The following is a 142,035-nucleotide window of genomic DNA, read 5'->3' on the forward strand; positions in this document are numbered from 1 at the left end:
AAGAAGAAGAGGAGGAACGAGCAGAGGATGAAGGTACGACTATATTCTCTCTGGATGATTATGATGACATGAACAGAGGGCTGATATTGGTGCGAATAACTCATACGCTTGTTAGCTTCGCTTATAAAACAATATAGTTTTATAACTCATAACTTATATAACTTTATAACTTAACTGAACAAACAGGAGTTCAGTTATCATTTCCATCATAATTGGCCAGGGGGAACTTTATTATTTTCAAAGACAAAGACAAACATTTGCCATTCGACAAAGATTAATTTTTAGTGCCTAGTAACACATTAAGCATGTTTATTTAAATATTAATGGGTAGCTTTGTGGTTTTCCTTTGTTCAGACAAGGATCCATAGTTCTTACCTTCAAACTTTACTGACAGTTTCGGCGGAACATCCACCTTCCTCTTAATGGGTGTTTTGTATAAAAGTTATTTTACAGTCTTTTCATCTCAATTGCAATTTCAGGGGCACAAATATCTTGGAGCATCTTCTGATCCAGACTGGAGATCAACAATAATACTAAACTCACACATCTACAAGTCAGGTGTAATGATAAAGTAAGTGATAAAAGCAAGGGCGTAGGTTTGGTCTCAACATTGGTAGGGACGATATAACAGAATAACCTGCATGTACACGTTTTACTGGGGATTAATAAGACCAAACAGATTGGGGGAACGGGGGGCTACATTTGTCCCGAATATGAACCTAATTAATTGATAGGCTAAATGATCAATGCAAAATAAATCTGTATTGATTTATACTAACTTTCATGTGTATTGGTTCACCTGATACACGGTTCCATTCAAACCTTTGTTTTCAAAAACTACTAAAGAAACATTTTGAAAACCTGTCAAAGTTCCAGGATTTTATTAGCAATTTAAATTTCAATATTTTAACATAACTTAAATTATATTAACAAACATACACAATAAATGTATTAATTGTACTTATTAATAATCTCTTAACTATCCAGAATGCAAAAAATATATAATAAAAAAATAAATGGGCCGGCAAATTCAGCAAGTGAAAAGCGGTAAATGTAAGTCTGAATATAATGAAAATAATTCACTTAATAATGTCAATTCTATCCTTACAACATTTGGGAAGACAATCTAAATTACCTATATATCTTAACTCATTATATAATGCAAATAATGTTGCTTAAAAGTTGGTGGGGACAATTTGAGCCTCCTGAAAAGTTTGTAGGGTTATGTCCCTACCGTCCCTATGCAAACCTACGCCCTTGGATAAAAGTATCTGTCTCTTTCTCTCTCTCCCTCCCAGACTGAAGGATCATGGGAGCAGCACCTCAAAGATGTGGGAAGAACCCGGATGTGGGGCAGTGTGGAGCCCTGAGGTCCCGGGGACCTGCTGAGACCCCGGTCTCCAGGCTGAGGCCCAGCGTTGGTCTGAGGAGGCCGTGGAGAGGACCGAAGTCTGCAGGGCTGCAGGGCCAGTTGAGACGCCCAGAAAACAGGCTGAGGTCCAGGCAGCGCCACTTCCTGCATGAGTCAGCGGACGTGCCGGTCGGCGCTGCAATTAGCCAGCTGCAGATCCTTCAGCGGAGTCGCCGCCACGTCAGCCGCCACGTCAGCCGCCACGTCAGCCGTCACAGAGAGCTTTTCCACTCTGGAACATGTGGGAAATAAATTGGGGGTTTCTACGGATTTCCGGAGTCCTGCAACGAGGAGCTGCCAGAGCGAGGCGAGGCACCACCCTTACCCCTTTTCCACCAAACCGGTTCCAGGGCTGATTCTGGGCCAGTACTCAGTTTGGAACTGTTTCCACTGACAAAGAACTGGCTCCGGGCCAGAATGAATCTGGATGCAGCAAAGCATCATGGGTCTGAAGAGGAGACAACCTGTCTTTTAGAGATGTGTCCACGGAGGAGCTACGTGGACCAAGTCCTATTAGAGCAGATACCTTGTTGTTGTTGATGCAACTTTCACGCAAACGCAGCAATGTAACTGACGTTTGCAGCGACGTAATGACGTGGCTCCCCTTAGCACCTGAGCTGTGGAAAAACGAACTGGTTCTCAGCTGGTTCCAAGTTGAAGTAGTTGTGAACCAGAACCAGAACTGGAACCAGTTTGGAGGAAAAGGGGTACCTGAGGGCACTCTGGGTCGAATAGCAGAAACCTCGTGCAGGAACTCCCCTGATGTGTGCACTTTTATGGAGATGCTGCTTAATCTCATTATATTATTATAATGACAATAATGGCTTTCTATTATATTCTTTCTATTCTATCTGCCATCAGGAACCACGAGGCTACTTGAGCTTATCGCTTTCATGCACGATAAGGACGTATCAGATCTTCCCCGACCTTTGGACCGATCCCATGGTTTCACTTTCTCTGCCCGGCGCTGTGGCTCCAGCAGAGAGGAGCTCTTCAGAACTGAAGCTGATCAGGACATAGCTGAGGTTTACCTGAGCTTTATCTCAGGTTACCTGAGGTCAGGGTTAGGTCTCAGGTGAGCCTTCCTCAGCATCAGACATTATTAGGGCTGTCAGGTTAGCGTGTTAATCAGATTAATTAATTACACCGCTAATTAACGCGTTATGAAAATGAACGCAATTAATTATGAGTGGCAAAATGTGCGAGCATTTGAAATTTGGCCCATTGAGGGACCCGTAGGCCACTTGGCAGTGACAACAGACCTAGATGCGACTCAGGGGAGCGGGGCCAGCAAATCTTTGCTGGGGCCTTTGAACGGCAAGTTTATGTATAAAACACAAAGCTGAGGGACCTCGGCCTGCACCCGACCATGTGCAGCTGGACACTCAACTTCCTGTCTGACCGCCGTCAGGTGGTGAGGAAATCGTCGGACCCACTGACCCTCAACACAGGAGCCCCCCAGGGCTCCTCTACTCACTGTACACACATGATTGTACAGCCCCGCACAGCTCCAACGTCATAATCAAATATGCGGACGACACGACAGTCACAGGCCTGATTGACGACGATGACGATGAGGCCTACAGAGCAGAGGTCAGATCAAGACCAAGGAGCTGATCGTGGACTTTAGGAGATCAGAGAGAGAGCACGCACCTGTGATCATCAAGGTGACTTCAAGACTTCAAGTTCCTCGGAATTCACATATCGAGGGACCTGAAGTGGGTTACACACATCACAAAAGTGGTGAAAAAGGCCCAACAACGGCTCTACTGCCTGAGGCGTCTGAAGAGGTTCAAAGTGAGCCCCCGCGTCCTCAGGGCCTTCTACACGAGCACCATCGAGAGCGTCCTGATGAGCGGCACCACGGCCTGGTTCGGAAACTGTACCGCTGCAGAAAAGAAAGCACTGCAGAGGGTGGTGCGAACAGCACAGCGCATCGTGGGAGGGGAACTTCCACCTCTCCAAGACGTTGTGGGAATAAGGCCCAAAACATTATCCGGGACATCCATCACCCCAGCCATAACCTGTTCCAGCCACTGCCGCACCCACGGCCGGGCAAACTGAACAGTTTTTATCTGTCAGCAAATAGACTGCTGAACAAGACTTAGTTCTGGTAACAGACTGAGCCGAGCGTGTCTCTTGCTAATAGAGATTTTTATATTATACACACAAGTCCAACACAATTTATTATTTTTCTATCTTTTTATTCCGCATACTGTTTTATGTTTTTAACTGCAATGATGAGCCTGCACAAACAAGATTGGTACCCATGGATGTGACAATAAAGATTGATTGATTGATTGATTGATTGATTGATTGATTGATTGATTGATTGATTGATTGATTGATTGATTGATTGATTGATTGATTGATTGATTGATTGATTGATAAAAAGAAAGAAGACGGGACTATCAACAAGAACGCAGTGATTTGTACATTTTGTAAAAAATAATTTTCCTATCATCGGAGCTGCTCCAGCCTGAATTATCATTTCCACTGTAAACGTTACAGGTACTAGTGCTTGAATTGCTGTATTGAGTCAGCTTTAGTTTTCATTTTAACTTCAGCAATCAAAATGTGGGTTTCAAATATTCTCTTCTTAGTGTATTCAATTGATTAGTCATGCACTGCAATTTTGCAATGTCCTATAATTCACATTCTTTATTTGGGGACCTTTAGCAAATATTAGATTAAAACATGATTAATTAGATTAATTAATTATAGATCCTGTAATTAATTAGATTTTTTTTTAATAGCCTGACAGCACTAGACATTATTGATGATTCTGCATCTATTCTTAGTGCACATTATTAGATTCACTTTAGTATGTGTTCAAATTCGTGTGATGAAGGATTTATAGTTATAATATTATTGTTGTATTGTATTATAGTAGATCTAGGCCCCTTTGGACCACATGTTAAAAAGATATGGCCAAAAACCTTGGTGTAATTTTGGACTCTAACTTTAAAATGGAGAAACAAATGAACGCAATTGTAAAATCTCCTCACCCCACAGCTTTGGGGGAAAATAATCGGAGTAGCCGAGTCCTGATTAAGTTTTATGACCGTTTTCCACTAGTACCTACTCAGCGCGCTTCTACCCGCCACGCCCCCGTCTTGCGCTTTTAATAATAATAATAATTGTAATAGATGCTATATAAATAGATTCAATAAAATTGAATTGAAAAAAATTGGAAAAAAATTGAATAAATCTAAATCCATTTCTTTTTTTTTTTTTACCTTGTCTGCAAACATATTAATGGTTGGTACCATGCTGGTAAAAACCTAAGGCATATATATGTGCATTGTTACTATATTTAATATATATACGTATATATATATAGATATAGAACACATGGAGGCACACGTCAAGCACTGGAAATCTGCAACAAAAACCACAAACGAAACACGAAACCGACACGGAGCCGACCAAAACACGAGCAGCATCTAAATCCATTTCTATGCCTAGGTCCTCTTCCCATCTACGTAAGTCTGGATCTTTCTGGTTTTCAGATTGGTCAAAAGGAAATTATATATTAAAAAAAAGTAGGGCTTCATAGACCTTAGAAATTGTTTTAATAATCTGCTGACCCTTATGGAATGAAACTTCAGTAGGAGATAACTCAAAATTCCAATGTCCTTTAAGGGGTAATACTTAAAGGACATTGTGTTTTGTTTTTTTTTTTAATTATTAGGGATGCCCTGATACCATTTTTTTCACACCGAGTACGAGTATTATAATTTGTGTACTTGCCGATACCGAGTACCGATATGATACTTCTACCACAAAAATAACTAGGCTAAAAATGCAATAAAAAATGCAATGAATTGGAAGACAGGTTTAATTTGCAACAGATAAATTCAATAAAAATAAATAAAATGAGTAGAGTAACTATTTTAAACAAAACTCAGCCGGCTGGGCTTTCCTCCATGCGCCGCGCCGACAGCCCGCTGGGTCCCAACACGGCCCGTGGATTGTCTCTAGCCATTGTCTGTCGCTTTTGCAGAACCTGAGCTAATGTTGGCTGTTGTGGTTTTGCAGTAGCATTAGCAAACTCTGTATACTTAGCTTTATGATGCTGGTATTAAACGACATATTCTCCTTTCCTCCTCCTGGCGCCTTAGCAGCACGTAGCTTGCAGTCTGCCTCGCTTCTGATGTTGTCCCTTATTGTGAAATATGTCCACACTGCTGACATCCCGCTGCATTAATTGTCTCTATCTTGCCTGAAACGGCGCTGCCAGTCTCACTCATGGGTATCACTCTCTTCTCATCACCACGCTAAGCTTAGCCGACTAGCGGCTAACCGGAACAGCTGGCAGAGCAGCAGTGGCGCGGCGGCTGCTCCACCGCCAGGCTGCACACTCACCCGGGGATCAACATCTCCCCCTAGAGTCACTAACCAGTAACTACAACAACAACAATGAAGTGGTATCGGTTAGGTTTGCCACCCGTCCCGTAAAATACGGAATTGTCCTTTATTTGAGAAAAAAATGTTGCGTCCCGTATTGAACTAATACGGGACACGATTTGTACCGTATTTTCATTAACTTTTACACCATATTCTAGTTGAATTATTGAAATAAGTTAACTTTTACACCATATTCTAGTTGAATTATTGAAATAAATTAACTTTTACACCATATTCTAGTTGAATTATTGAAATAAGTTAACTTTTACACCATATTCTAGTTGAATTATTGAAATAAATTAACTTTTACACCATATTCTAGTTGAATTATTGAAATAAATTAACTTTTACACCATATTCTAGTTGAATTATTGAAATAAATTAACTTTTACACCATATTCTAGTTGAATTATTGAAATAAATTAACTTTTACACCATATTCTTCACCTGTAGGCTATATTATACATCTGGGCTGATGTGGACATACATAGCATAGAATATTTCAGTTGCTAGTATGGTTGGCTGTCTGTACAGTCATGCAAGTTCAATGCTATTAAAGCACTTTAAACTTTAAATCAAAACATTTCGTTTTTTCATATAAAATAAACACATTTTTATTCAGTTTAGAAGTTTTGGGGCTTTTTTTTTGGCTCCTGCGCTGCTGAAATCAGGGCGTCCCTTATTTCTATTTCTGAAAGGTGGCAACCCTAGTATCGGTGCGTGATATCGAAGAATTTTTGCGAGTACGAGTATGTGAGAGCAGTATTGGCCCGACACCAGTACCGGTATCAGGGCATCCCTATTAATAATCTATATTTACATATCTCACAAAACACACTGAAATTGAATTTCTGCCATTTTTCTGACACATGGGGAACATTTAGGGGGTTTGAACCTGGTCCTCCAGACCCAAACCCGCCAGCAGCTCTAAACCCATTGGTCCAGTTCTTCCTATACAGTCTAAGATGGAGCCCCACCTCTCGGCCCCGGCCCCCAGACCCGGGGAGGGACCATCAGGAGTTTCGCACCTCAGTGGTGGTGATCTGGTGTCTAGCTGTGAGGAGACGACCCGGTCCTTCGCCTCGGGACTCGCCTGTGATGAACATGTGGAGTTTCATCACGGCTCGTTTCCAGGCCGCCTTCGTCACTCCACTTTTTATTGGGCGATGACTGACGTAACATCTGCTTTCTGTCTGTTTCTTTCTGACTCTCTTTTTTTATTGATAAGGATCAGGTGAAGGTGCGTCTTTAACTTGTCTTTAAACCTGCTTAACCTGAGAGGAGAGACTCCCTCACGGAGACAAAGCTATCTTTGTTCAGAGGTGGGATGTTGTAATCTCACCACCGATAAGGGAGATAAGCTGTTCACTTTCGATTCATATGTGTATAAATATATAACCAACCTGTGGAACTGAAATCATTAGATGTCAACTGGAGCTGGAGTCCTGTTGGGACCCCCCCACCCCTGACCCACCGGTTTTTGGTTATTGTCTAGAGACACAATGGACCCAGGTTGAGGAAGTGTGCAGGAATTCTCGGCATCCTGAGCTCCGGCCAAAAACATCCTCAGCGGCTACTCCTTCACGGCCCGAGGAGGATGGGAGGACGGGAGGATGGGAGGTGGAGGGGGCGGGGCTTCGGCAGGGGGCGGGGCCGGCCCCGACCAGCTGTATATACAACCAGGGAAGGAGATCAACCCCTGGCCCGCCAGGCACACGGCTCGAGGACGGTGTGAGGAAGGATACCCTGCAGCGAGGGACCTCCAGGACGCCGGGGTAAGAACAAATCTCCTCCTCCTGCGATGATAAACGACCGCTGAGAGGTTTATGCTCAGTTTTAAGAGGCAGAAGCTTCTTCTCTGTGACTTACTCTGAACATTTGACCTGTAGTTGGACTTAGAAGGACTTAGAAGTGCTCATTGCACAGCCGGCCAACACCCTCAGGCTTGAGGAGAAAGCAAACATTCCTGGCTGATCACCTTTGACCGCACTTGTTAGCGTGAGGTTTTACACCGACGATGTCACCCTGGAGGTATTTTACAAGCCCGAACAGGGGAGACGTTGGTGCAGGAAGGACCCAGCCTCTGTTTAGTCAGAACAATGATGCCCCATGCCCTCGTTTGTCTCTGTCAGGAATGCTCTGGTGAGAGATGAGCTCACGGTGAGCGGGTGACGTCTCCCTGCGAGTCGCCCCGAGGTGACAGCAGCACCCAGCCAGGCGTTGAACCGACAGCAGTCTGACTGGTTCTCATTGGTTTCGCGTAAATCTGCAGTTAGAGACCATAAAACTTATCCTGACAGACGGCCATTGCTTACGACACATGTCAAAGCCATTACTTCACAGAGTTTTATGACTCTAACTGAATAAATCAAACATGGGAATACTGACTCGTCACTGATGGAAAACGCTGAGTCGGCTAAAAGCGACTATTTAATACTAATGTTTCTGTTTTGCTTTTGATTGAAATACATGAGATCAGAAGAAAGAAAGAAAGAAAGAAAGAAAGAAAGAAAGAAAGAAAGAAAGAAAGAAAGAAAGAAAGAAAGAAAGAAAGAAAGAAAGAAAGAAAGAAAGAAAGAAAGAAAGAAAGAAAGAAAGAAAGAAAGAAAGAAAGAAAGAAAGAAAGAAAGAAAGAAAGAATCTTATTTAAATAACCCGGGTTATATGCATAAATTGTGCAGCAGATGCAGAACAGACTGTATAAGAAGAACTGGACAAGCCCACTGTGACATCATCCACAGGTTTGATGTAGAGCTTTTATCAACTCTTATTTTTCTCCGACATCGCAGCTCTATGTTGCAAAGAGGCAGAACAAAAAAACTTGGAACCTGTGTGAGACACGCCCACCTTAGCTCAGTTGCGGTTAGGAGTTTTAGCTTAGCTTTGATGCTTTACATTCATTCTTATTCAATCGTTCCAAAAGTCCTCTTTTTTATTTTTATTTATTTTATTTTGTTTCACACAAATACAAGGATGAAGAAGAAGAAAAAAAAAACAGAAGAAAAAATTCACATGTTGCTGTTGAAATTCATGAAATGCATTTAGATTAGATTTAGATTAGATTCAACTTTATTGTCATTGCACATGTCAAAAGTACAGGGCAACGAAATGCAGTTAGCATCTAACCAGAACTGCTTATCCAGTGGAATAAACACAGTGTACAGCATATACACAAATATAGACATATACCGGTACATATATATAAATATGTATGTACACAGTGCAGTTTAATAAATAACTATTGCTACAAGGTGCAGGTCAGATATGAATGAAAGACAATATATATCACGAAAAGATTAGATGTGATTATATGATTTACACCAATGTGAATTACAGTATATACAGATAAGGTACATTGAATTCCCCGACTGTCTTGCTTTTGGCACCAGTCCCTAGTGGTCAGTGGAGGAACTGAAACCTTTCTGACTTCTGGAAGTTGGATGCTGCCGTTCTTCATGTTCTGTTGTCGTGTGGAAATGTCAATCTACGTCTGCTGCAAACCAATTTTTTTTAAACTTTAAAACCACGCACGAGTGTCTTTAAATACCACTTTGAGATAGAGGTACCATGGGGCTGACAGCTTAACTTTCTAGAGATATGCTGCCCCCGTGTGGCCAGATGTGGTGTTACTACATAGAGTGGCTTTAAAGGAGAATCATTATGCACTTTTTTCAAATTTTGACATGTTTTGGACAAAATCCCACAGAGTTAAAGTTCTGTAACATGTCTTTTCTGCACATCTGAACAATTACAATAACAAAGTTTTTGCTTACGGGGTTAAACCTCAAACGTAGATCAGAGCAAATACCTGAGTACTGAACCTGAACCCTGCAACCGAACACAGATGTTTGGCTGCCGGACCGACTCCTAGGCCTTATGAAGCAGCCAACCAACCGGGGGGTCGAGGCCTTGCAGACGTCGAGGCCTTGCAGCTCTTTCATTTTGAACACAAAGCCTCCTTTTATAATGTTCTTGCACAAACTACCGCAGCTCGTTCTCTCGGCTGGCTGAGGAACGTGAAAGTTACTCTTTCACTCCGTGTCGGTGATGCGTTTGCTTTTACGAGGTGATAAGAGACTCACGCCATAAATGTAAAGTGGATGTTGGACGGGTTTGAACAAATTTACAAAGTGGGAGAATCCAACGGCAGAAGCGCTAGGATGAGATAACGAAGGCGCGCCGAGCTGCTGTTGTTGGACAAACACCAACCTCACCTGTCCGCTGGAAACACCCACCTTTAATCTGCACTTCACACTTAGGCCTTCAGCGATGTCCAAATTAGGCAATAAATACCTTTCATTATGCAACATTTATGACTGGAGAGTAGTTAGAAACTACTAGGCGTTGCATCACTTCAGTTGTGTACAAAATGGGCTTTTATCCAGCACATTTTAAAAATCAACAAACCCGCATCAGCAATTAAAACATATCTGGTATGTCAAAACTTAAAAATAAAAGGGGTCTTTAAAATTATCTTTCCAAAGGCTTTTATTAAATGAGTCCAAAAAGAATATGCAAACTTTAAATGAACTGATTTGATTGTACAATAAATTGCAGAATCTGAGTTTAATAATAATAATAATAATAATAATAATAATAATAATTATAATTATAATTATAATGCACTTTACATTACTGAGAATCTTAAAATGCAACAGTTTGATAATTAAACAGAAATAATAAAATCAAGATAGGAGATAAAAGGGATAAAAAGTCAAAACGTGGCAGAAAAGAGAATAAAACTATTAAAAACAGCAACTAGGGGAAAAAAACAACAGCATTGTTTAGGGATAAAATGCTTTACTAAAAAGAGGTTTTTATGTTGTTTTTTTTTAAATATCAGAAAAAAAATAAAAAAATCAATAACAAGACGGCCAAACTTTGACGACAGCGACACAATAAAGTCTCTATGTGCAAAAAGTTTTTATCCCAAAATGTGACGTATCACGGCTTTCTGCGACCTGCTGCCTCAACCTCACAGATTTAGATTATTTACATAATGCTGCAGAAGGGCAGGATGTTTTTGTTCCATTTTCAGTATATTTGTCATTTTAGTTCATTATTATGGATTGAAATAAATTATAAAAACATATTAAACGTGAAAAAAAATCAATAAAATGTTTGCACTCACCAAAGAGGGAGTGTCCCCGAAACTCTATGGATCTGCATAGTAGTGATGTGCGGATCAATACTGAAATATCGATACTTCCGATACCAGATCTGTTTGCTCTAAAATCGATTCTCAAACTAAAAACATCAATACCTTTGATACTTCAGTCATTTATGGTAATGTATATCATTAACAGGAATACGGTGGAAAGGAACAAAACTATTTAGATTTTGTCTAAATGACACGCTGCTGGTTTAATTTTCATTTTTATAGTAGTTCTTATTTTTGTTTATCGTTCTTTAATGGTTTTATTATTTTACTGAGGATCTTTTTTAGTGATGGAAACTCCTTTTTCTGTTGTCGTCAAGCTGATCTAAAGAGTCTGACAACTTTTCCAACTAAACAATGTAAACAACACAAAAACAAAAACATTTCTTCTCATAAAAGCAGATAATTATTTGAGAAAGATCTCGTATCGTACATAGTTTGAACGCTGCAGTGTTTTACTGCATCTAGTTTTGTATATTTAAGATTATATCCAGAATTTAAGCGTCTTACTGAGTTAACGGCAGTTTAATACAAACTACAAAGACAATGTTTCCATGTGAACGGAACTTAAAACTGCTGTTTTGTCCAATAACAGTCAAATACCTGGACCGCCCACTTCATGTCAATCAAAGTTAGCTGAATTAGCCTATGCTAAACTGTGATTTACATTCATTCTGATGAAACCTGATGGATCCAGACCCTGGTGGTCAGTAGAGGAACTGCAGGTCTTCTTACTTTGGCGTTGGTCCAACCCGGTGGTTGCAGTGTTGGTTTGTGTGGCATTTTCTGGACAACACTGGCGTTTGAAGGCGTTCGGTCAACTAGATCAGTGGTCCTCAACCTTTTTTCAGTGATGTACCCCCTGTGAAATATTTTTTCAGCCAAGTACCCCCTAACCAGCGCAAAGCACTTTTGGTTGTAAAAAAAAAAGACCTAAAACAGAGCACTGTGCCACCAGTAACTGATTTATTAAACATAAAAATATTGCTGCTATGCTTCAACCACGACTCCATCGTTGGTCCAAGTGATTGACAGGTGAAGCCAGGTGGCATTTGACAGGTTAGGTGGAACCATCCTGGTGTGGGGGATACTCTGCGGTTTTAGGATAATAAGTTTTATAGCCTACTCCTGAAGATAAAATTAATTTAATGAATTTAGACTTATATTTTCCTCAATTATTTATGAAATATTTATTTTTAAAGGATTTTTGCATGGATGCTACTTTTTAAATATATGTATATTTTAAAATCTCACATACCCCCTGTAGTGCCTTCACGTCCCCCCAGGGGACGTGTACTAGATACCACTGAACTAGATATCCACTTGTGGCTTTTTCTGTACTAGCGTTTTGGTTTTTGCAGACTCTTTTAGATGGAACACTGGTGTCATTATTTAGCCGTCCGTTCAGGGGCGGGGCTTTAGGGGGGGCTGGAGGGGCAGTACTCCCCCGGCCCGGGGGCCAATGGGACCCACTTCCTGAGGCAGCAGGCCCCGCCCGCTTTTTTTTTTGTGGCACCACTTTGTTCATATTAGTTATAAAGCATTGTATAATATGGTGTGATTTTCACCCTCACAATTAACATTAAAACAAAAATTGCAAGTGAATCTCCAAATGTATTTTGGGTAAAATCATTCGTCATCAATAGCCGTCGGCGTCTATCAACGTCATCATCAATCACTTGTCAACAGAGCACAGTAATCCTACAGCCTAAACATGAGCGGGAGTTATAAACACAAAAGTGGAGTGAAAAAACTCAAAGAAAAAGAAAAAAGGGAGCAAGAAAAAGCCTAATTGCCAAAGTTAGACGCATATTTTGTTCACCTTAATCCTCTTCCTGTTATAGAGGGAATGCGCATGACGTCACAAATGCGACTTCACAGCGGGTTTCGCCCACTAAGTGGCAGAAAGACTGAGTGGCAGAAAGACTGAGTGGAGACGTAAACTTTCAGTTTGAGCAACTGGAAAACATCTAAAATGGGAAAAAGCTGTTGTGCGATCGACTGTATTCATAGATTTAGCAAGAAATCAGAGTTATCATTTTACAGACTGACGAAAAATAAGCTTAAGAGAGACAAATGGGTCGCTGCAATTGGCAGAAACAACTGGATTCCAGGCAACAAACGTGGATTTGCGCTTCCCATTTTGTATCGGGTAATGTTGGATTTTTGGGTAGCTAACGTTAAACGGTCAAATCATAAAGTTTGGTGTCCTCATTACTTTAATTTCACCAACAAATCCTGTCTTGAAGTAGGACCAAGCATCAAGACTTTTGTATGCCTTCAAGCTTTGCTTCGTGTATTTCCCCGGCGTAGACATTAAGTCCATATAAATATCAGGAAACTGGATTCGTCGCCAAATATTAATGTCCATGGACCACTGGTTCTTGGGGTAACTGTACGGGTCACTGTCAAGTCCAACTGCTTTTAATTTAAGCCCATAATTGGCTGTTTTCCCGTCTTTTCCACTAAATGCAGCTATTTTTGCTCATATTTTGCCACTCAGTGCGAGTAAGGGGACTTGGTCAAGTGGGGAAGTTACGTCAATGCATACCCTCTATAACAATCACAGACACCTACTGTCAGCTAGAAAATGTGAGTTTGTTCTCCAGGCTCCAGGGTGCAAAGGGCCCGGTCATAAGCCCCGCCCCCCGGCCCGGCTCTGATATGTTCCTCTACTGCGTCCATTATTTGTGAAACCGTTTCAAAGCCCCCTGCGAGTCCAACCTTTGAAGCCTATGAACATTCGGTCTTTGTTCTGGACTTCATCATCAGGGAACGTCCAAAGATCCGAGGCTGCTGCTGAAACTGAAAGGTTTGATACACAGAACAAAGCCCGTAGTACAGACGTTGTGTGCTTGTTGTTCAAGGCCAGTTTGTTAGCTGTCGAAATCACTCAAATCTCATTAATGACAATTACAATAAAGACTTTGAAGGGAACTTTACAATCAACTCTAGAATCTCAGTCGGAAACTTTGAAAGAGTCGTGTTGTGAAAAACTAGACACAAACGTTTGCCCTTCAGCGTTTCCCATACAGGGTGTTATCACACGTGGCTGCTGGCCAGAGCAAATAGAGTTCATTTCCTCTCCCGGCCCTAGCAAGCCTGCTCAAATGAAAAGTAGGAAATATTCATACTTGCAACATCCCTACCAGATCCAACCTGCTGGTGATATTTAGAGATCCCAGTAAAGGTTCTCCAATCCAGGGGGGAATACCAGGGTGGGAATACCGAGGGGGATACTAGGGAGGGGGGTACCAGGGGGGGAATTCCAGGGCGTTCCCACTGAGAGATATAATCCTCCAGAGTGTCCTGGGTTTGCCTCCTCCTGGTTGGACATTCCCCAAAACACCTCCCAATGGAGGAATCCAGGGGGCCTCTTCAGACGTCTGGTCCCTCCTCTTGACGTGGAGTAGGCCTGGGACGATAACAAATTTTGCTGGACGATATATTGTCCCACAAATTATTGACGATAAACGATATTATTGTCGACATTGTCGAGACCAAAATAAGCACTTATGTAATGTTAATATATCATAATAATGCAAGTACACCCTTTCAAATGTAATAATTAAACCTTTATTTGACATTGGAGAACTTTTAAATATGCAAAACAAATAAAACAAGCAAACGGGGGGTTCGAGCCTTCGTGCCCCCAAGTACAGACCGTCGGGACGCCCAGTCGCGACGCCCGGTCGCAACGTGCGGGACCCGCCCGGGGACCTCCGCACCCCTCGCAGAAACCGCCACCCCACCAAACAGCAGCTCTCACCCGCGGGGGTGAGAGGAAAAAGGGAGTGCCGTCTCCGCCGAGCCCCCCGCTTGCGCGGTGGGCGCGGCAGCCGGTGGACTCAGGTCTCCGTGCTGACCGCGTACCACTGCGCCTGCAAAGGCCGGCGGAGGCGGACACACGCTCCCATCCACTTGGGGGATCTTGGCGGCGGACGCGTGGGGTGACAGAGCTCTGGCTCGCTCCCTCGCCACGCCGGCGCTCCCGGCAATCACCCGAGCACTGAGCCGCGGGCTGGAGGGAGAGAGACGGCCGGCCTCCGGGCCGCCACCGCCCCTCTCCTCTTCACCCGCGCTCTCCTTTTTTTTTCGCCTACGACCTCAGATCAGACGAGACAACCTGCTGAATTTAAGCATATTACTAAGCGGAGGAAAAGAAACTGGGGTCCGCGCAGTCTGCCTGGGATTCAACTCGGGGGATTCAACCCGAGGCCCCGCCCCCCCCACAGATACAAAGAGTCTGAATGATTGACAAGATGGTTCACTCCGTTCATTTTTTTCCGCTAAGGAACAAACGTGCCCAGGTGCTAAGACCGATGCACAGAGTGAGCCCTCTTGTCATCCAGTGTGTTTGGAGGCCGGAGAAGAAGAAAACAAATATGCGTGCATATGGCCATTTATCGAGGCCGGAAAAATTATCGAGTCCATTTTCATTTATCGTGCGATTAATTGATTTATTGATTATCGTCCCAGGCCTAACGTGGAGGACCGGCGACTTTACTCACAGTCCCTCCAGATACTTATTTCCACCTTTTGTATCCGCAATCTTGTCTTTGGGTCACTGCCCATTCCCTCCACTCGAGGCAGCACCTCACTCCTGACCTGGAGACATGATAGCACCCTCTTCCCGACTGAGAACCATGGTTTCAGATTTGGAGGTGCTGATTTTCATCCCAGCCGCTTCATACTCGGCTGCAGAAAGAAAGCTGAAGGTCACGTCTCCATGAAGCCAACAGAATGTTGTTGTGCCACAAAGGCAGTGTTGTGCAAGTTCATACTTTTCATGAACTAGTTCAAAGTTCAGTTCTCATAGTTTAAAAATGAACAGTTCACTTTCATAGTTCACCATTTTCATTTTGAACTAGTTCAAATTCAGTTCATTTCAATATTTTTAAGTGAGAAGTACGAATGAAACGCCCCCCAATCCTAAAACTGTTGTAGTGGTCTTCAACCCTGGTCCTCAGGATCCCTGTCCTATATGTTTTAGATGTTTCCCTACTTCAGCACCTTGATAAAAATGACTGTCATTAACAGACTTGTGCAGACCTGGATGACAAGCTGATGATGACCATTAATTAGAATCAGGTATGATGATGCAAGGAAACATCTAAAACATGCAGGACAGGGGTCCAGAGGACCAGGGTTGGAGACCCCTGCTGTATACAATCATGTATTGTCCTAGTGGCTTTTTAATTAAACTTGTTCAATTCAACAGTCTACCTGTTGCTGGGAAATCAACCCCCTGAAGGTGCAGCAGGGGGACTGGGGTCATTAGGGACTGTTGGGTCTTCTTGGCCTTTCATGATGACTTTTTTTTGATTGTCAAGGACTTGCAGATATTTTCTCACACTGGACGGATGCTTTAACTCCACATGACGTTTCAAATTTAGTAGGCAGACGGACGAGGCAAACGTTGTTTTCTCAGCGCAGGTGGACATAATTTGCTTAGAAAGGTTAGATTTTTACCGTCGGACACTTTGGGAGACAATGTAAAATTCCCGCAAATAATCATAAGCGGAGGCATCATCTGACGCTGCGTCAGCAACGTCTCTCTTCACTGGTCATGTAAAGACCTCACCGGGCTCGGGCCGCCGTTGCCATGGAGCTGGTGCCGTTGTTATGCTAGTGTGTACTGCATTGTGGGTAATGCAGTGTGAAGTCGTCATCTCGTTGAGTATTTTAAATGTACGCGCTGCCCGCTGGTGAAATGAGTAGGATTATTCCATAATAATTGGACCCAAACACCGAAGCTGAAACTCACATAATCTGAACAGTTAAAATTCCAGTTTGTGATTTGCAGAATGAACAAGCAAATACGTTGCATTCAGTTCAACGTTCTCACAGAAATGAACGTATTCAGTTCAACGCATGAACGCGTTCATGCACAACACTGCACAAAGGGGGTGCTGGTTCAGTTATTAGAGAATTATTAATAATTGTCTTACGATCAGAGCTGGGGATCGATTCAAATGTAAAGAATCGAATTGATTCTGATTCTTAAGATTCAGAATCGATTATGAAGATTTGATTCAAACCGATTCAATTCGATTCCGATATCAGTTTGGGTTAGTGTTATTAAAACAGTTTTTTGAGCTGTTGCATGAATTATATGACTAAAGTTATGCAACATATTAATACTGGTATTATATTGAGATTCAACAGCAAGTATTGGCAGCTAATGATGCTGTAAGGACCAATCACCTCCCAGAATGCTGATAGAACTGCTTTCAGAAACATTGTGGAGCAGAATTATCAAACAGATCTAGGGCAGCAAACAGAGACGTATGAAATCGCTTTTATTTTTTCCATTTTCGGCCTTTTTCGGTTTTTAATTTTTGAGAATTTGGTTTTTAGCATTTGATGCAAATGTAACCCCAAGACAGTATATAAAGTAATGAAATATAGACAATTTATGCAATTATAACTGAAAACTTTAATGTTTTCATACATTTAAACATATTCAAAGGCAAAAACATGACACCAGTTATTCTCGTGTCCAACAAAACATTCCTTTTTTGGGCATAAACAAAAAAATACCAAAAGTTGTAATGTAATGATGAAAAAAAAAAAATAAGAAAATCGATCTTTAGACATGGGAATCGATTTTTAGGAATTAATATGAGAATCGATTTAGAATTAGGAAGTCGATTTTTTCAACACCGGCCTATTTACGACAGTTATTAATAATTAATAAAGAAGATAAGACTTGTGAAAACATGAGCAGGAGTTAGAAACACAAAAGTGGAGCGATAAAACGCAAATAAAAAGACAAAACTGAGCAAGAAAAAGCCAAATTGCCCAAGCTAGACGCACATTTTGTTCGCCTTAATCCTCCTCCTGTTGGAGATGAAGCTGACGTTAGCATCGTTTCATCCCCGGGCCCCCGGGTTAGTTCGCAGAGCACAAGGCTCGCCAAGTACCTTCAAGTAGTGGTGAGTAGGCCACAATACTTCAAATTGAATTTGAACTTGTATGCGAATTTATGGGCCGCCGTGCCATTTTACTACACTACTGTCATTAGTTGAAGTGGATGTCAGATGGTGATTTCAGAGTGATCTGGAGGCTATCCGTGGTGCTGAACTCCTACAAATGCGTTGAATTTGTGTCTAAAATGTATTCATTTTATTCGGCTATGTTTTTGTTGTTTTTGTGGTTTGTTGGACTTTGTTCTTGTGTAAAGTTACAGTACAGTATAAACCTGGTTATGTCTCAGCCAATCAGGGGGTTTGTTGTTAATATGTAGGGACCCGGATGTGTTGTCATTGGTCACAGTTGCTATGGACGTTGAAGTAAACAGTTAACAGCAAGTCACTCTCTATCTTGTTATTTTAAGAGAGTTAAGCTTAGAGTAATGTAACATGGTGTCAGAATGAAACTAAAAGCACCTGGAAAAGGGATGAGCGTCCAAAAGTGAAGTGGTCCGGACGAACGGGAGACGATGTTAGTGCTATTTAACTGGCTCCAGGCTGCAAAGGGCCCGGTCATATGCCCCGCCCCCCGGCCCGGCTCTGACATGTTCCGCTACTGCCGCCCAGCATTCCTTGGTGAACAGCTGGATGGTTACGCTCCACAGATTATCCTGGTGAAGAGCGGCTCTCTCTCTCCTGCTCTCCTCATCTCAGTGTGGATGAGGGGATGCAGCTGAGCCTCCTTCAGCTCCAGGTCGGTCCGAAGGCGTTCATGTCGTCGGGGGGGGGTGCAAGGGTCCCTCGTTTGGCTCATCTGGGGCTCAGAACGTTTGTGGGTCACTCATTGCAGCGCTGTAGACTGTGGTTGCCAGACGCTTCTTCAGTCACGATAATGGAAGAGGCCGGCCCATAGCTACTAGCTCCTCATGCTAAAATAGGAGCTGTGGCCTTCTTCAAAGCTTAAATAGAACTCCATGGGAGAGTGGACAAGTCCGACGTAGAAGAGATCTTGGGAGAAAGAGAGAGAGGAGAAGAGGGAGCCTACTCTTTATAACCGGGCCTGGGCTGCAATTAATAGGCAGCGGCCCCTCCTACATTTTGGAGTCTATGCCCAATGAGGAGGGTATACCTTAACATTGAAGGGCCGTAAATGCAAAGCCTGCTGGGGCTTTGAGCCATTATGGAGGTTCCTTTGTTTCAAACCATGTGCTCAGCTGTAAGAAATCGAGGCTTGCCTCAGAGTTGGGCCTCAGAATTGAAATGAAGTCTGTCCATGTTCAACACAGGACTGTGGCCCAACAATGTCATCATTTGAAAAAGCATGAGATTAATATCATAAAATGATAATAGTGTCAATATCCAATCATTCCTCTAAGGAATTGATAAATTGATGAAATCGAAACTGAGACCCGTTTTTAATGCCTTATCTCCACAGGAAGTTTCAAAGCCCACGCTGACCCTCAAGAAAGCCCAAGAACCTTTCGTCTTCACCCCGGATTTTGGATCAGCTGAGAGCGTCCAAGCATCTGCCTACGCACTTACAACAAAAGCAAAAGGTTTGGTTTATAGATAAAGAACATTACATATTGTATCGTAATTACCAGTCATTTTTATTTCACCAGTGAACCAGAGAAAAGGTTATAGTAAAGTTGGACATGATAGTCATATAATGTCCATGTCCTTGGGGGGGGGGGGGGGGGGGGGGGGTTTCTCAGCCAAAGCTAGTTCCACTGCAGGAACCAGGTCGAAACAGAGTTATTAGCGAGCCCTTGTTGTGAGGTTGTGCTTTTGAGATTACCCAGAACCTTCAGTATGGGACTTTTTCTGATTGGTGAAGTTCTCTCACAGTTTAATTTTCCGCCTTTATGTCTCAGCTATCTAAGGTTTCCTGTCCAGACTAACTCATAAGGTTATGTTTATTCTGCGCTCCAGGAATAGCTATTAGTGTTTATAAACAGGAGGTTTAGACTTGAGACCTTTGTGTGACTAAAATCAATTGGGCAGGTGCAACCATTTCATTAAAAAGAACCGGACATACCTCCTTGTGAAGACATAGGTTGCTCTGCATGGTGCAATATTGGCAGGAAGTGACTCTGCCCAAACTGTTTATCTAAAAATGGGCAGAACAAGCAGAAAGCTAAAGATTAATGCTATTTTAGCATGACTGGCTAGCTCGTGCTAACCTATGATATTAACCAACGACATGCTAACCTGACATTGAGTGCGTTTACATGGGAAGTTTATTTTCCTCTTTAATTCAGAATTAAAATTAAATCAGATTTAAAATGAGTAAAAATTACCATGTAAACACCTAATTCCGAATGAAAATGGCCATTCCGAATTCCAGTTAGTGGAGTAAGTGGCTGGTTTATTCCGATTTTAAATCCAAATAGAATAATTCCGCAATCATGTACACACTCATTCCGCTTTAAATTAATTCCGGTCTTTCTTTCTGCTCGTTCCCTTGCCCGTCTGTCGCCATGACGCTTATATTCCGCGCTGGGCTTGTTTTCGAAACAAAGTTTCAAGATGGCAGCACGCAGTAAACGGTGGTCAAGAGCAGAGACGATTTATTTAATAAATAGCTTGGAGGACTTGGAAATAATTAAATAAACAGATGGCAGGAAACATAAAAATTGCAGCTTTTCAAAGTTGTAGCAGCTAAGCGGCTAAGTTTGTTTTTCTTCCGGTAGACATAACTCCCTGTAGACGTAACTTCCGTCAAAGATACTCTATACAGAAGATAGCGCATTACCGTTACTGCCAATGGTATGAAATGGTATCCACTTCCTGTCTCCTAAGTGGGCGTGGTCGCCCACCCAGTACAAGATCATCGGATCAGTGTAATATTTTTTTTCCCTTCCAAAAAGACTTCAATAATAACGATAACAGTATTATTAAGCAAAGAAGCAAGTTTTATTTTAGTTTTAAACTTAATTTTATCCGATGGGAAAGCGACTTTGGCAGTTCTGCAGTGACCGCCGACTCTAAGCAGAGCTATGAGAGCCAAATCTCGCGAGAGTGTGTTGCTCAGACAGAGACAGGTCTCAAACAAAGTTCATTTTCTCCTAATCTGTCGGTCTGAAAATTGCCATTTTGGTGTCAGAATGTTCAGAAGGTATGTGGCTTTTGTAAAATGGGTCCCATATTTACTTAGGTTACTATGGGGTGAAGGAATTGGTAATAATCTGTGCTCACGTTCACTTTTGCCATAGGACTCAATAGACTCATGACCTGCTTCCTGTCTCCTAAAGGGGCGGGGCAGTGGGGAAACCCACGTGACACAGATACAGGAAACACAACCGTAGTGGGCTGTCTCGTTTATAGAACGTCTCTGCTTCCGGTCCGCCCCCCTATCCAATCAGAACCTTCCCAACCCCCAGACCTTAAACGGAATTGGATAAAGCCGATCAAACGTGTTTTCCATGTAAACCTCAATTCGGAATTACTATTTCCATGTAAACTCGAAGGAAAATAGTTTAATTCGGAATTATTTAATTCGGAATAATTAATTCTGAATTAAAAAAACATCATGTAACTGTGGCAAATGTTACTTTAGCATGACTGGCTAGCTCGTGCTAACCTATGATACTACCCAATGACATGCTAATATTCACTCAAATCTGGGTGACTTGTAGGACACTGCATTGGCTGATCAGTCTGCTGTGGCCCACGGGTCACGTGAGACCAAGCACTGGGTATTGCCCAGGGCCAGTCCTAGGATTTTGGTGGTCCTAAACAGAATTTTGTTTGCTAACACTAAGTGCTAGCACCAAATCACACTCACCCTGCTTACGGCCGAATTAACACACAGATGGACAATAAATAATCAATAAATCTGTTACTTTATTTGAGAGAAAAAAAAGCTTTGAATTAACTGTTATAAGGAAAGGGTTTTGTGCAATATGTTTATGTGCCAAATAAATTGAAGTGAATCCCAGTGGGGACCCTTTTGATCATGTGCCCCCTCTTAGCCGTTTTGGCCCAAAACAATCACAAAGAGCTTTTATGCCAGCAGCTGGGCCTGGTAATGGTGTAGGTGACAAAACAATGTGTAGCCTTTGCTATCTGTTACGGTGGACGTTGCTGTTCTGGCTGCAGTAAGTAACGTACAAATTACTTGCAAATTAACAGTTTAACTGAAAAGCCAACTGTACCTCTGCATGGTGGCCAAAGATTATTGATAAGCTGTGTCTGCTAATGCTACAGTTAGCTGAATTCTAAAATCAACAGGCTTTACTACGGAAACCTGAGGCGAGAGAACAGATACCTGAGATGAAACCAGGAACATATGGAGGTTAATACGTTTTGCATGACTAAACAGTGTCTGGATGTACCGCTACATAAAATAACTTTCAACACTCACTTAGACCTCGTGGGTGTGTTGTTCTCAAGCATTTACATGAAGTGGATATCAGGGACAGAGAGCACCTGATAACTGCACAAAGACGTGTTTTTCTGTTTTGATATTGCAACCAGATGAAGGAATGAGATGAGGAAACCACATCATGATGTACATGTTGACATATACAAAAAACATTCAAATAACATTTAAATAAATAAATGCAGGCCAAGTGAGCTTCTCAGTATAGAGGGTCTGCATTGACATCACTTTCCCACTCAACCACGCCCCCTTACTCGCACTGAGTGGCAAAAATGGCTGCACCTAATGGAGAAGACGGGATAACAGCCGATTATGGGCTTAGATTAAAGGCAGTTGGACTTGACAGTGACCCGTACAGTTACCCCAAGAACCAGTGGTGCATGGACATTAATATTTGGCCACGAATCCAGTTTCCTGATATTTATATGTAGCCTACTTAATTTCTACGCCGGGGAAATACACGAAGAAAAGCTTGAAGGCATACAAAAGTCTTGACGCTTGGTCCTACTTCAAGGCAGGATTAGTTGGCGAAATTAAAGTGATGAAGACACCAAACTTTATGATTTGACTGTTTAACGTTAGCTACCCAAAAATCCAACATTACCTGATACAAAATGGGAACCACAAATCCAAGTTTCGGTACCTGGAATCCAGTTGTTTCTGCGAATTGCATTGATCCATTTGTCTCTCTTAAGCTTATTTTTCGGCAGTCTGTAAAACGATGACTCCGATTTCTTGCACAACAGCTCTTTCCCATTTTAGACGTTTTCAAGTTGCTCTAACTGAAAGTTTACGCTGCCACTCAGTGGGCGAAACCCGCTGTGAAGACGCATCTGTGATGTCATGCGCATTCCCTCTATAATGAAACTAACCCCCTTAGCTTGGACCACAATATTAATCTGAGTTTTATATCCAGCACGTTCAGTTTTTTCTTTTTTTCTTGTTTCTCTGCAGCGGTCTTCTTCAGTTTACTTTGCTTAAATGTCTAAACAGTAGCTACCACAGAAGAAGTCAGCAACTTTGCACGCAATGTTTGTTTGACAGCCGTTTTAATAAACCTACTACAACTACTTTACATCTAGTTTTCCTCAAGTTGTAGCTTGGCAAGGTTGGAGGGAAAGGGGTGTTGGGTTTTCTCGGTGATTGACATTTGTAAAACACGCCCCCTGGCTGTTATTGAAAGAGCAATTTTGGGATTTAAAGGGGTTGAGTGGAGTAGGTTCCTGCCATATGATGTGATGATGTCTATGAATGTTGGTATCATTATTATTTATTATTACTTAAAATACAAAGTATGTGGTACCCAAACTAAGTGTTTCTGTGTTAACAGCCTTTTAGATCAAGATGGAAACCAACGGTGAGCTGAGGGATAATGGCTCCTCAGAAGTCCATGGACCTGTGGCAGGCATATTTCTGGAGATGTCAAAAGAGAAGATAACCATATATAAAGCCATGAAAAAACGTCTGCTTAAGCCAGGAACAGCATTAGCCCTGCTTGAAGCACAAGCTGCAACAGTGGGCATCATTGACCCGATAAACAACCGAATACTTTCAGTTGTAGATGCTGTTACAGAGGGAATAGTTGGCCCAGAGATGAAGGAGAAACTCTTAACTGCAGGGAAAGCTGTCAGCGGTTATGTAGACCCCTACACCAATGAAATGATATCTGTATTCCAAGCCATGAAAAAAGATCTAGTGCCCAGAGATTATGGGATGAGGCTGCTGGAGGCACAGATAGCGACGCAGGGTCTGTTTGATCCTGTGGAGAAGAAAAACATCTCGGCTGATGCTGCGATTGAAAAGGGCATCTATGAGAAAGGTTTGCTCAACGACCAGATGTCAGAGCTCAAAGTGTTTTACAATCCAAGCACCCAAGAAAATCTCAACTACAAAAGCCTCTTAGGGAAATGCACCGTGGAGCCAGACACAGGCCTCTTGCTCCTTCCTGTTTGCATTGCTTTCAAAGGTCTGCGCAAGGGCATTTCCTCCACCCAACTACTTGAGTCCAAGATCATTGATGAAGAGACATTCGAGGACCTGCAGAAAGGAAAGACCACAACACAGGATGTGATGTTGATGGAAACAGTGAAAGAATACCTGGAAGGCAAAGGCAGTGTTGCGGGCATTGCCCTGCTCTCAACCAACCAGAGAATGAGTTTATATCAAGCCAAGAAGCAAGGCATACTGATGCCTGGAACAGCACTTGTCCTACTGGAGGCGCAAGCTGCAACTGGTTTCATGGTGGACCCTGTTGAAAATAAAAAGTACAACGTGGATGAAGCAGTCAGGCACAAACTTGTCGGCCCAGAATATCATGCAAAGCTGCGTTCTGCTGAGCAAGCTGTGACTGGGTACAAAGATCCATATTCAGGGGAGACTATATCCCTGTTTCAAGCAATGTCACAGGATCTCATTGTCAAAGACCATGGGATCCGACTTCTTGAAGCACAAATTGCTACAGGAGGAATAATAGACCCGATCAACAGCCACAGGCTTCCTACAGAGATTGCTTTCAAGAGAGGGTATTTCAATGAGGAAATGAATGCTATACTGGAAGATGCGGGAGATGACACCAAAGGTTTTTTTGATCCAAACACAAAGGAAAATCTAACCTATCTTCAGCTGGTGCAAAGATGTGTCACTGATCCTGTCACCGGACTGGTCCTTCTCCCTCTACATGATAAATCAGACAAGTTTAATTACAGCTTCATAGATTACCAAACTAAAATGGTTTTCAAAGAGGAGAGGGTAAATGTGACATGTGGGAGATACGCAGGAATTAAAGTATCCCTGTGGGAACTGCTGATGTCTGAATACTTTGATGAGCACCAGAGGAAAGACATCTTTCAGAAATACAAAGAGGGGAAGCTCAGAATTAGGGTGATCATTACAATGGTTCTGGAGGTCATAGAAAGGTCTGTGAAAACAACGAAAGTTATCTTTGAAGGCATCAGAGAAAATGTCACAGCCAAACAGCTTGTGGACGCTGATATCATCAGTGAGAAGGTCCTGGAGGATCTGGAAAAGGGAAAAAAGTCAGTGAAGGAAATCACAGAGGATGAAAGTGTAAACATGTACCTACAAGGGAAAAACAGCATTGCAGGTGTCTTGCTCCCAGACTCCCAGATCATGACTATCTACCAGGCCAGACAGAAGGGAAAGCTGATGCCAGGAACTGCCCTGGTTCTCCTGGAGGCTCAGGCAGCCACAGGGTTCATTATTGACCCGATTGGAAACAGGAAGTTCTCGGTGGATGATGCTGTCAAAGCAAAGATTGTGGGGGCTGATATTTGTCAGAAGCTGCGTTCAGCAGAGAGAGCAGTCACTGGATACAGAGATCCCCATGATGAAAAGATAATCTCTTTGTTCCAAGCGATGCAGAAAGACCTCATCCTAAAACACCATGGAGTTCGACTTCTGGAGGCACAAATTGCCACAGGTGGAATCATTGACCCAATCAACAGCCACCGCATCCCTGTCCATGTGGCCTATAAAAGGGGGTACTTTAATGAAGAGATGAATGAGATCCTGAGTGATCCAAGTGATGACACCAAAGGATTCTTCGACCCCAATACCCAAGAGAACCTGACATACTTGCAGCTTATGGACAGATGTGTCATGGACCCCAGTACAGGTCTGTGCCTCCTGTCTCTTAAGAGCAAGAGTAAGAGGATTAACATTGATAATTACATGCAGGAAATCTTCAAAACAACAGTAGTTACTGTCAAGTATGGCAGATTCAAGGGCAAGCACACAACATTGTGGGATCTTATCAATTCAGAGTATCTGTCTGAGGACAAACGACAGGAGTTTTTCAAGCTCTTCAGGTCCAGGAAAATCACAACAGAACAACTCACGGTCACAATTGTGGAAATCATTGAGAGTAAAGAAATAAAAGAGCAAGAAAGTCTGAAGTTTGAAGGTCTCAGAGGAGAAGTCTCCGTTGTGGATCTTCTGAAGCTTGAAATTGTGGATGAAAAGACATACAACAGTTTGGTTTCTGGAAAGATGACCTGCAATGACGTGCTGAAGATGGAGAGTGTAAGAGCCTACCTGAGAGGGACAAGCTGTGTTGCTGGACTGATACTGCAACCCTCCAATCAGAAACTAAGCATCTACGGGGCACAGAAAATGGGCATCATCTCACCTGGTACTGCCCTTTGCCTCCTTGAAGCACAAGCTGCTACAGGGTTCGTTGTTGATCCTCTGAATAATAAAAAGCTCACAGTCGAACAAGCTCTCAGAGAAAAGGTAATTGGTCCACAAATGTATGAAAAGCTTTTGTCTGCAGAGAGAGCTGTCACTGGTTACACAGATCCATACACGGGTCAAAAGATCTCACTGTTCCAAGCCCTGCAAAAGGATCTCATTGTTCAGCAGCATGGCATTCGTTTACTCGAGGCCCAGATCGCTACAGGTGGTATCATTGACCCCTTGAAGTGTCTTCACTTACCTCTGGAGGTTGCATACAGGAAGGGATATTTTGATGCAGAACTAAATCAAATCCTAACGGATCCAACAGATGACACTAAGGGCTTCTTTGACCCAAAGACACAAGACAACCTGACATACCTAGAAATGCTGAGCAGATGTGTGAAAGACAAGGAGACCGGACTTTTTCTGCTGCCACTGGGTGACAGACCAAAGGCAAAAGCAACAAAGGAGAAAACGTTTACTGACATAGAGATAAAGCAAGAGTTTGAGAAGACATGCATAAACATATCTGTAGGACACTTCTCAGGACGATCTGTTTCACTCTGGGACTTGGTCCATTCTGGGTACTTCAGTGAGGATCAGCGGCTTGAAATCATTGACAAGTACAGAAGAAAGCAGATCAGCACACAAACAATAATCACCACAGTCATTTCCATAATAGAGAAACTGGAGAAAAGTGAACCCCCTAAAATGACGATGGGCACCTCAACAACAACTACCTTCACAAAAATCACAGAGACAACAAAGTTCCAGGGAATCAGGAAAGATGTTGATGCTACTGAGCTGCTTGAATCCAAAATTATTGATGAGGACCTCTACAAAGACCTAAGAACCGGAAAAGTCACAGTGACTGAAATTAGTGAAATGGACTCAGTTCGCAAGTACCTCGAAGGCACCAACAGCATTGCCGGAGTGTATCTCCAGTCCACCAAGGAGATTCTGAGCATCTACGATGCAAAAAGCAGAGGTCTACTGACTCCTGGTACCTCTCTGGTTCTGCTGGAGGCCCAGGCTGCCACCGGCTTTGTCATCGATCCAGTCAACAACAAGAAACTTTCTGTAGAGGAAGCTGTAGATCAACAATTGGTAGGCAATGAGTGGAAGAAAAAACTGCTTTCAGCAGAAAGAGCAGTTACAGGATACAATGATCCATACACCGAGAAAACAATTTCCCTGTTCCAAGCCTTGAAAAAAGATCTCATTGTCAAGGATCATGGAATTCGTCTGCTTGAGGCACAAATTGCCACAGGAGGAATCATCGATCCAGTGTACAGTCACAGAGTGCCCGTACGGGTGGCATATCAAAGGGGATACTTTGATGAGGACATGAACCAGATCTTGTCTGACCCAGATGATGACACCAAAGGTTTCTTTGACCCCAACACTCAAGAGAACCTCACCTATTTTCAGCTGATTGAAAGGTGCATTACAGACCCCCTCACAGGCCTCAGCCTGTTGGTCATTGTGAAGAAAGGCGAGTTCTACTTCTATGTTGATGAAGCAACAAAACTCATTCTGAAATCTACAACAACAACCAAAGCAGGCGGGAAGTACAAAGGAACCACTGTGTCCCTGTGGGATCTCCTCTACTCCAGATACATCACGGAAGAGAAGAGGAGACAGCTTGTCCAACAGTACAAAGCAGGATCAATCACCATTGAAAGCTTTTTGGAAATCATCCTAACAATCATTCAGACACAGACTATGTCAACCTCATCTTCATCAGTTGTCAAATGCCAATCACAGGAAACAGGAGTAGACAGCAGCTCAACAACAACTACCACCACAACAATCACAGAGACAACAAAGTTCCAGGGAATCAGGAAAGATGTTGATGCTACTGAGCTGCTTGAATCCAAAATTATTGATGAGGACCTCTACAAAGACCTAAGAACTGGAAAAGTCACAGTAACTGAAATTAGTGAAATGGACTCGGTACGCAAGTACCTCGAAGGCACCAACAGCATTGCCGGAGTGTATCTCCAGTCCACCCGGGAGACTCTTAGCATCTACAATGCAAAAAGCAGAGGCCTACTGACTCCTGGTACCTCTCTGGTTCTGCTGGAGGCCCAGGCTGCCACCGGCTTTGTCATCGATCCAGTCAACAACAAGAAACTTTCCGTAGAGGAAGCTGTAGATCAACAAGTGGTAGGCAATGAGTGGAAGAAAAAACTGCTTTCAGCAGAAAGAGCAGTTACAGGATACAATGATCCATACACCGAGAAAACAATTTCCCTGTTCCAGGCCTTGAAAAAAGATCTCATCGTCAAGGATCACGGAATTCGTCTGCTTGAGGCACAAATTGCCACAGGAGGAATCATCGATCCAGTGTACAGTCACAGAGTGCCCGTACGGGTGGCATATCAAAGGGGATACTTTGATGAGGACATGAACCAGATCTTGTCTGACCCAGATGATGACACCAAAGGTTTCTTTGACCCCAACACTCAAGAGAACCTCACCTACCTTCAGCTGATTGAAAGGTGTATTACAGACCCCCTCACAGGCCTCAGTCTGTTGGTCATTGTGAAGAAAGGCGAGTTCTACTTCTATGTTGATGAAGCAACAAAACTCATTCTGAAATCTACAATAACAACCAAAGCAGGCGGCAAGTACAAAGGAACCACTGTGTCCCTGTGGGATCTCCTCTACTCCAGATACATCACGGAAGAGAAGAGGAGACAGCTTGTCCAACAGTACAAAGCAGGATCAATCACCATTGAAAGCTTTTTGGAAATCATCCTAACAATCATTCAGACGCAGACTACATCAACCTCATCTTCATCAGTTGTCAAATGCCAATCACAGGAAACAGGAGTAGACAGCAGCTCAACAACAACTACCACCACAACAATCACAGAGACAACAAAGTTCCAGGGAATCAGGAAAGATGTTGATGCTACTGAGCTGCTTGAATCCAAAATTATTGACGAGGACCTCTACAAAGACCTAAGAACTGGAAAAGTCACAGTGACTGAAATTAGTGAAATGGACTCGGTACGCAAGTACCTCGAGGGCACCAACAGCATTGCCGGAGTGTATCTCCAGTCCACCCGGGAGACTCTTAGCATCTACAATGCAAAAAGCAGAGGCCTACTGACTCCTGGTACCTCTCTGGTTCTGCTGGAGGCCCAGGCTGCCACCGGCTTTGTCATCGATCCAGTCAACAACAAGAAACTTTCCGTAGAGGAAGCTGTAGATCAACAAGTGGTAGGCAATGAGTGGAAGAAAAAACTGCTTTCAGCAGAAAGAGCAGTTACAGGATACAATGATCCATACACCGAGAAAACAATTTCCCTGTTCCAGGCCTTGAAAAAAGATCTCATCGTCAAGGATCATGGAATTCGTCTGCTTGAGGCACAAATTGCCACAGGAGGGATCATCGATCCAGTGTACAGTCACAGAGTGCCCGTACGGGTGGCATATCAAAGGGGATACTTTGATGAGGACATGAACCAGATCTTGTCTGACCCAGATGATGACACCAAAGGTTTCTTTGACCCCAACACTCAAGAGAACCTCACCTACCTTCAGCTGATTGAAAGGTGTATTACAGACCCCCTCACAGGCCTCAGTCTGTTGGTCATTGTGAAGAAAGGCGAGTTCTACTTCTATGTTGATGAAGCAACAAAACTCATTCTGAAATCTACAATAACAACCAAAGCAGGCGGCAAGTACAAAGGAACCACTGTGTCCCTGTGGGATCTCCTCTACTCCAGATACATCACGGAAGAGAAGAGGAGACAGCTTGTCCAACAGTACAAAGCAGGATCAATCACCATTGAAAGCTTTTTGGAAATCATCCTAACAATCATTCAGACGCAGACTACATCAACCTCATCTTCATCAGTTGTCAAATGCCAATCACAGGAAACAGGAGTAGACAGCAGCTCAACAACAACTACCACCACAACAATCACAGAGACAACAAAGTTCCAGGGAATCAGGAAAGATGTTGATGCTACTGAGCTGCTTGAATCCAAAATTATTGACGAGGACCTCTACAAAGACCTAAGAACTGGAAAAGTCACAGTGACTGAAATTAGTGAAATGGACTCGGTACGCAAGTACCTCGAGGGCACCAACAGCATTGCCGGAGTGTATCTCCAGTCCACCCGGGAGACTCTTAGCATCTACAATGCAAAAAGCAGAGGCCTACTGACTCCTGGTACCTCTCTGGTTCTGCTGGAGGCCCAGGCTGCCACCGGCTTTGTCATCGATCCAGTCAACAACAAGAAACTTTCCGTAGAGGAAGCTGTAGATCAACAAGTGGTAGGCAATGAGTGGAAGAAAAAACTGCTTTCAGCAGAAAGAGCAGTTACAGGATACAATGATCCATACACCGAGAAAACAATTTCCCTGTTCCAGGCCTTGAAAAAAGATCTCATCGTCAAGGATCACGGAATTCGTCTGCTTGAGGCACAAATTGCCACAGGAGGGATCATCGATCCAGTGTACAGTCACAGAGTGCCCGTACGGGTGGCATATCAAAGGGGATACTTTGATGAGGACATGAACCAGATCTTGTCTGACCCAGATGATGACACCAAAGGTTTCTTTGACCCCAACACTCAAGAGAACCTCACCTACCTTCAGCTGATTGAAAGGTGTATTACAGACCCCCTCACAGGCCTCAGTCTGTTGGTCATTGTGAAGAAAGGCGAGTTCTACTTCTATGTTGATGAAGCAACAAAACTCATTCTGAAATCTACAATAACAACCAAAGCAGGCGGCAAGTACAAAGGAACCACTGTGTCCCTGTGGGATCTCCTCTACTCCAGATACATCACGGAAGAGAAGAGGAGACAGCTTGTCCAACAGTACAAAGCAGGATCAATCACCATTGAAAGCTTTTTGGAAATCATCCTAACAATCATTCAGACACAGACTATGTCAACCTCATCTTCATCAGTTGTCAAATGCCAATCACAGGAAACAGGAGTAGACAGCAGCTCAACAACAACTACCACCACAACAATCACAGAGACAACAAAGTTCCAGGGAATCAGGAAAGATGTTGATGCTACTGAGCTGCTTGAATCCAAAATTATTGATGAGGACCTCTACAAAGACCTAAGAACTGGAAAAGTCACAGTAACTGAAATTAGTGAAATGGACTCGGTACGCAAGTACCTCGAGGGCACCAACAGCATTGCCGGAGTGTATCTCCAGTCCACCCGGGAGACTCTTAGCATCTACAATGCAAAAAGCAGAGGCCTACTGACTCCTGGTACCTCTCTGGTTCTGCTGGAGGCCCAGGCTGCCACCGGCTTTGTCATCGATCCAGTCAACAACAAGAAACTTTCCGTAGAGGAAGCTGTAGATCAACAAGTGGTAGGCAATGAGTGGAAGAAAAAACTGCTTTCAGCAGAAAGAGCAGTTACAGGATACAATGATCCATACACCGAGAAAACAATTTCCCTGTTCCAGGCCTTGAAAAAAGATCTCATCGTCAAGGATCACGGAATTCGTCTGCTTGAGGCACAAATTGCCACAGGAGGAATCATCGATCCAGTGTACAGTCACAGAGTGCCCGTACGGGTGGCATATCAAAGGGGATACTTTGATGAGGACATGAACCAGATCTTGTCTGACCCAGATGATGACACCAAAGGTTTCTTTGACCCCAACACTCAAGAGAACCTCACCTACCTTCAGCTGATTGAAAGGTGTATTACAGACCCCCTCACAGGCCTCAGTCTGTTGGTCATTGTGAAGAAAGGCGAGTTCTACTTCTATGTTGATGAAGCAACAAAACTCATTCTGAAATCTACAATAACAACCAAAGCAGGCGGCAAGTACAAAGGAACCACTGTGTCCCTGTGGGATCTCCTCTACTCCAGATACATCACGGAAGAGAAGAGGAGACAGCTTGTCCAACAGTACAAAGCAGGATCAATCACCATTGAAAGCTTTTTGGAAATCATCCTAACAATCATTCAGACGCAGACTACATCAACCTCATCTTCATCAGTTGTCAAATGCCAATCACAGGAAACAGGAGTAGACAGCAGCTCAACAACAACTACCACCACAACAATCACAGAGACAACAAAGTTCCAGGGAATCAGGAAAGATGTTGATGCTACTGAGCTGCTTGAATCCAAAATTATTGACGAGGACCTCTACAAAGACCTAAGAACTGGAAAAGTCACAGTGACTGAAATTAGTGAAATGGACTCGGTACGCAAGTACCTCGAGGGCACCAACAGCATTGCCGGAGTGTATCTCCAGTCCACCCGGGAGACTCTTAGCATCTACAATGCAAAAAGCAGAGGCCTACTGACTCCTGGTACCTCTCTGGTTCTGCTGGAGGCCCAGGCTGCCACCGGCTTTGTCATCGATCCAGTCAACAACAAGAAACTTTCCGTAGAGGAAGCTGTAGATCAACAAGTGGTAGGCAATGAGTGGAAGAAAAAACTGCTTTCAGCAGAAAGAGCAGTTACAGGATACAATGATCCATACACCGAGAAAACAATTTCCCTGTTCCAGGCCTTGAAAAAAGATCTCATCGTCAAGGATCACGGAATTCGTCTGCTTGAGGCACAAATTGCCACAGGAGGAATCATCGATCCAGTGTACAGTCACAGAGTGCCCGTACGGGTGGCATATCAAAGGGGATACTTTGATGAGGACATGAACCAGATCTTGTCTGACCCAGATGATGACACCAAGGGTTTCTTTGACCCCAACACTCAAGAGAACCTCACCTACCTTCAGCTGATTGAAAGGTGTATTACAGACCCCCTCACAGGCCTCAGTCTGTTGGTCATTGTGAAGAAAGGCGAGTTCTACTTCTATGTTGATGAAGCAACAAAACTCATTCTGAAATCTACAATAACAACCAAAGCAGGCGGCAAGTACAAAGGAACCACTGTGTCCCTGTGGGATCTCCTCTACTCCAGATACATCACGGAAGAGAAGAGGAGACAGCTTGTCCAACAGTACAAAGCAGGATCAATCACCATTGAAAGCTTTTTGGAAATCATCCTAACAATCATTCAGACGCAGACTACATCAACCTCATCTTCATCAGTTGTCAAATGCCAATCACAGGAAACAGGAGTAGACAGCAGCTCAACAACAACTACCACCACAACAATCACAGAGACAACAAAGTTCCAGGGAATCAGGAAAGATGTTGATGCTACTGAGCTGCTTGAATCCAAAATTATTGACGAGGACCTCTACAAAGACCTAAGAACTGGAAAAGTCACAGTGACTGAAATTAGTGAAATGGACTCGGTACGCAAGTACCTCGAGGGCACCAACAGCATTGCCGGAGTGTATCTCCAGTCCACCCGGGAGACTCTTAGCATCTACAATGCAAAAAGCAGAGGCCTACTGACTCCTGGTACCTCTCTGGTTCTGCTAGAGGCCCAGGCTGCCACCGGCTTTGTCATCGATCCAGTCAACAACAAGAAACTTTCCGTAGAGGAAGCTGTACATCAACAAGTGGTAGGCAATGAGTGGAAGAAAAAACTGCTTTCAGCTGAAAGAGCAGTTACAGGATACAATGATCCATACACCGAGAAAACAATTTCCCTGTTCCAGGCCTTGAAAAAAGATCTCATCGTCAAGGATCACGGAATTCGTCTGCTTGAGGCACAAATTGCCACAGGAGGAATCATCGATCCAGTGTACAGTCACAGAGTGCCCGTACGGGTGGCATATCAAAGGGGATACTTTGATGAGGACATGAACCAGATCTTGTCTGACCCAGATGATGACACCAAAGGTTTCTTTGACCCCAACACTCAAGAGAACCTCACCTACCTTCAGCTGATTGAAAGGTGTATTACAGACCCCCTCACAGGCCTCAGTCTGTTGGTCATTGTGAAGAAAGGCGAGTTCTACTTCTATGTTGATGAAGCAACAAAACTCATTCTGAAATCTACAATAACAACCAAAGCAGGCGGCAAGTACAAAGGAACCACTGTGTCCCTGTGGGATCTCCTCTACTCCAGATACATCACGGAAGAGAAGAGGAGACAGCTTGTCCAACAGTACAAAGCAGGATCAATCACCATTGAAAGCTTTTTGGAAATCATCCTAACAATCATTCAGACGCAGACTACATCAACCTCATCTTCATCAGTTGTCAAATGCCAATCACAGGAAACAGGAGTAGACAGCAGCTCAACAACAACTACCACCACAACAATCACAGAGACAACAAAGTTCCAGGGAATCAGGAAAGATGTTGATGCTACTGAGCTGCTTGAATCCAAAATTATTGACGAGGACCTCTACAAAGACCTAAGAACTGGAAAAGTCACAGTGACTGAAATTAGTGAAATGGACTCGGTACGCAAGTACCTCGAGGGCACCAACAGCATTGCCGGAGTGTATCTCCAGTCCACCCGGGAGACTCTTAGCATCTACAATGCAAAAAGCAGAGGCCTACTGACTCCTGGTACCTCTCTGGTTCTGCTGGAGGCCCAGGCTGCCACCGGCTTTGTCATCGATCCAGTCAACAACAAGAAACTTTCCGTAGAGGAAGCTGTACATCAACAAGTGGTAGGCAATGAGTGGAAGAAAAAACTGCTTTCAGCTGAAAGAGCAGTTACAGGATACAATGATCCATACACCGAGAAAACAATTTCCCTGTTCCAGGCCTTGAAAAAAGATCTCATCGTCAAGGATCACGGAATTCGTCTGCTTGAGGCACAAATTGCCACAGGAGGAATCATCGATCCAGTGTACAGTCACAGAGTGCCCGTACGGGTGGCATATCAAAGGGGATACTTTGATGAGGACATGAACCAGATCTTGTCTGACCCAGATGATGACACCAAAGGTTTCTTTGACCCCAACACTCAAGAGAACCTCACCTACCTTCAGCTGATTGAAAGGTGTATTACAGACCCCCTCACAGGCCTCAGTCTGTTGGTCATTGTGAAGAAAGGCGAGTTCTACTTCTATGTTGATGAAGCAACAAAACTCATTCTGAAATCTACAATAACAACCAAAGCAGGCGGCAAGTACAAAGGAACCACTGTGTCCCTGTGGGATCTCCTCTACTCCAGATACATCACGGAAGAGAAGAGGAGACAGCTTGTCCAACAGTACAAAGCAGGATCAATCACCATTGAAAGCTTTTTGGAAATCATCCTAACAATCATTCAGACGCAGACTACATCAACCTCATCTTCATCAGTTGTCAAATGCCAATCACAGGAAACAGGAGTAGACAGCAGCTCAACAACAACTACCACCACAACAATCACAGAGACAACAAAGTTCCAGGGAATCAGGAAAGATGTTGATGCTACTGAGCTGCTTGAATCCAAAATTATTGACGAGGACCTCTACAAAGACCTAAGAACTGGAAAAGTCACTGTGACTGAAATTAGTGAAATGGACTCGGTACGCAAGTACCTCGAGGGCACCAACAGCATTGCCGGAGTGTATCTCCAGTCCACCCGGGAGACTCTTAGCATCTACAATGCAAAAAGCAGAGGCCTACTGACTCCTGGTACCTCTCTGGTTCTGCTGGAGGCCCAGGCTGCCACCGGCTTTGTCATCGATCCAGTCAACAACAAGAAACTTTCCGTAGAGGAAGCTGTAGATCAACAAGTGGTAGGCAATGAGTGGAAGAAAAAACTGCTTTCAGCAGAAAGAGCAGTTACAGGATACAATGATCCATACACCGAGAAAACAATTTCCCTGTTCCAGGCCTTGAAAAAAGATCTCATCGTCAAGGATCATGGAATTCGTCTGCTTGAGGCACAAATTGCCACAGGAGGGATCATCGATCCAGTGTACAGTCACAGAGTGCCCGTACGGGTGGCATATCAAAGGGGATACTTTGATGAGGAGATGAACCAGATCTTGTCTGACCCAGATGATGACACCAAAGGTTTCTTTGACCCCAACACTCAAGAGAACCTCACATACCTTCAGCTGATTGAAAGGTGTATTACAGACCCCCTCACAGGCCTCAGTCTGTTGGTCATTGTGAAGAAAGGCGAGTTCTACTTCTATGTTGACGAAGCAACAAAACTCATTCTGAAATCTACAACAACAACCAAAGCAGGCGGGAAGTACAAAGGAACCACTGTGTCCCTGTGGGATCTCCTCTACTCCAGATACATCACGGAAGAGAAGAGGAGACAGCTTGTCCAACAGTACAAAGCAGGATCAATCACCATTAAAAGCTTTTTGGAAATCATCCTAACAATCATTCAGACGCAGACTACATCAACCTCATCTTCATCAGTTGTCAAATGCCAATCACAGGAAACAGGAGTAGACAGCAGCTCAACAACAACTACCACCACAACAATCACAGAGACAACAAAGTTCCAGGGAATCAGGAAAGATGTTGATGCTACTGAGCTGCTTGAATCCAAAATTATTGATGAGGACCTCTACAAAGACCTAAGAACTGGAAAAGTCACAGTGACTGAAATTAGTGAAATGGACTCGGTACGCAAGTACCTCGAGGGCACCAACAGCATTGCCGGAGTGTACCTCCAGTCCACCCGGGAGACTCTTAGCATCTACAATGCAAAAAGCAGAGGCCTACTGACTCCTGGTACCTCTCTGGTTCTGCTGGAGGCCCAGGCTGCCACCGGCTTTGTCATCGATCCAGTCAACAACAAGAAACTTTCCGTAGAGGAAGCTGTAGATCAACAAGTGGTTGGCAATGAGTGGAAGAAAAAACTGCTTTCAGCAGAAAGAGCAGTTACAGGATACAATGATCCATACACCGAGAAAACAATTTCCCTGTTCCAGGCCTTGAAAAAAGATCTCATCGTCAAGGATCATGGAATTCGTCTGCTTGAGGCACAAATTGCCACAGGAGGAATCATCGATCCAGTGTACAGTCACAGAGTACCCGTACGGGTGGCATATCAAAGGGGATACTTTGATGAGGACATGAACCAGATCTTGTCTGACCCAGATGATGACACCAAAGGTTTCTTTGACCCCAACACTCAAGAGAACCTCACATACCTTCAGCTGATTGAAAGGTGTATTACAGACCCCCTCACAGGCCTCAGTCTGTTGGTCATTGTGAAGAAAGGCGAGTTCTACTTCTATGTTGATGAAGCAACAAAACTCATTCTGAAATCTACAACAACAACCAAAGCAGGCGGGAAATACAAAGGAACCTCTGTGTCCCTGTGGGATCTCCTCTACTCCAGATACATCACGGAAGAGAAGAGGAGACAGCTTGTCCAACAGTACAAAGCAGGATCAATCACCATTAAAAGCTTTTTGGAAATCATCCTAACAATCATTCAGATGCAGACTACATCAACCTCATCTTCATCAGTTGTCAAATGCCAATCACAGGAAACAGGAGTAGACAGCAGCTCAACAACAACTACCACCACAACAATCACAGAGACAACAAAGTTCCAGGGAATCAGGAAAGATGTTGATGCTACTGAGCTGCTTGAATCCAAAATTATTGATGAGGACCTCTACAAAGACCTAAGAACTGGAAAAGTCACAGTGACTGAAATTAGTGAAATGGACTCGGTACGCAAGTACCTCGAGGGCACCAACAGCATTGCCGGAGTGTACCTCCAGTCCACCCGGGAGACTCTTAGCATCTACAATGCAAAAAGCAGAGGCCTACTGACTCCTGGTACCTCTCTGGTTCTGCTGGAGGCCCAGGCTGCCACCGGCTTTGTCATCGATCCAGTCAACAACAAGAAACTTTCCGTAGAGGAAGCTGTAGATCAACAAGTGGTTGGCAATGAGTGGAAGAAAAAACTGCTTTCAGCAGAAAGAGCAGTTACAGGATACAATGATCCATACACCGAGAAAACAATTTCCCTGTTCCAGGCCTTGAAAAAAGATCTCATCGTCAAGGATCATGGAATTCGTCTGCTTGAGGCACAAATTGCCACAGGAGGAATCATCGATCCAGTGTACAGTCACAGAGTACCCGTACGGGTGGCATATCAAAGGGGATACTTTGATGAGGACATGAACCAGATCTTGTCTGACCCAGATGATGACACCAAAGGTTTCTTTGACCCCAACACTCAAGAGAACCTCACATACCTTCAGCTGATTGAAAGGTGTATTACAGACCCCCTCACAGGCCTCAGTCTGTTGGTCATTGTGAAGAAAGGCGAGTTCTACTTCTATGTTGATGAAGCAACAAAACTCATTCTGAAATCTACAACAACAACCAAAGCAGGCGGGAAATACAAAGGAACCTCTGTGTCCCTGTGGGATCTCCTCTACTCCAGATACATCACGGAAGAGAAGAGGAGACAGCTTGTCCAACAGTACAAAGCAGGATCAATCACCATTAAAAGCTTTTTGGAAATCATCCTAACAATCATTCAGACGCAGACTACATCAACCTCATCTTCATCAGTTGTCAAATGCCAATCACAGGAAACAGGAGTAGACAGCAGCTCAACAACAACTACCACCACAACAATCACAGAGACAACAAAGTTCCAGGGAATCAGGAAAGATGTTGATGCTACTGAGCTGCTTGAATCCAAAATTATTGATGAGAGCCTCTACAAAGACCTAAGAACTGGGAAAGTAACAGTGACTGAAATTAGTGAATTGGACTCGGTACGCAAGTACCTCAAGGGCACCAACAGCATTGCCGGAGTGTATCTCCAGTCCACCCGGGAGCCTCTTAGCATCTACAATGCAAAAAGCAGAGGCCTACTGACTCCTGGTACCTCTCTGGTTCTGCTGGAGGCCCAGGCTGCCACCGGCTTTGTCATCGATCCAGTCAACAACAAGAAACTTTCCGTAGAGGAAGCTGTAGATCAACAATTGGTTGGCAATGAGTGGAAGAAAAAACTGCTTTCAGCAGAAAGAGCAGTTACAGGATACAATGATCCATACACCGGAAAAACAATTTCCCTGTTCCAGGCCTTGAAAAAAGATCTCATCGTAAAGGATCATGGAATTCGTCTGCTTGAGGCACAAATTGCCACAGGAGGGATCATCGATCCAGTGTACAGTCACAGAGTGCCCGTACGGGTGGCATATCAAAGGGGATACTTTGATGAGGACATGAACCAGATCTTGTCTGACGCAGATGATGACACCAAAGGTTTCTTTGACCCGAACACTCAAGAGAACCTCACCTATCTTCAGCTGATTGAAAGGTGTATTACAGACCCCCTCACAGGCCTCAGTTTACTCCCACTGAACAAATGAATGTTTTCGTATCAAATACAGTATTAGCACTATGTTTTTCCTTTACTATGAAAAAATCCATGTCTTTTTAATGCTTCAGCCATTGGAAAGCATATATTTTGAGTTAATGCGAAAAGAAAAAGAAAATAAATAAAAAAAAAGTTGCACTGAGTTAGCTGAAACCCTTTCAGAAGAAAACAATATGTTGGTTGTGACTAAGTTGTGACTAAGACTACTCTTCTTCTACAGGTCTAATCTGTAGTTTAGTATCCTGTCTACTGAATGTCCTGTTTTAAACACATATACCTGTAATTGTATCTGTTATTTTAATGTTATTGTGGGTTTGGTTATGGTTCTGATTTAATTAGATGCACTTTATCTGCTCTCACTTAATAATACTGCTTCATGATTGTTGATTTGGAAAAAGGGAACCCTGTCGCTTTGTTTTTATGGGTTTTCTTCTCATCATGTGACCCAGTGATGAGGTGGGATGTGAACTTTAATATGGCTTTTTTATTGTAAAGACATTTGATTCAACATGTTTGAAATAATTGCTCTTGATGTGTCGTCATAAACAGCCATGAAAAGTTGCTTCGTCACATGAAAATCTTCCATATCATCATAACAGCCTGCAATACATATAATTCACTAATAAAACAAATCAAATCGACACAGAGTGGAATGTTTTGTTTTTTTAATTAAACCTTACCAGCCAATGTTTGAATGTGAGATCCATCTGACTGAAAAACAGGCCCCATATGAGACTGTCCAGGGTTTCCACAGGGTGTCTACAGGTTTGACGGAGGTAAATTTAATACTTTTCAATACCAATTTCAAACAAAATTTAAAGGAGCCGTCTGTAAGAAATGGCCAAAACTGGTACTGCAGTCACTTTCAAAATATTGTTGAGCGGCGTGTACCCTCCCCCTCCTCCCCCCGACCAGAGGTTGCCAGGTAGGCTGCAGAATGCAGCAGGAACGTAGGCTGCCATGGCTGCGATAATTAGAGCCGAGCTGGCAACCCGGATGCCGAAACAATACTGACTTGGTGATTGGGAGATAGGTGGAGGGTGGAGCTTCAGAAACAATACTGACTTGGTGATTGGGAGATAGGTGGAGGGTGGAGCTTCAGAAACAATACTGACTTGGTGATTGGGAGATAGGTGGAGGTTGGAGCTTCAGAAACAATACTGACTTGGTGATTGGGAGATGGGTGGAGGGTGGAGCTTCAGGCCAAAACAAAAAATGACAACATAAACATCAGTTGAGGGCTGCAACTCCTCTTTTTAAACTGGAATATCCTGGCTTAAGTGCTGTTGTCAGTGACATAAGTATTTGAAATGAACATGATTTTTAAATGTCTGTTGACATATCGGGGTCATTTTATGATTCGTTTTATTATTGCTCTTACATACAGCTCCTTTAAGACTTAAGAGACAGTCACTAAAACATCCAGCGCTGAGGTCGAGGTTGCCAGATCTGACAGGTTCCAGCCCAAACGCGATGTAAAACCCGCCAAAATAATGAAAAACCAGCCCAAATCATACATCCTCTATGTTAAAACCGTAAATTATTAAATGCGTTATGAATTTCAAGTCATAAGCAAATGAAGCCAAAATCATTTCAGGCTGGAAAGACTACAATTAAATTGAGCAGATTAAAGCAAATAAAATATCAGTTTATTATGTACGTTTCTACTTTTCTCTGCCATAATCGAAACATTTTTGTTAATAATTTCTCCTAAATATTTTGTAAAAACCAGGAAAAGGAGCCCACATTTTATCAACCCGCCCAAATCTGCTGAAACCCGCTCAATCTGGCAACCCTGAATGAGGCGTCTAACAACTGGTAATCAGGTTTATTTCTCCTCAAAACAATTAAATAAACTTTTCCTTTTCAAAGTGTAAGAAATCTCTTTAATGATGAATTCCCTCCAAAATTAAGATTCAAAAATTAAGACCCTTGGATTGAGATTTAAAAAAAATTAAGACATTTAAAGGCCTTAATTTAGGAAAATGGAATTAAGTCTTTTTAAGACTTTTTAAAGACCTCCGTCCCCGTGGGAATGGCTCGTACTGATCATGGGTGACAAATAGGCATGGGGGACAAAAATAGGGTCTTATCTGCCCGCCCCCCCACAGCCAACCACATATGCAAGTCCCAAGTAAAAAGAAATCCAGTGAAAACCTTTGCAGTGATGTTCTGGACATTTATTTGTGCGTAAAACCATTTGACATCATTATTATTGTGTTTTAAATGAGATAACATAAAACAAATCCAAATATATACACTTAAACATCCCTCCCAGCTTGAAATGGGTCCGGTTCCCGTCCTCGTATCAGCAAATTCCATTGGTACAAAATGTACCGACACACGCAATAGCATTCAAGAACCCCAGAGTGGGTGATAGATGGGTGAAGAAATGCTAATAACCACCCGGGACTCGTTTATACCGTAAAACTACTCCGCTGCAGCCATGTTGGATGTTTTTTGTTGATACCAGTCTGGTTATCGCTCTGCCTATGTCATGTGGTTTATTTCTGATCGGCTGGATGTCTATCTACTGGTGACCAGAGGCGGTTTTTAGATGCTGCCTCCTGGAAATCTAGGAGGCTTCTCAAGCTTTTCAATAACGACTACTAAGAAAATCAGAGTCACAGTTGTCTTTTACTTTGTTAAATTGGCATATTTCTAAATAAAAGTAGAACTTTAAGTGAAATCGATGCAGTAGAAACAGGGACTCCCACTGATTCACAACCCTAACTTTGCTTCCTCTGGAAGTTGGTTGTAAGTGAAGTCATCGGTTTACGTATAAAACACTTAGAAAAGAACCTGAGGGAGAGTTTCCCGTGAACAGTATCGTCCTCAACGAGGCACGTTTCAACACTCGAGTCCCCTGAACGGACTCAGTCCAGTACGTCCAGCAGCTGCCGGATCTCTTCTTGGCCGCGGTAGATCTTCTTCGCTCCTCTGGGAAGATTGCGGCAGGAGGAGAGATTGAGGTAGTCCAGAGCAGTCATCCGTCCGACGACGGCCCTGCAGAGAGAAGTCAGGGTTAACGGAGGTGCTGATGCATGCTTTTATCTCATGTCGTATAGATTATTGTAATGCCCTGGGGCCTCATCTATAAAGCTTGCTTGCGCAGAAAAAGCGCCTGAAAGTTGCGGAAGCCACCTTCTACGCAAATCCTCGGATCTAAAAAGAAAAAACTAACCGAAAAATCTGCTTATCTTTACGGCAACTCGGACCCCCCCGTAAGAATTTACTTAAGACACGGGGAACTGGAACTGGCTGTGAGGTGGTGAAATGAAGCCAGATTCATGTCATATAATAATGTCATCACATATCACAACATATATCAGACTTAAAATAATAAAATAATAAAATAAAATAGCGCTGATCGTGTCCTCTGTGTGTGAAGCTCAGTCAGTCAGGACTCCGGTGCTGCTGGAGCTGCAGCCTCTTCACCGCTTTAGGACAGAACAAATGAGGGGCTGCGTTTAGGGAGCCCCACGGAGCCCCTAAAGGGACTCAGATTTTTTTTTCATATATATGCGTTTTTCAGTGCATGTTGGACTCCGGCAGGGCTGCCCTTTGTCACCGGTCCTGTTCATAATTTTTATGGACAGGATTTCTAGGCGCAGCCAGGGGCCGGAGGGGATCCGGTTTGGGAACCTCAGAATTTCATCTCTGCTTTTTGCAGATGATGATGTCCTGTTGGCTTCATCAGACCGGGACCTCCAGCATGTGCTGGGGCGGTTTGCGGCCGAGTGCGACGCGGCAGGGATGAGAATCAGCACCTCCAAGACCGAGGCCATGGTTCTCCATCGGAAAAGGGTGGCATGCCTTCTCCGGGTGGGTGGAGAAGTCCTGCCTCAGGTGGAGGAGTTCAAGTATCTCGGGATCTTGTTCATGAGTGAGGGAACAATGGAGCGTGAGATTGACAGACGGATCGGTGCAGCGTCCGCAGTAATGCGGTCGATGTACTGGACCGTCGTGGTAAAGAGGGAGCTGAGTCGAAAGGCGAAGCTCTCGATTTACCGGTCAATCTACGCCCCTACCCTCACCTATGGTCATGAACTTTGGGTAGTGACCGAAAGGACAAGATCGCGGATACAAGCGGCCGAGATGAGTTTCCTCCGCAGGGTGGCTGGACGCTCCCTTAGAGATAGGGTGAGGAGTTCGGTCACCCGGGAGGAGCTCGGAGTCGAGCCGCTACTCCTCCACATTGAGAGGAGTCAGCTGAGGTGGCTTGGGCATCTGTACCGGATCCTCCTGGACGCCTCTCTAGGGAGGTGTTCCAGGCATGTCCCTCCGGGAGGAGACCCCGGGGAAGACCCAGGACATGCTGGAGAGACTATGTCTCTCGGCTGGCCTGGGAACGTCTCGGACTCCCCTCGGAAGAGCTGGAGGAAGAGCTGGAGGAAGTGTCTGGGGTGAGGGAAGTCTGGGCATCCCTGCTGAGGCTGCTGCCCCCGCGACCCGGTAACGGATAAAGCGGGAGAAGATGAGTGAGTGAGTGATGAGTGAGATATATGAGTTTTACGCGCGCGTGAAACCTTTACGCGCGGGTGTAAGCCTAAATTATGGTCCGCGTTAAAACGACGCAGAGCCTACGGCGTAGGGTACGCGGCGACGCGCAGCTACGCCGTAGGCTCTGCGTTGGTGACGCAGAACCATAAACCCGCCCTGAGCAGCTCTGAGGGGAGACGGGAGAGGAGGAAGGGTAACGGGGGGTGAAGCGGGGCTGCGGGGCCGTTTTCGTGTCGCTTTCATACAGTGTCTTGATAATTTACAATTTAAGGCTGAGCCTACCGTTAGTTTTTAAACTTTAAAAAGTAAGGGGAATAAAAAACATGATTTTGAAAAGACGGGGGGACGTGTGTCCCCCTGTTGCGCCGGGGCACTCACGGCGTTTAGCGCAGCAACGGCGTGCTGCCACTCACTCGCTTTATTTTATTGTATACTATTTATATAGTTATTCTAACTTTTACTGTGACCACCAAATAATGTGGTTTTCCTGTCCTCCACATCATCTACAACATCTAGGTCTCCGTGAAAGTCAGTGCCACGGTGGCTGCTACTTCTAATTCATTCTGACGCCAAACAGGCTGCAGGAAGCCACTGCGCATGCTCAGTAGGCTCATCCATATGCATTTATGGGCGTGTAGAGGGCGGGATTAGAGGCGGATTCAGCTGCGCAGGTCTGTGATTCATAAAGGAACGTTGCGTGCAAATCTGCGTGCACATGGTTTAATTGATCCAGATTTTTTTTTGCGCCCGGCATTTTCGGCTTTTGAGCGTACGTGCACTTTTAGTATGACTCCTATGCAGTCCATTTTAAATGAGGCCCCTGCTCTCTGGTCTTCCTAAAAAGAGTATTAAGAACCTACAACTACTACAGAATTCAGCCGCTCGCGTGCTGACGAGGACCAGAGGGCGGGAGCACATTACACCTGTTTTAAAATCGCTGCATTGGCTCCCCGTCCGCTTCAGGATTGATTTTAAGGTTCTTTTACTGGTTTTTAAGTGTCTTAACGGTCTTGGGCCATCTTATTTATCTGATCTGCTTTTACCGTATCAACCCTCACGGACCCTGAGGTCCTCTGGCACCGGCCTTTTAACCATTCCCCGAACCGGGACCAAAACCCACGGTGAGGCTGCATTCAGCCATTATGGCCCTTATTTATGGAACAGCCTGCCAGAGAACCTCAGGACCGCAGAGAACGTTGATATTTTTAAAAGGAGGCTCAAGACACACCTTTTCAGCTTGGCTTTTATCTGATCTCATTTACCTAGTCTTTTTAGCTATTTATTGTATTTACTTCTTTAGCTTTTTTATTATCTTTAAACCTTTAATCCATTTTAGTGACTTTGTATTTTATGTTATTTATTATTCATCTTAAATTTTGTATAGATTTCCCTAAGATTTTACACTTTTCGGCATGTTTTACTTTCTTTTAATCTTTTAGTTTTTAGCTCCAGTGTTTCCTCAGGGGGGTCGTCCACACTGGGAGGTGTGCCTGCTCCGCCCATGGGGGTGTCGTCATGGGGGTCCCTCAGGCCTGGGTAGCTGGGGGTGGGACTCCACCTTCTGTGTGGGGTCTGTCCTGGTCTGTCCGGGTTGGGGGGGTCTCTGTGGCGATGCTCCTTGTGGTCGTGGCCGGTGGAGCTTCTCAGTGTGGACGGCCACCCATAGGTAGTGTTTTTCCTCACCTGGATCGTTAGTGCTAAGCCATGTCACCAGTCCACTTACTGTGTTTGTGTGTGTGTGTGGGCGTGTGAGTGTATGCACATGTGTATGAGTGTGAGTGAGGGTGTGTGTACACGTGGGGGGTGGGGGGTGGGGTCGTATGGGATGTTTTAAATTGTATTTTTGATTGTTATTTTATTTTGTATGTAAAGCACCATGTGTTGCATTTATATTGCATGATTTGGTGCTATATAAATAAATAAAGTTTGAAGTTTGAAGTTAACACGACCAAACTCTAGATGGTTGCTTGACACCGCTGGAAGCAGCCCTTTACCTGAGGGCGCGGGGCGTCACCCTGGTCCCGCTGAGGTTGAGTGAGCGCAGCGTGTCCGCCTTCGCCGCCTGGGAAAGGTGACTCAGCGCCAGCTCCATGTCCTCCTCGGTGAAGAGCTGGTTGGCCAGGTCGAGCTGCTGCAGTGTCTGACACCACTTCTGGGTCACCAAGTGAAGCCCCGTCTTCAGCGTCCACAGCCCGGAGTAGATGTTGAAGTACTGCCCCAGGAACAGACACTCCAGCTCTGCAATCACAGCCACTGGTCAGCAAGTGTGGTTGAGAGGTTGCTAAGATAAATGCAAAAGTGTGTGAGCCCCGAAGTATTTGGACCATGACTGAGCTTTTATGATTTCCCTCTGGTTTAATAACCCACCCACCTTACCTAACCTAACCTACACACCTCATCCTGGGCTACAGCAACATGGGGTTCACTTCAAAGGGCCAGTTCTGCAGCAACTGTAAGACTACTTAACTGCTTCTACATTTAACTGCTATTAAAAGACATAACTTCATTACTATTGTGACGGAAACTTGGCGGACAAATCTGGCTTCCATTGGGGCAGGAATGTGTAAATTGCCTTTAATCCTCGTAAGTTTTCCTGGTTTTGGATGTATAAGTTGCAAATCCACGACACAGCAACAAAAAAGCAAACAGCTGAGCTAGAGGTTCTGCCGTCTGGTGGGTCAACGGTACGTTCTCTCCAGGGCCGGATCCAACGCAAAGATGGGCCAGATTTGGCCCCACGAGTTCCACACGTTTTCCTTCAGCAGCTAAAAGATTCTTCGGTGGATCTCACCGCTGATGGACCAAACCCGCCGACTAACCTTCGTCCAAACACTTCGGACCCCGTGCAGATGCTGGTGCCGGAGCCGGGACGTTTGCTCACCGAGACAGGGCAGCGCCGCGAGGCCGGCCGGCGTGACCCGCCAACAGCCTCGCAGGTCCAGAACCCGCAGCTTCGGGGAGCCAAACAGAGCGTCCTTCAGATCTTTGTCGGTCATGTAGGAGAACGACGTGGTGGCGAGGCAGAGCTCCTCCAGTAATGGGAAGCCGGACGCCGAGTCGGCACCATGACGCATCGTCTTGTGAAGAGGTGTGACGTTCAGCATCCGGAAGGACTGATGGGAGTTTGAGACAAAAAAAACCTTAAAATAACGTTTTCAAGTGACATACTTTTCCCAAGTTTTACAATTACCCCTTTTCCACCAAACCGGCTCCAGGCGGGTTCTGGGCCAGTGCTAAGTTTGGAACCAGGCTTTCTGTTTCCACTGACAATGACCTGGTTCCGGGCCACAGAGGTGCAACGTGGACCAGGTCCGTATTAGAGCAAATACGTTGTTGTTGCTTCAACTTTCACGCTGATGTTTGCAGTGACATAATGACGTGGCTCCCCTTAGCACCCGAGCTGTGGAAAAACAAACCGGTTCTCAGCTGGTTCCTAGTTGAACAAGTTGTGAACCAGAACCAGCACTGGCCCAGAACCCGATCTGGAACTGGTTTGGTGGAAAAAGGGGTAAATGTGACAAAGATTTGATGTAATATTAAAATAGCTCTGCAGCTCTGAACAGATTCGGAGCTTTAAAAGTTGTCGTTGTCAACCTTGAGTTTTGGGCAGGCCTTCTGCAGCGCCTGGATGTAAACAGGAAGTTCACACTGTTTGCTGTCGAGCTTGGTGTTGACCTCCAACATCTCCAGGTCGGGACAAAGTCCCTTCTGGAGAAACAAACACAACATCCGGAGTGAGAGGTTCATCTGTCAAAACAGACGACAAGCAGCCGCTCGCACATTTACTCCGGGACGAGGTTTTCCAAATGAACCCAGGGCGTCTACAGGTCTGACCAAATTAAATTTAAGACTTTTTAAATACCATTTTCAAACAAAATTTAAGACCAAAAAGACACTTTGAACCCAAATTTTAATTTACCCATATTTGCTTGCCTCGTCTCGAGACTATGCCAAGTAAGAAATCCAGCGTGGAGGTCGAGGTTGCCAGATCTGACAGGTTCCAGCCCAAACGGGATTTAAAACCCAGTGAAATAATGAAAAACCAGCCTGAATCAAACATTCTCTATGTTAAAACCGTCAATTGTTAAATGCAGAATAAATTTCAAGTCATAAGCAAATGAAGCCAAAAAAAGTTAAGGCTCCAAATAAAGAAAGCAAATATAGTATCAGTGAGTTTATTATGTCAGTTTTTACTTTTCTCTGCCATAATGGAAACTTTTTTGTTAAAAATTTCTCCTAAATATTTTGTAAAAATCAGGAAAAGCAGCCCACATTTTATCAACCTGCCCAGTCCTATATTTTTCAGCCCTATATTTCTGAAACCCGCCCAACCTGGCAACCCTGACTGAGGTGTCTAACAACTGGAAAACTGATTTATTTCTCCTCAAAACTATTTAAAAAACTTTTCTCATTTCAAAAAGTGTAAGAAAACTTTTAAATGATAAGATAAATTAAGACATTTAACTATAGCAACGCCACTTCTGACCACAGGGGGCGTAACGACGTGCCCTGCTCCCATAAGAGTCTGGCAAGTCTTGCAATGCCTCTTTGTCCCACTAGAGGTACACTTCTGACCCATGTGGTCATGAGTGGAATTGCTACATAGTGTGCCTTTAATTCTCTGAAATTCCTTTCCATTCTTTGAAGTTTAACAATAGTTAAACAACAGTTAGAATTTAAAATGTTTTCCAATCCTTAAATGAAGAAGAACGATTTTAAACATTTCAATAATTTTCTCACATATTTATTGACAAAGTGAAGATTCTCTGACCGAAAAAAAGCTAGAAAAAAAGTTAAAGTATCTGCGTTCTAGATTCATGCAGGGAAGAGAAACGACTCAAAACAAAATGAGGAATGACTGTTTCCCACTTACGGCGATGGCCGCCAGGAGCCGGTCGTTCTTTGGTCCGTGAGTGAACAGTATTTGTCTGATCTGGTGTCCGTGATGCATCAGGTAGTCCAGGAGGCAGTTGACCTGAAACTGCAGCAAACACTGGTTTTACAGATCTGCACCGTGTTCATCATCACGTCTGAGTGGAAGCAGGAGCAGGGAATAATAATAATTATTATTATTATTATTGTTATTACTATTATATTTAACGATCAACTGAGACATCTTGGGGGCGGAGATTCTTTTTAATTATTATTTTATTCCCAGTTAAGCCTGAATTATGGTTCTGCTTCAACCCAACGCAGAGCACACGCCGTCACCGTGACGCCGTCGTGAACCCCTCGGACTTCTCCGTCACTCAATTTCGTTGCGGTGCAGTACCCCCCGTGACCACTAATTTGCGATCTTTTCCTAAATGGTTTATCCAACTTTTTCCGGTCACAGTGAATCAAAGAGATAAGGACAACTATTGTGCAAAAAAACAAAACAAAAAAAAATTTTCATGTTGTCTTTGTATGTTTATATACTTAGGTATACGTATTATATTTATATCGTAGTTATATTATTTTATGATAGAGTTTACATCTTGTATTAAACAGGTTATTTTTGTACAAATTATATATATTTAAAGGGATTGTGACATGAAAAACACATTTTTCTTGATTTTTTGTGTTTTGTTGGGTGTCTTGACATCAATCACACCCAAAAAACAAGGAACTTTTAACATTCAGTGTATTGTGTGCTTTCTGGGATTTTCCGCATAACTATGCAAAAACGGCGCATGTGGTTTGGTGGCGGATCGTTACGTAACGATCCGCTAAATCACCGCCCCCTTCACCCAGCTCCCTGCCTCCTCTCCTCTCCAGCGCGCCATAAAGGCTGATTTATGGTTCCGCGTTACACCGACGCAGAGCCTACGGCGTAGGGTTACGCGGCGACGCGCACCGTACGCTGAACCCTACGGCGTAGGCTCTGCGTCGATTTAACGCGGAACCATAAATGAGGCTTAACACGGAGCTGTAGAGCCTCTTTTGTTCTAATCACCGGAGGAAAACTGCTAAGAAGACCCGCGGCCACTGACTGGACTTAAGATAAGGGGACACTGCTGCTTGCATGCCTTTATTTTTATGATTGTTTGCTGTGGTTCGCCGTGCTGCTTTTCCGTGCATGCTTCGCCTGTCGCTCCGACGCCGCTGTGAGCGTATGGCTGGAGGAGGAGGAGGTTTGGAGGAGGAGCGGAGCAATGATTGACAGGAAAGGGAGAAAAGGAAGCATTTTTCACGGCGCAAAAAAACACTGTAATAAAAAGCCAGGAAAAGAGTACTAGAGTTAAGTTTTTCTTGTTACACTCTTTTAGACACATTTGAGGGATGTTGGCCAAGACTTTTAATAGTGTTAAAAGCATGTTAAAAATGATGTCACAATACCTTTAAACAAATTAGTGTATAGTATAAAAAATAGATACAGACATATAATTTATGTTTAGTTGTGGAAAAGGGGTGGGATTAAATAAGTTTATACTTCCTCCCACTCCTTTTCGAACATGTAACTTGAAATATGTGTTTTGATGTTGGATTTTTTCTTCATGTGGTGGAATGCCCACCTGTATTTGTTTTTCTTGTCTTTTTTCTTGTTTTTTTTACATGTTCGAAATAAACGAAATAAACTTAACTAAAAACGAATGATTATTTTCATTATTATTGTTATTATTGTCATTATTATTATTAGTATTATTATTATCATCATAACAATCAGCTGAGACATCTCGGGGGTGGAGCTTCTTTTTAAATATTATTTTTTTTCCAGTTGGGAAAGTTTCTTCACAGTTTCTTTATAGTTTCACTGCGACTCGAACCATAAACGTTACACATCCCAGAGCTACAGTCGAGCCTCAACCAGTGAGACGAACCCGCCGGCGCTGAGAGAAGAAATGGAGGAAGGCTTCACGTTTCTGTGGACACAATCAGGCTGTGGTTAAACGGTTATGTGGTTCAGTATATTTTATTGACTTTGCTTACAGCTTTTATTTTGTGGTATTTTTATTCACCTGTACAGATCTTTAGTCACCTTATGGCATGTTAAAGTCGTAAAGCCGCTTTTAATGTCAATGTAAAGCACTTTGAATTACCTTGTGTTGAATTGTGCTATATAAATAAACTTGCCTTGCCTTGCCTAAAGTGTTTTATCAATAGTTTTGATTGAGAAGAAAAAACTAGACTAGAAACTCAACAAGTTAACCTGAGATCTGAGGTTTTATTTACTTTACTTGATTTTATTGAACTTTATTGTTCTAAATAGACTATGGAACCGTTTATGGTCGCAAACACCGTTTGATGGGTGAATACAGGTTATTGATTTCTCTCTTTCGATTTGATTGTAAATTATTTTTGAAAAAGCAGCCTGATTAGTTTAAAAAACAATGCATGTTTTTTTTTTCAAAAAAATAGAAACAGAAAAGGAAACAGGAAAGCTTTGAGGAAGAGTGGGCGGGTGTCCAGGGGGGAGTTACCTCTGAGTACTGGACGTTGATGCTGTGCAGGCAGCGGCTGTGCTGGCCGAGGGCCAGGAAGCTCTTGGCCGTCAGACCGGAGCAGTAGGACAGCTTGATGGAGCCGAGCTGAGGGCAGCACCGAGAGACGACCTGAAGAGAAGCAGGACAGAGACGTACAGAGGTACCACTTCTGGGACATACGACAAATATCCAACAATAACGTTTGAGGAGCTAAAACCTTTGGGGAAACAGAAAACAACGAACAATTATTGGTTAAATTAGACGTTACCTCGATGGCAAAGTCAACATTCTTGCTCCAGTGACAGAGAGAGAAATCTCTGAGCTGGGAGAATCTGAAAGACAAGAACGTGGATGGAAATCAGAGGATGGATGGACGGATGGATGGATGGATACGTAGATAGATAGATAGATAGATAGATAGATAGATAGATAGATAGATAGATAGATAGATAGATAGATAGATAGATAGATAGATAGATAGATAGATAGATAGATAGATAGATAGATAGATAGATAGATAGATAGTAGGGGTGTAACGATACACTAATCTCACGATACGATACGATACACGATATTGAGGTCACGATAACGATACGGTATTATAGCAGTATTTTTTTAACAACCTTGTATGAGGAACATATGACTGGAAAAAATTGACTTTTATTTGAAAGACACAAAATACAAAACAATGCTGTGCATTTGCCCTATTGTTACAGTTTGTAATGCTTTATAACTGTTTAAGTTTTAAAGAGAAAGCCAGGCCAACCATTTTCCACAAACTGAACTAAAAGTAAATGTATTATTGTATTATGATCTTCAGTTTCTCTCATGTATGATTTGATTTTTTTCTTTTCCAGAAATTTAACAACTAAAATTAAATAAATAAATAAATAAAAGTAAATAAATACATACAAATTTACATTATGAAAAATATGGATTCATGCTCACCTTATAAGTGTAAGAGATTTATTTTTGTTAAGAAGGTTATTTTCGTAATTCAGGGTTCATTATTTTATAAATATATTCTTTATATTCTGATGTAAATCAGGGACTATAATTACACTAGTCAGTTTATCTGTAGATGTTAATATGTTTTAGATTGGGCGGAGTGATACAGCACTAGGTGCTGTGTTGATGCTCTAAAATCCTACACTGTTGAGCGGACATTAAAGTACACTCCAACTCGGAAGAAGTTGTCCCCGTGTTTATCCTACTCACGACCCGAAAAAGGTTTAATTTAATAAGGTAAGGCTTAACTCTACACCAGACTTAAAAGTTCAGAGCTCAAAACCCTGCTAGAGTCCGGTGATCGGGACCGCAAAAAGGTACTACTTTCTTCTGAGCGTAGTAAGATTTTGGTCCGCGGGTCGAGGCGTGGTCGGATGCGCGTTACTAATCAACACAATAGATTAATATTAATAATCCGATATCGCGATACACTTTGTCACCTCCACGACACGTTTTGTGGCGTTTTTTATCGCAAAATTTCGTGCCACGATATATTGTTACTCCCCTAATAGATAGATAGATGGATAGATGGATAGATAGATAGATAGATCTAATTAAACTCGTAAACTTCTAGAAACAGCGGAGAGAAAACATCTTGATCCAGAACCTCTACCAGTATCTGTCCACCTGTTCTCTGAACACACCTGTTCTCTGAACTCACCTGTTCTCTGAACACACCTGTTCTTTAACACACCTGTTCTCTGAACACACCTGTTCTCTGAACACACCTGTTCTCTGAACACACCTGTTCTTTAACACACCTGTTCTCTGAACATACCTGTTCATGAACACACCTGTTCTCTGAACATACCTGTTCATGAACACACCTGTTCTCTGAACACACCTGTTCTTTAACACACCTGTTCTCTGAACACACCTGTTCGTTAACTCACCTGTTCTCTGAACACACCTGTTCTCTGAACCCACCTGTTCTCTGAACACACCTGTTCTTTAACACACCTGTTCTCTGAACCCACCTGTTCTCTGAACCCACCTGTTCTCTGAACACACCTGTTCTTTAACACACCTGTTCTTTAACACACCTGTTCTCTGAACACACCTGTTCTCTGAACCCACCTGTTCTCTGAACACACCTGTTCTTTAACACACCTGTTCATGAACACACCTGTTCTCTGAACACACCTGTTCTCTGAACTCACCTGTTCTCTGCCAGCCAGGTGACCGTGTCCCGGATCTTCTGCTCCGTCTTCGGCAGCTGAGTCTTGCCTGGTCCGATCCAGCAGAATCCCACCGTCACGCTGCGCCACAGCGCCGGGCTGGAGGCGGCGGCGTTCCAGAGGCGGCACACCGACCCGACCCTGCAGAGCAGACACAGGACTGGGAGGACCAGAACCAGAACCACAACCGCAGAGAACTAGACACAGGACCAGAACCACAGAGCAAAATAACAACCCTCTGGATGCAAATGTGGAGGAAATTAAGGCCAACGGATATTTCCCCCTCTATGTTTTGAAAAATACCATTATTTACACGAACCCGCATAAATACGCTGTTAAGGTGCTATGAGCAGCCAAACCTACAGGGGGCAGTGTAACGAGAAGTATAAAGTCATGATAGCCAATCAGAATCCTGGAAAAAAGTTACTTTTAAGTGTGACTTTAGAATATAAAACAGGTAAAATACAAGAAAATATTGATGGTGGCCAAACAAATTGTAAACACAGGTCGCACACATGACGCTGGTGACGTTTCTGTTGCATAATGTGACGTTCTGAAGCCTAAATGTCTGTTTCTCTCTGTTTACAAGCAAACGTGCAAATCTCCACTTCATTTTCAGAAATGATAGTTTTTGGTGACTTTGAGCTTCGTTTCCGTGTAAACGAACGGCCAAAACGCATGGAAACACCACTGTTTTTGCTCCGTGTATGTGTCAGAAAGTGCCAGGTCATGTTCCCTCCTCTCCACTAGGAGGAGACACCTAGTGGTGGCTCAGGGTGTCTGTATTGTTACCTCCCACCCTATAAATAGAGGCCTGGCACCTTGACTGAGTGTTTCAGGTGTTTGCCATGTGTCTTTTGGTTTGACCTCTAAAGTTTCTTTATATTCTTTTAGTTAAAGTGTCTCTGACATGAAGAATGGCTTGATTTGATCCAATTAGTTAAATGGTATTGAGAATCATGTGTTTGGTTATTGGAGATTTGTGGTCATTTAATATGTATTTAACATGCTTTAAAGAGTGAATTCATGATTTATTTGTCAAGATCATGTAATCCGTTCTTTATTTATTTAGAACCATGGCATTCATCCTGAAAACTTCACAGAATCAACATTCACCATGTGAATTTAAATAAACTGGATGATTGATTGATTGCAATCCTCTTTCCTGGTGGTTGTGTGGCTCCAGGCAGAACATTCATTCACTACACCAAGAAAACCTTCAAAATAATTTAATTTTTAAAAGTAGATTTCCTACTCGTGCACAATGGCTGGAAGACATCATGTCCTGCTTAAAACTGGAGAAAATTAGATACTCGCTTCAGAAATCAAATAAGTTCCAGAAAGTGTGGGGACCTTTTCTAGAAGCATTCCAGACCCTGTGAACTATACTTCATATTTCTTTTGTATTCCTAGTGCAGGCTTTTGATGTTAGAGTGACCTCATATTGTGATTAGTAATCTGGCAGTGACAGGGGAGGGATTAGTTTGGTCTGTAGTTTGTTTTTGTTACTATTTTATATTTTTTCATACTGTTTAACTGTTTTTTATATTTTGTACACTGGTGTATGCTATGATTAACATGCCCATGCCTACTCAAAATATTTGTAATTGACATACAGCATTTCACCTTTTTTTACTTTGTGAAAATTCCAATAAAAAGATCTTGAATTAAAAAGTAGATTTGTTTCGGAATTCCAGGCCAGCGACACATTCCTCAAACCAGCAAACGGAGGCAATTTAATAGCAGTAAGAAGGTGAAAAACAAGAATTATGAGGCTAATCTCACCGGCAGAAGTTGCATCCGTGAAGGCAGGAAGATTAACTTTTAATTTGTCAAGAAAGACTTGAGAAAATGACGTGTCTCAAACTCAGACCAGAGGGGATTTGTTTAATCTCAAACTGGAACGTTGCTCTGTCTACAGCTTCAGGTAATGATGGATGGATGGATGGATGGATGGATGGATGGATGGATGGATGGATAGATGGATAGATGGATGGATGGATGGATGGATAGACGGGTCGCCAGTCCATCGCAGGGTAAATAATGAAATACCTAAATTATTTGCAATTTTGCTTGAATGTAATTTCTGAAAGAAATGTATAATTCTCTGACACAAAGTGGTGAGCCAAGCCTATGTGAACATGGACAACGCTGTTCAAGTATCCATTTACTGACAAGGTTGGCACATTTTAAACAATGACATGACTGGAAAAAGGAAGTCACAAAACTGAAAGAAAAAAATCTCTGGATGGAAATTACAATGGACATTTATAAAATGAAGATAACGGCATTTATTAATCATGAATTGGAGAAATTCACCTCATACTTGGAAAACTGGGTCAACTAGTACTACTAGATCACTCCCTACTTGTACATAGTAGTTTTTTGTGGTTTTTCTTTCTTTTCATTGTTTGGACATACCGTAAATCAAAAACATTATTCCGAAAGACAACAGATGTATGATGTATGTATAAATGATGTACCGGATGTGAATATGTAATGCTGAATGTCAATAAAAAGAAATTTAAAAATAACATGTCATACTGGAACGTGTTGCAGGCCTGAAACACGGAAGCTGAATTCAAATTATGAAGAAAGAAAAAATGTGAATATGTTGGGTTAATAGAAAAGAAAGAGACTTTTATATTTGTGGTTGTGGATTTGTCTGCGTTTGTTTGTGGAGTAGGATGTCGTGACAGTGATACCTGCACAGAAACGGGACGGCGCCATCCTGCAGGACCACCATCTGAAAGATGCTGACGAGCAGCTCCTCCGGCAGATGTTCCCCCCATCTGGGATCAGCTTCCCTCCGACGCGCCGGCGGCTTGGTGTCCACTTCTTCCTCCTTGACTGCTTTATTTTCCACTTTGCGTTTGACGCCGGTCGTCTTTTTCTTGACTTGATTGGCTTTTACCTTTCCCTTCGCCATATAAAAGAAGATGTTGATGAATTAAATTGGAATGATGCGTGTTTAAAATCTCAAAAACAAACAAACACAAGGTCTCGACTACTCCAATACAAGTGGTTAATGAGAGTGTACATAACCCCAGTCAAACTCCACCATACGAATGCTAACATTCCAGATGACTGTACAAAATGTTTGAATGAGAAGGGAACATTATTTCACTGCTTGTGGGAATGTGTGAAGATCCAAAACTTCTGGAAGGATGTTATACATTAAAGTCCCCCTAAATGCCAAACTGTGTGTGTTTGGAATAAACCCAAGGAACTTCCTACAAACGTCAAAGCAATAGACGGTTCTGAACTTTGGACTTCTTCAGGCAGGAGAGCTATAGTTGGACTATGTTGGAAGAGTATGGATGCTCCTACAGTGAGAATGTGGATAAGTGAGATTTCTGGGTGTTTTGGACTGGAAAGACTAATGTACATTGCTAAGGAGAAACGAAAGGACTTTGTTGAACTCTGGGAACCATATATGAACATTATGACAGATGAAAGTGCAAGATTTACCTGAAAATAACTTGTAAATATTGTGGAAAATATCATCTTTTTATTTAATGTATTTATTTTTGTTTAATTTATTTACTTAATTTATTTTATTTTTCCTCCCTGATTGGTTAATTCAATATCATTATTTATATTTCAATTGAAAATGGTGCAAACTAAGTGTATGGGTGTCTATGTAATGTATGAGTAAATGTTGTTATGTTTGAAAAACTAAAAAACCACAATAAACATATTGTGAAAAAAAAGAAACTTTCCCTTGGCCACCTTCTTCTTCTTCTTGGGGGTCCAGGCCGAACCCTCGTACTGGGAAGCGGCGTTATGCACCACGAGGAGCATGTCCTCCCCCTGGTGGACGGTGTAGGCAGGCCGGGACACTCGGGCTCGTTTTGGTTTCTTGGCTTTGGCGTTTGCGGGCCTCTTCTTCGCCTTGGGTCCGTCCAACCCCGGACCCGACGGACCACCGGCCTCCCTTCTCCTGCTCCCGGTCGACGCTTCTGAGCCGGAGGCCTCCATCGCTGCTGCTATCTCGTCCTGACCATGAAAGTAAATCCAGGAGCAGACGTCAGCGAGTCGTGTGCGGCGACATCTGGAAAGGAAAGAGAGACAGAGTCGGAGGGAAAATCGCCTGTCCAGGAAATGTCAGATTTAAAGTCACGGTATGTAGAACATCTGGAACTTTTCCCTCTAACCTGTATGAAACTGAACACGTGCAGAGCCGGCCCAAGGCATGAGCGAACTAAGCGGCTGCTTAGGGCCCCATGACCACTAGGGGGACCCCAAGAGTTAAAAAAATATATTTCTGGTACCTCTGTACATTTACATCATTATTTAAGTATTTGTTTGATTTTATTTGTTTATTTTATTTAATAATGTCTGTTCTTATACGTTTGAATGTATTCTTATATGGAGAACATATTGACGAGGTTCTGTTTATCTAAGTTGAGTGATTTTAATTATAGTTCTAGTTTTTGTAGTACTTTGTTGTTGTACTTAATTGTTGTTGTTCCACTTCAAATTGTTGTTGCACATTGTTGTTGCAGTTTATTTAAAACTAAAAATAAAGTAGATAACGTGTTTACAGTAAATGGTTTATAAATGATCTATTTGATTATTGTGTTTCTTTTAGTAGGCCTACACTGTAGATGACACTCAGTATCACACTTAGTACTATGTCATTTAAATATTAAGTGTAAATCAACCCCAGGCCGCTCTTGTAGCTGAATTTGCTCCCATTTCAGATTAAAAACCATAGATGGGTAAAAACATGCCAGGCTGACAATAGGATGATGGAAACAACACTGCTGCAACTGTGCAGCTCTTTGACCTTTTATCTTCTCTGTGTGGCCAGTAGGGGCAGTTGCTGACTTTGATAAATATTAATTGAAAGATTTTTCTGCAAGTTTGTTAATCTGTTGTCTGCAGTATTAGGGCCATGCAGGAGAAAAAATATTTGAGAGGGGAATATCTTTTTTTATTGTGCACTAATTGTGCAAAAATTCAAAATGTCGAGATAATGTTGAAATACAATTTAGAGAAAAAAGTCGAAATGTCGACAAAAAAGTAAAAATGTTGAGAAAAAAGTTGAAATGTCAAGATTAATGTTGAAATACAATTTCAAGAATATAGTCAAAATTTCGTGAATAAAGTCGAAATCTCACCTTTTTTCTCAACATTTCAACTTTATTCACGAAACTTTGACTTTTTTCTTGCCATTTCGACTTTTTCCCCTCAGTGCATAATGAAAAAAAAAAAAATCTTCCTCCTCTAAAATACTATTTTTATTTTTTCCTGCCTGGCCCTTATACTCTTCCGTAGCTTCCATGGTCTTAATGACTGTGGATAACAATCTAACTACAACAAAAAGTTCTTACATCTAGTTTTACAAGTGTATTTGTAATGACATGGAAAAACACGAAATAAGTTTATAGTGGGTGTGTGAATGATCAATAATCAGTATTATTGGCAGTAATAGAGGGCCCCAAAATCACATTTTGCTTCTGGCCCCATGGAGGCTTGGGCCGGCCCTGGACACGTGTGACTGGTATCAGATCAAAACTCTGTATCGGCCACGACTCAAAGCAAGGAGGCTGCGCCTCATAAACTTTCCATCGAGTCTCAAAACCCTGGCGAGCATCTCTGCAAGAGTTTCCTCCTGTATTCTAGTCTTTTCATCTATAGTCTATTCTTTGCTCAATGTGCATATTTTATTGTTTTCAGCTGGAAGACCTGAAATTCAAGGTATAACAGATGAATTTATGTAAATCTTTAATCATTGATTTCATAAATACTCATGCTTTCAAATGTTTTGGAGTCACGTTACTTAAATTATCTTTCAAAGTTTTCACACAGACTCTGTTTTCTTTCCAAACTGTTTCATTATAATGTTTGACTCCTTCTGAAATGTATTCTGTTAGGATTTTATGAAAAGGGTTTTTCTATCAGATTCTGCACTGGTGGTTGCTCTCAGGATCACATCGTGTTTTTCATGACTAAACTGTTGAGATTGTTTATCTGAGTTCTCTTCTTTAGGTGAAGACATCAAAGAGAAACGGATGTTTGAAAACTGATGGGTCCCATCCTGTTTTTCTTAAAGTTTTAGTTGTCTTATATAGGCCTGGGATCGATTCAAATGTCAAGAATCGATTCCGATTCGTAAGATTCACAATAGATTATCGCGATTCGATTAAATTCAATCCGATATCGATTTGGATGTGTTATTAAAAATGTTTTTTTTTTAGCTGTTACCTGGGTTACATGACTCTGTAGTTATGCAAGACATTAAAACTAGTATTAAACTTTATGCCATGTTCATTGTTTGATAGTTTCACACCACGTGCATGGGGGGATTAAATGTAGCGACTACTGGGATTAAACTTCACCGGGACAAAATATAATAATATAAAAAAAAGATCTTTAGACATACGAATCGAATATTAGGAATTAATATGAGAATCCATTAACGATTTTTTTCATCACAGGCCAGGTCTTATTTCTTTTCTGGGTTCACACCTCAAGTAGGAAGCAATCAAAAGAGATATGAGGCTGAAGGTGACATGTTTGGGTGTCTTTCCCTGCAGCAGCTCCACAGATGGGGTTCACGAACAAAACACCTCCTTTTCAGTATAAATACGACTGGATCGACGACCACCGGGTCACGGTTTGGTTATTTAGTTCCTGTCTTATTTTGGAAACATGTGTCTTTGTTTCAGTTCCTGTTTTATTTTGGAAACCTGTTGGTGTGTCCGAAATGCCATAATAAATAATAATAATAATAATAAGCTTTATTAAGGACACAGGGTCCATAGCACAACAGACAACAGACAAAGGGTACAAAAATAAGGATAAAATCCACAGTAATCACATCATATTTACATAAAGGCTGATACGCCAATGATTCCAGATTCTGGAAAAGAACCTGACTGAGCTCTGTGCAGGGTTAGTCAGTTTGAAGATAAATAAACAGTATATACTCAAAAAGTATACTTTAGTTCGACAAACTTTTGAGTAAATATCAGTAGTGTGCATTCATTCTGACGTACTACTCAGAGCCACACAGCACTTCCTGCCGTTGGGAGGGGGAGTTGTTACCATGGTAACAACTCCTGCCACAGCAGCAGTAGCAGCACCGTTCCACTCTTTCCCGTTTATCCTGGCCAAAACAAGATGACGTTATATAATATTAATATATAGGTATATTATAATATTAACATTATATAAAAATATTATTATACTTAATATTATACTTATGAAATATATGTATCTGCGCAGCCCTTAGCAACCAAACACTGCTGCATTGCATTGTGGGAAGTTTCTGTTTAGCTAGTGTCCATCAATCCACACTAATGAATTTCTCCGGAATGAGTATGGATAGCGCATACTATTGAGTATGTACAAATGTTCCGGACGCACTAAAATAATCTCACATACTGTTTTTGCTACTCATTAGGGTGGAAGTATGCGATTTCGGAAGCAGCCTGTGTCTTTGTGTTTCAGTTCTGTCTTGACTTCCCTGGTTCCCATCTGCCCTGATTGTCTGCACCCGTGTCTCGCCAACCCTGCTGTGTTTATCTTGTCTTGAAACACAAAGACACGGAGTTTCAAAATAAAACAGGAACTGAATATCCAAACTGTGACACCGTGTGCATTTCTCTCCTACCTCGGTGGTTTGAAACAAATGTACCTCCGGCTGGAAAAAATTGTGCATGATATAATAAAGCTTCTATTAACATTTGATTATGTTCACTGGTTTTCTTTTGGTGATAAACGAACACTGGGATCTTTCTATTCTATTATTCAGATTCAGATTCAGACTTTATTAATCCCTTTCGGAGGTTCCCTCAGGGAAACTGACATCTCCATCTCACTCACACAGCACTGTCATATACAAATAAACACCCCAAAAGCCAAACGCCCATATAAAGATAAAAAGATTTAAAAAAATTAAAATTAAAATAGAAATAAAAGGTAAAAACTAAAATAAAAAGCGCAGTGCCATAAAAAGAATTATATGGATAGATAGATTATTACAAATGTTTAGTTCTTCATCTACTTTTAATAGATTCATAACCCTTTACAATTCATATTTATAAGGTGTTTCACTTTAAAGTTGATGTTTGCGTTGACTTCAATAAAGTTTGGAGAGGAAAAAACAAGATTTTTACGGTTAAATTGTTTCAATACACAATCGGTTAATTGACTATCTGAGCAAATATAATGTTTACTTGTTTTTTTCTTCCTTGATATTAAAAACAAGTCCTTTTCGAACGCAGACTGGCTTTCAGGGTCCTGCAGAAGACTTTAAATGTTAAACGTTCTGTTAGTCCAAGCTAAAAGTGACCTAACTAAATGTTATAGTGTTTTATTTCTATTTGACAGGTTAAAGTAAATTCATTGTTAAAATGATGCTCATGCTGGATTTCGTTGGTTAAATAAAAACGTAGAAGGCTAACGTTGAAGAATAACGCATCGTAAACGTTTTATAAATCGTTACAGGGACAATTTATTGAGATAAAACCAAAGGAAGTGTTGTAATATTTACCTGAACAGCGTGGTTTCCCTAAAGAACAACACGGAAGCCTCGCAGACCCACAATGCACTTCCCGCCCTGTGATTGGCTGAGGCTTCCACACAAGCCCCGCCCCTCGCGAAACGGACCAATCAGCGAGCAGCGCCGGTTCTCCACGTGTGTTGTTGTGAAGTTGCTCCAGAGGTGAAATCCTCATTTCTGGGTAAAAAAAACACAACAGTAAAACTTGCTTCCTCCGTATTCATGTTGTTATTATCGAGGGGACTTTGTTAAACGCGTGTTATCCACCGTTGTTGCTAATTTCGTTGCACTTTCTTGTGTTAAAGTGGCGCCTTAACGGAACCGAGCTGCTAACAGGGCTAACAATAGCGTGCATGATCAGTAAGACTTCACACTCTAATTATCCTAAAAACCCGGACTGATTGCAATGTCACTTGTTTTCTAGGTTGTTTAAGAGGCTCGGGTTGATTTAGTGTGCTCTTTGTAACAACCTCGTTCCAATGATGCTTTTATTGTGTCAAGTTAATAATGTTAGTAGGTGCAGCCTGTGAACGCAGATAAATGTGTTGGCTTGCTGTGTTTATGCGATTTTAAAGTGTTTATGCTGCATAATATTGAATGTTTGTAATACTAACAGCAACATACTTAACAGTACGATATTTCGTTTACAGATCTCGCGAGACAAATGACCTGATTTATGGCGAGCCCCCTTTATAAATGTTGCAGCTTTTAAAAGGCTGGCAGCAAAAGTGAGTCAATCTCCATTCAACTCCGTGTTAAAGTCTCTCAACTTAAAGTAATTAACCTGTGGGAAAGAGAAGTCCCCCCCCCCCCCCAAAAAAAAAAACATTAACAAACTCTTACACTCTTTTTATTAGGTGTACTGGTTACTAATCGGGTTTACATTAACACTAAACTTGTACCAAACCTAGAAAAATAACTGTTGAATATCAGAAAAAAAACCCTGTAATAGAAAAGTAACTGGTGAATATTAAAAAAAAAACCTTGTAATAGAAAAAGTAACTGTTGAATATCACAACAAAAACTTTGCAATAGAAAAGTAGCTGATGAATATCACAAAAAACCTTGTAATAGAAAAGTAACTGAATATTAAAAAACAACCTTGTAATAGAAAAGTAGCTGATGAATATCAGAAAAAAACCTTGCAATAGAAAAGTAACTGTTGAATATCACCAAAATAAAAACCTTGTAATAGAAAAGTAACAGTTGAATATCACCAAAAAAAAACCTTGCAATAGAAAAGTAACTGTTGAATATCACCAAAATAAAAACCTTGTAATAGAAAAGTAACAGTTGAATATCACCAAAAAAAAAACCTTTTTGCATTTTTATGAGGTGGTTTTTCCGATGTCGATAGTCCAGTTCTTTGCAAAAGTGTAATGGAAACACTTGTTGTTTGTACGTCTCTCGGCATCACGATATGACGTAGCTGGTCAATCCAAATGTGACAAAATCTAGTTTCAGATTCTTCAGCTGCTTCTGGCCTCATATATATGATGTAGTTGTGCTATAACACTAAAGATTGGCTTGGCTTCGTTTTCTGCTGAGTTTTTTCCCAGCCGCAATAATTTGCCCAACAATAAGGATGTTCCTGTCCATTCAAAGTTGAGATCTTCTTCTTTATTTCGGAGAAACAAGGTCTGGCAGGACGAGATACGAGAGTTCCGGCGATACGGAGGGAGAATGTGGATAAAAAGATGCCCCCATTGTTGAAATGACCTCAGAGTAAAACATGTTTGATGTTCTGCTTTTGCAGGAAAGGAGCTTCAGACGTTTGTGTTGGTGTCTGCTGATGCAGAGAGGAGACGCTTCCCTGCAGGATCGCTGGATACTCAAAAGTATGCTGACAATGATAATATATGTTTGATTATGTTGCTTTGAGAGTTTTTGAGTGTCCTTGGTTTAATGTCACAACCCTTTTCCATTCTATTTGTGCGGCGCATTGAATAAGTAATACAATACTTACATTTATTATAGCTAAGGACGTCCTGATCAGGTGTTTCTGGCCTCGATCCGATTTTGAGGTCATTTGATTTTGAGTATCTGCCGATACCGATTCCCGATCCGATGCTTTCATAACTCATTGGCCACGGTTACATGATGTTTAATTCTGAATTAATTATTCCGAATTAAATAATTCCGAATTAAACTATTATCCTTCGAGTTTACATGGAAATAGTAATTCGGAACTGAGGTTTACATGGAAAACACGTTTGATCGGCTTTATCCAATTCTGCTTAAGGTCTGGGGGTTGGGAAGGTTCTGATTGGATAGGGGGCGGACGGAAGTTACGTCTACCCGGAAGAAAAACAAACTTAGCCGCTACAACTTTGAAAAGCTCACAATTTTTATGTTTCCTGCCATCTGTTCTTTTAATTATTTCTAGGTCCTCCAAGCTATTTATTAAATAAATGGTCTCTGGTCTTGACCACCGTTTACTGCGTGCTGCCATCTTGAAACTTTGTTTGTAAAACTAGCCCAGCGTGGAATATAAGCGTCATGGATACAGACGGGCAAGGGAATGAGCAGCGCAGAAAGACTGGAATTAATTTAAAGCAGAATGAGTGTATACATGATCGTGGAATTATTCTATTCAGATTTAAAATCGGAATAAACCAGCCACTTACTTCGGAATTAAGTTTAATTCGGAAATGCCATTTTCAGAATCGGAATTAGGTGGTAATTTTTACTCATTTTAAATCGGATTAAATTTTAATTCTGAATTAAAGAGGAATTAAACTTCCCATGTAAACGCACTGATTGAGTGCGTTTACCCTTCCCAACCCCAGAGCTTAAGCGGAATTGGATAAAGCCGATCAAATGTGTTTTCCATGTAAATCTCAATTCGGAATTACTATTTCCATGTAAACTCGAAGGAAAATAGTTTAATTTGGAATTATTTAATTCGGAATAATTAATTCAGAATTAAAAAACATCATGTAACCGTGGCCATTGAAGAAATCAACAAATGCAGCAACAAACAGATCCAGGTTGTCCCCTATTTTTATTTTATTTGCCTTATTTCATCATTTAGCTCTTAAACAGAGCCGTTCTCTTGCAGGTAGCTTGAACAATCAAGTAATAATAGTTCAACTATTGACTATAACTAGTAAAAATAGTGCAAATTTAAACATAAATTTAAATTCAAATGAAACTTAGAATACCCAGCAGACATGTAAACAAATAGGCAAATAAACGTGCAACTGTGTCATAAACTAAGGCAGCAATGTGCTTTTTAGACTGTAGTCTTACTTCTTTTCTGGCTTAAAGAATAAAATGTTTGTGTTTGAAGGACCGACGATCTTCCTCTCAGCAGCTGACCACCAACAAAATTAAGGTTTTTTACTTTTACTTAAGTTACTTGTAATCAGATGTTTTTAGATAGAAAACGAGTTTATGGAGCCAAATCAGGGCCAAAAGTTTTGCTAATTTGAAAATAAAATTTGAACCTGAAATTTTTTTTTTTACAGTTTCAGTTTTATTTTTTTCAGTATCAGATCTTTTTTTCAGTTTCAAATCTTTTTATTTCAGTTTCAAATCTTTTTTTCAGTTACAAATCTTTTTTTTTCAGTTTCACTTCTTTTTTTTTCAGTTACAAATTTTTTTTTCAGGTTCAGACTTTTGGCCCGGATCTGGCGTGGGGGGCGTGGCATCAACTGAGAGGGGCATGGCATCATGAGTGACAGCAGAACAGAGAAGGCGGGGGACCTTCCTCAGTCATGTTGCCTTCAGGAATCGTAGGTTGCAGAAGTTATCAGTAGAAGTATGATTCAACACTGTATATACACCATATTCACGTGATTGGCAGTGGAAAAAACTGATATTAGTGACACATTTCTGTTTAAAAAGCTGTTTTAGACCGTACTTGGTAGTATGTGGAAGTGGGAAATGTCAAACTTTAAAGTGTGGCTGTTGAACTGTACAGTCTGGCATAGATTATTGCTTTTATACTGCGATTGGTGCCAAGTACGGTCTAAAATAGCCTTTCAAACAGAAATGTGTCACTAATATCAGTTTTTTCCACTGCCAATCACGTGAATATGGTGTATAGTGTTGAATCAAACTTCTACTGATAACTTCTGCAACCTACGATTCCTGAAGGCAACATGACTGAAGAACGTCCCCCGCCTTCTCTGTTCTGCTGTCACTCATGATGCCACGCCCCTCTCAGTTGATGCCACGCCCCCCACGCCAGATCCAGGCCAAAAGTCTGAACCTGAAAAAAAAAGATGTGAAACTGAAAAAAAAAGACGTGAAACTGAAAAAAAAAGATTTGTAACTGAAAAAAAGATTTGAAACTGAAATAAAAAGATTTGAAACTGAAAAAAAGATCTGATACTGAAAAAAATAAAACTGAAACTGTAAAAAAAAATTTTCAGGTTCAAATTTTATTTTCAAATTAGCAAAACTTTTGGCCCTGATTTGGCTCCATACGAGTTGAGCCTTTTTTTTTTTATTAATGTAGAAAGATTGATGTTGTAATTAGGACAGAACCGACTTACTCGTCCCAGATTCTGCTGGACGCATGTTTACGAGCTGAAGACTGAAGGTTAACTTTTACATCTTTCTTAAACAGCCCACGATGGACGAGGGACAAGATTTTTCTCTTTGTGGAGAAGCGGTTGTAACCGAAACTGATCTGAGTAAGTTTGAATGTTTTGTCATAAAAGTTTAATCTAATGGCGCTAGAACCACTAGAACCTACTCAGCCGACTCCATTGATCCATCCATCCATCCATCCATCCATCCATCCATCCATCCATCCATCCATCATCCATCCATCCATTCATCCATCCATCACCATCCATCCATCCATCCATCCATCCATCCATCCATCCATCCATCACCATTCATCCATTCATCATCCATCCATCATCCATCCATCCATCAACCATCCATCCATCCATCACCATTCATCCATCCATCATCCATCCATCCATCCATCATCCATCCATCCATCCATCATCCATCCATCCATCACCATTCATCCATCCATCATCCATCCATCCATCCATCCATCCATCATCCATCCATTCATCATCCATCCATCATCCATCCATCCATCATCCATCCATCACCATCCATCCATCATCCATCCATCCATCACCATTCATCCATTCATCATCCATCCATCACCATTCATCCATTCATCATCCATCCATCCATCCATCCATCATCCATCCATCATCCTTCCATCCATCATCCATCCATCCATCCATCACCATTCATCCATCCATCACCATTCATCCATCCATCACCATCCATCCATCCATCATCCATCCATCCATCCATCCATCCATCATCCATCCATCACCATCCATCCATCATCCATCCATCCATCACCATTCATCCATCCATCACCATTCATCCATCCATCACCATTCATCCATTCATCATCCATCCATCATCCATCCATCCATCCATCCATCCATCATCCATCCATCATCCTTCCATCCATCATCAGTCCATCCATCCATCACCATTCATCCATCCATCATCCATCCATCTATCCATCCATTCATCATCCATCCATCACCATTCATCCATCCATCACCATTCATCCATTCATCATCCATCCATCACCATTCATCCATCCATCCATCCATCACCATTCATCCATCCATCATCCATCCATCTATCCATCCATTCATCATTCCATCCATCACCATTCATCCATCATCCATCCATCTATCCATCCATCCATCATCCATCCATCATCCTTCCATCCATCATCCATCCATCCATCCATCACCATTCATCCATCCATCATCCATCCATCACCATTCATCCATCCATCCATCCATCATCCATCCATCATCCATCCATCATCCTTCCATCCATCATCCATCATCCATTCATCATCCATCCATCCATCCATCCATCCATCACCATTCATCCATCCATCATCCATCCATCACCATTCATCCATTCATCATCCATCCATCACCATTCATCCATCCATCATCCATCCATCCATCATCCATCCATCCATCATCCATCCATCCATCATCCATCATCCATCCATCCATCATCCATCCATCCATCATCCATCCATCCATCCATCATCCATCCATCCATCCATCACCATTCATCCATCCATTCATCATTCCATCCATCACCATTCATCCATCCATCACCATTCATCCATCCATCACCATTCATCCATCCATCACCATTCATCCATCCATCCATCATCCATCCATCATCCATCCATCACCATCCATCCATCCATCCATTCATCCATCCGAGATGGGGACTAAAGTGTCATCAGTTTTCGTCTACTAAAACTAGACTAAAATGGACAATTCTGACTAAAATAAGACTAAAATCTCTGATTTTTGGTCGACTGAAATTTGACAGGACTAAAAGGAGAATGAACGTGACTAAAACTAATAAAAACTAAAATGATAGCTGGACCCAAAGACTAGACTAGAACTAAAACTGAAACAGTCTGACAGAAACACTAGTCCCTGACCTCTGACCTCTGACCTCTGACCCCGGTGTTTCTGTTTCCAGGGGACGACTACTACTGGAAGCTGGTTGCAGACTTCGTCGGCGCCCAGTCTGGGGAGGGACTGGATCTGGACCAGGGTTCCTGCAGGAACCGGGTCCTGATCCAGGTGGGTTTGCTGCGGGAGGACAACAACTTCCCGTGGCTGGCGGTCATCGAGTGGCTGAAGAAGCTGTTCCCGGCGCACCAGTCGGCGGACTTCCGGTGCCTGATCGAGCGCGGCACGGCCACCACGCTGAGCCTGGGCAGCGACGCCCGCCGCAGCTTCCTGGACCAGGACGTCAACTTCGACTTTGTGGGGCCCATCTGCGACAGCATCGGCGTGGAGCGGCAGCACCTGCTGGAGCTGCGTGACTTCTCGGAGCGGGCGCGGCTGCTGGAGGTCACCAACGGCCTGATGCTGGAGCTCAGCGGCTTCGTGGCGCGGGAGAAGATCTCCCCCGTCGTCCTGGTGCGCTGGCTGCGCAACTTCGACGCCGGCTTCTGCACAAACGGCGACTTCCAGAAAGCCTACAAGCTGCTGAAGCCGCGCATCAAGAAGATCAAGCTGTACTGCCGCAACCAGGAGACGAGGAGCCACCGGCGCAACGCCGCCATGGAGCACCTGCTGGCCATGCCCTTCGAGCTGCTGCAGCAGCGCAAGGAGAAGGTGGTGGTGAAGAAGCGGCCGAGGCGGGACATGGCGTACGAGCGGGTCCGGGTCAAGCAGGAGCCGGAGAGCTGCGAGATCCAGCCACCGGATGAGGCGGACGAGGCGGACGCCGACGCCGCCGCTGCTAGCCGCGACGAGGCCTCGGCCGACAAGGCGGAGCCGCTGACGCTGCTGGACATCGCCATGCTGTCGCTGCAGAAGCTGGCCAGCGTCTACGGCGGCCGCACGGCGGCCTGCAGCCAGGTTGGTTTGGTTGTTTATCCCATTAGCTGCCGCCTTGGCGACCACTAATCTTCCTGGGGTCAAAGTACATAAAATATTACATAAATTATAACATCTAATACATAAATACTAGGGCTGTCCAAGTTAGTGCGTTAACGACGCGTTAACTTAACTTTCTCTTAACGCCGACAATTTTTTTTAACGCACGCGATTAAAAAAAAAAAAAAAAAAGAAAAAAAAAAAGGTGCATATCATTTCAGGCGCTTGACGGCAACCGTAGTTCGAGGAAAAGTCTGGTGAACTGAAAGATGGAGAATGAAAAGCGACTTTTGAACAGCAAGTTCACTTTCAAAAAGATGCCAGATGGTTCGCTGGACAAGACTGAAGTTATTTACATGTACCATCGATTTGAAGTGAATTACCACCGAAGTACGTTGAGTCTCAAATACCAGAGAGCGCAGCGCTGCTATCCCCCCCCCCCCCCCCTCGTCAAAATCAGACAACGCTGGATAGCAGCTTGCAAAAAAGGATGAGTCAAATCAAATCAAACTGCATTTGTTAAGCGCTTTTCTTACAAAATAAGAAATGCAACGAAAAGCGCTTTACATAAAACATAAAACTCGCACAGACGGGCGCACGCACACTGCGATTCGCACTGAGGATTCAGGTGAGGAAATGGCTGAGTTACTCCCGTTCCGTTACATGTGCACTTTATTTGTTTGTAATTCAGTTTTTGTATCCCCCTGTTTTTAACCCACTTAGGAGAAGGGGATATTTTTTGAACATTGGCATAAAGCAGCATATTTGCCCTTTCTCATGTTGTTAACAGTATTAAAAACATTAAAAAAAAATACCTTGAGGTAATTTAGAACAGCACAAAATGTGTGAATAAATATGAAATAAATATGCGATTAATCGCAGTTAATTACAGAAATCATGGATTAATTAAGATAAAAAATTTTAATCGTTGGCCAGCACTAATAAATACATACAGTCATACATTCCTAGCATGACACTTATAATAAAACCTACAATAACAACAATAATACATACACACACACACACACACACACACACACACATGAGTTATATATGCATAATATAATATATTAATAACACTATAGTAATATAGGTCTGCGTGAATACTCAATTCGGATTGGCTGGCATGTGTCCATTAAAAGTGATAATGTACACCTAGAAAACAAGTTCGGTCAAATTGCCTGATATCTTTAATATCATTGCGCTGGATCAACTGCCAGGTGGTAACCACGGCAACGGAGATTCAGAGAAGAAGAGCCGGCTACCGCAGGAATAACGAAATACGTAAATATGATTTAGGAAACTATCTGTGGACTTTGATTCTTTAAAAACAAATATATTTACTGTTTGTTACTGTAGCATAGCCGAGCGGAGCTGAGTGGACTAGAATATCTCCCGTTGCTAAGTCGTATCTCAGGTCCGTCCTAGTTACTGGAGAAGTCAACACTGTGTCTATTGCATAAGGACCTTATGGCACGGTAGTGATTGTTCCAGGTATTAGTCAGACCCTCAGGTGTTACCAAGGAAACGAGTTATGGCTTGTTAAAAAACTTTGTAACTTACCAGGTTACAACGGCTGCAGACGAGAGATTAAATAGTCCACTCAGCCGCTCAGCTGAGTAACCCAGGGGTCATTTTCGGGTTTTTAAAAACCGAAATATGAGCATATTCCGGTTATTCAAAGGGGTTATTGGTGTTTACATGGCCGTGCACAACCGGGTCATAGAGGAAATGCGCATGACGTCACAGATGAGACTTCACAGCAGGTTACGTCAGTTTGAGCAACTGGAAAACATCTAAAATGGGAAAGAGCTGTTGTGCGATCGACTGTACTCATAGATTTAGCAAGAATTGTTTTACAGACTGCCGAAAAATAAGCTTGAGAGAGACAAATGGATCGCTGCAATTTGCAGAAACAACTGGATTCCAGGCACCAAACGTGGATTTGCAGTTCCCATTTTGTATCAGGTAATGTTGGATTTTTGGGTAGCTAACGTTAAACGGTCAAATCATAAAGTTCGGTGTCCTCATCACTTTAATTTCACCAACAAATCCTGCCTTGAAGTAGGACCAAGCGTCAAGACTTTTGTTTGCCTTGAAGCTTTGCTTCGTGTATTTCCCCGGCGTAGAAATTAAGTACATATAAACATCAGGAAACTTGATTAGTGGCCAAATATTAATGTCCATGGGCCACTGGTTCTTGGGGTAACTGTACGGGTCACTGTCAAGTCCAACTGCCTTTAATTTAAACCCATAATCGGCTGTTATCCCGTCTTCTCCACTAGTTGCAGCTGTTTTTGCCACTCAGTGTGAGTAAGGGGGCGTTTCTATTGGGGAAGTGACGTCAATGCAGACCCTCTATTGACTGCTTGTAAACGTAGTCAAAGTGATCAGACCATGACACCAGTTCCTCCAACTTTCCACCAGGTGGCGCAGGACCTGCTCCGGAACCACTACGCCCTGATGTGCCGCGAGCACCCGGCCATGGCGGAGTTCGGGGAGAAGCTGGCGGAGGTGCAGCGGGACATGGCACTAGCTAGCCCCGTGGTCTTCCTCAACGCCATCGCCGGCTTCCTGGTGGAGGTGGGGGAGGCGGTGGAGCAGCAGCTCCGCGCCGTCGAGGACGAGATCGTCCGGGCGACGGGCGAGCGGCTCGGCCGCGACAAGCTGCCCGAGTTCCAGGGCTTTGTTAGCATGGCGGAGAGCGCTACGGCGCGCTACGTCCACATGGCCTGCGACATGCTGAGCCCGCGCAGCGCCACCACGAACAGCTACCGGCGGCACTGGCTGGCCTTCTGCGAAGAGAAGGGCAACCCGTCGCGGCTCGCCGCCAACCAGTCCAACCGCTTCATCAACTACTTCGAGGCGGCGGCCGGCCTCACGCACCACCACCAGGAGGTGGCGCTGTTCGTGTCGGACCTGCTGGCCATGAGCAACGACCGCTGCCCCAACGTGGTGCTGCAGAGCCTGGACGCCGACGCTAACGACCCGGTGATCCAGAGCCTGGTCTGCGTCCTCGCCCTCGTCTACGTCAAGGTGCTGGGGCCGTTCTGGCAGCTGCTGAAGAGCGGCGGCGAGTACGCGCTCTTCCCCCGCTACCTGCTGCACCTGCACCAGCGCTTCCTGGACTGGGCCAAGGACCCGGCGGCGCTGCTGGAGCCCGAGGGCGACGCCGCTAACGCCAACGTCTTCCTGCAGTTCCCGCTGCAGGAGCGCACCTTCCACGGCGTCTTCCACTACTGCGGCCGCTGGCACGCTAACCGCGACCTGATCCGGGCCTGTCTGGCCCAGACGGTCAGGGCCATCGCCGCCGCCGCCGAGGAGCACCTCATGGCCTTCCTGCCCGGCGGGGCCTTCGCCCAGACCCTCCCGACGGAGGTCAGCCTGCGGCTGGTCAGCTGCACCTTCTCCGTGCTCATGGCCGAGTATCCCTTCGGACACTCGTACCCGTACAACCAGCGCCGGCCGGACAAGCTAGCCCCCGCAGCCGCCGCCGGGAACCCGTCCTCCGAGAGTTCGGGGGGGGAGCAGTCCGGCGAGGAGCAGTCCAGCGAGGAGCTGTCCCCCGGGCGGAGGAGGGCGGTCCTCGCGCAGGTCGTGGAGGACACGGACCGCGACTACGTGGTGGCGGCGGTCGACAGGAACGGCGGGCCGTGCAAGTCGCAGCAGGACCTGGACAAGATGCTGCTGCGCTTCGAGGAGATGTCGCGGGCCGAGCGGAGCGAGATGATCCGCTGCGAGATCCTGTACCAGAAGCTGGTGCTGAACAACCCGTCGCCGCAGCTGGACGAAGCCTTGCTCACCAACGCCAACATGCTGCTGAAGCTGCGGCTGGCGCTGCCCCGCGTCAAGCCGGGCTACTCGCTGGTGCTGGAGCCGTGGAAGACCAAGACCAAGCCCAAGCCCAAGCCCAAGCCCAAGGCCAAGGCCGCTGCCGCCGCCCCAGGCTCTCAGGGCGAAGCCCCGGCCCCTGCCTTGCTCAGCTGACACCAACGGTCCAAGGAAATATACACATAAATACTCTTGTACACAAGATTATCCACCTGCCAGATGTAGTTATGTTATAAATATTTTTCACGCTCTATTTGGAGTATTTTTGTATTTTTTTTTTTATGAGATAAGTCCTTATTACATCCTGCTGTACCTCTTTTTTTCATGTACTTTGATAACACTGAGGTTGGTTTGTGCCAACGCTTCCTAAAACTGTCAAAATAAACATAAAAGAACTGACTGAGAAGGACTGTTGTGCCACATTTTGTAATAAACGTCCAAAATGTAATAACTTTTTCATTTCATTTTGTAATAAAGCCGCATTTTGTAATAAATGCCCCAACGCATTTTGTAATAAATTTTCCACATTATGTAATAAGTTATTGCACTTTGAGAAGATTATTACAAAATGCACTTGCAACTTTTTTATTGTAATAACATTGTGCATTATGTAATAATACATATTATTGTTTGTTTAACAATTAATTTATACAAGAGTGACTTTTGTTGTTTTTTTGTTGTTTGCAATTTCCCTTAGAGCTATGTAGCCCAATAAATCTATGTATAATACTCCAAATATAACTTTAGTTGCCTATTTGAAGTTTGGAATTATATAGGCCAATAACAAACAAATAAACTATGCTTTAGAATTGTTATTACATAATGCACGATGTTATTACATTTTTTAGAGAATAAAAAAGTTGCAAGTGCATTTTGTAATAATCTTCTTAAAATGTAATAACTTATTACATAATGCAGCAAAATGTATTACAAAATGCGTTGGGGCAGTTTATTACTAAATGCGGCTTTATTACAAAATGAAATGACAAAGTTATTACATTTTGGACGTTTATTAGAAAATGCACCATTATTACAAAATGCGACTCAACAAGGACTTAAGAAAATGTTTAAGCGCTTAAAAGAAGAGGTCAACTAAGTTAGTTGTACTAAAGTATTGATTTATTGATCTGCTGAATGGCTTGGAAGATTAAGTAAACTGATCAAACTGATTCAAAGGTCAATGTGACTTTTATTTCCTAAACACGTTACTTGAACTTCGGCCCATTTTATTCAATATCCTGCTGACAGATAAGAATGTTACGAAAACAAAAGAGCAGCACGTTCTCACGTTGTTTAGTGTGGTGCCTTCACTGTTACCCGGAATGTTGGATATTACAACTTCGGCATAACTAACGAGTCCAGCAATGGTAAAAAAAAAAGAATGTTGATTTAGGTTGATATTAGCTACTTTCTAGAGCATTATTTAATTATTTTAGATTTGGTTTGTGTCGTAGGCTACAGCAGCAAGGCAAGGCAAGTTTTTTTGAATAGCACAATTCAACACAAGGTGGTGAAAGTGCTTAACATCAACATTAAAAGCAGCAAGACACAATTAAGCAGTAAATAACAAATAAAATGATAAGAAAAAGGGGTAAAATAATAAAAAGCACAAGTTGTTAAAAAGTAAGGGCAGTAGAGTGCAACAGGTACACATCTCATTCTTACAATGGCAAGAATTACGTTTATACGGTCCAAATGTACAAATACCAGGTCGAATACAGTATTACAAAAGTAATCTGTGCCGATTCATGCTGTGAATCAGACCAATTTGACTCAATGAGAGTAGGGTACCGTTGTCATGTGATGACACTGAAATATAGAGTTGTGTGTCATCGGCATAAGTATGGTAGGAAATGTTGTATCTGAGCTAGGGGTAGCATATAGATGTTGAATAGAAGCAGTCCGAGAATAGACCCTTGAGGAACCCCACATGTGATCTTGGTTCTCTCAGACTCAGGGTTTCCAATTGACACAAAAAAGGCCCTGCCTTGCAAGTAAGATTTGAACCATTGAAGCACAGTGCTGCTAAGTCCCAGCCACTTTTCCAATCTGCTGAGTAGAATGTTATGATCAACTGTGTCAAAGGCAGCACTGAGATCCAGTTATACCAGAACAGAGGATTTGCCTGCATCATTATTCAGATAAATGTTATTTAAGACTTTGATGAGTCTCAGTGCTGTAATGTGGTGAAATCCAGACTGAAATGTGTTAAAAAAAATTGTTTTGCATCATAAAAGCATGAATTTGCTGGAAAACAATCTTTTCAATGATTTTCCTCAAAAATATCAGATTTGATATTGGCCTATAGTTACTAAGAGTTGTAGCAGTAGGAAAATGTGCAGGCAACGACTAAATAGTTGTACAGTGCTATGTTATAAGCTTGTGGAAACATTTTTAATAATAATAATAATAATAATAATAATACATTTTATTTGGTGGTGCCTTTCAAGTCACCCAAGGTCACCTTACAAGAATAAGAGCATAACATATAAGCTTAAGCATAACATACAACATAGGCATGACAAACAAGCATACAATGACAACAAGCAATAATAATCCAAACAACATTAACCGATATTGTGGCCAGGGAGACAGTGTGCAGTCAGAGGGAGTAGGTCCCTGATTTGTACAAATAAGTTGGCGGTCAGTGAGGTATGATGTGAACCAGCGGAGTGCGACACCAGTGATCCCAATGGCAGCCAGGCGGTCCAGGAGTAGTGTGTGGGAGATGGTGCTAATGAATCACAATCGTTGGTATCTTGGCTTGCACAGGATTTGTGACATTCATTGATTGAATATCAGTGGTGTAAAGTAACGAAGTACAAGTACTTCGTTATTGTACTTAAGTAAGATTTTTGAGAATTTGTACTTTTATTGATACTTTCATTTTTCTGTACTTTTACTGTTACTTCGTTACATTTTCAAGGGAAAAAATCGTACTTTTAATCCGCTATATTTAAAATTGGACACGTCGTTACTCGCTACAAATTAAAGAACAGCACAGCGGGGGCTGATTTATGGTTCCGCGTTACACCGGCGCAGAGCTACGGCGTAGGGTACGCGGCGACGCACAATGGAAACAAACGCTAAAGGGGTCAGAAAAATATCACCATTATTTAGAGTTGTAAGCAAATTCTTGGATTCTTCATTTCTTTGCAATCCTTTTGAAAATAATTTTGTACTTTGAATTTTGTACTTTGTACTTTGTACTTTTTACTTTTGTACTTAAGTACATTTTACACCATGTACTTTTGGTACTTTATTATATTTAAGTTGAGGTACTTTTATACTTTTACTTAAGTAATGTTCTTAATGGGTACTTTTTACTTTTACTTAAGTAATTTTCAAGCAGAAAATTTGTACTTTTACTTAAGTACAATATTTTTGTACTTTTTCCACCTCTGTTGAATATTGATAACATCACCGACATAAAAAGGTTTTTTAAGTGCTGTGGATAAATTCCGATGGTCCGTGAAGGCAGCATGAGGGGCGGACTTTGTGTAATTGTCCTCCATTGTCAGGTCGCAGCGGCGCGAGGAGGAGCAGTTTTTCCTAGTGGGGGGGTTTTACCACTACAGCCAGGTCCAGGAGGTTCCTCCGGCGGGTCTCCGGGGTCCTGGCGGGACCAGCAGGCGCCATGGCCGGCGGCTGGTGGCACAGCGCCGCGGTGACCCACGTGCTGACGGCTCTGTTCGCCATGGGCTCCTGGGTCTCCGTCAACTGCCTGTGGCTCGAGCTGCCGGTGGTGGTCCGCGTCCTCCCGGAAGGTCAGTCCCCCCCACCTGCACGAAGAGTTAAATTACTGACAAATTAAGCCTTTAAAGTTGTTTTTCATTGTGTATTTTCACTGAAACTGGGACTGTTATTACTTTTCACGTGTATTCTGCTGAGAGGCGCCGCGTCACGGATCACGTGACGACGTTCAGCGCTGTCATTGGTCAACGCTCGTTGAGCGGCGATTTTGATTTATTTTATTTTATTTTATATAAAAATCTGCTCTGTTTTTCTGAATTAACGATTCCCAGAATTCCGAGAAAAGTTTTAATGAAAAAAAAATCTGCTCTGTTTACAACCTGCGAGAAGCTCAGTAAACAAAACCATCGATATAACTTAAAGACAAGAGTATCTCCCAATGTTTCAAACCAAAAGCAAAATTAAACTGGACAGACGGAACATGTTTGCTTCCATGAAATCGAGCTCTCATTTTTTTTTTTTCATTAAAAATTTTCTCGGAATTCTGAGATAATTATCTGTTAATTCAGAAAAACAGCAGATTTCTCAAGTGAATGCAATACGCTTCCGTAATTTTTTAATTGAACACTTGAATATTGTAAAAAATAAATAATATAAATATATATATATATATACTGCCATTTTATGGAGTATTTTTTTTGCTATGCATCAAAACAACCCATATAAGCCCATCTTTAATAATCTGGATGTTACAATTCCAGACTAACTAAATAAATTACAACTAAATAACATAACCAAATAAATAAAAAGAGCAAATAACTACCAAAAGAATGTTAATCGTTTGTTAATTTTACACATATTTTTCTAAATACAGAAATCCCATAACTAGATCCCTCAAAATTGTCAATGGAAAAAAGTAACACAGAAGCCTTTCAGTCCTCAGGAAATATATTTGGAATGAATTCATACTTTACTTTTCGAGATATATCATTTTGATGATGTATGTCAACGTAGGGCTGGGCGATATATCGAGATTTGAATATAAATCGATATATTTTCAAACGCGATATGGTACGAGACAATATCATTTATATCGATTAAAAAAATATATATATGTTTTTTTTATGATTTTGATATAGCTTATTTTGTGACAAATTGACTTGAATGTTTTATTTGAGATTTGCACAAATGTTTTGTTATTTGCACAACTGTCAACCTCAGTGGAAAAGTCTGCCTGTTACTGTCTACATTGTATTAATTGCACAGTGTATTTTAATTTAATTGTTATGCAGGAAAGGGATATTTGTTTTATTTTATTCAAGAATCATTTTTATTCTATATATGCAGGCAGTTTATTTTTATTTCATTTGTTTTATACATTTTGATATTGTGCAGACCTCTGTTAATAAAGGTACCTGTGTGACATTTGGCATGAGGCTTTGTATTAAAACTGACTGTTTTTTTAAGGGTTTGCCTCAGAAAAAAATAAGCTAACAGAGATGCTATGCTATAATGCTTTGGGGGAAACCCCAATTATGGCACAGAAAAAATATCGATATATATCGAGTATCGCCATACAGCTAGAAAATATCGAGATATGACTTTTGGTCCATATCGCCCAGCCCTAGTAGGATGTGCTGTGAACACGTACCGGATCTATATATAACCCGCAGTGTAAATTATGAAGATTTCCGCAATTTTACTGGATTATTATGGGATCTTTCCAAACGATTTAATGGATTAAAACTCTGGGACACTAAATGCAGGATATGTAAGTGAAACTCTTCCTGTTTAACATGCAGAAAGAATTATTGCTCTGTTTTATTTGGTTGTAATTGTACGTTTTCAAATCAACATGCAAACGGGAGCACCGGCGCTCCAGCAGGTTTTTAAGGGGTAACATATTGATATAATATAAATTTCATTTTCTTCTCCTCTGGTTTTGGTGTTTCCAGCGTGGAACCTTCCCGCCTACCTCACCGTGGTCATAGCGTTGGGGAACCTGGGTCCGGTCGCCGTGACACTGACGCACCACTTCGCCCCGGGGCGGCTGAACGAGCGCGTGGCCATCCACGGCATCCAGGCGCTGGCGGTGGTGGCGGCAGCGTTCCTGGCCATTTTCTGGTCGCACACGGTGACGGTGGCGGGAACGCCGCGCTCGCTGCCCTTCCTGCTCGCCACCTTCCTGCTGTCCACCGTCTGCTGCACGTCCAACGTCACCTTCCTGCCGTTCATGTTCCGCTTCCCGCCGCAGTACATCCGCACCTTCTTCGTGGGGCAGGGCCTGAGCGCGCTGCTGCCCTGCGTCGTGGCGCTTGCGCAGGGCGTGGCTCGGGGTGGGGGTGGCGGCGGAACCGCCAACGCCACGCTGGCGCCACCGGAGAGCAGAACCGTTAACGCCACGCTAGCTCTGGAGACGCTAGCGACACTAGCGCCAGAGACGGCGCTGGAGGAGAACTTCCCGGCCCAGAACTTCTTCTGGTTCCTGTTCGCCATGCTGTTGCTGTCGGCGCTGAGCTTTTTTGCTCTGACCCGGAGGCCCACCGAGGCGCCGCAGGACCCGCTGCCGCCACAGCAGGAGTCCGACAGCGGCGCGGCGGCGGCTAAAGACGGGGAGGACACTCACCTGTGCAACGGCGGGACGCCGGCGTCCGAGGATCAGGTGCAGGTGGAGGAGAAGCCGCCTTCACCTGCGCCGGCGCCCTTCTGGACGCGGCGGAACATCTACCTGCTGCTGCTGCTCGCCGCCTCCAACGCGCTAACCAACGGCGTCCTGCCCTCCGTGCAGAGCTTCACCGCGCTGCCCTACGGAGCCATGACCTTCCACCTCTCCGTAGTCTTTGGAAACATCGCCAACCCCGTCGCGTGTTTCCTCGCCATGTTCGTCCTCCTCAGGTGAGACGGACGCCAGCTGAAGGTCGAGCCTCGCTCTTCCGCCTCGCGTTGACCTCACTTCCTGTTTCCAGGTCCTCCTCCGGCCTGGGCGTCCTGTCGGTGGCGGGAGGCGTGTTCGCTGCGTACCTGCTAGCGCTGGCAGCGCTCAGCCCCTGCCCCCCCCTGAGGGAAACCGACAGCCACGCCGGCGAGGCGCTGGTGGTGAGTCACGTTTACGCTAGAGATACGATTAATCGGGCGGTTATTTTATGGATTATTTTTCTGTTGTACAATTAATGAAAAACCAAATAATTATAAAAAATATTTAATAATATAATTTATTAAACACAGTTTTGCAAAGAAATTATAAAAAATTATACAAAATAAAAAGGCCAACCTGTTTATTAACTCAACTTTATTTATAAAGCACTTTAAAACAACCACAGCTGAAACAAGGTCCTGTACACAAATACATAAAACAACACAGGAACATGAGACAATTTACAAGAAATAAATAGTAAAATAATTGTTTGTTTTTAAAACTAATTAAAAACAATAACTAAGAACAAATCATAAAAACACTAAAACAGGAGCAGTCTCATGCAGGGTTGAAAGCCAAGGAATTATTATATTAGTTACAGTCCAACAAAAATACCACGTTAAAAATAATATCTTTGGATAAAACTGTACTGGTTTCACATTAAATTACATGTTTTTATTACCTATAAAAGTCTAATCCTAGTCTAAGAACCTTGTTATGGGGTTGGAACTAAAAATAAACTGTTTTCGGTAGCAATCATTATCCGGTGGGACCTTAGCTTCTGCTAACCGATTTTATAATAAATAAAAACATTTTTCCTGCCGGTAAACGGAGTAAACAATCGTTCTTGCAATTATTGGGGGGTGAGTTCGGGTGGAGGTGAAGATGAGGATACGGTGGAGGTGAGGGTCGGGTGGAGGTGAAGATTAAGTCGGCTGGAGGTGAGGATGAGGATCAGGTGGAGGTCGGGTGGAGGTGAAGATGAGGTCGGGCGGAGGTGAAGATGAGGTCGGGCGGAGGTGAAGATGAGGTCGGGCGGAGGTGAAGATGAGGTCGGGTGGAGGTGAGGATGAGGTCGGGTGGAGGTGAGGATGAGGTCGGGTGGAGGTGAGGATGCGGTCTGGTGGAGGTGAGGATGAGGTCGGGTGGAGGTGAGGATGAGGTCGGGTGGAGGTGAGGATGCGGTCTGGTGGAGGTGAGGATGCGGTCTGGTGAGGATGAGGTTGGGTGGAGGTGAGGATGAGGTTGGGTGGAGGTGAGGATGAGGTCGGGTGGAGGTGAGGATGAGGTTGGGTGGAGGTGAGGATGCGGTCTGGTGGAGGTGAGGATGCGGTCTGGTGAGGATGAGGTTGGGTGGAGGTGAGGATGAGGTCGGGTGGAGGTGAGGATGAGGTCGGGTGGAGGTGAGGATGAGGTGGAGGTGAGGATGAGGTCGGGTGGAGGTGAGGATGAGGTCGGGTGGAGGTGAGGATGAGGTCGGGTGGAGGTGAGGATGAGGTTGGGTGGAGGTGAGGATGAGGTCGGGTGGAGGTGAGGATGAGGTCGGGTGGAGGTGAGGATGAGGTCGGGTGGAGGTGAGGATGCGGTCTGGTGGAGGTGAGGATGCGGTCTGGTGGAGGTGAGGATGAGGTCGGGTGGAGGTGAGGATGCGGTCTGGTGGAGGTGAGGATGCGGTCTGGTGAGGATGAGGTTGGGTGGAGGTGAGGATGAGGTCGGGTGGAGGTGAGGATGAGGTCGGGTGGAGGTGAGGATGAGGTGGAGGTGAGGATGAGGTCGGGTGGAGGTGAGGATGAGGTCGGGTGGAGGTGAGGATGAGGTCGGGTGGAGGTGAGGATGAGGTTGGGTGGAGGTGAGGATGAGGTCGGGTGGAGGTGAGGATGAGGTCGGGTGGAGGTGAGGATGAGGTCGGGTGGAGGTGAGGATGAGGTCGGGTGGAGGTGAGGATGAGGTGGAGGTGAGGATGAGGTCGGGTGGAGGTGAGGATGAGGTCGGGTGGAGGTGAGGATGAGGTCGGGTGGAGGTGAGGATGAGGTCGGGTGGAGGTGAGGATGAGGTCGGGTGGAGGTGAAGATGAGGTCGGGTGGAGGTGAGGATGAGGTCGGGTGGAGGTGAGGATGAGGTCGGGTGGAGGTGAGGATGAGGTCGGGTGGAGGTGAGGATGAGGTCGGGTGGAGGGGAGGATGAGGTCGGGTGGAGGGGAGGATGAGGTCGGGTGGAGGGGAGGATGAGGTCGGGTGGAGGTGAGGATGAGGTTGGGTGGAGGTGAGGACGGGGTGGAGGTGAGGATGAAGTCGGGTGGAGGTGAGGACGGGGTGGAGGTGAGAATGAGGTTGGGTGGAGGTGAGGATGAGGTCGGGTGGAGGTGAAGATCAGGTGGAGGTGAGAATGAGGTTGGGTGGAGGTGAGGATGAGGTCGGGTGGAGGTGAGGATGAGGTCGGGTGGAGGTGAGGATGAGGATCAGGTGGAGGTGAGGATGAGGATCAGGTGGAGGTGAGGATGAGGTCGGGTGGAGGTGAGGATGAGGTCGGGTGGAGGTGAGGATGAGGTCGGGTGGAGGTGGGGATGAGGTCGGGTGGAGGTGGAGGTGAGGATGAGGTCGGGTGGAGGTGAGGATGAGGTCGGGTGGAGGTGAGGATGAGGTCGGGTGGAGGTGAGGATGAGGTCGGGTGGAGGTGAGGATGAGGTCGGGTGGAGGTGAGGATGAGGTCGGGTGGAGGTGAGGATGAGGTTGGGTAGAGGTGGAGGTGAGTCTGACTGAGTCCTTTCTCCCTGCAGGTGGTGTCGTGGGTTCTGTTCACGGGCCTGTTCTCCTACCTGAAGGTGGTGGTGGGGACGCTGCTGCACGAGGCGGGTCACGCGGCGCTGCTGTGGTGCGGCATCTCCATCCAGGCCGGGTCGCTGCTGGGGGCCCTGACCATGTTCCCGCTGGTGAACAGCGGCCTGTTCCAGGGGGGGGACTGCTAGCCGGGCCGGCCGTCGCCCGGGAAACGGACCGGGTCACCCAGGAGGCTCCTCCCCCTGAACACGAGCCTCGGGGCCTCGGAGCCACTACCTGGGGTTGTTTACAGATCCTGGCGGAGTCTTGGTGGCGCTGGTGCCGAACATCTGCTGAGGCCCCGCCCACACGAGCACCGCCACATTCCTCCGTCTGAGAAACATTTAATTTCCTCTTGATTTGATCGTTTTGTTGTGATTTGTGTTTTTAGGGATTTTAGGGAAAAATCAACACCGTTAATGGATGCTAATGCTAACGGAGGCTAATGTTAACAGAGGTTAATGTTAACGAATGCTAAGGCTAACGTAGCGTTAATGTTAACGGAGGCTAATGTTAACGGAGCGCTAATCTTAACAGAAGCTAATGTTAACGGAGCGCTAATGTTAATGGATGCTAATGCTAACGGAGTCCTAATGTTAATGGAGGCTAATGTTAATGGAGGCTAATGTTAACGGAGGCTATTTTTAGCAGATGCTAATGTTAACAGAATGCTAATGTTAAATGGAGCGTTAATACTAACGGAGCGCTAATGTTAACGGAGGCTAATGTTAACGGAGGCTAATGTTAACGGAGCGCTAATGCTAATGAGACGTTAATGTTAACAGAGCGCTAATGCTAACGAGACGTTAATGTTAACAGAGCGCTAATGTTAATGGAGGCTAATGTTTTTTGTTTTTTTTTTAACCTTTATTTAACCAGGAGAAAGTCTCGTTGAGATTAATAATCTCTTTTACAAGAGAGTCCTGTTAACGGATGCTAAGGCTAATTTAGCGTTAATGTTAATGGAGGCTAATGTTAACGGAGCGCTAATCTTAACAGAAGCTAATGTTAACGGAGCATTAATGCCAACGGAGGGCTAATGTTAATGGATGCTAATGCTAACGGAGTCCTAATGTTAATGGAGGCTATTTTTAGCAGATGCTAATGTTAACAGAATGCTAATGTTAAATGGAGCGTTAATACTAACGGAGCGCTAATGTTAACGGAGGCTAATGTTAATGGAGGCTAATGTTAATGGAGGCTAATGTTAACGGAGCGCTAATGCTAATGAGACGTTAATGTTAACGGAGCGCTAATGTTAATGGAGGCTATTTTTAGCAGATGCTAATGTTAACAGAACGCTAATGTTAAATTAAGCGTTAATGCTAGGGGAACGCTAATTTTAACGGATGTTAATGCCAATGGAGCGCTAATGCTAATGGAGCACGTTTACCTCCATGGTGCTTTCATGGTGCCGTCGCGCTAGCGGCTCTTCGGCTCATGTTTGAACGTTCTTCCATGAAGAACTTCAATGTCGTTTGAGGTCCAGATGGGTTCAAAGTGGGCGGTACCGACAGACACGGAGGAAACAGTCGGGAGAGTTTAGATGTGGGCGGGCTCACCTGACTCCTGTACGAGTCATCACATAAACCCCGCCCCGCTGCAGGCGGCCTGAAACATCCGGGCCAGCAGTCTGTTTAAAGCTGGACCCGGTCCAATATCGACCAGACGTCATCACGTTTCCTAAAAATCCTCCGTCCTGACCCCCCCCCCCTCCCTCCAGCGGACCAGAGGGGGACCAGAACTCCGTCTGGTCGGTTCCTGAGATCCAGAAGCAGCTCGGTCACCGTTTGCTCAAGGGCTCGTGGCAGCCGCAGCAGTCGCCGCCATCCTGGTACTTCCTGCCGGCCGTCTCGCCGCGTCCCGCCACTCGTGCCTCGTTAATTCACCACGTTGCTTCTCTTCATTTGTCCAAACTGTTCAGACGTTTACAGACAAACATACAGTACTGTTTTATTGTTTTATTGTTATTTGTGTTGTAATCAATAAAATTGGGTTGAATTACTGGCTTTTCTCTGTGGGTCCTTAAAGTCCTAAATTAAATTTTTGATAAAATAAGGCCTTTAAATGTCTTAATTTATCTTAAATCTCCATCCAAGGGTCTTAATTTTAGAGGGAATGTATCCAGTCATCATTAAAAAGGTTATTTCATCGTTTTGAGGAGAATCTCCTGCAGAGGGTCTAAATCTGTGTTGCCAGGTTGGGCAAGTTTCACCCCAATTGGACTGAAAAATATATATATTTGGGCTGCTTTTCCTGGTTTTTACTAAATATTTAGGAGAAATTATTAACAAAAAGGTTTCCATTATGGCAGAGAAAAGTAGAAACGTACACAATAAACTCACTGGTATTTGCTTTAATCTGTGAATTTAATTGTAGTCTTTGTTTGGAGCCTGAACTTTTTTGGGGCTATTTAGTGGTGTTTTTAAGCTTGAAATGTATTACACACTTAATAATTTACAGTTTTAATATAGAGAATGTGTGATTCGGGCTGGTTTTTAATTATTTCGGAGGGTTCTACATCACGTTTGGGCTGGAAACTGTCAGATCTGGCAACCTCGACTTCAGCGCTGGATTTCTTTTTGGTCTTAACTTTTCTTTTGAAAATGGTATTTGAAACTTTGAAAAAAGTCTTAAATTTACCTCTGTCAAACCTGTAGACACCCTGATCTCCCTCCCCGTATCCATGGCGATGCAGTAGTGCATCAACATGTCCAGCCCCCCCCCCACCTGGTCATTTGATATTTATTTATTTCAGGTTGAAGTTTATTTGATTTAACTTCAAATAACATTTTGTTTAGGGCCCCAACTCGGCCAGATGATGACTATAGCTGCGTCCGAGATGTTATACTTCCACCCTAATGAGTAGCAAAAACAGTATGTGAGATTTTTTTAGTGCGTCCGAAACATTAGTACGTAATCGATAGTATACGCTATCCATACTCATTCTGGAGAAATTTATTAGTATGGATTGATGGACACTAGCTAGGCAGAAACTTCCCACAATGCAATGCATGGTGTTTGGTTGCTAAGTGCTGCGCAGATACGTATATATGTCATAAGTATAATATTAGAGGAGCCGTCTGTAAGAAATGTCCAAAACTGGTACTGCAGTCACTTTCAAAATATTGTTGAGCGGCGTGTACCCTCCCCCTCCTCCCCCCGACCAGAGGTTGCCAGGTAGGCTGCAGAATGCAGCAGGAACGTAGGCTGCCATGGCTGCGATAATTAGAGCCGAGCTGGCAACCCGGATGCCGAAACAATACTGACTTGGTGATTGGGAGATAGGTGGAGGGTGGAGCTTCAGAAACAATACTGACTTGGTGATTGGGAGATAGGTGGAGGGTGGAGCTTCAGAAACAATACTGACTTGGTGATTGGGAGATAGGTGGAGGGTGGAGCTTCAGAAACAATACTGACTTGGTGATTGGGAGATAGGTGGAGGGTGGAGCTTCAGGCCAAAACAAAAATGACAACATAAACATCAGTTGAGGGCTGCAACTCCTCTTTTTAAACTGGAATATCCTGGCTTGAGTGCTGTTGTCAGTGACATAAGTATTTGAAATGAACATGATTTTTAAATGTCTGTTGACATATCGGGGTCATTTTATGATTCGTTTTATTATTGCTCTTACATACAGCTCCTTTAAGTATTATATTATTATATAATATTAATATTATAATGTTTGTATGTAATATTATATAATGTCATCTTGTTTGGGCCAGGATAAATGGGAAAGAGCGGAGCGGTGCGCTGCTACTGCTGCTGTGAGAGGAGTTGTTACCATGGTAACAACTCCCCCTCCCAACGGCAGGAAGTGCCGTGTGGCTCTGAGTAGTACGTCCGAATTAATGAATACTACTGATATTTAGTGTGCCGAACTTAAGTATACTTTTTGAGTATATACTGTTTATTATGGCATTTCGGACGCACAGACGTATAAAACTAATTCTAAGAACTTTGTCTGATGGTTAATAAGGACGTAGAAGGAGGTGCAGTTCCTCGATCGACCACTCGGGGCTCCAAAGGTGGATCTTCATCCTTTATGTGGAAACTTCTTTTAAAAAAGGAATTCACATTGTAAATGATCTCCGGCGTCGAGCATCATGTGACCACGCTTCCGTGGAGTTAAGCCCCTCCCCTCAGCTTTGGCTGATCTATCTATCTATCCATCTATCCATCTATACGTCTATACGTTGATGAAACATTCCAGCAGCTTGACCCCTGCAGGGAGACAACGACGACTTGCGGAGAATTCCAGCAACGCTTGACCCCTGCAGGGACACAATGACACCTTGCAGATTGCTTTTGGCCTCATGTCCCCCTTAAGACATAGACATGCAGGTTCCAATTCCTGAAGACCCCTGCCGGGACATTGTCACGAAAGGTCCGGCGTCTTGCATCCCTGATCCCTCAGGGGTGGTCCCAAAGCTAAAGGTTCACACCTCTGACTGGCTCTCACTGGGCTGGTTTATTCCTGTAACTTTTGTATAAAAACCCTTTGACCAAACCAATCTGGGTCGGCACACCACCTACAGACTTGATCTGTGCTGGTCATGTCCACCGCCGGCTTACTGATTAAAAACTCTCTATACCACGAGCGGACTTCTGAACCGGTTTTTGATAAATTCCTCAACAACGTCTATCTCTATACGTCTGTCTATCTATCTCTATATGTCTATCTATCTATCTATCTATCTATCTATCCATAGGTCCCAGTCCCCCCCCAGGGTAACTCAGCTGCATTTCAGCTTGTTTTCATCTCTGATCCCCTTAAGAAGAATTAGTAAAATTCTGCAGATTCTTGGGAGCGAGTCGGTGCTGAGTCGGTGCTGAGGAAGGTTCATGGGGGGGTCAGGAGGTGACGGCTCGCCGTCGAGGATCCAGGACCTCCAGACAGCTTGTGGCCGGTTAACTGGACGAGCGTCGCACTTGGCTGCAGGATCCTCCGCCCCTTTGCCCCCCCCGTCTGCCCCCCCACCCGCCCCGGGAGTCTTTAAACCCTCGGACCGCCTCAGTTCACCACTCAGGACTCAGGCTCTGGTTCCTGCAGAGCTCCGGACCCCCCCATCGGCAGGTGAGTACAGCGGTTTATCTTTCGGGCCAGGGGTCAGGGTTCGGGGGGGGGGGTTCTGGAGTGAGTTACCTTCCTGTCCCGGGATAAGCTTTGATCCAGCTTCCACCCCTGGTCCACGGTTGCCGTGACAACGGTCTCATCAAACACTCTGTCTCACGTAAACAGAACTGCTCTGGGTGTTTGTTCAGGTTTGAGGGGCCGGCGGCCCTGCAGGGGGTTCCTGGGGGGGGGTTCGAGCCACGTCCCCCGGCCAATCAGGGAGAGGCAGGTGTCTAAACATTAACAACAACCGGACTGGACCTGAGCGATGCTTCCTCCTGGTGACACATTAATCACATTCCGTTAGAGATCTCAACATCATTTACTCGTGATCATAGTTAAACATCTTTATTTCTGAAGCACTTTTCATCCCTAAAAATGAGAAAACAAAGTTCTTCACATGTTGAGTTTAAGTTGGTGGAAAAGCCCAGACCCGGGCCAACGACCCGGCCCAGAGCTCCTTCTGGTGGAAACGTGACGACAACCAGTACTGGAGTTGAGGGGGAATGGCATCCCCCCCTGAAATAAAAACGGTCCAAATCATCCCCCCCGAAAAACTGCCATCCCCCCTTTCCATCCCTTATGTCATTTCATCAATGAATGTGGTTTTACTGCTATTTCAACATTTAGAGTCATCACCAGAAAAATAGTTCCGGAAAAATGTGACAATTTTTACCTTTTTCAGGTAAATTTTCACTTGTAATAAGTAGGAAAATCTGCCAATGGGACAAGATTTATCTTCTTATTACAAGCAAAAAAATCTTGTTCCACTGGCAGATTTTTCTACTTATTTCAAGTGAAAATCTACTTGAAACAGGTGAAAATTGTTGTTTTTTCCAGTGATGAGTCTTGTTTTTCAAGTGTAATGAGATTTTGTTTTTACTAAAATGAGACATTTTAACTAGAAATAAGACAAATATTCTTCTTAAGATTTTGAGTTTTTGCAGTGATCCATTTTACTTATCCTGTGAAGGACAGAGGCATATTGAAGTTCAGAAAACTGTTTTTTATTGTTGTGTTTTGATGTATTTGATGTAAGCCCAGTGGATATTTAAAGCTTACAGAAGGCTGCATTTAACTGCTGCTATGTCATTCCTGCAGTATTTCTGCAGGTGTTTTGGTCACTGCTATTATTAGTAATATATTATATTATTTGTATTCAGCACAAATTATCTGTCCCCATATGATAAAATCCACCATCCCCCCTGATTTTTTTTTACAACTCAAGTACTGATGATAACAACAATAACAACAGAGACCCTGAGGCCTCAAGGTGCAAAGCTCCGTCCTCAGACACCGTTGAGGTCCGGGTTCGTAGGAACCAGTTTTTATGACGTCTTGATTGATCAGGATTAGAAGTTGATGGATCGTGAGCTGCAGGTAGACCTCCGGCTGGCATGACCTCCTGGCGACAAGTAATGTTGGGAACTCATGTGGGCGGGTCCACCGTCGAGGCTCCGACAGGATTCTGTTCGCTGGCGTGGAGCTTTTGAATGAGTGAAAACACAACAGGAAGAAGGAAAGACATGATGGTGGAGGAACAGCCGTTAGATTAGATGGGGAGGGAGAAATGAAACTAAAATTAATCCATCCATCCATCCATCCCCTAGCTACATAACTGCTCAATTCCACCTCTGACCTCTGTTAGTTACTCATCTGTTGTTTCTCCTCAGACGAAGGCACCATGTCTCTGCTAACGCACCTGCTAGCGGTTCTGTTCGGCTCGGGCTCCTGGGTGTCGGTGAACGGCCTGTGGGTGGAGCTGCCCCTGCTGGTGCCCCAGGTCCCGGAGGGCTGGCTCCTGCCCTCCTACCTGTCCATCATCATCCAGGCGGCCAACGCCGGGCCGCTGCTGGTCACGCTGACGCACCGCCTCCGGCCCGGCGCCCTGAACGAGGCGGCCGTCATCTACGGCCTGATCGCCCTGGGCGCGCTGGCCACCCTGCTGCTGGGGCTGTTCTGGAGGGCGGTGCTGGTGGTGTCCGGGGCCCGGTCCAGCGTGGCCCTGCTGGTGCTGACCTTCCTGCTGGCGGGGGTGGACTGCACCTCCTCCGTCACCTTCCTGCCCTTCATGACGCGCCTGCCGCCGCGGTACCTGCCCTCCTACTTCGTCGGGGAGGGCGTTAGCGGCCTGCTGCCGGCGCTGGTGGCGCTGGTGCAGGGCGTCGGGGTGCTGCGCTGCGTCAACGCCACCGGGCCCCTGAACCGGACCCTGAACGCCTCCCTGGGCGGGATGGAGGCCAGGTACCAGCCCGCCCTCTTCTCCGCAGACGTCTTCTTCTTCTTCCTCAGCGCCATGATGCTGGTGTGCCTGGCGGCGTTCGTGCTGCTGAACCGCCACCCGGCGGTGCTGCGGGAGCGCTGCACCGTCGCCGTGAAGGCGGAGCCTCCGGAGGGGCGGCCCATGATGGACCCGAGGCCCGTGATGGACCCGGTCAGGCCCACCCCCCAGACCCGCCGCCCTGGGTTCGGCAGCGGCGCTTACAGCCGGAACCAGGCGCTCTACATCTTCCTGGTCCTGGCGTGGGTCAACGCGCTGACCAACACCGTCCTCCCCGCCGTCCAGTCCTACTCCTGCCTGCCGTACGGCAACAACGCCTACCACCTGTCCGCCGCGCTGGCCGCCGCCTCCAACCCGCTGGCCTGCTTCCTCGCCATGTTCCTCCCCGTCAGGTCGGTGTGAGGTCAGGTTCACCACATCAGTCACTGTCCGGGGCGTCTGAGGACGAGAGAGAGAAACACTATCAATCAATCAAACTTTATTTATAAAGCACTGTTCATACATATATGTAGCACAAAGTGCTTCACATGTTTAAAAAGTAAAAATATAAAATTATAAGAACATGATATAATATGAAATGTAAAATAATAATCATTACAATAAAACATATAAAATAATAATCATTAGTATAAAATAAATACAATAATAATAATCATTAGAATAGAATAAAATAATAATAATAATTAGAATAAAATAAATAAATTAACCATTAGATTAAAATAAATAAAATACTAATAATAATCATTAGAATAAAATAAAATAATCATCATCATCATTAGAATATAATAAAATAATCATTAGAATAATAATAATCATTAGAATAAAGTAATAATAATTCAATAAATAAATGAAAAAAGTTTAGATAAAATTCAAATAGTACTTTAAAATAAAAGATAAAATGGTATTAATTAAAAGAAAGACTAAAAGTGGGTCTTTAGCCTTTTTTAAACAAGTATCAACATTCTCCCTCAAGTCCACCAGCACGTTATATAATATTTATTATTAATCATGACGTGATGCGTACGATACGAGTAGCAGGTGTAAGGAATGAGCCAAGTGCATCATGGGAGGCCCCCAGCAGTCCAGGCCTAAAACAACCAAACCTAGTCAGAAAGGCTGCAGTTCCCCGACCGACCACTAGGGGCATCCAACATCCACCTTTACGGCAGAAAGAAACATAATCACTACGTTTTTATGTGTAAAACAAATCAAGACATTTATGTGCATTTCAAGGCGTGTACTTTTGATTGACAGCCGGCGCAGCCAATGGCTAAATGGGTGCGTTTACATGGGAAATTTAATTCCTCTTTAATTCAGAATTAAAATTAAATCCGATTTAAAATGAGTAAAAATGACCATGTAAACACCTAATTCCGAACAAAAATGGCCATTCCAAATTAAACTTAATTCCGAAGTAAGTGGCTGGTTTATTCCAATTTTAAATCCGAATACAATAATTCCGCAATCATGTATACACTCATTCTGCTTTAAATTAATTCTGGTCTTTCTGCGCTGCTCGTTCCCTTGCCCGTCTGTCGCCATGACGCTGATATTCCGCGCTGGGCTTGTTTTCAAAACAAAGTTTCAAGGTGGCAGCACGCAGTAAACGGTGGTCAAGAGCAGAGACGATTTATTTAATAAATAGCTAGCTATAGACGTAATTTCCGGTAGACGTAACTTCCGGTCCGCCCCCCTATTCAACCAGAACCCTTCCCAACCCCCAGACCTTAAACAGAATTTGAAAAAGCCTATCAAATGTGTTTTCTATGTAAACCTTAATTCAGAATTACTATTTTCATGTAAACTCGAAGGAAAATAGTTGAATTCTGAATTATTTAATTCAGAATAATTAATTCCGAATTGAAAAACATCATGTAACCGTGGCCACTGTCTACTGAACCTGGGTCTGAATGTGGCTCCGCAGGTCCCTGGTGTTCCTGGGGGTCCTGACGGCGGCCGGGACCGGGATTGGGGCCTACATCATGGCCATGGCGGTGCTGAGTCCGTGCCCCCTGCTGGTGAACGAGGCTTGGGGCGGCGCCGTCGTGGTGAGTACCGCCCCCCTCAAGGCTCCGCCCCCTCAAATCTCCACCCTCCCTCACGGCTTCACCCCCCCCTCACGGCTCCGTGTCCCCACAGGTGCTGGCCTGGGTTCTCCTCAGCCTCTCGCTGTCCTACGTGAAGGTGATCATCGGCCTGATCCTGCGGGACGAGGGCCACAGCGCCCTCGTGTGGTGCGGAGCCGTAGTGCAGCTGGGCTCCCTGCTGGGAGCCGTCGCCATGTTCCCGCTGGTCAGCGTCTACGGCTTCTTCTCCTCCGGGAACCCGTGCCAGACGGTGTGTCCCTGAGGGACCGGGGGGGTCGCCAGGGGTTCACGCCAGCCAGAGGTCCACCTGCAGCTCACGATCTATCAACTTCTAATCCTGATCCATCAAGACGTCATAAAAAACTGGTTCCTACGAACCCGGACCTCAACGGTGTCTCAGGACGGAGCTAAGTACCTTCAGGCCTCACCCTAGATTCACACCAAAAGCGTCAAAAATCGCCTGTGGTCGCTCGGGATGCCTGCATCGCACTGCTTGCTGACGCCTACATTAGGCGGGGCTTTTCCGGGGCTTTCAAGCTGCGCTGCAGAACTGGAGGGAACAAAGTGCTTATACATATATCTATATATAGCGTGCACATCTTCAGTTTCCTATTTCACCATGGATCACACTTTGGGAAGCCTTCTTCATATTTCAGCGTTATTTCCACGTAGATAAGAGTGAGTTTGATGCTCTTCTTAACAAGTTTGGTCCCAGATCAACAGCAACCATCAGAGTCGTTGGTCCCGGTGAAGCTGCAGTCTGTCTGCGGTGAACACTGACACACCGGGTCGGAGCGGATTTGGTCATGATGTTTAAACTGGGTTTTGTGATTAATAAGCGTGTTTCACATGAGCAGTTCAGGTAGAAACATTTAGTTCAGGTAGAAACATTTAGTTCAGGTAGAAACATTTAGTTCAGGTAAAAACGGCATCAAATCAGCAAAAATGTCAGTTTGGTGGATGAAATATATTAATTCCTGATAAAATATGTTTGTTAGTGCACAGCTCTGCTCATGTGTGCATTTGAATGAGTGTACGTTTGTGTGTACATGAAAGTACAATCTGCATTAAGGCTTCTTGCTTTGGGAATCCCGGTCTGAGATTGGACGCTGCCTCGGCGTCGCCGATGCTCATTTGCAAAAAGTTGAGATTTTTCAACTTCAAATTAGACGCCTCCAACGCCTCTTGCAGCAAGCTTTCATAGACAATGAATGGCAGCTGGGCGCCTATGAAGCCTGTGGCGCTTTCAGTTTGAATCCAGGGTTAGGGTCTCTGTTGTTGTTGTTGTCGTCACGTTTCCACCAGCAGGAGCTCCGGGCCGGGTCGTTGGCCCGGGTTTGGGCTTTTCCACCAACCCAGACTCAGTACCGGTGCTCGAGCGCCAGGGATCCTACCGGAGAGGCCAGGAACCCACGTCCTCTGTCACGGGACCGACGCACGAGCAGGAAATCCATAAAAGAAAAACTTGCAATGGAAATGTCTTTAATTCAAAAAAATCTGCCAAATATCTACAAATTTAGCTCCAACATCGTTGCGCATGTGCACGTCCCTGGTGGCGCTGGATGTGGCGTAGTTGTCGATAAAGTCATGTTTCCGGGCCTCGTTAACACACTGCAGTTCGTCGTTACTACGTTACAGAAGGATTGAATCAGTGCCGACTTCTGTTAGCGGTTTTCTCCACGGCGGGTAGCGGCGGTCGCAATAATCTGTCAAAGACTAAAGTCCATCTTCTTCAAACCCGAGATCTTTTTCGTTGTTTTGAAGAGACATCTCGCAGGTAGAGATACGGAAAGTTATGGAGATACCAGAGAGAAGTGGGAGAGTTGGGCTCATAACAAGAAAAACACGGTTCAAAGGAAACGTCCCTGTCGCAGGAAGGTTCTCGGCAGGCCACCAGGAACCTGACAGGGGTCTCTGCTGATCCGGATTTCTAAGTTACGTTCAGCCCTCCCACGCGAACAGAAATCATGTGACCACAACTCATTTGGACCAGAGACATTTTGCTGCAAGTATTGCAATAAAAAAAACGACCGAACAGAAGAAAAAATGCACATCACCGCCACCTGCTGGTCAGATGTGGTATTTCGGTTAAATTTTCAATTCAATTTTATTTATATAGCGTCTATTACAAAACAAGTTGTCTCCAGGAACTTTCCAGAGACCCAGAACATGACCCCCAAGTAATTATTACATAAACAACGGCAGGTAAAACCCCCTTTAGGAGGAACCCTGGACCAGGACCTGGATCTGGAGCCAGTTACAGCAGGAAAAGAGAAAACTGACAGAGAGAATGAAGAACAGAGAAAAGAAGGACACAGACAAAGTCAGTCAAATGTTCCTGGGTGTTTATTTGTTTATTAAAAAGGATCCCCATTAGCTGACGCCAAAACGACAGCTAGTCTTCCTGGGGTCCAAACGTTAACATACAAACTCAAACATTACAGAGTCAATTCATAGAAATACAATTCTAAATAGAATCACAAATAACAAATCACAAATAAAAACAAGAAACAACATCATACATATCATGTAAACTATAGTGATGTCAATAAATACATTCTTAGTTTCTGTTTAAAACTAACCTTTCTTTTAAGGTGGCGCTGAAGACAAATAAGTCGGCCCTGTTAGAGGTTCCCGTCTGCCGGTTTTACCCAGAACTCCTGCTGGTGGAACACACCTTTTTAAAAAATGATGGAAATATGTGTGATGTTCCCTAAAATAGCAAAGAAACGTTGTTACGTTTAGTTCCTCGAGTAAATTGGGTCAGAATTCACTCCCTCATAGATGGTGAAGTATTCAACCATCTCCACCGGTACAGAATATACCGAGCCAATCACAACAGTGTGGGCTTCATGTGGAGCACAATCAAGCAGCTTTAATTTTAAACCAGCAACAGTCAGTCATCAGCGTACCTGTTTAACTTTTTACATAAGTAAATAACTTGGCCAGTAGCAGTTGCTATTAATTCTTAATTTGATTCAAACCCAAAGTCAGGATAACAGCACTTTAAAATCAAAGCCGCATCTAGTGGAATAATTATTTGCATTAAAGAGTGAAATAAAATGAGCCAAGGCTTCAGCCAATCACAGACCGGGGCAGCCGGGGATTCTGGGAAATGTTTTTGTGAGGGGCGGAGCTCACTCCCATGTGTGTTTGATATTTAGTTTCAAATATCAACAGACATGACGCCGTCCAGACGGAGACATATAAATAAAACATTGATCGTGAATAAGTTATTTATAGGTTTATTATTGTTTTATTTAAATTATCAGCGAAAGACAGTTGAGGACCACGAGGGAAAATGGTGAAAAAGACATTTTCATAATCATTATTAAATGGAACTAAAGTGTATTTTACTAAATTGGATTTTAAAATTTGCCATATATACATTTCTTTTTGACCAATCAATAACAAATGAATCGTTAAATAATGTAATGTGATTTTCAATAAAAATTTGATCATAAAATCTTTTTGTAAATGCATTTTTAAAGAGAATTAAAATTGAAGAAGATTTTTTACAGATGATGCGGTTTTCTGCTTCCTTTTCTTCGTGTTTCCTAACGTCTAAAATCGATCAACTTCCCTGTTTAGGTTCTCCTCCGTGACACTTCAGGGCTTGAGCAAAGAAAACCAGGTTGAAAATACAATTCCAGGTCCAACGAGGACCAAAATAATTTTTTATTGAAAATAACCGTTCAACGTTCCTCAATTTATTTTAAAGGTAAAATGGGAGAAAAACCGTCATAACTTTATGAGTAGAGGAGTTTCCCCTCTTAACAGTGACAGAGCACTGACTTATTAACACCAGTGGTTGACTCCACTGCCCCCTGGTGGCTGTGTTGCTATGTATGTATGTATGTATGTATATATATATATATATATGTATGTATGTATATGTGTATATATATGTATGTATGTTCTGTATATGTATGTATGTATATATCCATCCATCAATATATATATATGTATGTGTGTGTGTGTGTGTATATATATATATATGTATGTATATATACGGTACACTTATCTATCTATCTGTCTATCTATCACAATATCATGCATTAAAAGGGCCCTTTAAGTGGTACTCTTACCCAGCATGCCCGGCTGCGGCCTGGACGTGGACCTAAGTGAGGAGCTTCACATCTCAGACTCATTTTAACATCTGATTTTCCTAAAGGACTCACCTGGCAGCTTCCAGCCAGGTGAGTCGAGTCAACAACGAGGTGAACCCACAGATGGATGGATGGATGGATGGATGATTGATTGGTGGATGATTGATTGGTGGATGGATGGATGGATGACAGATGGATGGATGGACTGATGGATGGAGGATGATGGATTGATGGATGGATGATTGATTGGTGGATGATGGGTGGATGGATTATTGATGGATGGATGACAGATCGATGGACGGATGGATGGATGGATGATGCAACACAGTTGGTATCACGCTCAGCTAAGTGGAGGCACGGTGGGAACTGGTCACATGTCTTTGCTCACCTTAAATGTGTTAATGATACAATTATTATTAATGTATTTCTACACAAAACAACTTTGTTCAACTTTGATCTCTGCTCCACTGGAGTGCCACAAGGCCCGCTGCCGGGCCCTTCATCCTTGGGCCGGGTCTCTCTCACCGCTGCTATGCCGATGACACCCAGCTCTATGTGTCAGATTGATCCTCCTGGGTGAGGGAACCTTCACCTCTCGGTTCAGGCTCGGTTTATCTCTCACCAACGCCGTTCTTGCGGGTCTTCCACCATTTACGGATAAACCTCAACAGATGGTCCGGAAAACAGAGGTGCATCTGGTGTCGAACCAACGTTACTCGCCGAATTCCACCCGGCTGCTCGTTCACATTGGGACTTCTGGGTCTGCGGGCGGTAATTTAATCTACCTTTAAGGCTGCTGCTCCTGCCCTGTCATTACGCTGCTTTGCGGCCGCCGTCTGGCGCTGCCACCCATTTGTGGCTACATGCCGGTGGAATTAGCTACCGGTTGTTAGCAAACCAGGGGCAACCGTCTCCGCGGTCAGGAGAGTCTCGGAGACGCGTTTCTCCCGGGAACACCTCCTCTCCGAAGCCCACTAATGTTCCAACTTATCAAACTGAACAAGTGAACAAGGTTAAACTGCAGACAGATGTGAAACGTCTCCCAGACGCGGATCTGTAATTACCTCCGTCGGACGTTTATTTCAGCTCAGCTCGGCTCCTTTTGAGGTTGTAGAAGCATCTCAATGAAGCGCCCGGGTTCACTTGGGTCTTAACGAAGTCTCTCTTGAAAATAAGGGAAATCCTCCACCACCTGGGTCCCACCAGCCCAGCCAAGGTCCAGTATCTTACATTTCAAGGCAAGGTTTACAAGAAATCTAAAATATCTACCTGTCAACCACTTACAAACTACAATTATGTGCTCAGAATCTGATAGTTCTACCTTTGTTGACACTGAAATGCTGTGGACATTCATATGTGTGTAATTCCTATAATGGAGCCTAAATAAAAACAAAAGGGAATTAAAGCACATTTAATTATTTTTAAATATATTCAGTTTATTTAAACATTGATTGTCTTCAAGTAAAACATTTACATTTTCTTTTTATTTGTCATTTTAACTCATGAGGCTCTGGCCTTCACTGACTGGTTACACAGTGCTGGTGCTGCTGACGGACATCGTTCTTCCCTTGTGAGACACTAACATTGCAGTTACACGTCTTTCAGAACTCATAACTGTCTCCATCCCGCTCCTCTTTAGGAAAGTAACTTCGGTTTCCCATTTTTAGAGATATTTACACTAAGTCTTTGCTTTTTTGGCCAGAAATATCTTCTCTCTCGTTACATCCATCCATCTCTGATTTGTTGTTCCGAGTTTGTTACCATTATTGCCGCTAACCTCGCGAGAACTGCCACCCAGGCTACAGCAAGGGCAGTTCTCGCGAGACTAGTGATAATTCAGTTTGTTGTTTAAAAATTATTATATTATAAAACAGGAAATTTATGGGGAAATACTAATACGAGAGGAAGGTGGGGAACACGGTAAAATACGGTAGTTTCCCGGCCAAAACGGGAGACTTGACAAGTATTCGAAGTCTTGAAGGGTCTGAATAAACTAAACGGTTCGTTTTAATCTTTTATGTACCGTTCAGCCTTCGTTCTAGTAAAGTCTGGGCCCCTGAGAGGTGGAAACGTCTCTGAATGCTGCAGTAACGCTGCCGGCCACCAGGTGTCAGTGTCTGCCCTCACCACAACCTCACAGCTCCGAGGAGGCGACGCTGAGACGGCGCCGGGTTCAAGTACAACAGATACAGATGTTTAGTTCCTGCTGTCCGACACGCGTTTGTCTGCAGAAACCGGCGCCAGGTGGAGGAAACTCTGGACATCTTTACTTTCTTTTTTTTATTTTTGTTTTTTAGTTTGTTTTTATTGATGGTACCTCAATCTGTGAGTCATATTCCCCGTCATGTGAAAGACTCGTCTGGTTTTAAGGTTTAAAAGTGTTGATGAGTTTAAATCAGCACGGAGACAAACCTGGAGCTGCTTTTACATCCTACCTACCTGCTGATGCTGGAGTGTCCTTGATGGGTGCAGAGGTCGTTTGCCGGCAGTGATTCCAAAACATCAACGGTATCCTTTATGTTCTCGACGCCATTTTTACTCGTTTTATTATAAAACATGTTTAGCTGAGTGGAAAAAAAATATGTATATATATAGGTCATCCAGATGAGTTCTGTCCCACTGCTGCGTACCAAACCCAGACCATCACACCTCCACCTCCGTGCTTAACAGCTCGTCTGAGGCGTTTCTATGGTTTTCTCATTCCTCTCATTTGGATGTCCCTCGATGAAAAGCCGTCTTTTTGTGTCCAAAAACACGCCTGAGACATCTTGGGACAAGGTCTTCCAAGAGACGTTAGCAACAGTAACTAATGGCGTTTTTCCACTAGAACCTACTCGGCTCTACTTGGTCTGGTTTCTTTTCCACTACAATCCAGCACCTGGAGCAGAAGTAGGAGGTTGGAGTGAAACTACTGTGACATATTTGATTGTGTATCTAAAGGAAGAAGACAACAACACTAAAGATGTAGAACCTGGAGGAGATGATAGATGTGCTGCTGGGTCTGTGGCTTGTGTTCCATATCAAGTTAAAAAATGAGAGTGAGAGAAGCTTAAAGCGGCAATGCTTTTTAATGTTTTTAGTTTGTCTTGGCGCTGCTGCGAGCAGCTATAAAGTGACAGAGCTCCTGGTAGATCTGGTCGTTCCTTATCGCCCGTCTACATCCCTTTTTAATTCTCTCCTCAGCCACCAGGTTTATGAACATCTGCACCTCAGAGTTGAATCGAATATGCCGTTGCTGGTCGAATAAAATGAAGAAAAATCCGCCGTCAGAGTCTCTTTCTCTGATGTCACATCCTGACTCAGACGTCTGACTCCAACCCCCCGACCAATCGGTGGCCTGGAGTGTGATGATGTCAGATTCAGCTCGACTCAGCAGCTTAGAACCTCAGCAGAGTAGAAACAGAAAAAGTATCTACTCGGCACGTTAGACCCCTAGGGAGAAAGAACCAAACCGAGTGGAGGAGAGATGAGCCGGGTTTAGTAGGTACCAGTGGAAAAGCGCCATAGGGGGCGGGGCTTACTGATGGATCAGTCATTCAGATTTCTGCTTATGTTATGAAGTGGATTTGAGGTTTTATTTTTTTGTCTCAGTCTTTTGAGGTCTTGTCTCCCTCCGTTTCCATCTCTCCTTCGTCGTCTCGTGGAACCAGATTCAGAGAGGACGAGAACCTCAGCAGGAGCAGAAAAGTCCACTTTAATCGATGAGGATCAATCTGACACATACAGCTGGGTGTCATCGGCATAGCCGCGGTGAGAGAGACCTGGCCCAAGGAATGAGGAGGGGCCCGGCAGCGGGCCTTGTGGCACTTGTGGAGCAGAGATCAAAGTTGGACAAAGTTGTTTTGTGTAGAAATACATTAATGATAATTGTATCATTAACACATTTAACCGAGAAGAACGAGACCAGAGAGGACGAGATGAAGGCATGTTTTATTAACACCTAGGTGAAGAAGTATCACAAAGCTGAGTTATGAGCTGCTGAAAGGCAGGAACGTTCCTCTGTAAACATGTCAAGTTCGGCTTCTCGCGCTCGCCGCCGACAGATTAAGACTCATAAATACATTAAAAAAACGGAAACAAGTCTGCAATCAGTCCATCGTTCTTCTCCTCGAAGAAAGCGATCAAGTTAAACGACCGTGTGAAAGAAGCCGGACGATAAACTGGAATAAACAGAGTGCATGCTGGGAGAATAAACATGAAAGTACAAGAAGATAAAAGCGTAACGTGATTATATCGCTGCTCTCTTTGGGTTCTCGGCTTCGACGGTGAAAGTTTACATTCTCTGACCTTTGACCTTGACGGGTCGACGCCTTCGCCACCTGAAAACGGACACGGCTGCTGCAGAAACCCGCGAACGCAAATCTGGTCGCTCAGCCTCGGTAGATACAGGACTGTCTCAGAAAATTAGAATATTGTGATAAAGTTCTTTATTTTCTTTAATGCAATTTAAAAAAAATCAAAAATGTCATACATTCTGGATTAATTACAAATCAACTGAAATATTGCAAGCCTTTTATTATTTTAATATTGCTGATTATGGCTTACAGTTTAAGATTAACATTCCCAGAATATTCTAATTTTTTGAGATAGGATATTTGAGTTTTCTTAAACTGTAAGCCATGATCAGCAATATTAAAATAATAAAAGGCTTGCAATATTTCATTTGATTTGTAATGAATCCAGAATGTATGACATTTTTTCATTACAGAAAATAAAGGACTTTATCACAATATTCAAATTTTCTGAGACAGTCCTGACGACAACAGACCAGGGCAGGGAAAATACCGTATTGGCCCGAATATAAGACGGTGTTTTTTGCATTGAAATAAGACTGAAAAAGTGGGGGTCGTCTTCCATTCGGGGTCTGGACATTATACCCATTCACAATGCTAGATCTTTAAAGCGAATGCTGAACTTAACTCCCCAGGCCAAAGCAAACCCCTGTCACGAAGAATAAAAATAAAAATGGTAAGAAAGAAAAGAGAAGAAAATGAGAGAAGAGATAACAGAAAAATGGAGAAACGTAGCGACAATCTGGAGAAAAGTGGGTGGAAGATCGGCAGGTTAACTGGCAGCTGAGGAGAAGTTATGATGCAAACTTCAAGATGATGATTTGAATGAGGCAAAATAAGATGCTTTTTCTCTCAAATATATTGTTATAATCATTCGTTTCAGATGTACTGTAATTATTTTCTGTATAAAAATTGAATTTGGTGTTCAAAAAGTCTATTTTCAAACTTGAAAAAAAAGGGGGTCGTCTTATAATCAGGGTCGTCTTATATTCGGGCCAATACGGTAGTTCTGCTGGTTTGACCCGAGAGCCAATCACAACGCAGTTCTGATGAACGGGGACGTCCTGTAGTACCACCTGGTACCACTAGAGGTGCTGTGCCCTGCAGGTTTCCTGAAGAATTTGAATCCTTTCTTTTCTGGACCCTAATCGCAGAGAAATGTATTCATGGACGCAAAATCTCTGTTTCAGAGCCTGTAAATGTGCGTTTTCCTGCTGTAAAGTTGGACATTCGGATCATCTCGCTGGCTGAGTCCACCCCTAGTGGTCAGCAGAGGAACTGCAGGGTTTTTCCTCCTCCCGGATTGTGTCAGACTGGCGCACCCAGTTGTGGCCAGATTTAGGACCTGAGTGCTCTCATGAGACGCCGCCCCCCAGGTGGTCAGATTACTACATACAATGCCTTTAATCCTTCATAGTGGATCTGCTGTTTTAGCTTGATGGGGAGAAACACTCACCTCCCATCAGACGCCACTGATCTGACCACCAGGACACTTGCACATCTGGACAGATGTTCCTAGAGGAACAAACACTGAATAAACGCGTGTAAGAAGTGAAATTCATCTGAAACACTGAGTTTCTGCAGCACGCTGTGTTTGGTGTCGTTGTCGTCAGATCTTTGGTTGTGCTTTGTAAGTTTGCAGCTTGCAGAGAATCAGAGACGCTGCGGCGCCGTGAACCTGAACCTGAACGCGACCAATGCAGGGCCAGCAGGGGGCGCTGCTGATGGACGATACGTGATTCTGCATAGAACATCATGAGAAGATCTTCTCACTTGATTTGTGACGCCAACAAACGTAATGTTGAGGAGTTTAACGCAACGAAAGAGTTGTTTCATGTCAACGTTTCAGTTTCATTTTCATCTGAAGGAGCGTTTGGTTCCTCTTAGGAAGCGAGGTCTTCTGGAAAGATCCCCCTCCTCCAGAGCTACCTTCACTCCTTCATCCAGAGCTACCATCACTCCCTTATCCAGAGATACTCTCCCTCTACCTTCACTCCTTCATCCAGAGCTACTCTCCCTCTACCTTCACTCCTTCATCCAGAGCTACCTTCACTCCTTCATCCAGATCTACATCTACCTTCACTCCTTCATCCAGAGCTACCTTCACTCCTTCATCCAGAGATACCTTCACTCCTTCATCCAGAGCTACACTCCCTCTACCTTCACTCCTTCATCCAGAGCTACACTCCCTCTACCTTCACTCCTTCATCCAGAGCTCCCTCTACCTTAACTCCTTCATCCAGAGCTACACTCCCTCTACCTTCACTCCTTCATCCAGAGCTCCCTCTACCTTAACTCCTTCATCCAGAGCTACACTCCCTCTACCTTCACTCCTTCATCCAGAGCTCCCTCTACCTTCACTCTTTCATCCAGAGCTACTAACAGATGAGGAGATCTTTGAGAGGTGAAGCAGTTTCAGCTGTATGCCTGCAGGGGGAACCAGAGGGCTAGCTCAGGGAAAAGTTCCCAGAGTTCCCAGTTCCCAAAAACTAGCTAGTTTTACAAACTAGCTAGTTTTACTAGTTTTACAAACTAGCGTACTGGAGACGCTGCAGCTCCACGTGGCCGAGTGATTCCAGTTTCCCAGATTAAACCTCTGAACTCACAAACCAAAGGATCATTATGACTCTGCCGTCTCCTGGTCAACGACGAGTGTTTTTCCCAGAGTTGATGGATGTTTTATGACCCGGATCGGGTCGGGACGTCGCCCGAAACCCCGGCCGAGGGCCGGCGGTGGGCCGGACATTCTCTGCCATCTCAGCTCCATTTATTTCATATATACACAAAACAATACTTAAAAAAAAAAGGAAATCTTTGGTTTGACCGCTAACCTTTGGTAAAGGTAAACATCATGCTAGTTCGTGGGAGGCGGAGCCACCGATTAGCGTCCGTCAGGACGCCGCAAAGCTAAAACTCGGACGGTTCAGTTTCCAGTCAGAAGGCACTTCTCCGTGGAGGCAGATATGCTAACCCAAGCACGGCGGCGGCGGCATGAGGCACCGAATCATTTCCAGGACGTCCGAAGACGGGCTTGGTCCGCTGAGAGCCCCCCCCCCCCCCGCTGGAGGGTCGGGGGTGGCGGCTGTGGAGGCTACAGGTCACATGTCAGTCATGTGATCATCTAAAGGCTACGAAAGCACAAGGCACACTTTGGACCCTGGTCGTCATGGCGATACATCAACCGTCCTCGCGGCGTTTCCTGCCGGCCATCCCGGATTCTTTTGGTGCTTCCCTTTTTTTTGACCTCCTGTCGTCGGCGGGGGGGCGGGGCCAGGCTCAGGGGGCGGGGCCTATGCGTGGCTGTGGACGGAGATGCTCGACAGGTCGTTCCTGATGATCTCGTTGACTGTAAAGAAGAAGAAGAAAGGAAAAGATGGTCAGTTTTGTTCCCTTTTGTCTCGGTTCGGGATCCGCTGGAATATTTGAGCGTTTTCCTCGCGGCGGAGGATCGATGACAGATCGTCAACGGCAACTGGCAGGTCTGGCATCGCAAGAAGCTGATGAAACCGGTTCTTAGTCTCTGAGACGAGGAATCAACCCCAAACCTTTTATCTTACAGAAACTCTGAAAGTCTGATCAAAACAGTTTGTACTTCCTGTGGTTTAGGAGTTAAAGATGTATTTAGATATTATCTTAAAGCCAGAAGAATGTTGCCAAAAGAATCGGCCAAATATTCACCAGCTGATTTCTACTGAATATTTCATCTTTTCATCACATCAATTCTCCCTTCAGTAATTGTATTATTATATAATATTATTATTCTATTATTTCTTTAATATAATATTTTATTTTCATCTCTGCAAGAAAAAATGTGTCGCCATGGTAATAATAAAGCATTTCGTTTGTTGACTTCTATTTTGAAAAAAAATGGTTTTCTGACAAAATAAAAAAATAAAAAAATTCCAGACTTAATTGTCAAACTTTTATATGTTTCCCCTAAAGCTGTGAAGACTTTTCTTCTTTACCTTTTAGTTTGTTTCCTGGTAAATTTCGAACTTTAGAAAGTGAGATTTATTTTGAAACCAGAAAAAAAGCTTTTTATTTACAGATATCTTTCTTTTTTCTTTCAAATACTTCAGTTAGTTTTTCTTGTCTTCTAATTTTGTAGATAATGGATTTCACTGTCAGATATTTGCTTTGATCAGCTTTGCCTCGTGGGCAGGTTCGTGTGGTTTGACCGCTGACCTCAGCGGTCAGTGGCGGCAAGTCAGAGATTAAACAAAACCCAAACATTAACAGCCCGACTAATGTGGAAACCTAAACTTGTCCAGTCCCCCGGGTCTCTGTGTCCAGCAGAACCAGACCAGCGGGTTTCTGGGAACCAGGGCGACCCGGTCCAGAAAACTCTTTGTTTAGGCTTCCAGTCGGTGGAACGATGTTTTTAGACGTCGGCGCTGAGCTGAGGGTTTCCTGCACATGTGCTGACAGCAGATAGCTGGAAACGGCTTTAAATGGCTGGAAACGACTGGAAACGACTGGAAACGGCTTTATACGGCTTGAAACGGCTGCAAACACCTGGAAATGGCTGGAAACGGCTTGAAACGGCTGCAAACAGCTGGAAACGGCTGCAAACGGCTGGAAACAGCTTTAAACAGCTGGAAACGTCTTTAAACGGCTGGAAACAGCTGGAAACAGCTTTAAACAGCTGCAAACAGCTGGAAACGTCTTTAAACGGCTGGAAACAGCTGGAAACGGCTGGAAACAGCTGGAAACAGCTTTAAACAGCTGCAAACAGCTGGAAACGTCTTTAAACGGCTGGAAACAGCTGGAAATGGCTTTAAACAGCTGCAAACAGCTGGAAACGTCTTTAAACGGCTGGAAACAGCTGGAAACAGCTTTAAACGACTGGAAACCGCTTTAAACAGCTCGAAACGGCTTTAAATGGCTGGAAACGGCTTGAAACATCTGGAAACGGCTTTAAACGGCTGGAAACGGCTTTAAATGGCTGCAAACGGCTGGAAACAGCTGAAAACAGCTGAAAACGTCTTTAAACGGCTGCAAACGGCTGGAAATGGCTGCAAACAGCTGGAAACGGTTGGAAACGGTTGGAAACAGCTGGAAACGGTTGGAAACCTCTGGAAACAGCAGAAAACGGCTTTAAACGGCTGCAAACAACTGGAAACGACTGGAAAAGGCGGCCTGCTGCAGCTCCAGCCTGCAAACCCCGTCCGACGACGACGATGCCGCCTCCTGCGGCTGGAGGAAAAACCCTCCTCCGTTTTCTATGAACTCCTCTATTCTCCTGAAGATCATCTGCGCGGTTGGTGTCCGTCTCCTTTGATCCGCCTCCAGGTCCGGGAGCCGCTGCCGAAGCGACGAGGGAGGAATTCCCTCTGACAGGCCGAGATGTTTGTTTTAACTTTCCCTCGACAGCAGCCCTCCCCTGGTGACCCCTGGGTGACCCCTGGGTGACCTCCCAGTGACCCCCCGGTGACCCCCGCTTCCTCCCAGAAATACCTCCAGCGGTGGGGTGACGAGTCTCCGAGTGAAAAAGGATGGGTCCGCAGAGACCACCGAGACGGATCGTCTGATCCTCGTAGCTCCAGCAAAAATTCGACTTTATACCGTAATTAGCAGGAGCAATCGAAAGAAAAGAGACAGAAGAGAGCCAAGTGTCGTCTGAAGGAATTTACTTTACTTTATCCAGAGCTACTCTCCCTCTACCTTCACTCCTTCATCCAGACGGCGTTAATTTATTATTATTATTCTTAGGGCCGGAGCACTGACAGTGCGAAGGCCCTATTGTATCTGTAGGAATTGTTCTCATTTTTATTTTTCCGACGAAATGAGGGCCCTTTTGCCCCCTAAACGTGCCCCAAATACGGTTCGACGTACATGAACGAAAATCGGTACACACCTGTATCACGTCACAACTTAAAGAAAAGTATTCTGGCGCCATGGCTGAAGCCGAACAGGAAGTCGGCCATTTTTGAATTGTTATTATTATTCCACACGCTTTTTTCTGTCCGCTAATACGGCCCAAACCGCAACGTGATATGCATGGCATACATCGTTGGATGTGTCTCCATCGTGCCTCGATGGGCATTACTTTTCTCAGTCAAAAGTGTTACCGTGGCAATGCTAGATGCCAAAAAGCAAAAAACGCTTATTGCTCGGCCGAACTTTATCGTAGAGACATCGTTCAAATTTACACTCGGCCCGATTGGCACTAAAGGACCGTACAACCTCATCATTCTACTTATTACGTTTTTGCGATATTTAACTTTCAATTTAAAACAAAATTCAATTTTATTTTGGACGCTTATTGCTAGGCAATGGTTTATCGTACAGACATCATTGCAACATTGAAAAACCCGGGATGTGTTGTACTACAACATATTTTACTCTCATCATGCTAGCTATTAAGTTTTTGAGATATTCAACTATGTTCATTTTGATGCCAAAAATTTTATATTTCATGGTTTGCATTAATGGGCGTGGCCTAATGACTCAAAAGTGCCCCCTAGAAAACTTCGTGCCTCAAGCCCCACAACACGGGTTGAACATCGGTACACACCTGTGTCATGTCGCAACTTAAAGAAAAGTCTCTTGGCGCCATGGCCGAAACTGAACAGGAAGTCGGCCATTTTGAATTAATCGTGTAATTTTGGCACAATTTATGCCATTTTCACATGTCGTACTTTAACGAACTCCTACAAGCAGGATCGTCCGTTCGACATAAAACTCGCTCAGGAGACACAAAAGATGTTAACGATGAAAAGTTATCAAAATCGTGAGTTTTTGTGAAATGGCGTGGCCGTGGTGCCGCGTCATACTTCAACGTTAAACAGGAAGTGATACTAGTAGCTGATTGGTCGATATTTGATATATCCTATTCTCTGCCATAACTTTTGAATGGGTTGTGATAAAGACATGTGGGTGGTGTCATCGGACTCTGTATTGAGTACTTGACCTTCATTGGTGCAAATTAGCCCCGTCGCTTCTTCTGATTGGTCGATAGTGTATAGTTCCTATTTTCTACTATATCTTTTGAATGGTTTTACATAAAGAGTCATGGGTGGTGTCATCGGACTCTGTATTGAGTACTTGACTTTCATTGGCCTGAATTAGCCCCGCCCCTTCTTCTGATTGGTTGATATTTGATAGCCCCTATTTTCTGCTATAACTTCTGAACGGGTTGTGATACAGAAGAATAAAACCTCGTATGGTCAATCCTAAGTACCCCTCATAGCTTCCTATAATGTTTAAGAGGATAAGTCGCGTCTCGCGATGAACTGATCACTAGCTGGCGTGCAGAGATAACACAACACCAAGAGGGAACGACGACAGCAGTGGTCTCAGAAAAGCAACACATCTACCTGTAAAACATTATAAACCACTTCCAAACAGTTCAGACTTCATTGTTCAGAGTTTCAGACGGGGGAAACCCTTCCTAGGAGGCAAATTTAAATCAAGAAGCACACGATGGGAGGAGACTGGAAGGTTTGTTTGTTTCAGGGGGGAGACCAGAAAACCAACCGCTTACGTAAGCGGTTCTTCTAGTCCAGCTAAGAGTTGGTGCCTTGGAGCCAGTTCTTTGTCAGTGGAAACAGAAAGACTGGTTCCAAACTCAGCACTGGCCCAGAACCAGAACCAGAACCAGCCCTGGCACCGGTTTGGTGGAAAAAGGGGATGAGATGCTTTAAAGACATGTACAGACGGACTAGAGGGGGTGAGATCGGATAAAACACAAGCAAAAGACCCAAGTCCTCCAGAACTCTGACGAGACGCGTCACCAACCGAAGACGAGGCCTTGATGCCCTGAAAGGACCGGCGATATAATCAGCGCGTTCAGACCTCAGTGTTACCGCGGCAACCGCTGGACCCGGAGCCCGGCAGCGGTCCAGGTCCAGGACGGCCCACATCAAGCAGCTGTCAGAGCCTGTGATGGACGACGGCCTGCAGGTGCTTCCCTCCGCCGGAGCAGCGGAGTTTCCTGGTAATAACACGTTACTGCGGAGAGACGGTTCCGGGGGAGTCGGCAAGGGCTTATCTCCCGCCGGGGCGGCGCCACAACAACTGCTGTGTGTGTCGGTTGCCATGACAACCGCTGTGTGTGTCGGTTGCCATGGCCCAGTTTCCTCCGGGCCACATGCGACTGGGACCATCTAATTGAACAGAGAGAGAGAGAGTCGATGTATTGATCTCTAAGTGACAGCGGAGTCCTGGAACATCCGGCGGTCACATCGATGCACGGGTTGGTTCTGCTACCGGGTGTGAACCCCAACGGGACGACGGGGCTTTGTTACATTTTACATCTTTGCTCAGAAATCTTTTAAGATGAGACGTTCTGGAACAAACGTATCTGAGGTGACGCCTGGCCCGACCGGGGAACCGGGCCGAGCTGCTGCCGGGCTGCAACTCTTCTACTGGCCAAACCGGAGCCAGTTAACCGTTAAAATGTTGGTACCGTTAACAAGTCGGTACCGTTGACACGTCGGTACCGTCAACAAGTCGGTAACGACGTGTCGATGATACCGACGTTTTAACGGTACCGACTTTTTAACAAATCGGTATCGTTAACAAGTCGGTACAAGTCGGTATCGTTAACAAGTCAGTATCATTAAAAGGAACCCTGGTTATTAAGACTTGTAGTCCCTAATTAGCCACAATTGTTCTCTTATACTAAAATATGTTGTTAGAAACACATAAAATAATCTAATTGCTTTAAAAATCTACAATGTTTATCACATTTTGACCTGCTGGAGGCGCCATGTTCTACCTGCGCAATGCATTCTGGGGGCGATGACGTAGAGCGGTGGCTCTGGGAAGATAAGCCGCGTTTAACTGGGACAGGTATCCAAAACATAGTTGAGCAGCACTCTCCCGGCCGTGGAGGCTGACGAGGGAGCCTATAAGACGCCTCGGTTCAGGCAAACTGGATCAAAGTTCTGTGATGCACGGGAGATCTGCAAAAATGATCAAAGTCGTGCGCATCTTACCAGTGCATTAGGCTACGGCGTTGACTACGCCGTAGCCTACGCCGTAGACGGTGTAGCCGTGGCTCTAGAGCCTGCAGCGCACCGCCATCCGCTCTCCGCTCTCGCCGGGATGGAGACGCCGGTGGGCTGGATGCACGTTTGGGTGGGCATAGCCCACCCCTGCCGCCCCCCCCCAAAACCGGCCTCGGGGCTGGGTCCACCGTTTTGATGACAGACCAGAGGCTGAGGGGACTGGCCCGGGACTTTGACGAAACGGGAGGCGCAGACTTCGCGTCAAATAGGCAAGAACATCTTTATTTAATTTAATGACGCCAGATCTGGCTGGGGTTTTTATTGTAGCATCGGCTATCTGCTAGTTGAAACGTGTGGTCTGTTAGTCTATCTGAGTTTTATGGTGTTTTTATAGTTCATTCTTTATGGTGCTTTACTTTTTTTTTTTCTTTTTTACTTTTAATGTAGGTGCGCCGTCACCTTAATGTTTAGCTGTGTTTTGATCTGTGTTTCTGGTGCGCCGTCACCTGTTTAGCTGTGATTTCATCTGTTTCTGGGTGTCAAAACAGTGGACGGGGGCCAGCAGGGGCCACCGTCTGACGTCACTACCCAGAATGCATTGCGGTGTAAACAACAATGGCGACCTACGAGTTAAATTATATTTTCAAATTTTATAAAAACGAAGACATCAAAAAGGTTTTTATATCACATTGTTATAATTGATACCAACATTTATCTTTTAAGACCTACATGTCTTAATAGCCAGGGTTCCCTTTAACAAGTCGGTACAAGTCGTATCGTTAACAAGTCGGTACTGACGTATCGATGATACCGACGTGTCAACAAGTCCAGACCGTTAATACGTCGGTACCGCTAACACGTCGATACCATTATCAAGTCGGTACTGTCAACAAGTCGGTACTGTCAACAAGTCGGTACTGTCAATAAGTTACAGACCCAGATTAGAGGGGAACAGATTACAAAGGCCACAACAAAGATGTATCTTAGTTTTTGAATTGGCAGACATTCGTACACCAACGTCCTCGTAAGTAGAGAAGAAGGGATTCCTCTAAAAAAGTAAAACCCCCCTTTAATGAGTGAAATCAAAAAGACGTGAAAGTGACACCAGTCGTATCAAACGCTGCCAACATGTTCCCTGAACCGCTCTGGACGGCAGGACCAGATCTCCTGCCAAAGACAACCATCGGGGCGTCCAGCAGAAACATCCATCACGGCCACCGCGGAGCGTTTAAGTCTCAGGTTTCATTTAATACACCTGATTTTACCTCTTTAATCCTAAAAACACAGCATGAAGTCTTCAGCCATCCCAGAACCACCGCAGGCAGCGGCGAGGAGTATTTACCCAGCATGCCTCAGGCAGGCGGAGCAGGAGCAACCAGGTTCCTGCCGTCTGGGCCCAACAACAGCACCGGCAGGAAGCCGGGCCAGACGGACCGGCAGGAGCTCTGGTGCCGGTGTCGGTGCTTTTTTTTCCCACCTGCTTTTTTTTACCGGCTCCCCGTACGTGATGACGTTCCGTCTTGTGATTGGCTTTTGACCGTACGTGATGACGTTCCGCACAGCAGTTACAGCAGCATTTATTTAGTAATTCCTTGTATATGTTTCTTCTCCCTTTTACCTCCACTATGATCTGCTGCTTCTGACTTTACAGAAGTGTATGTCTCTATATGTTCTCATTGTTGAATCTGTAAATGTCTAAGCAAAATAGTCATAATACATTATATAAATATAATTAAAAAAATGTAACGTCAACTAAGCGCTCACTGATTAATCCGCAATTGCCAAAAAAGACGTTTTGAATGTGAAGACATGGTGAAAAACTACCTTCCTAGATTAACATGGCAAAAAAAAACCATCGCGGGGAAAAAATGCACACTTCCGGGGAAAATATTGCAGCCCGATACAATCTGGTACCCACACCGGATCAAAGCGCCGCTGCTAGCTGCCGGTTAGCCTTGCTCCGCCGCCCGACTCCGCCCCCTCGCCTTCCTCGCCACCAAGGATTGTTTTTCTTACTCGGGTTGAGACCATTTACTCAATTTACTTCAAATCACTGCCACACGGAGCGCCCGACTAGTGGAAAAGATGGGATAACAGCCGATTATGGGCTTAAATTAAAGGCAGTTGGACTTGACAGTGACCCGTACAGTTACCCCAAGAACCAGTGGTCCATGGACATTAATATTTGGCCACGAATCCAGTTTCCTGATATTTATATGTACTTAATTTCTACGGACATACACGAAGCAAAAGCTTGAAGGCATTCAAAAGTCTTGACGCTTGGTCCTAATTAAAGGCAGGATTTGTTGGGGAAATTAAAGTGATGAGGACATCGAACTTTATGATTTGACCGTTTAACATTAGCTACCCAAAAATCCAACATTACCTGATACAAAGTGGGAACCGCTAATCCACGTTTCGGTGCCTGGAATCCAGTTGTTTCTGCCAATTGCAGCGATCCATTTGTCTCTCTTAAGCTTATTTTTCGGCAGTCTGTAAAACAATAACTCCGATTTCTTGCTAATTCTATGAGTAAAGTCGATCGCACAACAACTCTTTCAAGTCAACAAGTCTTTCTGCCACTCAGTGGGCGTAACCCGCTGTGAAGTGGCATCTGTGACGTCATGTGCATTCCCTCTATAGCCTGGTTGTGCACGGCCATGTAAACACCAAGAACCCCTTTGAATAACCGGAATTTGCTCATATTCCGGTTTTTAAAAACCCGGAAATGACCCCTGGGTTACTCAGCTGAGCGTATGAGCGGACTATTTAATCTCTTGTCTGCAGCCGTTGTAACCTGGTAAGTTACAAAGTTTTTTAACAAGCCATAACTCAGTTTCCTTGGTAACACCTAAGGGTTTGACTAATAACTGGAACAATCACGCGCATTACACAATTTCCAACATGCTTTGCTGTTGCATGCGTGAAGCATTATGCGTGGTCATTGGTTCGTCTCTAGCCCAGATCTACGAGTGTTTCTCACCGTCATCCAGGTACATCTGGTCCAGTTCCTGCGGTTCCTGCTTGATGCTGACCACCAGCGCCGGGGGGGCGCCGTCCTCCTGGGCGGTGGGCCGGGGCCTCTCCGGACCCTTGGGGGGCTGCTGGGTGGCCGGGGGGGCCGGCGTCATCTCATGGGCCGGAGAGAAGGGGGCGTCGGAGGAGGTGGGCGTCTGCGAGGCGGGCGGGGAGGCGGAGCCGCCGGGGGGGTAGATGGGGGGCTGGTAGCGGCCAGGGGTCTCCTGGATGATGGAGACGTGGCCGATGGGGGACTGGGGGCCCGGCGGGGGGGCCGCCGGCCCGGCGGGGGGGCACTTGGAGAAGGGCGACGGCGACAAGTCGTGCAGCTTCGGGCTGGAGCTGGGAGATCCGGGGGAGGGCAGCGGGGGGGGCTTGGCTGACAGTCTCTGCGGGGGGATGGAGTAGGCCCCGCCCACCACGCACGGCCGCAGGTCGGAGATCAGGGGGGTCAGGCCCTGGGGGGGGTAGAAGGGTTTGGGGAGCAGGGACAGACTCGGGCCGTGCTGGACCCCCACCAGGGCAGCGTCGTAGTCGTCGTGAGGCTCCGTCTTTATCGTCGGGACTGAGGAAGAGGAGGGACAACGACATGAGTTACACTTTCCGGAGGGGAGACGGTTTCATCCTCGGGTGTTAGTCCTCCCATAAACCCACCAAACCGGTTCCAGTTCTGGTTCTGGTTCACAACTCGTTCAACTTGGGACCAGATGAGAACCGGTTACCTTTTCCACAGCTCGGGTGCTAAGGGGAGCCACGTCAGTTACGTCGCTGCGTTTGCGTGAAAGTTGCAGCCTGCCTGGCCCTAATACTCTTCCGTAGTTTGCTGCCCTGGATCTGTTTGATAATTCTGCCTCACGATGTTTCTGAAAGCAGTTCTATCAGCATTCTGGGAGGTGATTGGTCCTTACAGCATCATTAGCTGCCAATACTTGCTGTTGATTCTCAATATAATACTAGTAGTAATATGTTGCATAACTACACAGTCATATAATTCATGCAACAGCTCAAAAAACAGTTTTAATAACACTAACCCAAATCAATATCGGAATCCGATTGAACCAAATCTTGATAATCGATTCTGAATCTTAAGAATCAGAATCGAATGGATTCTTGACATTTGAATCGATCCCCAGCCCTGGTTTTATGCTTAAATAATGAGGATTATCTATAAACTTGTTACATCACTGCATCTGTCTTGGATTAGTGTCGGTACTTGAAGCCGAGCCGGTAAATAATTTTATTCAGCTTTATCCTTCTCTTTATCCTTCTCTCTATCCTTCCCGACATCTCTGCCTTCTCAAACCTTCTCAAACCTTCTCAAACACGTGCAGAGACTCGGCATGACGCGTCACGGCGCCCGAAGCCTCCGCTGCCAGCAGCTGTGACAGAGGAACCGAGCAGAGATGCCGCCACCGACCGCAGGCCTGAAATAGCAGCGCGTCTATTCTGGGTCTGCAGGAAGCCGAGGAAACGGTAGGAGCAGCAGAAGTGCGAATGTTCGTCTCGCCACAAACGAGAGGGTTTCCGGTGGGGGGGCAAGGGGGGGACCCCAAAGTATATCTGCTTTTTCGAGTGAAACGCCTGCAGCTGCTGAAGGAGGAGGGAAAAAAAAACAACCTTGTGATTCGATTTTCCATCTGAGATTTTCCTGGTTCAGTCGCTTCAGGACTTGTGACTCACTTTCCCCGGTTCTGAGTTCTGGTCGTGTTGGGCCCGTCCCCCTCCCTCACACCCTGCAGGCCGAGGACAATGGTCCACTTTGACGGCGGGGCGCTCCTCCGCCCACGAGCAGGGCAGGGCCGCTGCAGCTGGATCGCAGCTTTGAACCACCCACTGGATGTTCGCCCCGAGCCTGAGTTCAATTAGTGGCGGTTTTTCTCTTTTTCACGTTTCAGTTGGTGGGTCAGTGTTTATATTTAGCTTGGCGAGAGCCTCCCTATTGAAATAGCAGGCTTTTCCCATGGCGCGAGCGTCCAACGCCGCAGCGCCGCGCTGCTACAGGTACGTAGGAAAAGAACAGATTTTATGGATCTCTGTTTTACAATGGGGGAATAATAACGGCGCTTTGTTCCTCCCAAGCAAAACCGCCAGACGTGCCGAGCACCAAACTGGTCCTCAGACGTAAAAAAATCACGCTTCAAATGTTTCCAATTAGTCTGGGATATAAAAGGCGAAGAGCAGGCGGAGCGAACGGGAAGCAGGGATGACGAGAGGAGGAAAAAAGAAGGGTAACGGAGGGATGTGTGGTTACAGTCGCTGGATAGATCTCCGTGTTGAGCAAATATTAAGACATAAGTACAGACTTATTCATCGTTTTTGTTTGTAATAAGTTCAGAAGCTGCTAAATTTACTGAATTGCCGGTGGGCCTGAGACGAGGCCTTGCGGAGCTCCGCCTGAACCTGCAGTACCGGCCTTGTGGTGACCGAGCTACGGCACCGCTAGCCACATGGCTGGTCATGTGATCGGCTAGTGGCGTGGTGAGTCAACCACGAAGGGATGAGAAATGGTGCTCGACCAGACAACAACACACTAGTTACCGTTTCCCGCGGTTTTGCCGAGCCACGACCCCGGCCAAAGGTGGTGAACCCGGAACGGACAAAAGAACAGACTTATTCATCATTTTTGTTTGTAATAAGTTCAGAAGTTGCTAAATCACCAAAAGTGCCAGTGGGCCTAAGACGAGGCCTTGCGGAGCTCCGCCTGAACCTGCAGTACCGGCCTTGCAATGACCGAGCTAATGGTCATGTGGTCGGCTAGTGGCATAAAGTCAACCACGAAGGGACGAGAAACGTTGCTCGACCAGACGACAACGAGCTAGTTACTGTTTCCCGCGGCTCGACCCCGGCCAAAGGTCGCGACCCCCAAACCGACATAAGCACAGACTTATTCAACATTTAAATGCTCTGTTCTGATTCTCTTTAAAGCGCCTAGAGACAACTTCTGTTGTAAAAGACGCTATATAAATAAAATTGAATTGAACTTCTGTTTGTAATAAGTCCAGAAGCTGCTAAATCTACTAAAGTGCCGGGGGGCCAGAGACGAGGCCTTGCGGAGCTCCGCCTGAACCTGCAGTACCGGCCTTGCGGTGACCGAGCTACGGCACCGCTAGCCACATGGCTGGTCATGTGATCGGCTAGTGGCGTGGTGAGTCAACCACGAAGGGGCGAGAAACGTTGCTCGACCAGACAACAACACACTAGTTACCGTTTCCTGCGGTTTAGCCGAGCCGCGACCCCGGCCAAAGGTCGTGAACCCCGAACCGTTGTGCAGCTGTTGCTGCCAGATTCTCCAACTCAGTGCCGGCTGCAGCCGTCGAGCATTATATTAAAAATGTTTTATGTTGACTCGTTGGTTTTTGTCTATTGGCATCACGGCTAACGGATGCTAAGCGCTAAAGGTCAGCCGGAGGAGTGGGAGGAGGTTTACCGCTGGCCGGGACGTAGGTGAAGCGCTGGTACTGGCTTCTTTTCCTCTTGCCGTTGCAGACGTAGAAGTTGACGTGGACCGGAGTGGAGAGTCTCTGGTTTCTGTACGGAGGAATCTCCACCAGCAGGAAATTCTGCAACACAAGATTAAAGACATCTTCACTCTAACTGATACACCCAGAAAGATCTTGGTTAACGTGCTGCTTTACAGTGTTGGTCTCGTTTGTTTTCAGGGCAGTCTTGTTTTATTAGTTTTTAATTTTTCTCAGTTTTTTCCTTTTTCAGTATTAATCAGTTTCGTCATAACTTCTCCTTTGAGATAAACCCTCAGGACTTCAGATGTATTTACCAAAGACATCCATCCATGCATTATCTATACCCGCTTTATCCTTTTCAGGGTCATGGGGGTCTGCTGGAGTCTATCCCAGCTATTTTCAGGCGAGAGGCAGGGGTTACACCCTGGACAGGTCGCCAGTCCATCGCAGGGCCACTGCGATGGACCAAAGACAATTATGGTAAAATCAAGTGGCTGAAGAGACTGTGCAGTTATATTTCTAGCATTCTAGAGATATAAAAAAAGAGACGACCAACTCAGGAGTTTTGAGAAAAAAAACCCTGTCGCTTTGTTTGGGATAACTACCACTGAAAAATGTGTGATTTATTAGATTTGATGATATTTTCAGGGTGCTGTGACCTCACAGATCTAGTTTTGTACAAAGGCCTGCCTTGTGGAAGAGGGGGGCGGAGTTGAGAGTGTGAATCCACCCTCTAGCGGAGGATTCTATACCGTCCCGTTCTTTCCTCTTTTAACCAAACATGTCTGAGATATTTCATTAGAACTTTGGGAGTTGTGATGGGTTTTGTTCATATGAATAAGTTTGTCATGGTGTTCCACAGGGGTCTGTACTCGGGACCATCCCATTTACTGTATTCATGCTTCCATCAAGTGCTATTTTCAGAAAGTATCGCATAAACAATCATTGCTATGAAATATAAGTACCTTTTGTACCCGTGTTAGCTCATGACGGTGCATCATCAGCATATTTAGTGATGGACAACACTTGATATCCAAATGGGTTCATCATGATCTCGAGGATTTCTTTAAGATTCTCTTCATGTTTCTTCCTACTTTGGTGCTTATTTACCTTGCAACAACATAATAAAGTGTTATTCATCCATCCATCTTATTCCCATTTAGGGTGTGGGGGGGGGTCTGCTGGAGCCTATTTCAGCTCTCCGGTTCCCAGCTCTCCTCCGGCGAACGGCAGGAGTCCACCAGACAAGTTGGGGAAGGGTGACGGCCTTTCAGCTCAATTAAAAAGATCCATACTGAAGTAATTTGTGCAGGAAACTATGATGCTAGTTTATTAGACATTCCTGAATCCATCCTAGGGTGCTTTTGGGTTCAGAACGTGGACAGAACATCTTGGGCCCCTTTCAGATGTGTCCTGATCGATGGGATCTGGGTTCAAACCTCGTCTTAAGCATTAACGACATGTGATCTGATTTCCTGGGACTCGTTTTAGTTCCAGGTTTGAATGAGGCCCATTTGACTACCCAATATCGTTGTCCTTTCTACCCGTGTTAGATCCTGATGGTGCATCATCAGCATATTTAGTGATGGACAACACTTGATATCCAAATGGCTTCATGATGATCTCGAGGTTTTCTTTAAGCTTCTCTTCATGTTTCTTCCTACTTTGGTGCTTATGTACCTTGCAACAACATAATGAAGTGTTATTCATCCATCTTATTCCCATTCAGGGTGGAGGGGGGGTGTCTGCTGGAGCCTATTTCAGCTCTCCGGTTCCCAGCTCTCCTCCGGCGAACGGCAGGAGTCCACCGGACAAGCTGGGGAAGGGTGACGGCCTTTCAGCTCAATTAAAAAGAGCCATACTGAAGTAATTTGTGCATGAAACTATGATGCTAGTTTATTAGGCATTCCTGAATCCATCCCAGGGTGCTTTTGGGTTCAGAACGTGGACAGAAACGTCCTGGACCCCTTTCAGATGTGTCCTGGGATCTGGGTTCAAACCTCATCGTAAGCATTAACGACATGTGATCCGATTTCCTGGGACCCGTTTTAGTTCCAGGCTTTGAACGGGGTCCATTTAACTTCCCGATATCGTTGTGTAACGCTTCTCCCCTTTGGCTGGGACGGATCGTGAAGTTCAGCTCGGCGTACTCCAGATCCAGGCTGTCCTTGGTTTCCTTCTCCTGAAATATGAGGCTGCGGGTCTGAAACCTGCCTTCGCCCTGACTGATAGCGCCTGGGCGAGACGTGGAGGCCGGCGTTGTTTGCTCAGCGAATACCTCCGCCGATGTGAGCGGCTGAACCCGGGAGTGTCGGATGGTTTATTTCCCCAGCAGAGCTTCCTGCTGGGAGTGGAGGCCGTTAGCAAGCGCGCCGCGGGTTCAGCCCGCGGACACTCGAAGTTTCTTTGTGAATAAATCTGACGGAGTGTGTTAGAGGTGTTGCTCGGTAGTCGGGGGGGGGGAGTAATCCGTCTCCAGAACCGGGCTTCAGAGGACCGTCGGCGCTGACACGTAGAACCTGCTGCATTAAATCACTGCAGGGCTAAAGTGGAGCCAGATGAGGCCGTTTCCAGAACCAGCTGGTCCAGAACCCTGGAGCCGAGTCCAGGCGGTTTCCCTGGTGCTGCTGCGGTCCGACGTGTCCTTTCACTGCTCTTTTAGCAAAACAACCTCGAATCAAGTCCTAAAGCAGCAGAACCGGGTCCAGGACTCAGTCCAGGACTCGGTTCACGACTTTGTTCAGGACTCGGTCAAGACTCGGTCCAAGACTCGGTCCACGACTTTGTTCAGGACTCGGTCAAGACTCGGTCCAAGACTCGGTCCACGACTTTGTTCAGGACTCGGTCAAGACTCGGTCCAAGACTCGGCCCAGGACTTTGTTCAGGACTCGGTCCAGGACTCGGTCAAGACTCGGTCCAAGACTCGGTCCAAGACTCGGTCCCGGACTCGGTCCAAGACTTTGTTCAGGACTCGGTCAAGACTCGGTCCAAGACTCGGTCCACGACTTTGTTCAGGACTCGGTCAAGACTCGGTCCAAGACTCGGTCCAAGACTCGGTCCAAGACTCGGTCCACGACTTTGTTCAGGACTCGGTCAAGACTCGGTCCAAGACTCGGTCCAAGACTCGGTCCACGACTTTGTTCAGGACTCGGTCCAGGACTCGGTCCAGGACTCGGTCCAGGACTCGGTACAAGACTCGGTCCAGGACTCGGTCCAAGACTCGGTCCAAGACTCGGTCCAGGACTCGGTCCAAGACTCGGTCCAGGACTCGGTCCAGGACTCGGTACAAGACTTTGTCCAAGACTCGGTCCAAGACTCGGTCCAGGACTCGGTCCAAGACTCGGTCCAAGACTCGGTCCAGGACTCGGTACAAGACTTTGTCCAAGACTCGGTCCAAGACTCGGTCCAGGACTCGGTCCAAGACTCGGTCCAAGACTCGGTCCAGGACTCGGTCCAGGACTCAAACCAAGACTCGGTCCAGGACTCGGTCCAGGACTCGGTCCAAGACTCGGTCCAGGACTCGGTACAAGACTTTGTCCAAGACTCGGTCCAAGACTCGGTCCAGGACTCGGTCCAAGACTCGGTCCAAGACTCGGTCCAGGACTCGGTCCAAGACTTTGTTCAGGACTCGGTCCAGGACTCGGTCCAAGACTCGGTCCAGGACTCGGTCCAGGACTCGGTCCAAGACTCGGTCCAGGACTCGGTCCAGGACTCGGTCCAGGACTCGGTCCAAGACTCAAACCAAGACTCGGTCCAAGACTCGGTCCAAGACTCGGTCCAGGACTCGGTCCAAGACTCGGTCCAGGACTCGGTCCAGGACTCGGTCCAAGACTCGGTCCAGGACTCGGTCCAAGACTCAAACCAAGACTCGGTCCAGGACTCGGTCCAGGACTCGGTCCAGGACTCGGTCCAGGACTCAAACCAAGACTCGGTCCAAGACTCGGTCCAAGACTCGGTCCAAGACTCGGTCCAGGACTCGGTCCAGGACTCGGTCCATGACTCGGTCCATGACTCGGTCCAAGACTCGGTCCAAGACTCGGTCCAGGACTCGGTCCAGGACTCGGTCCAGGACTCGGTCCAGGACTCGGTCCAGGACTCGGTCCAAGACTCGGTCCAAGACTTTGTCCAGGACTCGGTCCAGGACTCGGTCCAGGACTCGGTCCAGGACTCGGTCCAAGACTCTGTCCAGGACTCGGTCCAGGACTCGGTCCAGGACTCGGTCCAAGACTCGGTCCAGGACTCGGTCCAGGACTTTGTTCAGGACTCAGTCCAAGACTCGGTCCAAGACTCGGTCCAGGACTCGGTCCAAGACTCGGTCCAGGACTCGGTCCAAGACTCGGTCCAAGACTCGGTCCAGACTCTGTCCAGGACTCGGTCCAAGACTCGGTCCAAGACTCGGTCCAAGACTCGGTCCAGGACTCGGTCCAGGACTCGGTCCAAGACTCGGTCCAAGACTCGGTCCAAGACTCGGTCCAAGACTCGGTCCAGGACTCGGTCCAAGACTCGGTCCAAGACTCGGTCCAAGACTCGGTCCAGGACTCGGTCCAAGACTCGGTCCAAGACTCGGTCCAGACTCTGTCCAGGACTCGGTCCAAGACTCGGTCCAAGACTCGGTCCAAGACTCGGTCCAGGACTCGGTCCAGGACTCGGTCCAAGACTCGGTCCAAGACTCGGTCCAAGACTCGGTCCAAGACTCGGTCCAGACTCTGTCCAGGACTCGGTCCAAGACTCGGTCCAAGACTCGGTCCAAGACTCGGTCCAGGACTCGGTCCAGGACTCGGTCCAGGACTCGGTCCAGGACTCGGTCCAGGACTCGGTCCAAGACTCGGTCCAAGACTCGGTCACAGACTCCCTCTCTGGTGGAACCAGTTCCCAGTTTGGGTTCAGGTCTGGACCAGGACTGGGTCCAGGACTCGGTCCAAGGCTCAAACCAAGACTCGGTCCAGAGTCTTGGACTCAGGCCAGGACTTTGTTCAGGACTCGGTCCAGGATTTAGTCCAGGTGAACGGTCCTCTATTTCAGTGGTTCCCAACCTTTTTTTTTACTTGTTCCCCCTACTTGTGTCTAAGACCAGCCGGGCCCCCCGACCCGTATGTACTGGCAGCAAAAGAGTAAAGTGATTCGTTACAAACCTTTAATTGTAAAAATGAACATTAATTATGTTTTTTGATACATTTCTCTTTGGTTTACCCTGTACTTTGTTTTTCTCACCTTCCTTTTGTGTCACCAATGTATAAAATATGCACAAAAAATAATTGCAAGGACATAAAATAATTTCTAAAAAATGTCTCTCTTAATATGAGAGCAACATTTTTCCTTTAACAACCTGTCGGAGTAGTAGTATGATTAAATATTGAATAATAATATAATAATACGTTTTTAGTTTTTATCCTGATAAATAACTTAGTATTTTAAAATGACCAAAATATATTTCTAAGTGGGTTTATACAGACTTGGATGACTGTACTCCATTAGGGGTGTCATTATGATTTTTTATTTATTTAACATGTGCAAATATAATTTTTACAACTGCATATCCTCAAAGAAGTTTCGCGTCCCCCCAGGGGGGCCCGGACCCCAGGTTGGGAGACACTGCTTTAGTTGGACTGCGTTAGGCCTAGACCAGGGGGGACCTCCCATGATGCACCAGTCCAGGTTTCCCTGGTGCCGCTGCGGTCCGACGTGTCCTTTCATTGCTCTTTTAGCAAGACAACCTTGAATCCAGTCCTAAAGCAGCAGAACCGGGTCCAGAGAAGTGATTCCTGGACTGGACCTCCCCCCTCCCGGGTCCGGCCCGGCCCTGCAGGTGACGGAGGAGGTGAGGTATTCTGGTCTGGTGCCGTGCAGCCGCAGCAGATGTAGAACCTGGCCTCGGCAGCGTCTGTGTTTAGAGTGGGACCGGTCCAGACCGGCCCAGACCGGCCCAGACCCGCCGGGCCCGGGGGAGGGGATGGGACGGGACGGGGGTTGGTGTCTCCTCCAGCAGACAGATGTGGACGAGGCAGCAGGTGCAGACGCTCGCTAATCCCCTCGTCCGCCTCCCAGACTCCCTCCACGTCTCTCCGTCTCGGGACGCCTGAACTCCTGGACACCTCGTCCTCTCGCTTCGTCCAAATCGTCCAAATCAAACAGTCCTTCCATGTCACGAGTACCGATTTTTTTCTGGAGTTATACAGTGGGGCAAAAAAGTTTTTAGTCAGACACCAATTGTGCAAGTTCTCCCACTTAAAAAGACGAGAGAGGCCTGTAATTTTCATTATACAGGACTGTCTCAGAAAATTAGAATATTGTGATAAAGTCCTTTATTTTCTGTAATGCAAAAATGTCATACATTCTGGATTCATTACAAATCAACTGAAATATTGCAAGCCTTTTATTATTTTAATATTGCTGATCATGGCTTACAGCTTAAGAAAACTCAAATATCCTATCTCAAAAAATTAGAATATTCTGGGAATCTTAATCTTAAGCTGTAAGCCATAATCAGCAATTTTAAAATAATAAAAGGCTTGCAATATTTCAGTTGATTTGTAATGAATCCAGAATGTATGACATTTTTGTTTTTTTAATTACATTACAGAAAATAAAGAACTTTATCACAATATTCTAATTTTCTGTGACAGTCCTGTAGGTTCACTTCAACTATGAGAGACAGAATGGGGAGAAAGAATCCAGGAAATCACATTGTAGTATTTTTACTGAATGAATTGGTAAATTCCTCGGTAAAATAAGTATTTGGTCACCTACAAACAAGCAAGATTTCTGGCTTTCACAGACTTGTAACTTCTTCTTTAAGGCCACATTTACACATAGCTGGGTATTTACAAAAACGCATATTTCCAGCTCTACATTTTGAAAAATACCATCATTTACACGAACCTGCATAAATATGCTGTTAAGGTGCTATGAGCAGCCAAACCTACAGGGGGCAGCGTAACGAAGAGCTATGGTCATGCTAGCCAATCGGAATCCTGGAAAAAAAACCTCAACAAATGACACGTGTAACTTCCAGTTACTTCCAAGATGAACGAGAGTCGTTTGGAGTGACAGAGAAGTGGAATTACTTTTAAGTGTGACGTTAGAATATAAAACAGGTAAAATACAAGAAAATATTGACGGTGGCCAAACAAATTGTAAACACAGGTCGCACACATGACGCTGGTGACGTTTCTGTCTCATAATGTGATGTTCTGAAGCCTAAATGTCCGTTTTCCTCTGTTTACAAGCAAACGTGGAGACAGAGTTTTTGGAAATCTCCACTTTGGCCGGAGTTTCCAGGAATGATCGTTTTTGGTGACTTTGAGCTTCGTTTTTCGTGTAAACGAACGGCCAAAACACATGAAAACACCACCATTTTTGCTACGTGTAAACGGGGCCTGAGCTGGTTCTGGTTGTACTTCATTCATTCCTATGCTCCCCATAGGAATTAGTAGGTTTTGTGTCGCCATGGTAACATCCCCCATAGGAATGATCTTCGCTGTTACTTTATTCCTCAATTTCTCAAAAACTGCAATAGCTAGCTTCAATATGTTATAGTCCAAAGCGTCCCAAGTCTTTTAACGTTTGAATGATGTCTCTACGCTAACGTGTTGCTGAGCAACAAGCCTCTAAAATCAGCACGTCAATCCATTAGCCTTAAAATTAGCGTAGTTCAATGTTGGATGTTTCTAAGATAAAGTACAGCTGAGCAAATTACAAATGAAGTCTCGCCATTTTATTTTTTGCTTTTTGGAAATTTCAGAAATGATCGTTTTTGCTGACTTTGAGCTTCGTTTTCGTGTAAACGAACAGCAAAAACACATGAAAACACCACCGTTTTTGCTAAATGTAAACGGGGCCTAGGAGGCTCCTCTGTCCTCCACTTGTTACCTGTATTAATGGCAACTGTTTTAACTGGTTATCAGTATAAAAGACACCTGCCCACAACCTCAAACAGCCACACTCCAAACTCCACTATGGCCAAGACCAAAGAGCTGTCAAAGGATGTGAGAAATAGAATTGTAGACCTTGGTGTGAAGAAATCAACTGTGGGAGCAATTATTAGAAAATGGATGACGTACAAGACCACTGATAATCTCCCTCGATCTGGGGCTTCACGCAAGATCTCACCCCGTGGGATAAAGAAGAAGAGGGTTGGGAGAATTTTATATGGTCAGATGAAACCAAAATAGAACTTTTTGGTGGAAACACAACTGGTCGTGTTTGGAAGAGAAAGAAAGCCGAGCTGCATCCATCCAACCAAAATGTGATTTTCTTTTTTTCATTCTGTCTCTCATAGCAGTATGGAAGAGTATTAGGGCCAGGCAGGAGAAAAATAAAAATAATATTTTAGAGGAGGAAGATTTTTTTTTTTCATCATGCATTTCGAGAAAAAAGTCGAAATGTCAAGATTAATGTTGAAGAACAATTTGGAGAAAAAAGTCGAAATGTTGACAAAAAAGTCGAAATGTCGAGAAAAAAAGTGAAAATTACGTGAATAAAGTTGAAATGTTGAGAAGAAAAGCGAAATTTCGGCTTTATTCATGAAATTTCGACTTTATTCTTGAAATTGTATTTCAACATTAATCTCAACATTTCGACTTTTTTCTCGAAGTGCATAATGAAAAAAAATATCTTCCTCCACAAAAAAAATATTTATTTTTATTTTTCTCCTGCCTGGCCCTAATACTCTTCCGTATAGTTGAGATATACCTGTGATGAAAATTACAGGTATATCTTATCTTTTTAAGTGGGAGAACTTGCACAACTGGTGTCTGACTAAATACTGTAAGTAAACCGGAGCATCCAACCGAACCTGTTTACTTTCCCTGGAAAAGAACCAAGAGACGACTTCTGGTGGAGTCTGAAGTAAACGCTCATCTGATGACGACCCTGTTACCATGGCGACCCCCCCCCCCCCCCCCCCCCCCCCAAGGTAACGGCACCCGAGGGTCGAGCTTCTGGTTCCACAAGTGATCAATAAACATTGTTTATTTACTCCGACCCGCTTTGGGGAAACAAGAACCAGACGTCTGCGACCCGAACAGGAAGTTCAGCCAAACCCTCAGACCAGAACCTGGCGGAGAGGAACCTGCACCTGCCGGGTTTCTGTCTCGGATCGGTCGGAGGCGTCTCCTCCGGAGGTGGATTCGCAGCGAGCCGTAAATCAGAGCAGCGGCTGAGGTGACGACCGACGAGTCGGAGGAATCTGGTTGGACACGTGGATGGAGAGGCCTCGGCCGCTCAGACGGTCCAGATGTTACGGCCCCGTCAGCATCCGTCCAGGGGCGTAACCATGGCAACTAAGGGTTTCATGGGAGTCCCGGTGATGGACGGGGTTCAGGAGCAGCCGGGGCGGGGAGCGTCGGAGATAAAGTAACGGAGGCTGAGAGGGGTCTGGACCGAGTCTTGGACCAGGACTCGGCCTGAACGGTCCTTTAGTTCAGTCTCTCCCAACCTGGGGCCTGGCCCCCCCCTGGGGGGGCGCCTGAGATCTCTGGGGGGGCGCAAAACTTTGTCTGCTTTGAGGATATGCAGTTGTAAAAATTATATTTGCGCATGTTAAATAAATAATAATAACACACCTAATGGAATACTGTAATCCAAGTCTGTATAAACCCACGTAGTATTTTAAAATGACCAAAATATATTTCCAAGTTATTTAGCAGGATAAAAACTTAATAACTTATTATTATATCATTATTCAACATTTAATCATACTACTACTCCGACAGGTTGTTAAAGGAAAAATGTTAAAAATGTTTGCGCTCATATTAAAAGACACATTTTTCTGAAATTATTTTATGTCCTTGCAATTATTTTCTGTGTGTATTTTATACAGTGGTGACACAAAATGAAGGTGGGAAAGACAAAGTCATATGTATACAGGGTAAACCAAAGAAAAATGTATCACAAAAACATAATTAATGTTAATTTTTCCAATTAAAGATTTGTAACGAATCACTTTACTCTATTGGTGTCAGTACGTACGGGTCGGGGGGCCCGGCTGGTCTTAGACACAAGTAGGGGGGGCTCCATGGAAAAAAGGTTGGGAACCACTGCTTTAGTTGAACTGCGTTAGTCCTAAACTGCTGGGGACCTCCCATGATGCACCAGCCCCACAGTCCCTCCTCTTTACGCCTCTCGTCTGTAAAAGCCATAAACATCAACTATAACTGTTCTCTTATGTGTCTCAGATGCAAATGTCCCAACCCTGGTCCTGGTCCTGGTCCTGGTCCTGGTTCTGGTTCTGGTCCTGGTTCTGGTTCTGGTTCTGGTCCTGGTCCTGGTTCTGGTTCTGATTGAGGTTTTTTAATCCCTTTTAACCAGAGTTTTGTCATGTTTGCTCGTGTCGATGGAATGAAGCAAATAAAAGATCTGAACCAACCTGCAGCATGAATTTTGAATCTGGAGTGGATCATAAAACAACTTTTAACGGGAAAGAAAAGGAAACTGAAATGTACAAGTTTCAGCGTAACCTGCAAAGGTCCAAAAATTTGGAATGAGCTTGGTAGTGCTATAAAAGAGTCTGGATCTCTCTCAACTTTAAAAAAAAAAAGATTAAAACAAAAATTGTTATTAAATTATGTCTCTTATTAAATTTTTTATGTACCAACACCTGATGTATTATTTTTATATGAATATATTTGTATGTAGGAAATCTGAGGAGGTCTCAGGGTTTTTTTTTTTTTTTTTTTTTTTCTTATTTAGGTTATAAGGTTATATATTGTATGTATATGTATTATATGTGTAATTTATAGTTGTTCTGCTGTGTGACTGGGCCCCTATTCATAAGCTACAGTAGCTTCTGGGGAGTCCCATTTTACAAACCTCAATTGATTATTATCTGTATTTGTGTTTTTTTAAATTATTTGTAAAATAAACTCTAAACTTAAACTTAAACTTATAACTGGACCAGATCATAACTGGACCAGATCATAACTGGACTGGACCGTGCTGCACGGGACTACTGGTCTTGAGTCTGATTAAAGGCCTTGAGATGTGTTTAAGTTGTGGTTTCGCAGAATAAGAATTAAAGTGATGGATTTGAAAGTGAAAATATGAGAATTGCAGGATCAGATCAGGACCAGAAGAACTTTTCTGCGCCGCCGGCGTCGACTGTCAGCCCGGCTGATTTAGACGTCGGCTAGCTTGATTTAGACGTTGGCCGGCTCCCAGAAGTGCAGCCGAGACATTTGTGTTGACATCAGCTACTAGATTGGAAACAGCTGTTTCCCTGAAGCCCTGAACTGAGACCAAACCTCTGGTGGTGCTGGCGTCTCGGGTGTCACTCACGGGCTTCGACGGGTCTCTCTCCACCTTGGCCTCCGTCTCCCAGAGGTGGTGACCATCTGCGGAAGAGTCAGAGAGGAGAAAACATCAGATCAGGAAGCAGATCCAGCTCCTCGGACCTCCGGGACGAGGACTCGGGGAGGCGGTTCTGCGGACGGGAGGAAGCCGGACCTCGTCGCAGCTGGTCGGCTCGTTAGCTCGTTAGCTTGCGAACGTCTGGAAACTGACAACCCGTCTCGACTCTCAAACCGTCTCGCAGGAATCCTTCTGCTTTTCCCATCTGACGCTTGTTAAACGGCGTTTTCTCTTCATCTTTTCACATTAAAGAGGGTTTCCCGCCATCGGCCCGTGAAACGGAACATCGTTGGAAAAATGTTGTTTGACTCGTCACTCGGCCCGATGAGGCGAGATCTGGAGGGAAACCCCCGACCCATTAACATCCAAGCTAATTATTACACTCACAGATGGATGATGGGAAATAATCCGCTTGTGCAGGTAGCAGGAGGAAACCCGACCCTAATGTGCTGATACGAGTCGATGCTTGCATCGACTAAACTCTTAAAATGATTAAGTATTTGATTATTTGATTACTTTTAGGAGACGCCCTCCAGCTCGTCCCCATCGCCTCTCTCCACAGCTGCTTAAGGCTTTAAGGTACTTTAGGAAACATCAACAACAACAGGTCAACGATGGCCGTGAGACCGAGCGACCGCAGGGTCAACGTGGACATCATGGCCGACGACACCACGATACCAAAGAAATGAATGTGCTGGGAATGTTCACTAGTTAATTAGTTACCTGCACTATTATTAGCCAAGGACATGTTAACCTTGCGGATGCTGCTGGAAAACGCAACTTTCCTTGATCATTATCGCTGCTGTGTGCGCAAATATTTTTGCATGTTGGTAGCATTTCCTCCCTTTGATGAAATATTCACTTAGCCTGTTGTCTTTTTTACTGAAATATAACCATACTTTCGTACGTCTGTATCGCTTGAGCGCCATGTCTACTATTGACTGCTGGCTTACGCACGTTACGCAACATGCGTGATGACGTCATTCATGCTCACTGGAATCAAAAAGGGAATCGTTTGAAAAATATCCAAAGATTCCAAGGAATTGAAACACTGGAAACCGGAACAAGAACAATTTCTCGATTCCCATCCCTAGTCCCACTGGAGGTGTCTTTGTCTTTGTGACACATGAATGTTGATGCGATCTGCTGCCACCATGTGGTCAGAACTGGTATTGCTACATGTAAGTGGCTTTAAATGTCAGATATGCATCAAATATGCGTGGAAGGATTTTCTGATGGACGGCAAAAGAAAAGAGGAAATGACACCGTAGATTTTGTCCAATAAACACAAGGAGAAGATCAAACGGTTTCATTGATCGGTGGGATTTACAGTGAAAATGGAAACGCTCCCCTATGGCCCCCTATGGCCCCCCCTCGCAGGTTCAGGACCCTTTAAAGCGTCCACCAGGGATGTCCCCGTCTCATCTAGGCCAAAGCAACGGCTTCACGGCGAGCTGAAGGTCCACTCTCCTCCGAGGAGATAACGGGAGGGTGGTGGTGAAACGGCAGGATGATACGGAGCAAACATGTGGGATGCAGACATACCGACGTGTGTGGTTTCATGAATCAAACATAAACAGACTGGTAACTAAACCTCCCAGAAACAAGGACGAAAAACAACCTGTCAGGCAGGAAGCTGCCCGGCTGGTGGGTCGCCGCGGCAACGGGCCCAAATACGCCGCCAGAACATGGGTCAGGTCATCAGGTTTGTCTTTCCAAGGGCCTCTGGACGACTATTTTGATGCCAAACATCAATCAAACCGACGATGAGGGAACCGGGGTTTGGTTTGAGGGCGGGGCCAACGGCAGCACCGGCTGCTCGCTGAGAAGCGTGGGGTCATAGTCCATGAAAGTGTTCAACGACACCTGGAAACGTCGCAAGATTTGTCACTTATGGCCGTTTTGAGGGGGGGGGGGTGTCTGAAAACTCGCAATGGAGATGGCTAACTTGCTAGCCCGCTATATGGAAGCTCAAATGTGTGGTGCGATTCAGCTGTTAGCGTAATCCACTTTCTTGGATTAGTTAGCGTAATCTGATCTGCTAGCCGTCGTTTCAGCTCTGGCTTCGCTCGTTTCCGATGACGTTTCACCCGCGACCCGCTGATGGTTCTGGTTCTGGTTCTGGGCCAGTGCTGAGTTTGGAACCGGGTTTTCTTTTTCTACTGACAAAGAACTGGCTCCGGGCCAGAAAACCCAGTTCCAAGGTAGCACAGACTCTTTGCTGGACTAGAAGAAAAGAATCACTTACGTAAGCGGAGGGGGCGGAGTTATTAAGACCAACGGCAATAGCAAGACTGGGAGACGGAGACATTTTCAAATAAGAATGAATCTGGATTCAGCAAAGCATCATGGGTCTGAGGAGGAGACAACCTGTCTTTTAGAGATGTGTCCACGGAGGAGCTACGTGGACCAAGTCCTGTTAGAGCAAATACCTTGTTGTTGCTGCAACTTTCATGCAAACACAGCGACGTAACTGACGTTTGCAGCGACGTAATGACATGACTCCTCTTAGCACCGAGCTGTGGAAAAACAAACCGGTTCCCAGCTGGTTCCAAGTGGAACAAGTTGTGAACCAGAACCAGCACTGGAACCGGTTTGGTGGAAAAGGGGTATGAGTGTAAAAGTAATATCACTTAGCATCACAGGTTAGCCTAAGCTAACCCAGCCGAGGGGAAAGGTCTAACTGTGATTGACAGCAGGTGGGCGTGGTCCGGAAGTGGTTGTTCCTGCGGTACGAGGAAGACGAGGAAGACGAAGCTTCCAGAGGCCGAGTCTGGAGCTTCTGGGCATTTTTATTCCTCACCTCTGACCAGGAAGTTTCACAAGCGTCTTTTAAAGGAGCTGAATGTGTTGGACCGGCTCTGTTTGTGTGTTTGAGTTTACTGGATAATTGATAACCACAGAATGTTCCAGAGTTACGGGGCAACATCTGCTCCACGCCTGCACCGAGCCAGTGAACCACGAGTCCAGGGTGGTTCCTATCCCCCCGGACCACCATGCTGGCCGGCATCCAGCCTGATCTGAGCTCTAACCCCCCCCCCCCCCAGCTCCGAGCCGCATTTCCTCAGCGATGGTTTATACAAATCCTGACTTTCTCCGGACAGACGTAACACAGAGCAGTCAATGACACGGCGGCAGGGCGCCTCGCGCCGCCTAAGCAAGCCGAGGGCGATCAAACGACTCGAGACTGGGTGATTTGTCATGTTGTGTTTATAAATGGACTCAAGCGGCTCCTTGTGCTCCTTAATTGGAGCTGGGTGGAGTGGAGCAGCCGGGTGGGCGTGCGCCCAGGCGCTCATAGCGGACGGTAAACATAAACACATGCTCGGACCACTGAATGGGCCGCCTTGTCCTCCGACGGACGACTGCAGCGTCTTCCTTCCTGCCGACCTCCGAACACGTGGATCTGGTTGGATCCTTGCAGGCGCAGGAGGAGGCCAGAGGCCTGCTCGTTTATGAGCAGCACCATCCCCGCTGCTGATGCGGCTGCGATTGATTTGTGCATGAAAACGACTATTGTTCTCCGAGCGTCTGAGGCGGCCAGACCGGCGAGCTGCTTCATTGGATGCAGTCAAATGGCGCTTTTCCACCAGCACCTACTTGGCCCGGCTCACCTCCACCCGATTTGGTTCTTTTCCACTAGGGGTCTAACGTGTCGAGTAGATACTTTTCTGTTTCTACTCTGCCGAGGTTCTAATGGCACTTTTCCACCAGCACCTACTCATCTCAACTCGGCCTGGTTTCTTTTCCACTTCAATTCAGCACCTGGAGCAGAAGTAGGAGGTTGGAGTGAAGCTGCTGTGACGTATTTGATTGTGTATCTGAAGGAAGAAGACAACAACACTAAAGATGTATAACCTGGAGGAGATGATATATGTGCTGCTGGGTCTGTGACTTGCTCGATATATCAAGTTAAAAAATGAGGAAAAGAACCAAACCAAGCCGAGCTGAGTAGGTACTAGTGGAAAAGCGCCATAACGTGCCGAGTAGATACTTTTCTGTATCTATTCTGCCAAGGTTCTGAGTGGCTGAGTCGGGCTGTGATGTCATCACACTACAGGCCACCGATTGGTCGGGGGGTTGGAGTCAGATATCTGAGTCAGGATGTGACATCAGAGAAAGAGCGACTCTGACGGCTTCTTGTTCATTTTATTCCAGCAGCAACGGCAGCAGAAGTCTGTTTGGTGATCCAACTCTGAGGTGCAGATGTTCATAAACCTGGTGGCTGAGGAGAGAATTAAAAAGGGATCTAGACGCTGACTTTTGAGCAGCGACGAGACAAACTAAAAAAAATTAAAAAGCGTTGCAGCTTGAAGCTTCTTTCTCTCTCTCATTATTTAACTTGATATGGAAGACAAGCCACAGACCCAGCAACACATCTATCATCTCCTCCAGGTTCTACATCTTTAGTGTTGTCTTCTTCGTTTAGATACACAATCAAGTACGTCACAGCAGCTTCGCTCCAACCTCCTACTTCTGCTCCAGATGCTGGATTGTTATGGAAAAGAAACCGGGCCAAGTAGAGCCGAGTAGGTGCTGGTGGAAAAGTTCCAAAAGTGAAGCCTGCCAACCACAGACAGAAAAGCAGCGCCCTCTCCGAGCCCCGGTTAGCCCCGGTTAGCCGGTCCTCCATCACTCTCAGCCCCCACCGGTTTGAAGATGGATGCTCGTCTGCTTCCTGCTGATGATACTTCCAGCCACGACACGGCAGCATCTCCAAGTCCCATTTTCAGATCGTCTTACCCGCCGAGGCCGAGGCCAGGAACGTTTAGGCGGCGGGAGGGTTCGGGCGGCGCTCCAGTCGCTCGCAGGAAAAGCCGGGTCTTTACCTGTCTGCAGCTTCCAGGCAGACGGGCAGGTGGAGGACGGTTCAAGAAAAACACGGCGGCTGCCAGTGGAGGGGATTGACGGATCGGGGGGGGGCTGCAGCAGGGAGGGCGGTTTTCCAGAGGACCAGATGTGAACGTTCTCCTTTTCGTGTGGGGTTTTCCTCTCCAAGGATTTCCTTCAATTAAGCTGTTAGCGGCATCGGGGAAGCTCTCGGGCGGGACGCTGCTCTCGGGGAAGAATGTGGCCAGAAGTTTAAAACATCAAATCAAGTCCAAAGCAAAGAAAAATGAAGTCCTACAATAAATATATTCAGCGATTAGCAAAGTGGCGTGCAGCGGGATTTTACTAAATCTTTACATTCTTCTTCTCCCCCTGGCTTTTCTCCCCGCGTAGGAGTCACCGCTGTAAAATATCGTCTATTGATTCAGCGTAAATCAGAGCAACTGGACTTCCTTTTCCTGATTCCTGGACACGTTTCCAGCCAGAAGGATTCTTCAGAAACGTCTTCAAGAACCAAGAAAAGGAAGTTCAGCCGCCTTCCTCCTGTCCGCAACACGTCACCTACATTCTGGGGGGGGCATAGGCAAGAACCTCACGATACGTATTCCGATACATGTATCCTGATACATGTATCTCATACACGATACACGTATCACAATATACGTATCACGATACATGTATCCCAATACACGTATCACGATACACGTATCACGATACACGTATCCCGATACATGTATCACGATATACGTATCACGATATACGTATCACGATACACGTATCCCGATACATGTATCACGATACACGTATCCCGATACACGATACACGTATCACGCTACACGTATCACGCTACACGTATCACGATACACGTATCCCGATACACGTATCCCGATACACGTATCACGATACACGTATCACGCTACACGTATCACGCTACACGTATCATGATACACGTATCACGATACACGTATCCCGATACACGTATCACGATACACGTATCACGCTACACGTATCACGCTACACGTATCCCGATACACGTATCACAATATACGTATCACGATACACGTATCCCAATACACGTATCACGATACACGTATCCCGATACATGTATCACGATATACGTATCACAATATACGTATCCCGATACACGCATCACAATATACGTATCCCGATACATGTATCCCATACACGTATCACGATACACGTATCACGATATACTTATCACGATATACGTATCACGATATGTATCCCGATACACATATCATGATACATGTGTCCCATACACGTATCACGATACACGTATCACGATACATGTGTCCCATACACGTATCACGATACACGTATCACGATACATGTATCCCATACACGTATCATGATATACGTATCACGATACACTTATCATGATACACGTATCACGATACATGTGTCCCAATACACGTATCACGATATACGTATCAAGAAACACGTATCCCGATACACGTATCACAATATACGTATCACGATACACGTATCACGATACACGTATCACAATACACGTATCCCGATACACATATCACAATATACGTATCACGATACAATACCTATCACAACATTGTGATATATCAAAGTATCTTACTTTAACTTAATCAAAAACAGGAGTTGCTGTACACTGGAGGGTACTGATCAGAGGGTTTTAAATTGTATTTAACTGCTTTGCGAAGGTGCTTTATAGATCAATTAAAATAAAAACAAAGCCTTTGCAAACATCTTGCATAAGTGCTAAATGGCCTGTGCTGAACACACCGAGGTGAAAATTGGAAGCCAAATTTATCACTGAACACAGAATATCTAAAATAAGGTGCACACAAAGACACAAAAACACAAAGACGTGGAATATGTTTTTCCTAATAAATCGATATTTTAAAAAAGCGTGAAGAAATATCGCGATATATATCGCGGTATCGATATTTTTCACACTTCTACTACTTTCTAATCGTTATCTGCAGATAAATAATTAAACCCCCCGCCCCCCCAGAAACGTCATGGATTGTTTTACAGGATCGTTCATTTTGGCGTTTGCCTTTCTACGCCAAGCGATGCGAGACGAGTAAAAGGCCCGAGACAAAAGCAGCAGAATAAACTTCAAGGACAGAAGCTCACTGTCTCATGAAACTGCACAAGAAAAATCTACGACTTTGTTAGGCATTGTTACACAAAAACGTGGAATATGTTTTTCCTAATAAATCGATATTTTAAAAAAGCGTGAAGAAATATTGCGATATATATTGCCGTTATATCGATATTTTCACACCCCTACTACTTTCTAATGAAAAGAAAACTTAATTTCTCCAGGATTTTTGCAGATAAATAATTAACCCCCCCCCAGGCATGCTTCAGGGGATCGTTCATTTTGGCGTTTGCATTTCTATGCCGAGCAATGCGAGACGAGTAAAAGGCACCAGAATAAACTTCAAGGACCGAAGCTCACTGTCTCATGAAACTGCACAAGGAAACTCTACCACTTTGTTGTCGGAGGACAGATGGAACCCCACCTCAAAGCCACCTCACCGCCATCTTACTGGTCGTAGGCTTCAACTTTCAGTGGTGAACCGTTTTCGCTGCTGCAGGCATTAAACCGCCGTCCCACCACTAATCCACAGGAACAGGTGCGCCCAGCTCCAATTCTTCAAATGGACAGGTGGACGGTTATCAGACCATCATCTCCTGAGCAAGGTGAGATGGAGTCGGGCTTATATGACCGGCTGGTGCGCCGAGGCCGTGCCGCTAGCTCCCTCCGTAACCACGGCGACAACTGGACCGATGCTATCGCGGCTACAGCTGCGAACAGGAAGCAGGCCGGGTCGGGCCGGCGAGATAAAGCCGGGCTGAGCCGGGCTGAGCCGGGCTGAGCCGTGTGGAGGTGACTGACTGTGTTTGCGTCTCCTGGAAACAGGGACTTCCTGCGCCGTGACTCACGCGTAGCAACGACAACACTCTCAGAAACAGGAATACAAGCTCTGACATATCTCTTCCTCTCCTTTCTTCTCCAGGCCCCTTGTTCGTCAATGTGACTCGACATTAATACAGCTTTTAGGAACTAAAAACTTCCTGCTCGTTAGTGTCGACCTGGAAACAGGCATTGTGGCATAGAATTGTCAGATTGGCTTAATTCACCGTACGATTGTTACAGATTACTTTTGTAATACTGTATTTGACCCGGTCTTGACCGTACAGAAACGTAGTTCTTGCCATTGTAAGAATGAGATGTACCTGCTGTACTCTACTGCCCTTACTTTTAACAACTTTGAATTACCTTGTGTTGAATTGTGCTATATACAAATAAACTTGCCTTGCCTTATCAGTTAATCGTTAATCGATTGATAAGGTCATCAATTAATGAATGAATCAATCATTAGCATCCCTACTAAGCTACTAAGCTAAGCTTCAGTCTACACCTTTTCAGTCTTGTTTTGTTTATATATTTTGGTCTAATGCAATATTAGTATTAACTTCATGTTTATTTGCTGTTTTCTTTTATTTCTTTTGTATTTGAATTATTTTTTTGGAAATGACCAAAATAAACAAACAAGCAAACTCTCAGCTCCTTTAAATCAGGGCTAAAAACAGTACTGTTTACTGAAGCGTACTCTTAAATTAAATACTTACTGTATCTGCTGGACTGTACTGCCCTTACTTTTTAACAACTTGTGCTTTTTATTATTTTACCTCTTTTCTTATCATTTTATTTGTTATTTACTGTTTAATTGTGTCTTGCTGCTTTCAATGTTGATCTAAAGCACTTTGAATTACCTTGTGTTGAATCGTACTATACAGATAAACTTGCCTTGCCATCGACCCATTTCGCTCATTTATCAGTTCTCTTCCGATAAAAGAAGAAAGACCTGAACTGTCTTCGTCCATCAGCATCCTTCTGTTAAACCCGACGGCCTCAAAGTAAACAGATAAAAATACTTCCAGAAAACTAAATCCAACACTGCTGGAAACAAACACGTTTGTTGTTTTCCTTCTCCTTTGTTTGACTGGATCTTATTATAGGAGTGACTTCATCTGTTTTCCTCCCTGTTGATGGAGGGAGCAGCCGTGAAGAGGAGCCGGCGGCTCATCCGACGGGCTAACCGAGCTGAGGTAGCCTTGGAGGGGGGGGGGGGTTAGTTTCCATGGCAGGACTGTCCAGGAATCTCCTGCCGGTGCCAGACGCAGGGAAACCCTCGTCTGGACACTCGGGACGGGAATATCTGGCTATCTAGGTCGGCGCTTTCGAAGGAGAAACTCAGAAATGGAACTTCTATACAAACATAGTTTCGGTCCCAGCGTGTTCAGCATGTGGTTGATCCAAAAATATTTAAGGAGGAAATCGTCTCTTATAAAAGTGCAGGCCATATTTTAGGCCTTTTCTGACTTTCAAAGGTTCCAAAAGGACGTAAATGTCACGTTTTATGCAAATTTGATCTGTTCTTAATGATCAGTACCAATAAAGGTGTTTTACTTTGGGTCTGTTTCCACAGCGGGTCTGGACCCTGGTGGTCGGTAGAGGAACTGCAGGTCTGGATCCAGTGGTCGGTAGAGGAACTGCAGGTCTGGATCCTGGTGGTCGTTAGAGGAACTGCAGGTCTGGACCCTGGTGGTCGTTAGAGGAACTGCAGGTCTGGACCCAGTGGTCGGTAGAGGAACTGCATCTTTTAGTTTTATCGGCCTCCACCTGGAAGTTGGAACGCGATGTGATCAGGGTCAAAAGGTCAAGTCCTCGCCACGTCCTTCAGGCCACCCTAAACCCCCCCCCGCAGACGGAACAATGGATCCCCCTTTACTTTAGTCCTGGACCTGGATCCCGGTGAGTCACCGGTTTGATACCATCACATCAGGTTTGGCCCCAACGGCACCTCATGCTGCTCCGCTGGAGCTAATCAGGGAGGCTGTTTGTAAAGCTCGTATCAACATCTGGGAGCAGTCGCCTGCAACCCCAAACGCTTCAAACGGGAGACAATCACAGGCCGAGACACACACACACACACACCGCCAGGCCGCGGCCAAACAGGCAATGGAAACTTCTGCAAATGTAAATCTTCTGGGTTAAAAATACAGCGCATTAATGTGCGCCACATGTGGCGCTCTGGCAGAGCGGAGGATATTTCGATGGGGGGGGGGGCGGGGGGGGTTTCTCCGCCAGCAGAAAGAGGGAGACACACAGACACAGACGCCTCCTCCTCCCTTACCTTGAGCCTTTTCCACGAACACCACTTTGGAGTCGGGCTGGAAGTTGTGTCCATCCAGCAGCATCCTCTCGCCGCCGGAGGCCGGGCTGGAGTCCAGGCTCTGCTTATCCACCAGTGGCAGCTCCTGGGCCGATCTCTGGGCTGGGGGGAGAGAGAAGGCAGGCTCAGTGCTCGGCTGATATACACACCATCTCCCCATGCAGACCTGAGCATCCAGACGGAGGCTGAACCGCTAGCTAGAGACGCCAGTGAGGGTTGCGTGTTGATAGAACTTCCCAAACATGCCGGCGGATGTTTTGTCTCCTCTCTCTCTTTCTCTGACTCCTCGCTTTTGATTTTTCCAAAATTATCTCTTTCGTAAAACACAAACAAATCCTCTCATCTCATCTCAAAGGCCACGGTTACATGATATTTTTTAATTCTAAATTAATTAAACTATTTTCCTTCGAGTTAACATGGAAATAGTAATTCCGAATTGAGATTTACATGGAAAACACGTTTGATCGGCTTTATCCAATTCCGCTTAAGGTCTGGCGGTTGGGAAGGTTCTGATTGGTTAGGGGGGCAGACCGGTAGTTACGTCTACCGGAAGAAAAACAAACTTAGCCGCTTCGCCGCTGCAACTTCAAAAAGCTTGCAATTTTTACATCACGATACTTCAGTCACGATACGATGCCCATCACGATACTTGAGTCACGATACGATAAACTTCACGATACGATGCACATCACAATACGATGCACATCACGATACAATACACATCACGATACTTGAGTCACGATACGATGCCCATCACGATACTTGAGTCACGATACGATAAACTTCACGATACGATGCACATCACAATACACATCACGATACGATACACATCACGATACTTGAGTCACGATACAATACCCATCACGATACTTGAGTTACGATGCGATACACATCACGGTACGATGCACATCATGATACGATATCAAAATTTTGCGATATATTGCGATGATAGTTTGTTGAAAACGATATTAAATCCGAGTTGCACGTACATCCATCGTGATGTTTTTTTTATATTATTTACATAATATGAAGATTAACAATATCATTCACATGTACAATAAAGTTGTACTGGATTTACAATCCGAAACTTGATTTATTATTTGAAGAAAAAAAAGCAACATTCAAATTCTAAATATCAATATCAAATTGACCGGCAAAGAATCGCGATATATTGCCATAATCGATATTTTTGCACATCCCTAGTATTTCATTGGAGTGTTCTCATGAGATGGCTAGTTAGCTCTGATGGTATGTTCACATAGAATCACTTACCCTACCTTTAATTAGAATATTAGAATACTCAATATTTCTTTCTGGCATAACTCCAGGGAGGATAACGTAAGTCGTTATTTTAAAAGACAGGCTAATTTTCTTCCTCTTTTTTTCTTTTTTTTAACATCCTGCCAGAAATGGACAAAAAAAGTGAATTCCTGTTTTCTTCAGGAGGATCGTCTCGCTGCAGTGGGATGATCTCTGATTGTGATAGAACTCTGGAAACAAAGCGTCTTTCCCACATTTCTCTGGTTCTCCTTCGTTCTGCTCTGCTCGCACACGAAGTCGGCTCTGTTGCTGTGTGGCAGCCGTTCAGAAGCTAACAATGCTTCATTTCAGGGGTTTGAGAGCATGGTTTAACTACTGTCTTTCATTTACCTCGTAAGACTTAATCTATATGGCAGCGGTCCGCGCAGGAACCGCATGCGGCGGCTGCCGGGCTGGAGTTCGTCCCAGTGCGCTAAAGAGGTCAGCCCCAGTGCAGAGACCAGAGTCAATGGGCTTTATTGAGTGACGACCAAAAAGCTTTTACACAGAAAAACTGCCTGAAAATGAAAAGAAAACAACGGCACGAAGCAGAATCCGCTCGGCTTTGGCTTCTGAGTGCTGATTAGCGGTGAAACACGGATCAATATCCACCAAACTTTGAGTTTAAACAGCTAAAATGATGCATCCGGTCACGATGAAACACAGAAACGTCAGTGTTTCCACACTAAATCCCAAAATGTTGGTTTGTGATCTTTGCAGGGAGTTGATGAAAAGGATGCACGAGTTCGAGAAAATAAAACCAAATGTGAAGAAAGCCACGATAAAACATCAAGGAAGCAGACGATAGCTCAGAACCAGGAGTTGAGACTAAACTAACAAAAGCAGGAGTTCCCAACAAGAAACCTGGACATCCGTTCAGCTCGTGAAAGTTCACTGTCACGACTAGGAATGTGTACCGAGAGCTGGTATTTTTTGGTACCGGTTCCTAAATTGTCGGTACCAGAGTACTGCTAAAGATTCTGGACAAACGATACTGTTATGGGTGTTTCTTTTAAAGAGAATCTACCCAGAGCAACATAACTGTGGCGTAATGATACTGCCGCCGACGACAGGTTATGACGTAGCACCCCGTTGTTTTCGCTAGCCAGTAGGTCAATATGTCGGCCGTCAGAGCTAAGCGATCGAAGGTCTAGACTCACTTTATCCAACGTAATGAAGCTTCGGCTCAATGCCATATATGTCAGAAAGTATAAAATGATAATGATAAGTATGAAAATGAAGGAGTCCAGCGTTTTTGACTGGCTAAACAACGCGGCTAAAGTTAGCAGCACCGCTAACAATGCCATAGAGTCTGACTCCGATTCGTCATCATCAAGTCAAGGTGAGATTATGAATCATTAAGTTGGTAGTTCATTTACTCGGCAGAATGCATTATCAATGTTAGCGGCGTTGATCTATGTTACGTTAATCCTGTAGGAGCTATGTACGAAGCAGCAGCCACCACGGCTAGTTTGCAGATGCAGACAACCCCACATCCCTAGTCACGAATCCGGTCGGGTGATCCGCCCCGGTCATTTTCACTAGTACAGAACGTATCGAACCAATCGCAGCAAGGCAAAGGTGGGAGTTATACGTCACACGCCTTGCTCCTCTGACTCCAGATGCAGTTTCTTGGTACCGAACTCTGGAAACCAAAGTTTCGTTAAGCCCCGCCCCTCCCAGGCAGGTGAGCCAATGACGGTTGGGTATCGGTTCCAACGCCAGGAGCATCTCTCCGTCTCCGGCTCATCCGCCGGGGTCTCCGGTCCAGCCGGCGTGGACCGGGTCCCAGTACCCGGGTCCCCCGGGCAGCAGGTGCTCAGCACACCGGTTGCTAAGCAACCAGCCTCTTCCCGCTCCGTTCGGACCTGCAGGAAAGCGTGAGTGAGGGTGTGAGGCGGGGGACACTTACAGCACTCGATGGGGTTGGACGCCACCTGCAGGGACACCGTCCGGCTGCTGGACTGGTTGACGTGGACCCGGAAAACCATCCGCACCCGCGTGTTCTTGCGTCCGATGTCCGTCTCGCCCTTCCGCAGCTCGATGTCGGAGTTGCGAAGCTTCAGGATTCCCGCGCAGTCGATTCTGTTGGCGAAGACTAGCGTTGTTTCTGGCAGCTTGTTTCAAGTCTAGTTTTAGTCTAGACTTTGGGTCAAGCTATCATTTTAGTTTTTATTAGTTTTAGTCACGTTCATTCTCCTTTTAGTCGTGTCAAGTTTCAGTCGACTAAAAGTCTGAGCATTTTAGTCTTATTTTAGTCAGAATTGTCCAGGACCATTTTAGTCTCGTTTTAGTCAAAGATTGTATTTAGCCAAATCCATTTTACAATTCAAACAAGGTTATCTTATTATTTATATTATTATTTATATTATTGTTACCTTAAAGACTAAATTACTTAAAGAATACATTCATTCCAGATACAGAAGACTCCAATTTGAGTTTACAACATATTTATTTTCCGCATTTCTCCCCATATTTTTCTTTTTCAACGACGCATTGGGTTTTATTTTCCATGTCTATGTAGGAAAGTGGATCCAAAGATGGTCTCTTCTTCTTCTTCCAGCCCCAGAGAAGATCCCCTTAGACCCCTAAAGACCCTCTAAGACCATGGAAGACCCTCGGAGACCCCAAAGACCATTTCGTCTGGTTTTGGTCAACGAAAATGAAGACACATTTTAGCAGAGTTTTTATTTTGTAATCTACATTTTAGTCTGGTTTTTATTCGGCAACGATATTGCATTACATATTTAATTATCGTTATTGTCACATGACCAGCATTTTCGTTGTGTCTCGTCTCGTTTTCCTCAGGTGATAAAGGTTCGTTGACGACGATATTTAGTCATAATTTTCATTGACGAAAGCAACTTTAGTGAAGACCCACGATGATGATGCATCATGGGAGATCTGATGAGGAGACGTCTCCTGCGATATCTACCAGAACCGGCAGTGAGATGTTTTTCCAGATGTTTTATCCATTGAATTTTGCTTGCAGCAGCAAATAAAATGATTGCAGTAAGATGGAAACCACCACAGACTCATATCCGGCACTTTA

General features: G+C 44.7%; 6 protein-coding genes across 8 annotated transcripts in view; 4 read left to right on the plus strand and 2 right to left on the minus strand.

Moving 5' to 3' along the window:
* Nucleotides 1-7,530: 7,530 nt before the first annotated feature.
* eppk1 (epiplakin 1) lies at nucleotides 7,531-40,296 on the plus strand. Its single transcript, XM_061741257.1, has 3 exons — nucleotides 7,531-7,596; nucleotides 19,329-19,449; nucleotides 23,608-40,296. The coding sequence occupies exon 3, from the start codon at nucleotides 23,622-23,624 to the stop codon at nucleotides 39,645-39,647; it is 16,026 nt and encodes a 5,341-aa protein (XP_061597241.1). The 5' UTR covers nucleotides 7,531-7,596; nucleotides 19,329-19,449; nucleotides 23,608-23,621; the 3' UTR covers nucleotides 39,648-40,296.
* A 1,524-nt stretch (nucleotides 40,297-41,820) lies between these two features.
* On the minus strand, nucleotides 41,821-62,291 carry fbxl6 (F-box and leucine-rich repeat protein 6). Its single transcript, XM_061741296.1, has 11 exons — nucleotides 62,254-62,291; nucleotides 57,480-57,801; nucleotides 56,453-56,667; nucleotides 53,730-53,888; nucleotides 51,830-51,893; nucleotides 51,559-51,690; nucleotides 49,032-49,139; nucleotides 47,753-47,866; nucleotides 47,040-47,271; nucleotides 46,153-46,396; nucleotides 41,821-42,661 (listed from the first exon to the last, which is right to left on the minus strand). The coding sequence occupies exons 2-11, from the start codon at nucleotides 57,726-57,728 to the stop codon at nucleotides 42,532-42,534; spliced, it is 1,647 nt and encodes a 548-aa protein (XP_061597280.1). The 5' UTR covers nucleotides 57,729-57,801; nucleotides 62,254-62,291; the 3' UTR covers nucleotides 41,821-42,531.
* An 86-nt stretch (nucleotides 62,292-62,377) lies between these two features.
* Nucleotides 62,378-74,326, plus strand: LOC133460617 (uncharacterized). Of its 3 annotated transcripts, none has more exons than XM_061741284.1 (5): nucleotides 62,378-62,443; nucleotides 64,019-64,100; nucleotides 66,839-66,905; nucleotides 68,779-69,668; nucleotides 72,114-74,326. In XM_061741284.1, exons 3-5 carry the CDS (start codon nucleotides 66,845-66,847, stop codon nucleotides 73,671-73,673), a joined length of 2,511 nt encoding a protein of 836 aa, XP_061597268.1. In that variant the 5' UTR covers nucleotides 62,378-62,443; nucleotides 64,019-64,100; nucleotides 66,839-66,844; the 3' UTR covers nucleotides 73,674-74,326. The 3 variants fall into 3 exon arrangements, with proteins under 3 accessions (XP_061597268.1, XP_061597270.1, XP_061597269.1); XM_061741286.1 differs by lacking the exon at nucleotides 62,378-62,443 and adding an exon at nucleotides 62,497-62,622; XM_061741285.1 differs by lacking the exon at nucleotides 62,378-62,443 and having other exon boundaries at nucleotides 63,860-64,100.
* Nucleotides 74,327-76,944: 2,618 nt separating this feature from the next.
* Nucleotides 76,945-83,150, plus strand: slc52a2 (solute carrier family 52 member 2). The gene is made up of 4 exons (XM_061741305.1): nucleotides 76,945-77,284; nucleotides 79,166-80,105; nucleotides 80,177-80,306; nucleotides 82,901-83,150. Exons 1-4 carry the CDS (start codon nucleotides 77,155-77,157, stop codon nucleotides 83,087-83,089), a joined length of 1,389 nt encoding a protein of 462 aa, XP_061597289.1. The 5' UTR covers nucleotides 76,945-77,154; the 3' UTR covers nucleotides 83,090-83,150.
* A 6,591-nt stretch (nucleotides 83,151-89,741) lies between these two features.
* Nucleotides 89,742-93,327, plus strand: si:ch73-196l6.5 (riboflavin transporter 2). Its single transcript, XM_061741309.1, has 3 exons — nucleotides 89,742-90,730; nucleotides 92,263-92,386; nucleotides 92,478-93,327. Exons 1-3 carry the CDS (start codon nucleotides 89,742-89,744, stop codon nucleotides 92,685-92,687), a joined length of 1,323 nt encoding a protein of 440 aa, XP_061597293.1. The 3' UTR covers nucleotides 92,688-93,327.
* Nucleotides 93,328-104,074: 10,747 nt separating this feature from the next.
* Nucleotides 104,075-142,035, minus strand: part of nfatc1 (nuclear factor of activated T cells 1) — a 61,296-nt gene continuing 23,335 nt past the window's right edge. The window contains exons 5-10 of the mRNA XM_061741287.1: nucleotides 140,896-141,068; nucleotides 137,646-137,786; nucleotides 127,534-127,589; nucleotides 116,226-116,358; nucleotides 112,764-113,363; nucleotides 104,075-104,172 (exon numbers count right to left, since the gene is read on the minus strand). Of these exons, the coding sequence (XP_061597271.1) occupies nucleotides 104,117-104,172; nucleotides 112,764-113,363; nucleotides 116,226-116,358; nucleotides 127,534-127,589; nucleotides 137,646-137,786; nucleotides 140,896-141,068 (1,159 nt within the window). The 3' untranslated portion in view covers nucleotides 104,075-104,116. The remainder of the gene's footprint in view (nucleotides 104,173-112,763; nucleotides 113,364-116,225; nucleotides 116,359-127,533; nucleotides 127,590-137,645; nucleotides 137,787-140,895; nucleotides 141,069-142,035) is intronic.

The sequence above is a fragment of the Cololabis saira genome, chromosome 15, assembly GCF_033807715.1.
Source record: "Cololabis saira isolate AMF1-May2022 chromosome 15, fColSai1.1, whole genome shotgun sequence".
NCBI classification, from domain to species: Eukaryota; Metazoa; Chordata; class Actinopteri; order Beloniformes; family Belonidae; genus Cololabis; species Cololabis saira.

Bases quoted from the DNA above. Each gene is read 5' to 3' on its own strand.
- fbxl6 (XM_061741296.1), bottom strand. From the start codon at position 57,728: ATGGAGGCCTCCGGCTCAGAAGCGTCGACCGGGAGCAGGAGAAGGGAG. The intron at 51,691-51,829 runs GTAACGTCTAAT...GCTTCTCTTCAG, and splicing joins ATGTTGACTTTGCCATCGAG to GTCGTCTCTCGGTGCTGCCC. The intron at 47,272-47,752 runs GTTGACAACGAC...AACTCCCATCAG, and splicing joins AGGCCTGCCCAAAACTCAAG to TCCTTCCGGATGCTGAACGT.
- slc52a2 (XM_061741305.1), top strand. From the start codon at position 77,155: ATGGCCGGCGGCTGGTGGCACAGCGCCGCGGTGACCCACGTGCTGACG. The intron at 77,285-79,165 runs GTCAGTCCCCCC...TGGTGTTTCCAG, and splicing joins GGTCCGCGTCCTCCCGGAAG to CGTGGAACCTTCCCGCCTAC. The intron at 80,307-82,900 runs GTGAGTCACGTT...TTCTCCCTGCAG, and splicing joins ACGCCGGCGAGGCGCTGGTG to GTGGTGTCGTGGGTTCTGTT.
- eppk1 (XM_061741257.1), top strand. From the start codon at position 23,622: ATGGAAACCAACGGTGAGCTGAGGGATAATGGCTCCTCAGAAGTCCAT.
- si:ch73-196l6.5 (XM_061741309.1), top strand. From the start codon at position 89,742: ATGTCTCTGCTAACGCACCTGCTAGCGGTTCTGTTCGGCTCGGGCTCC. The intron at 90,731-92,262 runs GTCGGTGTGAGG...GTGGCTCCGCAG, and splicing joins GCCATGTTCCTCCCCGTCAG to GTCCCTGGTGTTCCTGGGGG. The intron at 92,387-92,477 runs GTGAGTACCGCC...GTGTCCCCACAG, and splicing joins CTTGGGGCGGCGCCGTCGTG to GTGCTGGCCTGGGTTCTCCT.
- LOC133460617 (XM_061741284.1), top strand. From the start codon at position 66,845: ATGGACGAGGGACAAGATTTTTCTCTTTGTGGAGAAGCGGTTGTAACC. The intron at 66,906-68,778 runs GTAAGTTTGAAT...TTCTGTTTCCAG, and splicing joins TGTAACCGAAACTGATCTGA to GGGACGACTACTACTGGAAG. The intron at 69,669-72,113 runs GTTGGTTTGGTT...ACTTTCCACCAG, and splicing joins GCACGGCGGCCTGCAGCCAG to GTGGCGCAGGACCTGCTCCG.